The sequence below is a fragment of the Lathamus discolor genome, chromosome 17 (genome assembly GCF_037157495.1).
Source record: "Lathamus discolor isolate bLatDis1 chromosome 17, bLatDis1.hap1, whole genome shotgun sequence".
Lineage (NCBI taxonomy): Eukaryota > Metazoa > Chordata > Aves > Psittaciformes > Psittacidae > Lathamus > Lathamus discolor.
Genome location: NC_088900.1, coordinates 4,741,584 through 4,882,908, shown reverse-complemented (window position 1 = coordinate 4,882,908; position 141,325 = coordinate 4,741,584). Strand labels below are relative to the sequence as shown.

General features: G+C 47.9%; 3 protein-coding genes and 1 long non-coding RNA gene across 12 annotated transcripts in view; 3 read left to right on the top strand and 1 right to left on the bottom strand.

Moving 5' to 3' along the window:
* Positions 1-71, bottom strand: part of KCNJ1 (potassium inwardly rectifying channel subfamily J member 1) — a 16,517-nt gene extending 16,446 nt beyond the window's left edge. For all 4 annotated transcript variants that reach the window (XM_065697333.1, XM_065697337.1, XM_065697334.1 and 1 more), the window contains exon 1: positions 1-71. This exon is cut by the window's left edge and continues 83 nt beyond it. The gene's annotated coding sequence lies outside the window, so the exon portion shown is untranslated.
* KCNJ5 (potassium inwardly rectifying channel subfamily J member 5) overlaps positions 1-32,708 on the top strand; it is a 53,586-nt gene extending 20,878 nt beyond the window's left edge. The window contains exons 4-8 of one of the 3 annotated variants that reach the window (XM_065697338.1): positions 5,719-5,848; positions 14,693-14,826; positions 15,259-15,421; positions 23,180-24,126; positions 31,922-32,708. In XM_065697338.1, the coding sequence (XP_065553410.1) occupies positions 23,187-24,126; positions 31,922-32,259 (1,278 nt within the window). In that variant the 5' untranslated portion in view covers positions 5,719-5,848; positions 14,693-14,826; positions 15,259-15,421; positions 23,180-23,186 and the 3' untranslated portion in view covers positions 32,260-32,708. Of the gene's footprint in view, positions 1-5,718; positions 5,849-14,692; positions 14,827-14,917; positions 15,144-15,258; positions 15,422-23,179; positions 24,127-31,921 lie in introns of those variants that run through there. The other 2 variants (XM_065697339.1, XM_065697340.1) reach the window with 2 other exon arrangements.
* Positions 32,709-49,978: 17,270 nt separating this feature from the next.
* Positions 49,979-60,317, top strand: LOC136023105 (uncharacterized). Its single transcript, XR_010616468.1, has 3 exons — positions 49,979-50,130; positions 52,004-52,122; positions 59,904-60,317. It is a non-coding gene; the product is annotated as an uncharacterized LOC136023105 (long non-coding RNA).
* A 12,410-nt stretch (positions 60,318-72,727) lies between these two features.
* On the top strand, positions 72,728-141,003 carry ETS1 (ETS proto-oncogene 1, transcription factor). 4 transcript variants are annotated; one of them, XM_065696915.1, is made up of 10 exons: positions 72,728-72,818; positions 78,903-78,985; positions 80,498-80,642; positions 121,389-121,508; positions 122,024-122,224; positions 125,630-125,707; positions 126,590-126,838; positions 130,191-130,451; positions 139,850-139,968; positions 140,640-141,003. In XM_065696915.1, exons 2-10 carry the CDS (start codon positions 78,914-78,916, stop codon positions 140,853-140,855), a joined length of 1,461 nt encoding a protein of 486 aa, XP_065552987.1. In that variant the 5' UTR covers positions 72,728-72,818; positions 78,903-78,913; the 3' UTR covers positions 140,856-141,003. The 4 variants fall into 4 exon arrangements, with proteins under 4 accessions (XP_065552987.1, XP_065552988.1, XP_065552986.1 ...); XM_065696916.1 differs by lacking the exon at positions 72,728-72,818 and adding an exon at positions 76,267-76,603; XM_065696914.1 differs by lacking the exon at positions 72,728-72,818 and having other exon boundaries at positions 80,501-80,642.
* Positions 141,004-141,325: the final 322 nt, after the last annotated feature.

Here is a 141,325-nt window from a genome sequence, read left to right as displayed (position 1 = left end):
TTCCACAACTGTGTGGTCCAACAGCTTCTGTATCAATGGAAGAGAGCCCAAGGCCCTCTTTGGCTTTTATGTGTGGCTGTGTCAGCTCGGACTGGTTGCCAGCTCATCTATATGCAATGGCTCATTAACATTGTGGCTCAGTTTATATATTGTATGTGAAAGGCAGAGGAATGGCTGCTGGATGGATAAACGCCACAGTGGAAGTGTTGAGCTGCCAGAATAAGGGGATATAATGCAGTATTACCCAAAGAGGCTGACATTACTCTTGGTGTCATCAACATCAGTCTCTTGCCCCATCCCATTAGTACAAGCACAGCAGAGGTGCCTTGGCTACTTTTGGTTCTTTTCTTTGCATGGGCAGTGTGGTTTTGGAAAGAACCAGATGCCTGTTGATAGCTCCCATATTCTGTGGAGCCCTTCAGTCTTGGATTCATTTGGTATGTGCTGTATAGGTATGTGTGCCCTTGCCCAAATTCCTGCTTTGATTTTCCTTCCCAGTTTTGAGCTGGAACTCAAGGTCCCTCTGAACTATTTGCAGAGGACTGATCGCAGGAGTTAACTCATTACTGTGAAGTTGCTGTTACTCTCCCTGTGTTGCTGTTGTCTTGGAGCTTAGAGAAATGTGCATCTCTTGTACTTCCCAATCCCTTGGCAGGGTGCCTTTGCACGTGGTGATAAGGGATTGACTGATGTAAGCCTGGAATCTTACCTATAGGCACACAAAAATTAGGTGTCCAAGGAAGTTGGGAACAGGATTTGTATGTTAAAGATATAAGGAATTAAGCTCTGTCATGAGCCATCCAATTGTGTTAATAGCTCTGTCATTAATAATAAATTTGATCATATTCAAGCAGCACTTTTTGTCTCTAGAGCATGTTAATCCATCTGTTACACCTCTCGACATTCTTAAGACAGGTACCTTCAATGATACCAGCACAAACAAGCTTTTATAGCACCAGGAATTGATGATGGAATTGCTTGGGATACTTTCACCAGGTGCTATTTGATATGATACACTCTGAAATAACCTGGTTATTTATATCCTGTGCCTCATACCTGCAGGAACTCTGTCCTTTCCACCTCTTGGCACTTTGTAATGGCACCGATTCATTTTTCCTGCATCACACAGTGCACTGCAGATTGTTTAACATGATTTTTTTTCCGAAGAAACATTTCTGCAATGAAACTCAATGGGATTTTTCCCCACTAGCTTCAAAGAGCACAGATGAGCCCTTAAAGGGATTTACTTCTTTTAAATATTACCCTCAAAACTGAGAAATTAAAAGCAAATGAGCTTTCTTCCTTTTTCCTCTAAGACATGTCAGAAGAACATTAGGAAAAAGAATAGCTTTCCACAGCTTTCAGAACCTCCCCGGGTGCATTTCAATTGCAGGTTTTGAGGAAAGAGTGTAATTAACAAATTTATTCAGTCTCAAGCCAGAAAATTCTTTCTATATTTAGCACGAGAAAGCAGAGCAGGAGGAGGGGAGTAAATGACCTAGATTTCCACAAGTGACAAATGACTCCTAGGTGCTCAGAGACCCCTTAAATGCCAGAGATTCCCCCTGCAATGCAACTTCTCTTTGTTGTTTGTCACATGCGATGTTCAAAACCATCCAAGACACGCTAGGAAATGCGGGCTATCGTGTTTGTTAAACTGATTGCCAATGGTACCCTAGGTAAAGAACTAAAACTGCATCCATAACCAAGCAATTAAACCCTATTTTTAGAAGTGACCTTGGTATGCCACCGGCTCTCCTCATTCACAACATCCCCCCTTTGCCTGGAAATGTATGCTTGGAGAGCATCTCCATAAAGAAGCAATGAGGAAGAGGAGATGTGACTGAGGTAGCGTTTTCAGAATGGCTATTGCTAGGTTGCCTATCTTTTCTGGTTTTCAGTGTTCTATTTTCAACAAGACAGTCATTTGTCTATAGAAAGCAAGTCCTCATTGAAAAGCCTGTTTACTTAATAGCAGTTTTCTGTATAAATGTTGATAATCCATTTTGTCAAAGACAAATTTAATGCCTTTATCTTTTGGAATGATTATCTATAGATGGGGGGGTGGCTCCCTAAGATATATATTTTAGGTACAGTAGGGAATTGGGTACTGCAGGCAGTTGTTTATTCATTAACCTCAGCGTAACCAGGCTGGCTGCCTCCCAGTACTTACTTACTTTGTGTTCACCATGGGGAAGGATTTGAAATGCATTGCTGTTCTATGCTGAGTCCTGGGGGAGATGATGCTGTCCTTCCAATTAGGTCTCATTTTGTATGAGTGAAACATGAAGCATATTCCAGGTAGTGTAACAAAACAATGAGTACAGCAGTAATGGGAGGCTGAATATTCAGTCTGGCTGTACAGTTGTAATTCCTTCCTAAAACTTTCTTTGCTGTGAGCAAGCCCCTCTAAGTGGGCAAAACTTAATAGCCATGCATGCCAGCATGCAGATAAGCCTGAAGAAAGTGCAAAGCTCCAAGACAGGAAGTATCTGAAATGGAAGAACAGCATAATGGATGCAGTTGATTATATCCCTCATCTCTCCCAGCACCTTCAAGTATTGCTACTAATGAATGTAAAAGGTTCCTAATCACTTCAAGCCTGCCTTATTCTTAGACAGCAGGTAGTTGAAGTCCTTGGCCTCCTCTTCTAACTGTAATGACAGAATTTAAATGCATAGGCTATTTAAATTCAAGAACAAAGCTGGCTGTAGTGCTGGCTTGGCAATACATGTGGAAATCCAGAAAGGCAGAGACTTGCTATTTAACTCCTTGAAGTCAGAATCAACAGCTGAACAGCAAGAGGCTTCATATTCTCTGCCCACTTCCTTACAGAGCAGTGCAGGTGGGATTGGGAGGGGGGGAATACAGAACTTGTGATTTCATAGCATGAAAGAGAAACCTGTTGCCCACCAATGAGTTGGTTTGTGTCTTTTAGACACTCACACACTTAATTTTCCTGTGGGCCTTCAGAAAGCACACAGAGCTGGTGGCAAGAATTTAGTGCTGTGTTAAAGTTGCTATGATAGAACAGCACAGATGCAATAAGGAGATCCTGAAACTGTGTGGCCTAGAATGCCCCCCAGGCAAGCCTGTGAGGTAGAACACCTCTGCTGATGATGCCACGTGGGGAAAGTGGGTTTTATGCAACTTGGTGCATGGAGGAAATCGTGCCACCTTCTCACTAGAAGGAATAAAGCTCATTACTTGTAATTCAGCAGCTTGGCAGAGAGGGCTAGTGCCAGAGAATCCTTACTTCCCCTGAAAATGTAGGGCACGGGTGGACTGCAACAAAAGCACTTCTTTGCTGCTTAGTGGGAGTAAGCTGGGTGTTGAGCACAAGGGTGCTCAGCTGGATCACTGAGCACCTTGTAGTAGTGCGAGGGTGTGTAATCACCCATGTAGAATACAGTGAGGGATGTAAAGTCATGAGTCACTTCCTTTTTTTCCAGTCACTGAATCCTCCTTTTAAAAAGTCAAGCTAAGCACACAGTGAAGATAAGACTTGTATTGATAGAAAGCACTATATTGTTATATTGCCAGTTGTGTCCTTGTCACCTTGCCCCTTCTCTGCAGCACTCCAAAGCAAAGCGGTCTGTGATGAAAACATGACTGTGCGATGCTACAAACCCAGTGACTGCTCCGAGCAATGACACTGACGTCTGACTTGAGGATGTTTGAATCGGGTTTTTTTCCTACTTGAGGCTAGGTAAAGGGAAGTGTAAAGCACTGTATGTAGGATGCCCCGATGCATGCAGTGTTCAAGGTCAGATTGGACGGGCCCTGGCACAACCTGGTCTAGTGGAAGGATGAGCTTTAAAGTCCCTTCCGCCCCAAGCCAGTCTGTGATTCTATGCAAGTGCTTAAAATTATTGAACAACCAATGTCAGCTGTTAAAGTTTTGTTTCTAGAATTTCATTTAGCTTTACCTAGTAGCATCAGGCTTCTGTATTAGACATTGGCTCATCCCTCTAGTATATATGATGGTACTTAAAGTGGTAACTAGCTGCAAATGAGTGACAATGTTTATTAGTCGGGTAGAGGAATAAGCACACATCTCAAGCACACACTGTGCTCTACCAAGAGTGTTTTGAGATGCAACTGATCAAATGGCATGAAGCCTTATAATGGGATTGCACTTTGTTTCATCCTCTGCTTATTTCCTCTCTCATTTCTTTCCCAATAATCTGTTGGCTCTAAGGAGGTATTTATGGAAGTTTACGTTGTTCTCAAAGGCATGAGATGTTTCTTGAGATTTCCCAAGGTGTTGTCCCTGCATTGACCTTCGAGAGCCCCTGTGGCCATTGGGTCCAGGTTTGCTCTGAGCACAGATGTGTCCAGCCAAGGGCTTTTTCTAGAGCATGTGATACCCTGCTTGCTTGAGCAAAGCAGATAGCTTGATAAGGAGCTGTATGACCAGGCATACCTGCATGGGGACTGTCTCCTGTCTGCTAGAAAGCAGGTAGAGGAACAGGAATAAACAGATTAGTGTATATTGTACTTGCAGTATGCCCTGTTACACACTGCCAGTGAAATTCAGACCTGAAGAATATGAACTTTAGTTCTGGAGAACTGAATATGGCCATCCCCTGTACTGCTGTTCTTTATGGTCCCTTGCTCAAAACCCCCCAAATACTACCATGCTTCCAGTGTCCTCTGAGGCAGGACCTTCTGGATGGTGGTTGTGTCCCCCTTGGGATGTAGCTCTAAGGTTATTTTTGGGTCAACTGACAATTGCCCACTCCAGCCTTCCCTTTCATCCAGCTTCAGAAATTCATTCCATCTGTTGTCTGTTTATCTGACAGCCCTCGGCTGCATTTTATAGACTGTTACTCAGGTTTTGTTTGGTTTATTATCATTACTGTTTTTACGTTGGATAATGTCCCAGTTGCCTAGCAAGGTCAGTAAATAGGTGCTTTGAAAAGAAAGAGTAGAGCATAAGCTTTCTGTGAGGTAGAACACTATATTCTGCTTCACATGGAGTATTTTATCTGCAAGTCTCCACGGACTCTACTGGCATTAATAAATTAAATTCACCTTCCCTTTTGGAATGCTGGGGAGGGAAAGACACAGGAAGCAGTCATCAGCCCATTTTTCACAGACAAGAACCAAGACAGAGAAAGGCAAAGCGAGGTAGAAAGCCTGGTCTGGTATCCTGCCTCACTGAAATCAGGCATTGATCTCTCATGGGAGTCATGAAGAAAGCTGAGAGCCTGTTGCTTGAAAGAATTCAAGCTCTGCTGATTTCCTTTTGCAGCTCATGTGTTGAATGGAGCTCACAGTGTAAGAAGTAAGAGTAAGGAAGTGAGCAAGGTTTGTGGAGTGAGTGGTTGGTTATTTCCCAAGAGTAGGAATATGGTCCCAGAAACAACACAGGCATAGGACAGGGTAGTGAAGAAATCAGCACATCCTCTTCACATGTGTTATGCTCTTTGTTCTGTTCTTTCATTGGGAAAAGGGTTATCCTCGATTGTTGTCCGAGTTCAGTCCACAGCCCTGTGGAGCCTTGTGAAATTTAGGCAATGCCTGTACAGGAAGAGCTGGATCCAGGAATGAAGTTGGTACTTGTGAGCAGCGACAAGTGTGACCAAGGAGTGTGTATGCCACGTAGGCAGTGCTAATGGGAGATAGAGCCATGTGGTTCCTGCCCTCCCTCTGCTTGTCTGATGTTGTTCCCATAAGAGTTGCCATTGATTTTGTGTGTGGTTGCTGTTACAGAAAGAAGAAATGTGAAGAAGCATCCTGGGCTCCCCCCGCCAAGAACCGCAGGTCCTACAGCTACATGCTCTCCTGCTGGAAGCACAGTCTCTAGATGATCATGTGGAACCCCATGGCTTTGCTGTTGAAGGTCAGGACATTAGAAATAGGTGTGCAAAGAATGTTTTACAGATGAGTGAACCCATCCAAGCGAGTCGCTCCGGAGGGCAGTAACAACAGGCTGGATAGCAGAGAGCTCATAGCATGTTTGGGAGTAGAAAGCAGCCTCAAGTGTCTGCTCTTGCCTGCTAGTTTTGCATGAGCAATGAAAACAGTGTTTTCACGTATGTAGGCTGGAAAAAACAAAGTCATTGAGGGCCAGCAATACAGTGGCTGAATCCCTCCTAGTTAGGTGTTGGACAACTTGCTCTGGTGATACAGAGCTTCCTTCAAGAGGCAGCTGGCTTTGAGCCTCTGCCTTAGTGCTGGAATAGGAAGCAGGAATGTAGACAACTCTAAGTTTGGCTGCTTGTCTCTTTGGCCTGACAATTCCATAACGGAGTCAATGACAAGGTTACGTAACTGAAGACAGCCCTCTGTCTCTCCTCTCACAATGTGTCCATGTACTGAAGTCTCTTTGTGCTGGAATTTCCCCTTTACTATAGGGTTTTGTCATGTCTAGTTCCATGGAGCCATGAGGTGCTTCCTGAAGAGGAGCTTAATTTATGCCCAGGAAGGCACCTTCATCTCTTGTAGCAGGACCTTCTGTAGTGCTCCGTCAGCCACACTGAGGTGAGCCTTAGCATCCTGTGGCCTATTCTGTAAATGGCAGATGTTCCAAAACATGCTTGTCCTGCACAGTAACTTGTAAATACTTTATAAATTCATATATAAACTTGTATTTGGGTAAAGTACTTAAAATTGGCACACATTTCCATGGGAAAACTATGGGAAAATACCTGATTTCAGTAAAGCTTCTGCTTTGTGCTTACCCTTTTGTACCTTCTTGCAAACAGGGTGCACAGTTAAATAACGTTTCAGAGAGAAGTGTGGCTTTAGGAATGGTCAGGACAATAAAGAACCAGTGTGGCTGCCCACCACCCTCTACTGGCCTGTTCAGGGACTGCTGGAGGCAATGCTAGCTCTGCATGGGATGGGAAAGCCTCCCAAAGAGGTGAAGCTTTGGGCAGAAAGCACTTCTGCTCGCATTTTCACACCATACCTGCCCAAGTACCACAAAGCTCCATCTTCCTTTTCAACGTAGGGCCAGTGTCATCGATAAACTCAACCCTGGTCAACCTTTTCTTACATGCCAAAATGATTTTGCACAGCAAAAAACAAGAGACTGAGCTTTTAGGTTTGCTTTGCTGATTTTTGAGGGGATGGGGTGGACACAGTGGGAAGTGTAGTTCCGAGTTGAAACAAGGCTGATAGGAGCACTACGTGTCTGTTGGCTTTGGTAGTTTTATCCTTCTGTCTGCTCTCACACCAGAGAGCAGGGTGACTCAGAGTCATTTATTTCTATGGTTGTGTTGCAGGCTGTGAAAGTTTTATAATGGCCTGAGATTACACTGATTTCCATCTTGGGTTGTATCAGCCAGTGGACAAATTTGATGGCTACCAGGAAAGTAATTTCATCCATTAGGGTGAAGCATCTTTTCTGGTACACTTTTAGCCTCCAATTCCAAGTCGGTGCATTGAGTGGCAAAGAAAACCCAGGCAAATCCAGCCAGCAAGGAAAGCTTCACTGAGACACTGCAGGGAAGATCCACCACGTTTGCTGCAACTTCAGTGAGCTGCTGCTGCGCACATCACAGCGTGTGAGGGAGCTCAGCAGGCTCAGTTTGTGCTCCAGGCTTGACTGCCTGTGTAAAGGGACAGGGTCTGGCAGGACTCAATAGCAGGCATCTGCATTGCTCATCTTTCTGGGGAACTGGGCTCCCATAGTCTGTAGCATCATCTGCCTTAGGCATGTCCCATCACACAGCTTGAGGGAGCTGAGTTGTTGCAGCTGCAGGCTGCAAGAGGTGTGTATTTGTAGAGATGGCTGCCAAGCCTTGCTGTCACAGCAGCAGCGTTAGTCCCACAGCAAATGCTTCATCCTCTCTGCTCTGTGTGAATAGAAGGGAACCTAACCCCATTGTTGCAGAGCAGGGAATACAGGGGAGGCAGGAACAGAAAGACCCAACTCAAAGAGTTTTAGCACATTTTGTCCTTAGTGCTTTAGCCAGTTGCTGCCTGCACTATTGGATTTATGCACCTGGATCAGGGATTGCTCGATAGGTCTTTAATTTCCTCTGGTTCTACCCCGAACAGGCCTCTCTAGGGACAGAAAGAGCATTTGCAGTGTTACTGAATGTCACCTCTGTGCAAACGGAACAGAGGAAAAAGGTTCTAGTAATAACTGAACTCTATGGAGGGGTGGTGGGCTTTCTGGCTGCTGATGGGGGGGTTGGTATTATTTTCCTCTTAGTTTCAAGGTCAGCTGGCTCCATAGATACAAATATGCCAAGAACAAAACATACAGCTGTGCCAGGAGTGTGGGACATGCTGGCACTGTAAACAGCCCTGGATCATGGCCAGCAGCGACAGGCAGCGAGCGCACAGGACTGTTCCTACAAAGGCGCTTTATTACACTGATACCAAGATGTATCTTTTCTCTCCATTGCCTCATTAAACATGAGTTATTCATGTTTTTTGTGGAAAAGCCTTGATTCAGCGCAATTTGGAGGATGGGGGAAGGTTTTATTCATGTACTACACAATCCTATAGCAATACCTGAGTGCATAACAGGCAGCTTGGGTCCCTGAATCAGTGCCTACAGTAGAAACCAGAAGCCTATTTTCTCTCCTGATTTATTGTGTACAGAGAAAGCTTTCACTGTAGCTGTTGCAAGTTCCTATAGGCCCTTTCCTTTCCCTCCTCGATACATTTCCTTTTGTCAGTTATGTGCTTGAACTATCAACCAGTCAGGAAAAGCTGGGATTAGCTTCATCTAGAAGTCTTTGGCAGACTTCAAATATTAATGCATTTTATAGTGTCTTTATTTTTCCCAGCTGTCAGTTATTGCTACCAAGGCAGGGAATTCCTTATAAATATTGAATGCTGCTGCAAGGTCTGGGGAGAAAAAATGTGTAGAAATGGTTCTCAAGCTCCCAAACAACTGAAAAACTGCTGACAACCTTCCTAATGTTGGTCAATGCCGTGGAAATCCAAAAGCTGCAAGTTAGCAAGGGCTTTCTAGTGAACAGTCGTAGTTGTTGAGTTTAGCCAGTCTGTGCGGATGCCTCCTTGACATAGACACGTTGGGGAAGAATGGAACAATTGGGTTTTTTCTTAAAGTTGTTGTAGTAAGATGGGGCTCAGAAACTGGCTTTAAAGGTTTGTTGCATGTAAAAGGATACAACTTATTGCAGCGGAGAGGAAATGCTGGAATTGTGACAGAGCAAGTGCTATGGCAGCAGGAATTCATGTTTGGTTCTTTATGGATCGTCCCACTACCCTTCTCACACCAAAAGGATCCTAGTGCAAGGTACAGTTTAGTCTCTTATTAAAAACTCAGAGCTGCACATTTCAAATGGGGTTTGAAGATTTCTCCCCTTTATATCTCTAGTTCAAATCTAGCCTGGGTTAACCACAACTGAAGCCTTAAATCCCTACTGATGTCGGTTAGATCCTAAGGGCTAACTGAAATAGAGGAGCCAGGGGTTAACTGCTGGGGTATTACCAGCTCATCTATCACACACAGCGCTGCTTGGCCTCTAATAGAGCACCTCTGGCTCGAGAGCTGCTCCCTCCAGTGTCCTGAACACACTTGGGGTGTAATGAAAGGGAGGTCTAGAGAAAGGCTGTCCAGACAGTACCCATTTGTGGCTAAATAGAGGCCTTTTGTCCCCAGGGCTGCAAGTCTGCTGCCAGGCACACACAGAGGAGATTAAACAGTAATAAAAAGACTTCATTAGAGACAGTGGGGGTCATTTTTTCTGCAGCCAGGGTAGAGCTGAAAAGAATCCTGAACTGAACTCAGAGCAATGACATGTGAGACCTGCTATAACAAACGCTGGGTTGCTTTGAATTCCTAAGAGTGGGTTGCAAATAGTATTAAAGTCTGCTGGTTAAATAAACTGGGTATGCTGATGTGCATTGCTTAAAATCTATCCTCAGGTTACCATTTTTGCCCTGTAGATTGTGCTTTCTACACAGAACATGCTGGAAGGGGCTGGTTTGTGTTGTGCTGATCTGTGATGTTCAGTGCATCGTGGTTTCAGGTAGTGACAATCTAAGGCTTCAGGTGGTGCACATCAGGTTTTGGTTGAGCTGTGCCCAAAGGCAAAATATAGTCTATTTACACTCTCATGCCAAGACATTTCTCCTAGTGAAATGAAGGAGGTGCTGGCTCTACTCCTTGTCTGTCTCATATTGTTGGGAAAAACACAAGCTGGAGCTGAGATCCTTTTCCACTGAAAGAGCTGTTTTTCGGGTGAGCTTGAGAAACAGCCTGTACCTTTCTGCTTACATCCTGTCTGCACCCATCCCTCTCGGCAAAGGGAAGGCTGTACCTTTTTAGGAGGGAAGTTAATGCAACAAAATTCCCACCTGGAAGAACCAAGGTATTTGCTTTAGCGAGAAGTCTTTTTGCATCCAGGCAGCCTGGCAAGGAAACTGTGTCCATGAATTAGCCATCACTAGCAGTTTACTGTGACTCCTGCATTTCTTCTGTCGTTAGGGAACAGCCAGGCACTCTGGAAGCTGGAGTTGCAGTCTTTCCACAGAAGAGCTGTCACACGTGTGCAAATTCACACACACTTGGTGCCCTTCGCCCACATTTTCTAGCCCTGCAGCTACCCTGGGGCTCAGTGGGAAGTTTGGCCTCTGGGTGCACTTCAGCCTTAGGTTCTGCTGCTGCACCTGCAAAATGGGGCCTTCATTAGTGTTAATTGTAACAGTTAACTAAGAACTGGAGGAACAGGCTTGAGGGCAATCCAGAGGATAGCAATGGCTTGGGATGTGGAGTGGTTGGTGCACATCTGCTGGCAAGAGCCCTGTATCACTGTAAGAAGAGCTGCCTCTTTCCCTGGCTTAGCACTAGCTCCTCATTACCATTTAAAAGGCAACAGACTCCTCCACACCCGCTTCACAGAGGCAGGGGAGTTTATCACAGCAACTTTTCCTTCCCTTTGCCTGCCTCTGTTCCTACTTCCCAAGTTGGATCTTGAGTTTGGGGTTTGAATAAGCCCCAAAACACAACAGGAAGGCAGACAGAGTGGGTGACTGTCATATCCAGCTCCTCAGAGCTTTCAAGTAAAGCTCAGCTTCCCTTCAGCTGAGTGCACTGGGGAAAAGTGGAGGTGGATGTGACAACCTTACAAGCTGTTTCCAGCTGTGTTTTCTTCTAGTGGGATGGTAGGATAATGGGTGACAAACGGGAAGAGACATCGCTCCTTCCAGAGCCCAAATTGCACAACAAATTAAAATGCTCCCTGAGGGCACAGTTGCTCCCTCTCCAATCAATGCATGTAAAACCAAAGACAGCCTCCACGGATCTCAGAGCAAGCTACAGCTTCTGTCACTGGTGCTCAGACTGGAGACTGTAACTTTGGGTAATAATTGTCATGGGCTGGTCTGTGCTCATCAAGGTGGGGAGGCTCATTTATGTGCAGTGAAACCCCGGGGGACTGGAAGCTACTCCTCCCCTTGGTTCATGAAAGCTCAAACCTGCTCCATTCTATAGGAACCAGCAACAATCCTCACTGTTTGCTTTACAAAAGCTTTTTTATATACCTAATGTCCTCAGAGAGCTATTTAGTTCTACCAAAATGAACTTAAAGTTTATCCTTCCACATCTTGTTGTTCTGTTATCATATCTGGGAGCTAAGTGTTCCACAGTTGCCATAATTTCACCCTGTAAATAGCCCTGTACATCCTTTGAACAGTGAAGCACAGCTGGTAGAGCTTGAGAGCACCTGGAGCACACTCCTGGAGTTGGATCATTCATCCCATTCTAACATAAGGGTCTAATTTAGGTGCCTTCTGATGCTACCTCCATCAGTTAGAGGGGAAATAGCATGGCTGTTTGGACTTGGACCAGTGCATCCTAAATCGCAGTGCCTAAGTTGAATCCCATCCCAACCACTGAGAGAGCTTGGAAAAGCAATCTTTCTGTGTTTCCTTGTTCACATCCTAGCTAAGAGTGTACCCAAACTGTGCGTACTGCCATTCTGTTACATCTGCCCTCTAACAGAGGTCATACTTGGAGCCCTCTAACGTACTTCAAACTTGCGCAGCCATTGGCAGCTTTTGAAGCACTGTAGGAGGGGCAGGTTGGTGTCACTGCCTCAATGAAGTATAGATTCCAGCTGGAAAACTTTTTCCAGGTCTGGATTGCCTTTAATCAGTACAAATTGGGAAATGTAATGGCTGCCCCATCCCTGGCAGTGCTCAAGGCCAGGTTGGACACAGGGGCTTGGAGCAAGCTGCTCCAGTGGAAGGTGTCCCTGCCCATGGCAGGGGTTGGAACTGGGTGAGCTTTAAGGTCCCATCCGACCCAAACCATTCCATGATTCCAACGGTAGAACCATTCTATGGCTCTATGAAATACTATATGTAGCAATGCACTAGTTTACAGTGTAAGAATAAGGACACAAAAGTCTACCAAGATGCACTCATATGCACCCATGTAGAAGGTACTAACTCTCTGGTGATTAAATAAGTGGCTCTGCAAAGGCCTTTAAGGTTGATGGAAACAGGTACCTTCAAAAGCGCCCTCTTTTGCGGCCTTTGCTGTGCTCTGTATGCTGTCACAGGTCCTGTGACAGGCAGCAATTACAGCGCCCTAATGCACTTAGGATGTGTGCAGTCCCAATCTCCAAATCAGCATCTGGACAGAGGTGTAATCTGCACAGCACTGTAATTGCATCATGTAGTGGCAGAGCTGTAGCAAAGAGAAGTGTCAAAATTATATGCCTGACAAATACTATTAGGGAAGGAAGAGGGCTTTCTTCCCAGCTGGATAATACGTGTGAGATGTTGGGAATCGGGGATTTCTGCAGCATCACAGAGCGGTGGGAGCTTGGAAAATCCACATTCCGCTTCAAACCCTCCCTGTGCCCCACTTGTGTCAGGGTTGATGGGGAATCAGTGGAAGGACACGGTGCCAGCAGATGGCAGTGCCTGTTAGCAGTCTCAAAACGGGAACGTGGTTTTATTTGCCTTGCATGAGGCTCAGTGCCACCCCTGTCCAGCTGAGGGCTGGCACCTGGGTTCCCAGTTGCAGTGCACTGGATAAGGGCATGTAGGAGCAGGGAAGGAAGGCTTCTCCTAAAGCTGGCCCTGCCATACAAACTTTGCAGGTCCTCTATTCCAGGCTGGACAGCTTTTCCTAGCACAAAAGTTCATTCTAAACCTCATTAAAAGACACAAAATGAACGAAGAAGCAGAGCTGATGCCTTTTGGAAGGACCCAAGCACTCATCTGAGTGCCCATGTTATGGTTCTGGGGTGACTGACTCTCCTGCTGTGTGAATTAATGCTTAGTGCTTCTGAAGTCTGAATGCTTATTAAAACCCCCCCAAACCCCCACATCCAAACTGTGAATGTACTCCCCAAATAACTCTTCTATAAGGGTAATTCATGTATCATTCTCCCGAAAGGTAAAATAAATACCACTGAAAAGAGTGTTTGTAGCAGTTCTGAGCATGCAGAAGATCTGATGTGATTTCATAGGATTTAATGAATAGTTTATTGCTTTACCTTTTACTTCCATTGAGAATAGCTTCACTGCTGATGTCAATTCAGTTCTCTGTGCTGTTCACAACCTAGATGGGGTATCGCTGCCTTGATGCATGTGGAACAGGAGCCAGACTGGCTGGTTGGATCTCACTGCCCATACTGTGGTGAAGTGGGAAATACAAGTTAACAGCAAGCGGGAAAGCCAAATTACAGCTGCAAAACTGATTTTTAATGGCCTAAGTCCTTGGTCTGGTTCCAGATTCCTGTCCCAGATCCAACCTCCAGAGAACAAGAGCCCTGGTGGAAAGCACCGTGTGCATAGAGATGTGTGTAGAGATTGATTCTTAACAAAGAATGGTATGACTATTAATGGTATTTAGAGCTCTGGCTATTTCCCTTTGTTTAGTGTGCCTGTCTTTGCATTGTCCCAGCCTAGCTTCCATAAAATCCAGAGTTTTATTTATCCTAGATTGAGGATGGTTATGAATCAGATGCTCTCATCTTCAGGAAGTTCCACTAGTTCAATTTGTTTCCTGATCCACACCAAGAATGCTAATAATAAGTCGCAAAATGTCCATACAGCCAAATGAAGATGTCATTCCAATGCTGACACGTTCCATTAGCAGTAGGATAATTTTAAAACCCTAAAAGATGAAAGTCTTTCAAAGCAGAACATGGGAAAAGAAAAAGCTTTCAGGTTCCAGCAATGCTGACCCATCCCTGTGCAGTGCTTTAGTTGTGACAAGTTCTCCTTTCCTGATCAGCTTCTCTGTGAAAGCACTTCTGATGGGCTGTAATGTGCGGGGTCCTGGAACAGAGAATTAGGGGGGGGGGGATGACAGGCAAACAGGGCCACCAAGCCTGAAGGGAATCTGCAGTCACCAGGCAGATTTGTCTTATATTTGCAGCTGACCTGACATTTGCTTTTCAGAAGAGGGAATATTTTACCAAGCGAGGGACACAGCAGGGGTATTATCGCTGATTAAAAAAGGGAGAGAAAAGGGAGAAAATGTACAGCAAGAGCTTTGAGAGCATTCCCTGAAGTAGCTGATCCCAGGCAAACAGCACCCTCAGTCAGCAAACACCATTCCAGCAGCTCCGTGGTTTGACAGGCCAGGGAAAGGTGCCAGAGGAATCACGCTTTCCCTCCTTCTCTTCCCAAATTCCTTGCTCCAGCCTGGAGGAGTTCTCACACATATGTGCACATGTCCTCCTTAAACGTGCGGCTTCTGCATTCTCCTTATCCTCCCTCTTTTCTTGTGTTTCAGGACCTGCTTTCTGTTTGTGTGATTTTAAAAGAACCATCCCCCCCTTAAGAAAGCGAAACCCCAATGCTGGGAAGGAGAACCCAGGAACCAGGGAAGGGAGAGCCGAGAAGAGATGCGAAGGCACGGGAGGAGAGGTAAATCACAGCTCTTGGGGAGGGGGCAAGGAGAGCACAGCCCAGGGCAGGAATACGCCGCTCCCCCGCCCCAGCCAGCCCTTCCAGTGCAAAGCAGCGCTTTAAACCCCTCCCCTCTTCGCTTTCACTCCCGGCCCCTTTCCCTCCGCCGCTCATTCAGAAGAGGCGATGCTCCCCATCGCACTCGGTCCTCTGCTCTGCCCCCCCTCTTCCCCAGCCCTTTGAACAGCTTTCCACTCGCAGGAATTCGTATGGGAGAGAGAGGGAGCAGGGAAAGGCAGCGTTTGCTAGGCAAAAGTAGGGCTGCAGCAGTTGAGGTGAGGGTTTGGAGCACCCTTCTGCTCTGACAGAGCAAGGGAAACCAGGAATACCGAGGGACAGGGGCGTGGGCATTGAAGCCTTCAGTGCCACATAAATGCTTCCTAAACACAGGAAGAGGGAAGGAGGAAGGAGGCAACCCCGGGATCAGAAGACGACCGCAGCTCTCTGGTGATGGCATGGATCGGGCGCTGGTGTACCTACCTCTCACTCCTGCCACCTTCCATCATCCCCCAAGTGCCAAGGCACAAGACTGATGCAGAGCTGCTCTTAGCAAGTAAGTTACCTGGTTTCTGATTCTTTTCTCAGTTCACTTCTACCCTGACTTCTTCTCCTGCCCAGAAGGCAGCAGGACAAGCAGCTGAGGTGTTCGTTGAGCTGAACCCCAGGTTTCTGTGCCCAAACCTGCCAGGGTGTGAGCTAGAGGTGTGCTGTAACTCACCGGCTGCTAGGGAACTCTTTGGGAAGCCGGAGATTAGATGTTGATCTTGGAGGGGGGAAAGCACTGTGGGATCTGTAAAGGTGTTGGGCAGGAAAAGACACTGAAAATGATTAACTGTTCAGATACCAAATTAGTGGAGATCGGTGGAATACAAAGGGCAGGGGGAGACGATCAGAAGCAGCCCTGAAATGCGTGGAGTGACTCCATAATCCTCACCTGGAGTAAAAGATTCTATTAATGTATAATTAGGATACTTACTAATCAGCTTAGTGTCTAAAGAGCCCTTTGATTTAATACATTGGGAATCCCTGGGGGTGTTTGTAGCTCTGGGAGGTAGAAATGTGACTTCCTGTTTTACTGCTGTCCTGCTCACTGGTCAAAAAAGGTGTCGAGTCCTTTTTGTATGAGGACATGGTGGCTGGGAGTAACATGCAAACTTTTATACAGCATGTGTCTCATGCGGCTCTGACCTAAGAGTTTCAGGAACCGATTGAGAATTGGCAGAAACTGGCTGTGTTCCACAAAGCTTAGCATCTGACTTTGGGGATTCTGTAATCAAGCAGGTCCTTCCTCCTGCACCCTTTTAAGTAGGCGACTACCTTGGATTGGTAGTAGAATAGCTTGGAGGGCAACGGAACTGGTTTCTCTTGCCAGTTCAGTCCAAGCAACCAGTATCTTCTATAATACATGGGAAGTGTGTCTGGCAGTGTTTGTGTTGGGGGAATTATTTCACCTTTAGGGTTCAGTTCTTTCTCCCATTGTTCCTACTCAGTTGGAGTTAAAGGATTTAGTTTCCCCATCTCTGGAAGGTTCCAGCCCAATTATGAAAAAGGAAACAGAGTTTTGGAGTCTTGTTCCAAGACAAATCTCTGGACTCTTTTTACATGAGAATCACCTACTTTCTGTTCAGTTTGAGGTTGGGAGAGCTGCTTGGACGTTTGGGCTGAGCACCGGCACTTAGCCAGCAGTTTGGTATTAGGCAGGTCAGTTTGTCTCTCTGTGACTCATCTTTTGTCTGCACAATGGGTTCAATAGCACGGCCTTGGGGAAGAAGGAGCCTGTATTTGGTCAGTTCATCTTTGAACTCTTTGGATGCAAGTTAGTGAAGTACGAAGCCGTGTTAACGTCCTTCATTCCCAGTTATTCTAATGGTGAAACATCTAAATGGTGGAGAACAGGAATGTGAGTGCTCTTGGGGCAGGATTTTCTCTTAGAATAGATATTCGCCTTTTCCCAATGCTCAGTATGGGCTGTCGGTAAACAGCCAATAGCTGGAGAACCGGGAGTGTCTTATCAGGCCAGAAGTGTCCCTTTGTCTTTGGTCAGTTGTGTTGGTTGAAAGATAGCGGTCACATTCTCAATGATGCCATAAGGTCCTCCTAAAAATAGTCTGGGGTAAGAGGACAGAGACAGAGAGGCTGCAGAGTGCCTCAGGCAGGCTCTTTCTTGGGGCTGCAAGGATCAAACTGGCATATTTTCAGGCTTTATTTGTTGGGAAAGTTATTATATCAAAATTAGGGAAACCACCAGGAGCATCATATTGTGATTGCATCCTTTGCATAGGGGCTTTTCATGCTCAGCTCCTTTAATCACTCAAGTATAAGGTAGTTGGCTGGAAGTTACATGGATTATATCCTCCTATCCACCCTTTGCATCTAAACTGTGCTATATCAAGTAGTAGATACCTCTTATGGTGTGGAAACTCCATGTTCCCCAGTCCTTGTTCTATGACTGATTGTTATAGCCTATACACGGGAGTCATTATGATGTTTCATAAGGCATTTTCTAGCTTTCACCTTGTTTTCTGGGGAAAACCCCAACAACCCACCCCAGTTTCTATTCTTACTCCAGTTCAGTTTCTCCACTCTTTTCTGCATTGGTCTGAAATAAATCTAAATATTTAATGCAACTGCAAACTTGTGTTGTGTATGGGATTTTTTTTATGCTTTAATCCATAGTAGTGGTGGGGAAAATCAATTTGAAACCTGTAGCTACTTGAGAGAACAGAAACATTATTCTTGGTGTTAGAAATCATCTCGTTATGTTATTCCTGCTGATAGATCAGGCTGTGCAGGCTTCTCGGAGTGATCTTTAGGCACAAATGAAGCAGACGGGGACGGTTCACTGCTGCTGGCTTGGTGGAAGGGGATTTACAGGCACTCATTTGGGGTTTTGGAAACTCTAGGTTTAATTCCCTGCCCCACCACAGACTCCCAGTGTGAGCATGGAGTGTGCAAGTCTATTTGTGACTCACTTCCCCATCTTGGAATATGGGCAATAGAGCACTTCCTTGCTCCACAGCTCTTACTAAATAAAATGTTAAGGCACGTGATACCAGTGAATATTGGGGTACTCTGGGAATGGGACAGCCACATTGCTTCTTCACAACTGCCAATGAAAGGACTCAGGGATCTTAGAGCTGTGATTGTCCAGAAGGGTAGACTGCGAGGGAATTAGCAGATAAAAGTGAAGTGCAAATGTTCATGTTGTCTGTCTTTGTGTTGGAGTCCTTCAAAAGACTAAATAGCTTCTGGTTTGGTATTCCAGAGCCTAATGAATGCTAAGCAGAGAGGCACCATCATCAGCCACACGTGTACTTGGTGGGCATCTCCTCTAGCCCTACAGAAATCCCCTTGTACAGCCATACCTGTCAGTGTGTTAGAAAAGCAGTGCTGTGACTGAACACAAACTCAAAGAGGAAAATAAAGGGAGGAGTCTTCCACCTTCAGTGCTGAGTGAGATTACACTTTGAAAAGCAATTATTTGGATAAGGAAGGTTTTGAGCCACGTGTTCATTAGCCAAGTGCCACAAGTCTTCCTTCTTGTGCAGCTTCCTTGGGTTTGAATAGCGTAACTCTTCTGCATCATTTCTTCCACCAGTGGATCTCCAAGCACTTTACAAAGAGGCAGGCCCCCCATCTCTATTCATAAGTCAGAAAATGGAAAGATTACATGATTTGCACAAAATCTACCTGCTTTTCTTTTTCTCGCATGCCTCAAAGGGTGACCTCGTGTTGCATTGTTGAGGGTTCAGTCTCAGTTGTACACAGGCAGTAAATACAAGGATAGTGGGAAAGATATCTTCCTCAGGGAAATCAGAGCCCCTCTGTCAGTCGCCACCATTTATCTTCAGAGTTTTAAATGCCATCTATTCTTAGTATTCCTTCTTCCTCCATCTTTCTTCTAGCACTCTGTTCAGCGATCAATGCCTTTATTCTCACTGGGTGCTACTGCTTCAATTTGCTCTCTTCCTCTCCCAGCTTTCCCATGTTGCTAGTGTCTGTGATTAAGAGTTTCATTCCCTTGCAGCAGTGTAAAGCAAAGGAGAATATGTGCCCCAGAGGAATCTGGGGACTGTAGCTGAGGCTCTGCTTTTATATGGTGTAGGGCAACAGGCAGCAAAAGAACCAGGTCAGATTTTTCAGTAATGAGCTCTTGAATTTTCCTGCTGTATTGACCGCTTGTTGAGCAGTATAGGGCTCTTTGGCTGGGAAAAGGGATGACGATTAAGCAGAATCCAGATTTGGGAGGTTTACTGAAGAACAGTTGCTCATTTATTCTCGGAATGGAAGAAAACACGAGCATCAGGTTTAAAACAAACAGAAAGAGGTACTTTTTTCACACAAACTTGATGACAAATTCATGCCTTCAAGGTCCTGCCTGCCAGTTCAGACCTCTCGGGAAGCAAATGCTGTCCCCACTGAAATTTGCATTTCCTTAAGCAAGATCAGTGCTTATTTAAATTGAAAAAGTCACTGTGGTCAGCAGGGGGGAAAGTTCCTTTCAGGCTTGTTTTCTTTTCTTGCAAAGTCTTCATCAATTTTCTATTGTGAAGACTTGGAGCTATCAGAGCTCCATCAGCTCTGCAAAACAATGCCTCCTGAAGACACTTAGCTAAGCCCAGCCAGACTCTTCTTCAGCACATCTAAGCACGCTGAATGTCACCACCTGCCTCACTTCTGTTGTCTGGGCAGAAGCTGAGCAACAGCAAGTCTGATAAAAAGCCTCTCTGAGAGGCTGGTTAATACACTGCCTTGCATCTCCTTTTGCAGTAGTCTGTCCAAAGGGAAAGCAGCTTTGTACAAAAGTGACATTTTTATTATCCTGGCCTCTTTTAACCAAAGATGGTAAATGCCAAAGAAACAGGAGGGTGCATGGAACGATTAGAGGCAATTTCACCTCTCATGTCTCTTTGCTGGAGAGAGCAGTGATTTACAAACTGGAGTCTGAATCTGTGCGAGATGCTCACAGAGTAATTGCTGTTATCTGGAAGTGATGTGTGTGCTTGATAGCAGTGGCAGCATATTATCTGAGGGAGGAGTTAACCAAATACTCACACAGGTGCAGCACTCCTTTCATAGTATCTTGCTATTTGGGCGAATGTTTCCCAGAGCAGTTAAAACAATAAGGGAAGGACAGCTAATTTCCTAGAAGATTCTTGTGCCTTGGATCTTACAGACCTCATATCCATACAGGTGGGGAATTAAGGCTCACAATTAGAGAGAAAATACTGGAATCATTTGGAACAGAAAGCTGGTGGTCTGCAGACACTCAAACCTGCTCTTAAACTGCTGACCAGTGTTATTCCCCTTAAAGAATCCAGTGCCAAAGTTCATCTGCTGAATTACTTCCAAAACCCACATGCCGAGGTGATGCTTCTACAATGATGGGAGAGCTGAGGATTAAATATAAGGAGAAATCATAATGCCACCGAGGCCGTCAGTAAAGTTCATCTACAGCAGGAATTGTTCTGCTTTACTGGACCACTTGTTAGGTGTTCCTGGAGCTTTCTGGAAAGATTTCACTTGACCTATTGTTAAAGATCAGCAGCATTAGGAAAGTGATGTTGCTGGTCCCTTGGGTGTTACAGTCTAAGCAGGTTTCCCTGTGCTTTAATTAATGTAGCCTGTTTCACCACAGTGATATTTCTAGGGATTTAGGCTTTTTGATTTTTGTATTATGTTCTGCTCTTTTTAATACCAGTCAAGATCCTTTTGGCCTCTTTGGTATGAATCAAATACAGGAAACCTTCCACTGTAGATTAACCTCTTGAAATTGATGGTGCTCTCTTCCACAGGGTAAGTGAAACTCAGCTGCAGATAAAACTTCTGCAACAAAATTCTCTTTAAAGCAACTATTTTGAAATTAGAAACATGCAACACTTGCCTGGTTTTGCATTTCCGCACATAGATTCATCGAAAGCTTTTTTAGTCCAAATGGAGTAATTTTAGATTAGTCAAACAGTGCTGACAAAGATCAAAAGTAATACTGAGCTTGCACCAGTTACTAAGAAGGAGCAAAACAGCTCCTGGTAAACCCAGGACAAGAAGAAAGCAAAGAGGTTTGTCTCTATACTTAATTCTCTCTAAATCAGTGCATAGAATGTTTCTTTCGCCATTAAAGGGGTGAGGAAAAAAGTGTGTGATTGTTCTGACATGCACTTGGCGTATGCATTTGCATGTTGTGAAGCAAGATCCAGTATGTATCCTTAGAATCCCAAACTGGTTTGTGTTGGAAGGGACCTTAAATCTCATTCAGTTCCAACCCCCTGCCATGGGCAGGGACACCTTCCACTAGAGCAGGTTGCTCCAAGCCCCATCCAACCTGGCCTTGAACACTGCCAGGGATGGGGCAGCCACATTGGCAGCATCGAGCAGATGCTTTGCACAGAGACACACAGTAAGGCAGCAGAGAGCCAGACCAATGGTCCAGGCACGCTGAATTTGCAAGAAGTAGTAGAAAATGGCTGAAGATGTATCTAAACATACCTTGAGCAGCTCTTAAGAGTCCTGCCTTCGGAGTGAAGGAAATAGAGGTATGGATTAATATTCTACCCAAATCCCAGATGTCGCTGAGGAAGGGAACAGCACAGTCCTGGGGTATCTATCCCACATCGAGGATCATGTGTAGGGAGGAAGCAAACCTGATTCCTCCTAATTTACCTTCTCAGCATCATCAATCCTTATTATTTACCCCTTCCTGTGGCTGCACTGGCTCAGCCCTGGCTCAAACTCTTCCAACATGGCACATGTGCCAGACGGAGCAGCTTTGGGACTGTGCTGTGGACAGATGGCTGGGCTCCCTGGTGAACAGAGCCAGCGGGTATGGTTCCAGCAACAGGCTTCATTGCAGTAATGATTGATGGTGACTTATACAAGGGCTAAGAGTAATTCTTTGCTGTTAACCAGACTTGGCTACAGCAGAATGGAAGTGGAAATTTGTTGCTTCATTTATTCATCCTGCCTCTGCTTCCTTCCCACCCACCTTTTGTGCTTTTTAATACCAAAAAGATGAAGCTACTTTGCTCGGTCTTAAAATTGTCTTTCCCAAGATACTCTTAATTGTATCTCTGCACCTTTTCTCATTCACAGGCACATAAGAAGATTAAAGATAGAGGGAGCAGTAATAGATTTAGTTGGGTTTTAATAGGATTTGCAAGGACAATGCAGAGAATGAGCACCATAGAAAATACTGCTACTCTCTCTTTGATACCCCTAAGGCTTCTTAGGTAGGCTTTCACAGAGATCTTTGTCTGTGCCCTGCATTCGGAGTCAGGACTCTCATTTTTCAATAGAGCATATGTGGAGTATCTAATCATCTTGGTAAACAGGATGTCACATTGTAACCTGCAAAAATCATTGCAGCCATCATTTCGTGCTATTTCTTTGTGTCTTGTGGGGCAGTTTTGCATGTCAGCAGTGGGCTTTTGAATAGCTGCTTGTTACATTACTGAAAGTGTTTGTGTCTCGTGTCAGATAAGTAAAGCGGTGGGTTCTGATCTGTCTGATTAACTGGATTCATCACACCCTCAGACATGGAATTCAAGACGCTAAATGAAATGCCTATTTCACTTTTGGAGCCAGAAGAATTTGGAGGAGGGGGTGGGTGCTTCCAGAAGGTGATTCAGCATTCCTGAAATCTGAATTATCCATGGAGGTGTCTTTCTCTGCTGACTGTTGGGGAAGCCTTCGTGCATAATTTAGACTTCAGTGAGATGTAGGTAGACAGTGGTGCTCAGCGTTTTCTGTTCATTTCTAAGGTTTTTGTTGGTATGCACCCAAACCCTGAGGCATCAGAAACCTCCAGAGAAGTTGCTGTATCTTCACTTTGCTCCTAGTTGTGATCTCCAGCAAACCTTGGGTGTAAAATAAATCTGAGGGCAGAAAAAGCCACCCCCAAAATCCCTTTAACAAGATTTCCCCATCTCATGAATCCCTGCCTGTGCCCATCACCATGTGTTCTGAGGTTCCAGTAGTGCATTAAGCAAAGTGGCAGCGGGTTCATGTTTGAAGAGACTGTGTGTTATGAATCAGTATTTAACATCCAGTTCAATGCAGCGCTGCCTTTCACAAGTGGCTACTGGGAGAGAAGTGCTGAAGCCTTTCAAAGCGTTACTAGAGGAAAGACATAGTCCTGGCAAAAAGCTTTCCTGATGTAGAGTCAGCCTTTATCCCAGCATGGGGCAAAGTTTGTCAGTGTAGCATTAAGATTTCCTATATTTGTTGTCATAATGGTTCAGACAGTAAAACAAACTGGGTTTTGTCTCAGCTCTTTTCCTCCTATCTCAACCTTTATTTCTCTGTTCTCCTGCAGCACAGCCATGGCCGGAGATTCTAGGATCTTCATGAACCAGGACATGGACATCGGAGTTACATCCAGAGAGCCTAAGAAGATTCCCAAGCAGGCTCGGGATGATGTCCCCATTGCCACCGACCGAACCCGCCTCATATCAGCAGAGGGTAAGAAGCCACGTCAGCGTTACATGGAGAAAAGTGGCAAGTGCAATGTGCACCATGGCAATGTCCAAGAAACCTACCGGTACCTTAGTGACCTCTTCACTACACTGGTGGACCTCAAGTGGCGTTTTAATCTGCTTGTGTTCACCATGGTCTATACCATCACTTGGTTGTTTTTTGGGTTCATATGGTGGCTCATCGCCTATATCCGGGGAGACCTCGACCATCTTGAAGATGAGAACTGGATCCCCTGTGTTGAAAATCTCAGTGGATTTGTTTCTGCTTTTCTGTTTTCCATTGAGACTGAGACAACAATTGGGTATGGTTATAGGGTCATAACAGAGAAGTGCCCAGAGGGCATCATACTGCTCCTGATCCAGGCTATTCTGGGCTCCATTGTCAATGCATTCATGGTGGGGTGCATGTTTGTCAAGATCAGCCAACCAAAGAAGAGGGCTGAAACCCTCATGTTTTCTAACAATGCCGTGATTTCCATGAGGGATGAGAAACTCTGTCTCATGTTCCGTGTTGGAGACCTCCGCAACTCCCACATTGTCGAGGCTTCCATTAGAGCTAAACTGATAAAATCCAAACAGACCAAAGAAGGAGAGTTTATCCCCTTGAACCAAACGGACATCAACGTGGGATTTGACACTGGAGATGACAGATTGTTCCTGGTGTCACCTCTTATCATCTCGCATGAAATCAATGAGAAAAGCCCCTTCTGGGAGATGTCCCGCACCCAACTGGAGAAGGAGGAGTTTGAAATTGTGGTCATCCTGGAAGGAATGGTGGAAGCAACAGGTAAGAACATGTCTGATCACAGTTTTGAGAGGGGAAGGGGAAAAAATGGAGTGCATTTTGGCCCTAATATTTTAATGTCAGTGTCACCTGCACTGAGAACATGTGGGTATTTGTTCTTCTCTAGTAACCAACTTAGGTGGGATATTGTGGTCTAAGACAGCCAGCAGTTAAAAGATGGGTCCTTTAGCTCATGTTGTAGTGTTTCACTCTTTGTAAATCCAGGATTCAGATGAAGGGATTGGTCCATGATAATTTAGAGATGATCCGCAGGAAAAAAAGGAACGGATGAAAGGAATTAATACTGCCTCCTGTGCTCTTGCTTCCTGTGATCAAAATTCATGGTGCAAACCTTTTTCCATTTCTTCTCTGTATTAAAAATTGGCTGTAACTGTGCTATTTCAGGTATTACTGTAGTGCTGCTTTTTAATGGAGGCAATGAAGGAAGTGGCCAGGTATTACTACATCCCGTAAAGCAGCATGTGCTGAAACCAAATGACTTGCATATGGTGCAGGACATGCATTTTCAGAAGCAGCTCAAAGAATTAAAATAGAAACTACTTTTGTGACCCTTGCAATCTAGCAGCTTAAAACAGCCTAAAACAATGCTGTGTAATGGGTAGATTCGGAGATCTAGTCAGTTGATTCCCAGTTTCCTCCTATTGGGGTAATTGTGGCAGGCAATGAAAGAAGTCTGTGTCTGTATATAATAAATCTGGGAAAGCTGTATGCCTCAGCTTTTCCAGTGTGTAGAAAAGCAAATGTGTACCTTGAGCTGAGAGAGTGGATGGCTACAACAGGCTCCTGGACACAGGTGGGATGCAGTGGATCTCTGAGGGGTCTGCACAGGGGGGAAGATGCTTTTACTCTGGACATGGCCCCATGGGCTCATTTTACCACTTGCAGCTAATTCATTTATTCTGGCCTTTGAGGAAGAGCCAGATTCTGGCCCTTGCTTGCTATTAATGCTCTTCCCTTCTTGAGATTGGTCCTGGTTAGTCTCCTAACAGCCAGATGTAAGCGGAAATAGTCTCTTCAGTTCTTGCATCTCAGCCCTTTGCTCTTAAAGACTTTGCTCTGGAGAGCTAGTTCAGTTTCCCAGTATCTCCTTTCAGTCATTAGGTGAATAGCAGTAGCTGACTTTTCCAAAGGGAGCTAATGGGAGGTTATGTGTGGGTTGCACTGTACCCAGGTTGGAGTACTGTATTGCAGAAGTAGAATTCATTTGGCATTACTATTCAAATACTCTTTTCCAGCAGAGTATTGTAGAGCTGTGGCAAAAGAAGGGGTGGGTGGAAAAGACTATCAAAGGCAAAGATTTGCAATGGAAGCTTATTTTGTAGCCTAAATGTTTACTAGATACTAGAACGTCCTAATCTGAGCATGGCATGCAGTTCCTTGTTTGTGCAAAGCCTCTTTCCTCATCACACAGTGACACTATCGAACGCTGTTTGAACAGCTACTGCATTGCCTTCCTCTTCTGAAAGCTCAGCTTCTGCTCGATCTGTGTGAGAGGAAGTCATTATCAATAACAACCTCAAAATTAAAAGCATGGCATACGAATAATGCTGCTTTACAAATGGGCTCCTCTCCCAGAGGGATTGTACAGGCCAGTGCGTAATGATATTAAGAAGCAGACATCTGTGAAAATGAATTATTCTCATCTCGGAAAACAGGCTGTGAAAGTCCAAAACTGGGGCTAGAAAAGCCAGTTTGCCTTGAACTTAGTGCAGCCTGGACCTCAGATGATGCTGTTGTTAGATTCAGAGTCTGAGATGGGGGTTTTCTGCATGACATACAGTAACTGGGGGGGGGTGTGTGTGTGTGATTCTTTGCAACAGTGTTTGTGCTTCCCTGCTTTGTCCTCACACTTTGTAATATTGATCAAGCAGTTTGGGGGATATTAATCCCTACCTCCGTACCTTCAAATTTGCTCCAATCAAATTCTTCAGGTTCTTTCCTTCCTATTGTATTGTTCAAGTCCCATTTGCTCTCAGGAATGGTATCATTTACTTGCAGCATGACTTGTATGAAATCATGACACCGTTCTACCCTGGTCAGGTTCAGAGCAGTGTAAAAATGCATGAGACCATTTGTTCCCTTAGTAACCCCTACAAAAAAGGAGGACCCAGCATCCCAGTGCTGGGAAAAATATAGTTCTGTTTATTCATGCGGTATTTTGAAAGCACATCAAAAAGGCAATTGGCACCGTTCAAATGACTGAAGAATATAACTTTACCCAATAGCTTTAACCAACCACGCACATACTAAACGTGTGATGTGTTGTCTCCTCTCCAACCACCACCTCTTCTTACTGGCACTGAAGCTTAATTCTGATCCAGTAGAAGGCAACAATGGTAAATAGCTTCAAATGAAGAGCGTGGAATAACTTGACACTTGAAGCCATTGGAGTTCATTTACAAACTGAAACATTGTGGTTTGAAACAACGCTTTTATTTTTAAGTTGAATTTCCAAAACGCTTCCAGTTGTTTGTTTTGTGTCCTAAACCCATGGGTTTGTTTTCAAGTTGACTTGGATTTTAATAGAAACACACAAGAAACACCCTGTTTGCAAAGAAGAGAATACAGACTCTGTTATTGCAGTGAGAGCTCTCCAGGGACCCCCTAACCAACCCACACAGCAGCAGAAAGCCACTGACACAGGGCTTTCCAGTCAGTATCTGAGTATGGCTGAGGCACTGTGACTCCACAAGAGGTTAAAATATGCCAAAGGGAGACTTAAGTTTCTGGGCTGATCTGTTGTGATCATTGCTGACCACTGTAAAGGCAAAATCAATACAGATGACAAGTGCTCTGACTTCCAGGGCTGCTTCATGGGCAATTTGGAAAGCAGCAGCATCACTCAGTGCTGCCTTAATGAATTGGTCACAGAAATTACTTTAGGGAATTAATTCTCTTTTGCCTTATCTGAAAGGGACACTTGTCAAGATCAGCTTGTGATGTGACCTGCAATAAAAGGCAAGAAAGCAAAGGTGGAAAATGTGCTTGCGAAGGGAATGCGGTTTTGCTTTCACTGTCTTTCTGCTTCCCACAGTGACAGAATAGGTCTCTGCTGTTGCTGGCCAGACCTCTTTCCCTTACCCTCCTGGTCATAAACCATGGCTTCTGGATCATAGAAGAGCAGTGGAGATTCGTGATTTATCAGTCGCTCTCCTACAAACCTCACTGCTGCATCTACGGTGTCTGGCATAGCTATTGTCTGGGCACAGAGACACCAGTGCTTGTTACTCTTGGTCCTCATTGGTTTTCATTAACCTCTTTTCCTCAGCACCATTAAATAAGCCACAAGAGACACTTCAGGTGCCCAATTAGTCCAGTCACTAAATGGTATTTTAATAAACTCTTAGGAAAGGAGAGGCGTATGTATTTCTGGCTTAGAATCTGTGTGATTAAAAAGTGGTTTAATGATTAGAAGTCATTTATCTTGTGCTGTCCCTGTGAGAGCGGAGGCAAACAGCGGCTTTTTTGCACCTCAATTTATCCATCTTTACAGAGGACATAGTAAAATTTCCTGGCTATAAATACAGGAGCAAAAGATATCCTGAAATCAATCATCATTTTTGTGAGAGAACAAAGGAGGGGTGAAATGATGAACCAGACTTTTCACGTATTCATCATCTGGTTTGGGTTGTCTGCTTGGTTTGTTTTGCATTTTGCATATAAATAAGTTTTCTTTTCTGCAAGAAGGACCTTACAGAACTGCTACAGAAACTGCTTATGGAATTATAGGGAAGAGAGGGACATCTCGAGTCATTCTTTTCATGAGCTGAATCATCCTCCGGAGGTAGATGTTGGCAGGGTAGTCACAATAAATACCTTTGTGAGGAGCCTAAAGGTGTGAGCTTGGTGCTCTGTCCCTTGGAGAGACATGGCAATATAAATCATAAGGCCCTTTTTTTCCTCTTCTCCATCCCCAGTGCCTGGGAGCTTTCACATGCCTGGAGAGCATTCAGATAAATTAAAATCCTATTACTTTCGTCTTGCATAAAAATCAAAGTGAATCAAGCCCAGACTTGTCCCCCTCGGAAGGAGACAAGCACAAATAATTGGAGGACCATGCTCCTACCTTCTAATATTCCTTTTCAAGTTGGAGGAATATGGACTTTGTGGAGGTTACAGTGTTCTTAGGTCGAATTAACACATTTTAGAACCACCCAAATGCTAATCGAAAGTCATGATATTGCTTAAGTGGAGCGGTAGAACATTACATTTTTATAACTACTCCTTGCCATCCTGACTTAGATCAGCCTGTCACTGACCTCTGAGTCCATCCCTTCTTTCTCTGTACTCTTGTAGTGTAGGTGGAGTATGTATTATGCAGCGTCAGTGCACCCAGTGCAAGGGGAAAAGTCACCCCGTGCGCAGCAGTGGATGAAAACAAGGACAGCGAAGTGAAATTGCTCTCAGCAGTATCTGTGTCTGAACTACACAGAGCCCAGCAAATCTGGCAAGCACACAGTCAGTGTCCACATGACATTTTGCCAGCAGATAATCACTGAGCTCTGTGGCATTTAAATGAGGAGAGTTAATTTTAGGCTGATGAAAAATGTTGTCTTGACAGCCCCAGGGGTTGGGATATCTCTCCCCACTGAGGAAGTTCAGGCCGCGGAGCAGTACTGAAAGATTCAGCTGCGCTGCTGATGTGATCAAACTGGAGCCTGTGGCAATTCTGGATCTGGTTGGTGGATCAGGTTTTGTGGTCTCTTCACCCTCTCCCATTAAAATGCCAGGAAAGGTACTGGCTGTGATGGAATGTTTGATGGAAATGGGCATTCTCCATCTCCTCTCTCTTGGAGAGAGACTGCTGGTTCATGCTGGCTACCCCACCAGCTGCAAAGGCAATTAGATTTGCCCTGTGATAATGAAGTTTGATTTTAACTGGTAACCTAAGGGCATACAAGACCTGGAAATCAGGAGCAATCCCTAGCAGCGAGCCTCTGCTCCACTTGCATAATCAGCGGCACCGCGAGCACTGAGATGTTCTGAAATCAGCAACTCCCAGCGAGTTGCTGCACAAAAACCAGGCTCCTCACTGCAAGAGCCATCAAGTAACTGCTTTTTGTCAGCACGCATTAACATTGCTTTGTCTCTGGTAAAATGCAAACTGCTTCATCTCGACTGATTCTGATGACAGACAAGTGCCTTACTGGTAGCGTTCCCTGACACCTATTTTACACACCGGTCTTGCCTCTGTGACTCTCTGCTCTGGAATGTAATGAAACACCTAGTTTAATACACACAGCAATATATTTGGTATCTTTTCATCTAGTGGAAACCAGAAACAAGCCATTTAGGAGGGCATCTATGGCTGCCTTAAGCAGGCACATGCACAAACTCTGTATTGATGTAGGGACTCCAGACAGCAGACAGAAAAATCCACTTCTTGGGATCCTGCTATAATGAAATTATCATTAAAACTCTATGAAATGTTTATTGAAACCAGGAGACAGTCCTCTGCTCTCCAGCTTTATTGAAATCTTGGTGCATCTGCTTATAACTTTGTATTTCCTGGTTTCAATTCAAATTGAGTTTTGTTTGCAGCTGAAAGCTGAGTAAAAGATAAGAGAGCTCTAACTAAAACTTGAAAGCTGAAGATTTCACATTTTCCACCGTTGTACACATTTATATTATATTAAACATGCTTTATTTTTAAACCAGATTGTCACCAGACACTTCTCTCTAACTGTACCAAATATCTGTACCATTTAAACCCAGAATGTGTAGCTGTATCTGCTTCAAGAGAAGGATCAACAGCCTTTATCAAGTACTTATTATAAGTACAGTGATGAGTCTTGTAAGAGATTTTGAGCGTTTGAATTCCTCCCTCAGTTTCTTGTGCTCTCAAAGGTGTCCAGGTTTCAGGGGTGCTACTGTACCGAAGTACAACAGCAGAGGCAAAGTTGGTATGGTGCTTGGTGGATAGGAGCAGATGGAGTAAGGACGCACTGCATCCAAAGTGTCCCACAGACCTCGATAAGCAAGGCTTAGGAAATGAGACAGCTGATTTTTGCAGGGAGCTCGCAGCCAGATAAGAAAGATCTCAGGCTAGTGAGTTAATCCACCCCGCTGCTGGCTCAACCTCAGCTACTCAGAGCAGAGAGGGCACAGCGCACATTGTCTGCAAGTGGAAAGTGGCTGCATCTGTGTGCCTTTAATAGAAATAATGTTTATTGTTTCCACATCTCTTCTGTCATCTTTTTGCTGTTAGAGAAGCAACAATTAGCTAGGGACATTAGAGATGCGTTGATTAACCAGGGTGGAAAGCACAGGGCAGCCTGCAAAGCAGGCACTTAATGGAATTTGAAGCAGAGACAATGGTGTTGTTTACTGGGTAGTGTAGGAGTTGCCAAGCAGGATGTCCCCACGCAATTAAAACACCACTGCACATGTGCTAAAAAGGAATATTTGAATGGGATTATGGAGCAATTACAAGTTGTCTTATTGTGCTGGCTCTGTGTACCCCTGGGGTTACAGAAAGCAGCTACTGCAGGGAGCTGGCAGTGTGCACTATTTGGTTGCTGAAAGCTTTCTATTGTTCCTTTCTTAATTGAATACTTACAGCAGGAGATAGCTGTGGTTGTGTCTCTGGAGTTCAGGTTAACTGTCAGGTTCTCCCCCAGGCAAGAAGCTATTTCAGGCCCTGATTATAAGGCAGGAGTTCCCTTAGGATGCCTCAGACCCCCCCTTATCTAGCAGTATCCCCCCCATCTTGGCCTTGGGGACTTCTACAGGAGACCTTTCTGCTGCACTTGGAAGGCCATGGTAAAAATCAGCCAGTTCATTCAAGGAACCTAATCCTGAGTGTTCTCCTCTCCTGCTCTTGTTGCTGGGCTTTGAAAGCTTCAGAGCTTGGAGAAGGCACTTGAAGGCCTTGATTTCTGGTGCAAAACCTGTTCCAAAGGCAAAAGAACAAGTTTAACTGTCTCTTTACCGTATATGTTGCTGGTTGTCTGGCATCCTGGCCTCTCGGCATGAGGGGGCAGCAGCAAATGGGATTAACCCTGGAGCCCTGACCCTCAAAACTGCCTGTAATAAAAGCCCGTGCCCAGGGAGTTCAATAGTGTGTCAGCAACACAGCAGGACTCAGATGTTACCAGACTCCATGAGCTGCTCTTTGCTAGCTGATAAAAGGGAGTGAAGACAAACCACTGTTAATTCAGTCCACAGTCCATCAGTACATGGAATTCAATACGCTTATGAGTTTGGCTGTGTGGCAATATGGGTTTTGGTTCTGCCAACCCCATACAGTTGGATTAAACCCTTCAGAGGTATTTATAAGCCAGTTTACCATGTAAATCTATAGGAGCTGTGGTCCTCTCCACTTTCAGGCTATGCATCTCTCTTAACCAAAGTGCAGGAGGGAATTGCTGACACTGCCCTAGATGCAGAGGGATGGGGTTATCTGCTGTGGGGCCATGTGGGTCAGGCTGTGCGGTCCCTTGGCAGGGTTGGATGTCATTGTAGCTGTTGGTATCAACCATGCAAGCAACACCTCAACAGAGCAATGTGAGGACAGAGAAGCTGCTTAGTAATACCAGACTTCAAACTCGTAGGCACAAGGTTCAGGGAGCAGTCTGAAGATGAATCCATCCCTTTCCCTTTGAGTGCTCAGCTTTGTCATGGTAGAGGCTTTTGTGAGGCTTATTAAGCGAAGACCTTTTCTGTGCCCCAGAGCAATCAGGTATGGAGATAACATGAAAGTGCTTTTAAATGAAAGCAGTGGTTGGGTGAGCATGTAAGGAAGCTTTGCATTTAACATCCCTCTGTTTCCACCCAGGGATGACTTGCCAGGCTCGCAGCTCCTACATGGACACCGAGGTGCTGTGGGGACATCGCTTCACTCCCGTCCTCACCCTGGAGAAGGATTTTTATGAAGTCGACTACAACAGCTTCCATAGCACTTACGAGACCAACACTCCTGTGTGCTGTGCCAAAGAGCTGGCTGAGTCTCGCCGGGAAGGGCAGCTCCTCAGCCAGCTCTCCAGTGCCACCCTCCTCAGAGAAGCAGAGACGGCAAGAGGGCAGGAAGAAGAAGAGGAAGGTGTCAGGGAGCCAGCAGGACTGAATGGAGCCAATGGGACAGCAGGAGAGGTGAAAGAAGATCTGCTTGTATAACACCTGAACTGCAGGACAGTAGATACCCAAGTACATGTACTGGCAGACTGGTGAGTCAGGAGTTGACTGGGAGTCAGCTGAGATTTATGGCCAGATCCCTGCTGCCTGCTGCTTGATCCTGGCCAGTCACTGCCCAGCACTGTGCCTCAGTTTCCCTCCCCTTTTAGCTGTACAGTGAGCTTTGCACTCGTTTGCAGAACGTTTTGATCTTAACGAATGGGGCTCACTAAATATCATCACTGCTAAATCGAAATTCCCACCAGTGGTTGTTTCAGAAGATGTGCATTGGACGTTCAGAACTCTTCCCCCTTGAGAGGGTATTTAAAAAGCAAAAGTCCAGAATGTCCCATCTCAGTATGAAGAATGTGGTTTCGTACCTTCACTTAACTTGTGAGTCAATGTATTGTAGACATTGTTACTGCTAAATTAAAGGAAGAGGAAAAAACCCCTCTCTGGTGTGTGTAGTGTTTTGCTTTCCTGAAGTTTGCAAATAGATTTTTAGCATTTTCCTCCAGGATCACAGTCGCTGCGTGACAATGTTCCCACCAACCCTTCAGCATGTTCAGCCCATGCTTCTGCCCGTCTTCTCAAACTGAGGTGCTATCTTTGTGTACTCTTCTCATGGAGTCGCTGACACATTTCATCTGCTCTCTGTGAGCAGAGGAAGTTTAGATCTTGCCCCAGTGTAGGTTTCTTCGTGGATGTCCCAGTTTCAGTTCGGGTTGATCGTTTAAAACAAAGCGAGTAGCCATCTGGGAGTGTGGAAGTAGCAGTCTGCAAAATTCTCTGCTCTTCTGTGAACTGCGTGTTTAAAGTGAAGGTTTGGGTGCTGATGTTCCCATGATGTAACCGAAGCCGTGATGAAAAACTGCTGCAGATTTGAACAAGACATTAAAAACACGGCCGTGATGGGGAAAATCTCCTCCCTTACCTCCCGAAATCTGGTGGGAAATACAAGATACCTGCAGAATTGCTTCTTTATCAAAACGGATTGAGGAATATGTAATGTGCAAGAGTTATTTTCCACATAGGAAGTACTCTATGTTTATCTGTGAAACAAATGCACGTTGTATTACAGCTGTACACTAGAGATCTTAAATATGGGTTTGTCTCTTTATTAATACAAGGACAAGATAAGCTGGAAATAGAAAGCAATAGTCATTTTGACATGTGAACAAAGAGGAGAATACTATCCATAGGGGTCAGAGATACTGTTCAATTAGAGACCTAATGTTATAATGTAGATAGAAGGCAAATCTGTATGGTGGAAAGATGGCCATGACATGACTCTGTTGTACTTGGTAAGAGCCAGCAGTCAGCTTGGCCTCCAGGATGTAGGAATTACCATGATGTTATATGGTAAGTTTGGAAGTGAAGCATCTTCATTTGAATTGCTGGTCAGTTGTAGAAAGCATCTTGCAGACTTGGAAAGGTTTGTGTCTTTCCAAAGGGTCTCATTTTAGGTTTTGTGCTCAGCTTCCTCCTATTTTTTCCACACTAAGTCTCAGAGGAACAGAGGGAAGAAAACAGGGAGAGAAACAGGAGAGGTTTCTTAGAGGGATTTGTTCTTTTTTTGAGACCCTCCCTTCTCACTCTACCTCAGCAAAACAGTAAAGTGTTGAAATTGGGTTTCAGGATGTTTTTATTCTGTAGCTGAAGTGAACTGATAACGTAGGGGATAGTAACAGGAAGTAAAACTGGAATGGATCGTACAAGTCAGAGGCAATTTCAGCCCCTCAGAGATATGTTGCATAAGCTCTACCCTAAGGGCTGACTTGTCCAGCTCAATTCAACATGAGAGAGAGCTTGCTGTGTCCCTTACATGATGCAGGAGAGAGCTTGGAAAATGGCATTAGATTGACTCCGTGGCTTTCTTCTCCTTCATGCTTGTCACCCTCCAGAGAGAAGCTATCCATCTTTAAATACCCTGAAAGTTCTTTCACCTGCTCGTTGCCCTCGAGACTTCAACTAAACTGCTCTTTCCTGATACTGTTGAGTATAAATGGTGTGAATCTATTGTGATGCATGGGAAGGAAGACAAGAAGTGGGTTTCTCCCCTCTTGAGCAAAGCCCTTAAGCAGCTCTGTACTCTGCTGGCTTCACAGACTATTTCTGTGTTTGCAATTTGCAGATATGCCTAAGTACCCTGTTGAATCAATGCTTCAAAGAGTGCCTGTGTGAGCAGTAGCAAAAGAACTTCCCTGACTTCTGTAGAATAGGAGAAACATTCTCCTGTGGTTTTTAATAAGCTGAGCAGCTCTGGAGGAGGAGGATGTCCTCCAGAGCTGAACACATTTGATGAGTACAGGGTGGGGAACCATATATTCAAGTTGTGCAGCATGGCAAACAGGGATGTGGGTTTTGGTAATGCAGTACAGTCTCAGGGGCAGAGCAGCCCCTGGACTATCCTGTGCTCTCCTTGTCCTGAAATGTATCCCAAAGAGAGACTTAATTTACTGAGTGTATTGAGCTGTTCTGAAAGTAACAGAGAGAACCTTTTCCAGAACTGTCATCTCTGAAAATGATCTCAGTTTCCCTGCTGTTCCACAAGCGTATGCAGGACAATGAACTGTGGGAATGGAAGCATAATTGACCCGCTCTTTGCTGTAATGAACATTCAAATACAAGTCTGCCTCTCTGATGTGAGTTGAAATAGCTCACATAGATACGTCCACCCACATGAATATTCAATATATACTCTACACTCTGTACTTTGAAAAATATTAACTAATACTCCACAAGAAGCATTTGCAGTCTGTAAACACACTCTTTGTGCACAAATAACCATTCACATTTATAGAAGGAGCCCAGTAAACAAGCTAAAAATACATATTCAAAATACTGAATGACTGCATCTGCTTTATAACTATCACCGCGGAGCTGGATGATCTTTCAGGTAATTTAAGTCATTTAATTTCAGCTGTGTTTCTCTGTCCTGCAATCATCAGTGAGGGCTTTCCAGTGGAACAAAAGCTACGTTTCTTATTCTCTATTTTTCTCCTTTTAACAGGATCGTTGGGAAACACCTTTCTAATGCAGAAGAGGTAATGAGCTGTGAATGGAGGCAGGGAGAGCTGCTCTGTGATTCTGCCTGGGTTTTTTGAGGGTTTAGGGACAGGAGTGGAGGGAGCTGTGTTTCCTTGGCATCAGTTCCGTACTGGTGTGGTCCTGTGCAATGCCGCTAGTGCTGACCTATGTGCCTTGGATACTTTTTCTCCTCCATGAGTTACCATGCACCTATTAAGACTATTCATTTTGACTAAAATATGTTTCTTAAACCAATCTCAAGACATCAAAAATACAGTGTTTTGCCTTGGTAGTTAGTTCCAGGGGTTAATCAACGTGACTGTTAGAAATGGACCTTTAGTTTTCATTTTAATTTGCTGGCTTTAACTTCCACGCATTGCAAGACCTATCACTCATTGTTTTCTCTTTCTTGTTATTACAAATATATAGGATCTTTAAGGTCCCTTCCAACCCAGTCCATTCTATGATTCTATAATATATCTCTATGAGAAACAGTGCATCATGAAGCTGAGGTAAGAGGGAATGATATTTATACTGAAGTCATTAATACCCCATGACAAGCTCTGTGCAGTGCCAGCCATATCTGCTGCAATATATGAGAGGCATGTGGTCAGGATGTGTTAAGCAGCAGTTTGGCAGATGATGGAGACGACACTTAATTAAGTTCCAGGGAAATTAGGCAAGCTTTCAGTCCATGCATGAAAGTGCAGTTTCCATTCCAAGGCGAGTGAAACAGTCTGAGTCTGATATTTTGACTGCCACTAGCCAGGACTTATTTCCAGGGGTGCCTGGTCATTTAGATGGATGTGGGAAGGAGAAGGACCTAGCTGTTGGCATATAGAAGAGGTCAAGGGCAAATTCCGATTTCATTTGGGGTGGTTGTACTCTCTCTGGGAAATGGGGCAATGTTCCAGTGGGTCCCCCAGACCACAGCTCAGCTCTTCAGTAGCAGTGGTTGTGCTTTCAGGGAAGGGAGGGCTGCATTTCCAGACATTGTTTTAGAGCCACTGCAGCAGCGCCACTGGTTTAGCAAGCACTGAAGGTCACTGGTATAAGTAAACGCAGGCTTTAGCTCAGTGGGATGATCTGAATTGGGGGTGAGGGGGAGAGGGGAGAACCAGCCTGGTTTAATTGCTCAGTGACATCAGAACCAGGACTCGGAGCAGTAAAAACATTGGAAAGCTCTGCTTTTATTCACAAAGGGTTTGAATCATAGGAAAGAGAAGAAAATCAATGCTTTCTCCTTACCTGTGTGTAGAAACGAGGTGATTAGTGTGTGTCATAATCATAGCGTTAGATTTGCTACTCTCTAGGTATCTCTTCACTCCTGAAAGTAGGCTGGCTTTGTGCATGCCTGATGTAGAGCCACCCTTTCTGCTTCTGCTACCCAGAGGGGGCAGGTGCAGCAAAAAGCTGAGCCTTTAAATGGACTCTCAAATAGTGTAAAGAGCAGTGGTCAAGGAGGAGAGGAAACACCATGGCTGAGCCATCTAAAGAGAGTTGTATTTGCCAAAGAGGATGGCAAAGTATCTCCTGAATGAAGCAGCGGTCAGTTTGTTCACAGCTATAACAGGAAGGGATAGTGAGGTGACCCCATTGATACCCAGGGCATGTGGAGTGGCTGTGGCACTTGAATTTAATACCAGATAGCACAAGTTATTTAAGGAAGGGTGATTCAAAATTGAAAGAACTCTATTCTTCAAGCCTCATCTTGTAACTGAAATATTCATACAGCTCCTCGTTCAGCATATAGCCGTTGCAGGAATATCTGAAGTATGTCATGCCTTTTGCAGTTACAGTGTGCAAATTCAGCAAGGCTAGCCTGCATTTTCTGAGTGCAAATACATCCATTTGGACCCATTACTCTTTCAATGTATTTTCCTTTAAGGCACTTTCAATCAGTTTGAATGAAACTGTGTTTTTATTGTATGCACAGACAGCAACTACAGGCTCGGCTGAGAAGCCACTGAAATCGCTGTGATTGATGAAAGGTTTTGGGGTTCATGTCAGAAAATCCCAGTCTTAAAACAGGTTTTAATTTTACCTTGATCCTCCAGTCCTGCATGGATTAGAGCTCCCAAACCTAAATGCAGGTAAAGGCAAAGGTTGATAGAAGATTCTATGAATATGTTTCTGTCCCATAGACAAAGCAAATACTTCCCCCTTCCCACCTTTGTTACCCAGATATCCAGTAGTGCCTACAAATCCTTGTGTACAGTTCAGTGAGTGGTGAGATCGAAATGGCTGTTCCAATTGCCTGAAAGTGGAGAAAAGCACTCTAGGAAGTCATAGAAATAGTCTGTCAGATAAAATACCTGGTGAGAGTCAGGATGACAACTGCAACCCTCCTTGTTTATACAGATTCATCACTGAATGAGAAAAAACCTCAGAGTAACAGGAAAATTAATGATGGTAAAAGCTATTCAGCATTCTGACCCCCACACCCCCCCATGTTTGTTCCGGGTTGTTCCATCATGTGTCCATCATTGCCATGCCAAGCAAATGAGCAGCACAATCACTACTGGATTCGTGCCCCATCTGCTGCCCTCCCATACGGTAGCAGAGCTCAGCTGTTTCTCTCTCTCCCAGAATAGAAAGAGGAGAGGCAGATGCCAGGTGCAGGCAGGGAAAGTCATTGCCTGATGGACCCGAGGAGGAAGGCCAGGAGGGGTTTGTCCTTCCAGAACAAAACTCCTCTCATTCATTGCCAAGCTGAATACAGGGACCTTGGGGCTCCAACATTGGTAGGGAGAGGAGCAGGAACAGGACCCAGATCCCATGGGGCAGTTGGAACAAGTCTTTCAATAGCAAAGACTTTTTTCCCCCCGTATTTAATTTTCATAGCTCCCTCCTGCCCTATGCTTCCCCTGTCTGGTTTTATTTACCCATCTGCTTTCAGCCTTCTTGCAGTGAGGTTGCAAGCTGTTGTGCCTGCAGAGCTGTGAGCGCAGCAGGGCTGAGTCTTGCAACACACGTACTAGAGGAGCATAACAATGAACTGAGTGAATCACTGGTCCTAGCTGGTGTAAATGAGCAGCCAGCCCAGAACAAAGTGCTGGGCTCCATTATATACAATACTGAAGAAGCAGCATAATTGGTGGCTAAGGCAATGGGCTGTGACTCTGAGAACTCACGTTTTATCCCTGACTTCCACTGACCTTTCCCTGTATGCCTCTGTGCTAGTCTGTGCTTACACATGTTGCTTTGTTTGGTGTATCATTAAGATGCTGCGAGGACTGGAGCAGCTCTGCTCTGGAGTCAGGCTGAGAGAGCTGGGCTGGGGCAGCCTGGAGAAGGCTCCTTAAGGGGAGACCTTAGAGCAGCTCCAGTGCCTAAAGGGGCTACAGAAAACCTGCTGTAGTGGAAGGTGTCCCTGCCTGTGGCACGGAGTTGGAGCTGGATGAGCTTTAAGGTCCCTTCCAGCACAAACCAGTCTGAGATTCTGTGATTCAACCCCACGACTGAGCTGTGTCCCTGCATGGAGCAGTCTGTGCAAGGCATGTGATCAGCTTATGCCTTGATTTGATGGTTGACACGGGGTGTTTGTAGTGCTCAGAGTAAGAACAGTTTCTGTACCTGGACTAGTAATTGTTCCATTTACATAAAACACAGTCATTAAACTGCCTGAGTGGTTGTACTCTTCTGATGAGCTTTCTGCCTCCCTCGAGCTTGTCTGTATCAGGCTTTATTTATAGGCTCCCCTGACCTTTTCATTACTCAGAGTCTCTCCTGGATCCTGTTCTCTGTATGTTACCACATCAGTTTTTCTTGTCCTGTTTGACATTTAATTTTTATTAACTGTAGTGTAGGTAAGGCTGTTTGTTTTCCAGTGTTCTTCTCCTGCTTTCCAGCCAATAGAAGCTGTCATTCCTGAAGCACAAGGGAGAATTTTCTCACTTGACATTTTGAGATTTTCCACCAGGACATTGGAAGTTAAAACTGGGTTTAAGGTGGATAATGTCTTCTTGAGCTGGTGGGAATTACATGAAGATCAGTCTCAGTGCTGACCTGCAGGGTCTAAGTGTGTTCCTGGCTATCTTGTAGCACACCAGGAGGCATCCACTTGTCAATGGAAAGCCCTTCTGCACCTCCTACTTCCTGTACTCTTTCCATTTTGTGCAGAAAGTGGGATTAGCCTTTGGGTTTGATGGAGAGACACATGTCGGAGTTTTCCAGCCACACTTAACCTATTTGCCACAACCTTTGGTGAGGACTCTCTTGTTGTTACTCATTTAACTGAAAAATTACATTAACTCCAGCAGCTTAAGCAGAAAAGCAAATAAAGGAACTATTCACAATGACATCCAAAAGGGGAATAGTTGAGAGGCAGATAGAGCAACACTTCCATTAGCTCCTTTTCATCTGGGATGGTCCTACCACTTAACAGAATCTTTCACTCTTAGATCATGTGTTGTCTGCTGGCTTCTCAGCAAATCCTTGCCTCAAAAAGAAAAGATTCTCTCCATCTCTTTGGTGACTCACTGTGCGTATTTCACTGTGAAGTGTCTTACACTGGATTTATACTCTATATTAATCTCTATACAAGCGTGTTTATACAAACATTTATTGGAAATGGATATATAGCTCATTTCTGACACTAATGGATGGTAGGGAAGCTTAAGCTACTGCCAAGTCTCACTAAAATGAAATGTTTTAATTCAGTTCAATAGAGCAACTAAATTTCTGAACGCCAAGAGAAAGCATCTCAGATGCAGTCACTGAGGTCAGAGCCTTGGTGCCAGCACAGGGAGGTTTCTCTGGAAGAGAAAGGAGAGATAAGGCTGTGCCCTGCTTGCCCTATCACCCTCTACAACCACCTGGAAAGAGGATGGAGTGGGGAGAATAATTCCAGATAATGGAATATTTCACATTCCTTTCAGATCTCTGAATTTCTCATGGGACAGTGGTGTTATTTACTGAGTTACAGTACTTTGCTACTGTGGCTAAAGGGAGTATCAGGTGTGAATACTCAAGGAGTAGTGCTTTGCAATGATAGCTGCATTCATGCACATACATTTAAGTAAAGCTTAGATTTGCTCATTTGTCATAAGTCTTCTTTGGAAGGAAGGAGAACAATCAGGCAGTGCTCCTATAGAGGGGATTTGAAATTCAAACTAGATGTTTAGGTGTCATTTCAGTTGTAAAATAGCCGTTAGTTCTGATGGTGGAAGCAGAGATTCCAATTACTTTTAATTTGTATGCATAAGGCTTGGTTAGACAAAGTATTAAGGATTCTTGGTTGCTCATAATATTTCCGTAGTGCACAGGGCTTTTCAGCATGGTCACTAAATTAGCTCTTGGAAGCAGCTGTTCGCTATATTAATGTAATATATCCCCCACATAGTAAAACAAACTGTTTGGCCTTTCAAATGAGAGGACCCCAGTCTTAATAAATATTGAATTAGAAAATCCCTGCATAGGGAATACAAGCTAATTCTTTTCTTTTTTCGCCAGCTGGGAGCTGCTCTGTGTGATGTATGGTACAAACTCGCCAGGAAAGAGGAGCAAATTGAAAACACTACCCCTGTGGGTTCCCTTATTAGACTTGAAGTGACTGTGAAATTCACAGGACACAGCTCATTAAAACAAGGCTGGCAAGCTGTGACCTCTCCAGTAGGAAGATAAGATCCATGCTGAAAAACAGGCTGTTGCTTTGATTGTGGGGTACCTCAGCTCCCGAGGAGAAGAAATTGCATAGCTGTTTCTTAACCCCCTCATTACCAGAGCACATTGGTCCTTATTAAAATGCATCCTCAAGGGAATAGGAAAACAGCAGCCAGGTCTCTCCAGCCCAGTTGTAAACAAAACAGTGGGACCACTGGAGAGCTGCCGTCATTCCCTGACACAGCTCCCACTCTCTCAGGGGTGTTGTGCTTCTTGGCCACCTTGGTGTGCAGTGAAAACGGCACCGGTTGGGTATTTCATCCAGTAAAGTGGAAATCCAGCACACCACAAGTCCACGAGCTAGGTGATGGTTGCTCTTTTCATTAGTGATATGTGTAAACAGTACTTGAGGATACAGCCTAATACTAGCAGTGGACTGAGGAGAGAATCATCACAGGTGATGACTCCCTGGCCCTGCTGAGCGTACGAGGAGGGAAGTTTCATAGAATCATAGAACCACAGACTGGTTTGTGTTGGAAGGGACCCTAAAGCTCATCCAGTCCTTGTTTCTAATATTTCATTGATATTCTGGGCTATTCCATGAAGTAACAATCTCTTTGGAGTATGTGGTGTTGACTTCATCCTTTTGCTCACTAAGCTTTAAGAGCACTGTGCTTTGTATGTGGAAAACTTGAAGTCACAGGAGGGAATGTCCTGGCTATTGTGAACCAGCGTAGCATTATAGAACTGTCTGAAGCCGGCCAAGAGGGTTGTCTCCTGCAGACAATCTTACTTGTCCTTAAAATTTCTCTGCCAGTGTACCCTACCTGGGGTGCTTTCCGTTATGTTAGTACCAAACCTGCTATATAGTACAGTACAGAGTATTCAGTTACAGGCTGTTTGCACTGAAGGAAAGAACAGGGTAATTTTTCCATGAACTTACTCCAGGTTCTCATAAATCCCATTCTCGTGCCACTAGAACCCAGGGAAGAAACGTGGCAAGAATGTTAACATTTTCTGCTTGAAAAAGCAGCTATCATAGTAGTTAGGTTCAATCCCTAAAGTGATCATCTAATTCTAGTCTGTCATCTTCTGTAAGTGAATAAACCTGAATCTTAATTCTATGCCTGTCAAAGATTAAATAATGCAATATCAGCTTTTAACATGATTGATCCAAATAAAGACCATGAAAATGTAGCCTGGTTGGAAACATTCAATGAAATAATACATTTCAGACAGGGTTCCCCCCATCACTGCCAAGGCAAACGACTTCAATTGTGGGAAAAGAAAGAATGAGATGAGAACACTTAAGGTGATGTTGTTCTGTGTGAGGGAGAGTGGAAGCTGAATACAAAATGGGCTCAATAATTATGAGTGAGATTCATGCTCTAGTGAACTGGGAAGGACTGCTCTGATGTCTTGTGGAAACTGGGGTCTCTTGAGGCATGCCAAATTGCATTTCCAAATGACCAGTCAGCCAGTGATGAAAATTTTGGCTCTGCTTTCCATAATAGAGGAAAGAAGCAGCAACCCTTATTTTTGGCATGTGGGGGATTGGGAACTTTCCACTAGGATGAATGGGAAGTGGGAGTTCAAGAAATACCAGTTTTACACATTTCTCATGCCTTGTGTGCCATTCTTACTGTTCTTTCTGGGCAGAGGGAGGGATGTAGAGACATCTGACTTGAAGTGACAGTAAGAAAAATGCTTTATGATGTTGAACTTTATGCTGTTATGGTAGTCGATCATCATCTCATTGTGTGCATCCTGTATCTCTGAGCCATTGGGGTTTTTATTTGTTTTCCAATTGAAAATAGGTTCTAAATGCATCCTGTTGTCATTGTGACATAAAAAAGCAGCCTTTTCCTAATCAATTCAATGATCCACGTCTTACATAGTCTACTGGTTGTTAAAGGATGGGATTATAGTCTTTGTAAAATGATTTTAAAACAGGGGCCTGGTTCAAAAATGTTTTATTCTTGTATCAGTACTTTCAGTAAGCGAATTTAACTTTAGTTCAACCTTATCTTGTGTGCTAGGAGATCCCATGCCTAATAATGCTGAAAAGGGGACAACTTTCTGAATGTCTGATTTGCACAAAGTGCAGAAAAGAAGATAACCTGGTAGGGAGGGAGAAGAAAAGAGAGACAGAAAGCAGAGAAAGAAAACAAAGGAAGGAAGAAAGCCAGGAAAGTCCAGGTTTATTTTTAGGAAGGGTTTATTCTTGGTCATAAATCAAAACCAGGCTGGATTCAGCAAAGCATTTGTACACAATGTTCTGATATGCAGGTGTCCAGATACCCTTCATCAAGAGCCCAGCACATAGGGCACGAGTTGGCCAACCCTCCATTAGCTTGGTTCATCCCAGGGAAAGGGTCTGATTTCTTTTGTACCTGTGCTATTAATAACTGAAGTGGAAGGGGAAAACTGATAAGTTTTAAATACTAGTATCATCCTTTAAAGTCAAATTATATTTGACATATACATTTATTTCTCTCCTCATTAAATCTATGGTCCTCTTTCTTTAAATAGTGCACATTCCAAAGATAAAGTAGGAAGTTACTGGAAAACTCTAAAATGATATCAAGGGGGTTCAGATTTCTTGCCTGATTGTCACAGAGATGGATGCTTTGGGAATATTTCCAAGACTACACTTGGGTTAGTAGACACACTTCAAACCCACCTTACTGAAGCTTTAGCAGCTGGTGAAGGATGGGAGTGATGTTATGTCCTGCATGGCAACGCTGAAGCTTCCAGGATGAGCTGACACAGCCTGGGCCCTGAGCTCATAGGGATTACACAGTGAATCTTTAGCACATCTGGCAACGTAGGAAAACTTGTTCAGTAGTTAAGTTACTAGTTTGGGACTGCAAGCCTTAAACTTCCTCAGATGATGGTTGGTCATGTATGGGTGGACGCATTGGACCCCTTGCTGGAAGGCTGTGCTCTCACTATTGCATATTGCTGAGAGGATGCTCAGTGTTGGTAGGGGGTGTATGGCTTTAACTCCAAATTGTGACAAGGCAGAAACTGGACAGCAAGGTGTGAAGATGTGCTCCCTTGCCCCTTTTTTCTCCTGTACCCCCTCCATAGCCATAAGTGCTGACAGCAAATCTGGTTCCTATTTGTTTTCCCCCCTTCCTATCAAAGCACATGGCTGTCCAAAGGAGGAATCCTTTCACGCCTATCTGCAAGGTCCTTCAGAAGTGTTAAGAGTAAACTAGGTGTGAACAACGCATGAAGTGGGCACACACATGGAAGCTGAGGGGTGAAAGCATTTGCTCAGTAAAAATAGAACCAGGCTGTTGGCAGACTGAGGTGTCTCTAGCAGATAAACCCAGCAGTGATTGACAGGAGTTGGTTTTTGTTTTATTAATTCATCAGTTTCCTGACCTTCTGAGGATGGAGAGAGTTTAGCAGATAGGTGAGTTTGTAATTTGTTCTTTAGCACTGATAGACGGGCACGTCTCCTGACTCTAAGCAGAACAACTAATAACGGTTAAGCCCTGCTCATCACATAATGCACTTAATTGAAATAGAGTATAAATGAGGGATTACCAGCTATTAATGATCCCATAGCAAATTTTGAGCGGGCTGTACTCCTGTTCAGTCTGGGTGACTACTGTGGAGGAGCTGCAGCTTTTGAGTCCCAAGCATCCATCCAGACGGTCCTCTTTGATCATCCTTTGGCACCAGAACACTTGTCTCTGTGTTTGGTTTTAATGTTCTTTCAGGTGAAAGACTTATAAATCAAGTGCTTGCTTTTTTTTTGACTAAACAATAAATTGTACTATGGGCTTGCTCTGAACATCCCTCATGTATAACCATCACACTACCGACTGCAACACTGCCTTCAACCCACAGATCTCATACGTTCACATCCCATAGAGATCAGCATATTACAAGGAGAAAGTGATTTCCCAGGCAAGTCACAGTTCCTGCCTGTATTATTTTATGATATATGGCACATCTGATGTAAATGTAGCTGGAGTGCAATAGAGAAGCTTGTTTTGCAACACAGAAGTATTAGGCTAACAGATCTGATATTGAAAAGATAGATATTGCCTTCAGATTTCAAGTATTTGGCCTGCTGTTCATTGTGCTGTCTCACTCAACCAGCTACCATGCAAGCTTGAGCCTTGCTGCTTTGCAAAAGCAAAGTGTAAAATGGCATTACAATGCAGACTGTCTCCTTTAGGCACACATAACATCTACTGAACGGGCAACCCAAGATGGGGAGGGACAGGAGAAGTAAGCTAAGAGCTGTCTTTGTTGAAATCTATGGGTTTTATTGCCACGGGTTTCCGTGGGTTTCAGATTTGGCCTGATGGGAGCAAACACGCACTGACATTTCCAACACTCCATGGTTCTAGATGCACATGCTTTAAAAGCATTAATGGTGCATCTAAATTTAGAGCCCTGCACGTCTCTTTCATTAAGAATTCTGCTTCAGCTCCAGATAGACTCCACAGAATCTGTCCCCAGAAAAGCCCCCCGCACTATTCTGCCTGATGCACAGCATAGCAGGAGCTTGTAGTTTTAAAATGGCCTCATCTAACCTGCAGCTGCTCAGCACTTGGTGGCTTTTCCACATTCATTCTCATTCTTGGAACTTGAACCTCTGCTACCCTCTATACTTACATGTCGTGGGGCAAATGCGGCTCAGCTGAAACCGCTATAACGAGCTGATCTGAGCCTGAAGGAGAATCTTGAAGCCTTGTTTGGATGTCTACACAGAAAAGAAACACATGCTAGTGTGCAAACATGGCTTACGTTTGAATTTCCCTTCTCTTGTCATCTTTGAGTGAGCTGTCAGATGCCTTCACTTGTTTCTCACAGATGGGGAAGCTGAAACACAAAGACGCTGAAAATCAGCTTTCAGATAGGCAGTACCGCTGAGACGCGGACCCATCCAAACACCTTGGACATTTTTCATCACTTTATTATCTTAAAAGGCCAAGATTTTGTGTCACTTGAGCAGATGGGCTTGAAAGCCCTGGTTTGTACCTTGGTATTTTTCTTTCTGGCTTTGTTTGTTAAGGGTTTTTAGGCTGGAGGCACTTTTGTCATCTCCTGGGAGGCGGTGCATGTGGCTTTCTGTTTTCCATGGAAACCAGAGCGGGAAATAGTTAACAGAAAGCTCCTCAGCTCTGCAATGAGGGAGAGTGGGTTAAGAGGTTTTGGGGTAAAAGAATTAAATCAGAGCGTGGTTCTCGGAAGCAGGCAAGGACAGTGTTCCCTTCCTGGGTCAATCGGTTTCATGGAATCGCCAGAGCCTCACGCTGGTGCTGAGGCCCTCACGGATCTGCCTCACACTCGCACTCAGCCTGGAAATTCTTGCCCGAGGAGCTCTCACCGACTCTGGGCGATGATTTGGTCTAAAGCTTGCAAAAGCACCCCTGTGTCTGGAGATCTCAAGGCAAGAAACCTCTGTGCCTCCCTGTTTTAAAAGGGAGGAATCGCAGGAGTCTTTGGAGCCCAGGCCACCCCCATTTAAGCTGAGATTCCTGCAAAACCAGGGGCTTTCCTTGCTGTCGCTTTCAGCTTGTCACTGATCCGCCCGGCAGTGCTGGATGGGGCTGAAAAGCAGCAGAGAGGCCACCAGCCTGTGCTGCAGCCAGAAAGATGCCACTTGTAAACCAACATAGTACTGCTTCAGAGCAGATAAGTGTCCACTTGTGATGTTTGCTGGGAAACATTTTCATACGTGTGGACCTTCCCCCTCTTGAGCCTCGGTTTCTCCTTTGCTATGAAATGGGATAGCTCTCTCTGGACTATCGTGTGACTTTACTGATGCTGATAAAATGTAAATGCTCGTAATGTGTTAATGGAGCTTTGTTACTGGTTAAGCTTTCTCCTTGTGTATGCAGACTGTGGAGAAAAATCTCTCTGCGGTATTCCCTTGGTGTTTTTTCATAGCTAGTCACATCCCCTCAGCTCGACAGCTTTTCCTTGGGGAATGACCATTGTCTGCTTTTTCCCTGGCAGGAATGAAGGGCTGCAATTTCACAGCAGAGCAAAGCACTCAAATCCACACAAACACCCAGAGATTAGTACCTTCCCCCACCTGGAGTCCCAAACAACTTGCAGAGTCTTTGCACGCTGTTTCCAAAAAACAATTGTGCTTGGCAAGAGCCTGAGCATGAAACAACACAGGGCGTAGTTTTAAGTCTTTTTTTCTCCGTCCTTTTGTCCCCCTATTCAAGGTCTTTCCCTCTGTGATTTATGGATTTGGAGACCATCTTTAATTACCTCCCTCGAACAGCTGCCTGGAGCAATGCTCACCAGGACTTAGACAGATGCAGTGTGCAGCCCTCCTGGGTTTTGCATAGCAACATGCTGTGAGGAATGGCCATTAATACACAGTGCGAAGGGCAGAGTTTCCTGTTGCCATGCTATTCAGGGTATGAATGTGTTGAGACCTGCTTGTGCATGCACACAGGCTCCATCGAGCACACGTGCTTGTGCACGTTTTCGCTCTGCTCTGTAGCCAGTGCACTGGAGTCACCATTACAAGGGGCATGTTAGATGCACAATTTTCTGGCAAGGGAAATAGCTCTGGATGGGATGCCTAAAGGCATTTTCAGTGCTGGGAAATAAAGGCTCACTTATTTCCTTTAAAATTGGTGCTCAAAGATGAATAGCAATGATGAAACCCTGTCACGGTGCAGACAGGTCTGCAGACACAATGCAGTTCACGCCTGGGACTGTTTGGCAATCACCCTCAGTCCAGTTTGGGTCTGGGCACTCAGCTCCCCACCTTAAGCTGCTTTGTAAGCTGCCATCTTGATTATCTTGCAATCAAAGGAGGGATTGCCATGCCTCTGTGTGAAACCAAGGAGGACATATCCAGCTAGCTCAGGCTCCGAGGCAGTGGACCAGCATGTACCAGTTATCTGCTCAGTCCACACCGAAGCATGAGCCTCCATAGCTTCACACTAATAGCAGCACTTGAATCCTTGCAAGGAGGATTAAAGCTCCTGTATGTTTACACACACTTTAACCTCTTGCTGAAGTGTTGGGAGAGCCTATGTCTGCATCACCACACTGATGCTGAAAGTGCTGACTTGTGTGAGCCTTTTCTTCCCCGTTTACTGTCAGGATCCTCTTCTGCTTGTGTGCATGGGGGCATGCAAAACTGGAGCTATTTCCATCAAATCCTATTTCAGCTCCCTTAAATCGCTTCTTACACAAAAAGCTTGCAACAGCTTCCCCTTGGAAGCACTGAGGTTGTTGTCAAAGCCTCAGGAAACCCCTTTGATGTGGGACGGATAACTGGGAAGGATGGTAATGAGGTGCTGGGAGAACTTCAATCAGTAGTGAGGGAGAGACAGCAGCATTTCTGGTGCTGACAGAGCAGCACGATGCAAGGACTGTTGTGCTGTCAGCTCTACAATGACAACCCAGAAGCGTAAGAAATGGCTGATTAAAAGCTTACAGTTGCCCCTGGCTTTAGTGCTTTAGGGACCTGGCTGTGACTGAATTTCTGGACAAGTAAATTTAAGGAAATACTTTTTTGGTCAGCAACTGAGGGAACAAACATGCATTCAGTTTGCAGGCCGTGTTCTTATGTGCACCTTTCCTCCCTTCTCCCTGCCTGCAGCCTGTTGAAACTGGACATTCTTTGGGGCAGGAACTCTCCTCCTCTTCTTGCATGGCTCAGAATAGAATGGGATTTCACTCTTGGGTGGAGTGTATTGATATCAGGGTTATAAATACAATGCTAGTGACAGAACTCTCTGGTAAAATGGCTTTGTGCCTGAGCTCATTAAGGAAGGTCTTTAAGTTAAAGAAGTAATGAACTACATCATGATGCAGATAAAGATGGTTTTCAGGTCCTACTTATTAACACTGAGCTTTACCTCCCTTGTGCTCCCAACCACAGGGCACCTCTGTGGCTGTTACCTCAAGGACTTACATAGCAATGCTGGATTAGGGATGTAGTCTGGTCTATTCTGCAGCTGGAGACAAGCAGGGGCACTGCAGCTCAAGAACCGATCCATTACTTGCTTCCTGATATTTAACCTGACCTTTCCCATCTTTCATCTCTCCCATAAATGCTCCTGCTGCAATTGGTTTCTGGGGCCACTGGGTACAGTAAAGTATCCTGCCATTAGCAGTCTGGAGGCAACATGACCTAGCTGGAATGGCACGAGCTTGTCATAGGAATTCTGTTAGCTATGTGATGGTGGATGGTTTGCTTACTGTCTCCTAGCATCTGTCTAGACAAAAAACTTTGCCTGATAGTGCTACCTTCTGCAGAGCTGCCATAAGGAGAGAAACATGCTAAATACATTCCCCAAGCCAAAGGCTTCTTTGGCATAGCTCTGCTGTAACAGCAGGACCACAGCTCAGCATCCTATGCTGAATAAGGCAGAAAGACAGAGCTGAGTTTTGATCTGGGTTAAGCCTTCAGTGTCTGGCTCCAAATCAGAAATCAGAGTTTATTTGTTTAGTTTTCCTACCCAGAGCACTGCTGGCTCAAAAGGACTGTCAGGAATGGTGCCTGCTGCAAGTGCAGGCACTAGGGAGAGTAACAAAGACAGTGTGTTTGTGTGGCTGGGGCTGCTACTCAATAAATCAAGAAGAGACTCTGGCTTCTCATCAGAAAGTACCATTTTACCCTTTTATGCTTTTTTAATGAAACCATTTCTTCCTGAAAGGGAAGAGAATTGCCTTTCTCCTAAGTGGGCATTTTCATGAAAAAATAATCTCCAAGTTTTCATTACATCCTTGAACAAGAACTCCAAAGTAAAATCTGCTGCTTTCCTCCCTGCAAAAGAGGAAAAAGAGGAAGGAAAAAGAGAGAAAACCTGAATTCTAAACACATGTTTTTGTGAACTAAGAGGCAATCTGTAAAAGCTCCCTCCTCTCTGAGATGCTGGGAATTAAGCTGACATTTCCATAAGTCCTCATAAACCCCAGGGGATTATTTTTGGTGGGTCTCAGCTATAGAAAGCCCAGTGAGATGAGTGGGAGCAGTGTGCTCACAGGTGGGCTTTGTTACCCTTACCAGGCACCCAGAAGGTTCTCTGAAGCTCTTGATTGTTCTGAGTGTTGGGCTTGAAAAGGAAGGTGTGCAGGGAGTTGGATTTGCTCCATTGTGTTTCCCTGAAATGAAAAGTATGAGTTGAATTCGGCTTTGCTTTGGGAAGAAAGTAGTTCTGGTTTTGTTGGAGTGCTGGGGTTGATGTACATGGCCTTCTCCTTGACTTCTCCACTTGCTGTGTGGTTATAAAGGTGAGTTTAGCACTGCCTTCCTCCTTGAGGACTAAGAGCAACAGCATGGCAGAGAAAGGAGATAAGGAAAAGTGGAAGGAATTTGCATGTTGCCCTTATAGTGGTATGCAAAAGGAAAGATGGCTCTTTTCTGAGTGTCTTAAACTTCTGAATGATTCATTTGAGCTGTGATGGTGCCCTTCTTGGAGTGGGATTTGTCTGTGCCCTGTGCTTTGGTGTGGATAGCCAGTACGTTATGCACTTTAGAGAAGTTGCTTGCTGTGTTTTAGAGTCTGGTTGTGCTACCTGTTGTTAGTGTGAATGATGCTTGCATTAGCACCAGGCAATGATCAGGTGCATGTTGTGTCTTTGTTAAAAGATGCTTTTTGCTTTGCTAAGTGATTCTTATTCCTTGCACTGAAACATGTAGGAGTCTAAAACAATTACATTTGGCTCTGTGCCTGTGGTTGCTGCTAACAGCACTGACTTGCTGGTCCCAAGACCCCTTTTGCTCTACCTTTCCTTTAAATAGTCTGTATATTCTCTGGACTATGCCTTGCTTACAGCATGCAGCAATAACATAAGCTGTATCTAATCCTGATTTTGTGTTCCAAAGCATTTCATGTGAGTGGCTGATATCACTGCCACTATATAAATGAGGGAGAAACAAGCACAGAGCAGACAGGTAACATGATGAAAGTTTCAAAACAAGTCTGTAAAGGAACTTAGTCTGAGACCTTTCCATGAGTCTTTTGCCTCCTCTGCTCTTCCTCAGCTGCTGCCCTGAGCTGTGATAGGCCAAAACAAGGAGGAAAGATAATGACTCCTGCTTCACGATGTATAGCAAACAAGTAGGCATGTCTGGATGCAAGCTGGAAGCTGGTGGATGTTGTGGGTTGCCTGAGAGATGCGATTGATTTTTGGCTGAGGCTGTGTTAGGGAATCCTGATGTACTTTCTGGATGGGCTAGGCAATATTTTCTGTGTCTCCACAGTGAGGGTTTTACAGAAGCCTCGTTCTGCTGAATGTAGCTGACTTATAAATGAATAATCCCTGCTGCTGGGACTGCTGTGGAGCAAGATGGCTTTCCTGAATGTATGTGTAAATAATTCATGCTATTCAATTAGTTGTGTTCCCTGTGCACAGCTCGTTTACCTGCTGTGACTACAAATATTCCTCTATATGGTTAGAGTAGGTGTCAGAATACGCCGAGCATGAGAGGTTCATGTCTCTCAGAAAGAGCCTTTACCCCTTGTTAAATGGATCAGAAACCCTTTTGACAGAGACTATGAGGAAAGTCTGGTTTGTTCAACATGACACTCTGCTTCAGCAGGAATATTCCTGCAAAACTTTCAGCTTGGGTCTTTAGATCAGAGGAAGATTCAGGTTGTGGCCTGGTAAATCCCTGCTCCAGGTCTTTTTCAAGTTCCCCATCTTTCCTCTTAGAGCTTTCCTGGAATGATTTCAGTGGTCTGTGCCTCAGTTTCCCTATTTGTAAACCAGGAACAACAGCGATTTTCCCCTACTTCTCCGGGTTTTCCAATTTACTGTTTTTATTTAACCCCCCTATGTGTTTCTTTGGAAAGCAGCTACCACCAGTAAGTACTAAATAGTCCTTTTCAGTCTCAGGTTTGAGTCAGCTACACAGGCATCGGCCATTCTGTGCTGCAGGGAGAAGAGCGTGCTGGCAACACCAGTCCTCCACGGGCAGTAAAAGAAGGATACAAAGGAAAATAGGGGGGAAGAGTCCAAAGCCATTTTTCAGGGTTCCATCATCTTTTCGGCACTGATGTTTTGAAGAGCTTTGCTGATGCTGGATTGTATTAGCAAATAGACCACTCTAGTAATGCTTTTGCTGGGCTAATGTTGTCAATTCTCTTTTGCTTTCCCTCAGCCTTGTTGCTGCTCTTGTCTGCATGTGATCATCCAGAGGAAGACTAAGGGAAATCCAGGGAAGACTGCTGGGATGGCATCCATCTTCTGTCTATGTACCAGCAACTCGATCATCCGGGGGTAAGTAATATTTGTATGCTTTTAGACACCATACATAACCCGTAAAATTGTTTTATTTCCAAGTTACCATTACATAATACCTAAAAGCAACTTAAAAATTGTGGTTCAGCTTTGTATCTAGATACAGATGAGACATCTGAAGCATGTTTTTCTGTAGAAAATACCTGTGTTTATATCAGACGCAGATCTACCTGGAAAAGATGTTGTTCCTTATGCTCCTGCTGAAGTCTGTTTAGAAGAGATCCCAAGCAAGGATGGCGCTTGTCTAACTAACAAGTATTACTAGTTTGGGACCATTTTATTCACTGGGAAGGCTTCTGAAGAAACATACCAGCATATTGGGAATCTGATGGGAGATGCAAAGGGCTTTGCTAATGTGGAATTGAAGCAAGAAAGTGGTCATATAGTTGCATGAGCTGAAGAAAGTGAGATGGATGCTTAGTAAGTTTGGAATAGCTTTGAATCCTTACGAAGGAAGTTTCATTGCTCTCTTTGGTTAAAAGATGTGTTTCTGTTAGCCTGGGAAATGCATTTCTAAATACTAGCCGCTAACATTATGATTTTAAGCATGGCCCCTATCTCTGTTCCCTTCCCTAGCAGTTCATCTGTTTGTTCCGGTCAAGCTTTGTACTCAGATTTACAAGTGGTGTCCAGAAATGCCCGGTCTGTCTTGCAGTGATTTCTCTCTAAACTGGAAATGCAGAGGAGTGGCCACTGCAGGTTGTAAGGGTTGCATTAGTAAGACTGTCCTGGTCAGTTGGAGGCTGAGTTGGGAGGAGGCAAATGGATGGAGTGATTACTCATGAGCTTATATTATCTCCTGTTAAAGATGTTGCAGACAAGCTGAGGAATGGTTTTCTGATGGCAGATTGTTGTGTTGCTTTGGGTTTGATGCTGTACTTTTTTGAGGCTTCCTCTAGCTATAGTTCTAGCAGTTTGTGTCATGCTGTTTCCATGGAACACATGGTATAATGAAACATGAAGGATTATGCTCTTCCTTAACCCATTTAAATGACTTAATTAACATTGGATTTTACTGAGCATGTCGGGATTGGAGACACACCATGAGGGAGAAATATAATCTAATAGGAAGGAATATACCTTTCTGGAGTAGTCAAGCTGTGAGATTAAAAACAAATGTGGTTAGAACAGACAAATGAATGGATGCACTGGGGAAGGAAATTAGCACTTTCTTATTCTTCCCCACCCTCCAAAACAAAAAAAGTACTTAAAAAAACCTTAAAATTCCTCCCACTACTTGAAATTTGATGGCAATATTCGAATGCCATAATCAGTTTTGTGAAGATTTAAAGGAAGAACCAAATGGAAGGTGATGGAAAAGGATGGATGATGCGATGTGGCAGTGTGGAGGGGGGGAGTCAGCTGGGGTTGAGGTGTCTGTAACCCTAAAATACACTGATAGAATGCACGACCGTATCCTGTGGGCTGTGGGAGTTCCCAGAGCGTTTGCCTTGAAATGGAAGCAATTTAATCTTTAGGAGTAATAATGAAAGAGCAAACTGTAAATGAGACTTTCTGGCAGAGCGACGGGGCCGCAGTCCCGGGGGGAGACGCACGTGCTCGCATGACAAATGGGGTCATTAAAGTAAAGAGTGTAAATTGAGTTTTGGCAGTGGGTAGGAGCCCTTATTATGATGGAAGGCATTAATATGGGAAGGAAAAAAGTGGGTGGAAGAATTGACTGGTGAGGAGCTGATCTGGGGCAGAGAAGCAGGGTAATCCTGAAGCTGTTCCAGCTATCTACTTCATTGCAAGGCAATGAGCCCATTTATTTTTGCAGAGACTTAAGCCGGCCACGTTTTAGAAGTGTATTAAAGATGATCAAGTGTCACCTCATTAACTAGCATCCAGGATGCTGCTTAACTTCAATCTGAGCTGTTCTTTACCCATTTCGTTGCTCTGAGGCTTTGCATTTGCAGCACAGTGGTGTTTTGCATACGGATTCTCCTTGTTTTGGTAAGAGTTTCTTATTAGGGGTGTTTAAAATCTCAGCATGTGATGTCCTCTCAATAGTCTTTCAGTGTGGGAAGTGTAAAACAGTATTAAAGGCTAAGGTAGCCAGTTCCCACTGACCATTTAGGGAGCTCTGGACCTCTAAATTTTATCTTCCCTTGTGCTCTGTTGCATGGTGGTGACAGACAACGCCATTATCTTGCTCTGAACAAGAGATTCTAGCAGATAGTTGTCACAGTCCCCCACATCTGTGATGGAACTTAACTTGTGTAAAGGCATCTCGCAAGGTGTTACTAACTGCATGGAAGTTCTTGTGTTAGTGTTAATGCACTGCATCTGTATTTCCAGTTCTCTGACGTTCAGTTTCTGCGCTCATCCTAATATGAAGATTACTTGTGAAATGCAGTTTAGATTTGCCTAGATCACCTTTGTGATCCCAAAGTCTGTGCTAGGGTCAGGTTATTCTGCATGCTCCTCAGACATGTAGGGGAGGTATGAGAGCCGCTTGGGCTGTGTGTGAACGCGCTGCGGATGCTTTCAGTGCAAGCCATGTGTAGGTGAGGACCAGAACCAGCTTTCTGTCCTGGCACCTCGGGTGTGGGAGCAGCGGCTGGATGTCTGCACTGTATGAGCCATGATGGAGGACACGGGACCGCTTCACGGCGCGGCACTAAGCAGATGGAGCTTTAAGAGGCAAAGCGAGGGCAGATTGCCATGTCGGAGGCACCGTTGCGGAGCTCTGTGTGTGCAGGTGATTCCCAGCAGCACCTTTCTGCCCTGGCTGTGAGAGCAGGGGCCGGACGTTGGCGGTCTGTGACCCGTGCTCCAGGATGCCAGAGAGCGGGTACCAGAGGCAGTCCCCGTGGCTTGCAGGCAAAGGAGGACGGGATGGGGAGTCGAGGGGCGCTGCCTGCTCTGTACCGCATAAGTGAGCGTGTGTTTCCATCTGGTGGCCACAAGCGGTACTGCAGAAGCTGGGCATCACTCGCGCATCGTGAGCTCCGGAACGCGTTTTAGGTGGCAAAGCGAGGAGGGATTGCCATGTTAGTGGCAACGTTGCGGAGCTCACCCTGTGTAGGTGATGCCCAGCACTAGATTTCTGTTCTAGATCCTCTGCTGTGGGAGCAGGGCCTGAATGTGCACATTCTGTGAGCCTTGCACCCAGACCCCTGAGAGCAGGAGCTACAGCGGCAGTGCGCGGATGGAGTTTTAGGTAGCAAAGCGAGGGGAGATTGCCATGTTTGTGGCACCTTTGTGGAGCTCCCCATGTGTGCGTGAATCCCAGCAGCAGCTTTCTGTCCTGGCTCCTAGGGATGTGGGAGTAGAGGCTGGACCTTTGCACTCTGGGAGCTGTGCTGCTGAACCACGAGAGTGGGCACCAGGGAGGCAGTAGGCAGATGGAGTTTTTGGTGGCAAAGCAAGGGTGGATTGCCCTGCTGGTGGCACCATTGCTTAGCGCACCCTGTGTAGCTGATGCTCGGTGCCATCTTTCTGTTCTGGCAACTAAAGTGCGGTAGCAGGGGCTGGACATTTGCACTGGTAGAAAGAAAACCAGCTCACGAGTGTGCAGATTTGCTGAGGCAATGTATTACAGCCATGACGGGCTACAGAAGATGATGGTTGTAGAAAAAAGAACAACTCAAGACAGATGAACTGGAACAGGGGGTAAGAATAGACACTTTTGGGGGTAAGATCCTCCTTCACTGACTGCTTAGTGCTTTCATTTTACTGGTGAGCCAGGCTGTGAGTGTTTCTTTACCTTGAGAAGCCGCTGACATGTACGCCCAACTCTAAATAGTTTCCTTCTTTATTAGAAATAACCACTGGCACAAGCTGCCTTGGGAAGTGATGGATTCTCCATCTCTTGAAGTCTTTAAATCAAGACCGGATGCCTTTTTGGAAGAGATGTATAGCCAAACAGGAATTATTGGGCTTACTGTAGGAATAAGGGGATGGACTCATATGGCCTGCGTTAGACAGGAAGTCAGCCTGGATAATCTATGGTCCTTTCTGGCTCTAAGATCTATGGAAGTTCAGATCTGCAGCCAAAGTATGGGACTTTTCATGTGTCTTTAAAACAAAATCACCCTGCAGTATGGGAAAGCCTCTGAACTGCTTGGAAAGCTACCAGTACCCATGGATTTATTTTCACTGATACCTGAAGCAGTGCCATTTCCCAGTGAATTATCTTTTCTCTAGACTTCAGATGGGGTGAAGAGCTCAGAGGGACATATGGGGATCTGGGGGGCAGGCAGAACACTATAGGATTTGGGTTGCACTCCTGTTAGGGGAGGTAACTGTGGGAGGGACTGTGTACCACACAGAGATGCCAGCATGAAGATTCTCTGGCATGGTTGGTCCAGGCTGCTAAGTTTGACTGCCCAGCTCTGCTGCTATGGGATAACCATGTGGAGAGTGAAAGAGAGGCTGGTGAAGAGTTTTGCCATTGCCCCAAGTATCGACTTGGGGTCCTTCTCATTGGCTTGCCATGAAGCAGCCACCCCCCTCGAGGTGCCCAGGAGGAAAATGAGAGACACGGCTGTTGCAGTAAATTCATAAGCAAACCAATGTGTCAGTGATCGGAAAAAGGAGGGTTGACAGCCAGGTCTGGAGTTCAGGGATGAGTCAATGCAAGTTGGGTTTCCCTGTGCATGCTGGCTGGTGTCTGCAGCGTGCACTTGGGCATGTCGCCACATGGGGAGGCTCTGTCTCGCCTGCTGGGACCCCTTCCCTGTGGCTTCTGTTGCCCCACACCTGCCTCTTTAGCCCGAGGGTGGTTGTGGTGGTTTGAGCTGGAAAGAGACTGAGCTTGTTTCATGCTACCTGCCAAAACCTCTCCAAACTGTCGCAGCTCTTGGCTCCATGGAGTGGTTGGGCACTCAAGCCATGATTGCGAATGCATCCTCTCCACCATCCATCCCTTTCCCAGTCCTTCAGCATGTGAGGGTGATTCTCCTTCGCCCTCTCACCCCAATTAAACTCATCTCACGTCAGTCACAGCAGTAGTGCAAACTCCCTGGCCATGCAAGCAGAGCAGCCAAATGGAGTGAAGCTTGGAGAATATAGTTTTGGCTCCATCTCCTCTTTTCGTCGCTCGGGAGATGGAATGTGGAAAGCAAGCCAGAAGAACCAGTAGTGAATGAATCCAGTGGGTGCAAAATGAAGATGAAAAGCACGATCTGGATGTGTTAACAGTGACGTTGTGATCCAGATCTTACAAAGGTGAACCAAAAAGAACAGAGACCAAAGTCAACTTTATGAGGTTATAACCCTCGTGCAGGTTTTCCCACTGATCTAAGAAGAGGAGAGTGTGTTGCCTGCGACTTTTGCCTCCCTAAAAGAGAAAAGGGGACAGGAAGGGAGGTTTCCTGAAGCTATGAGCCTGTCTGCACCTTCCACTTCTTATGACCTCGGGCTGGAGGAAGACGGGTTTGCGCTACGCTTCACTGGGACTCTCATCTCTAACCCTGCTCTGCGTGTTCGCTGGCTCCAGCCCAGGGCTTGCAGTGCCGGCCGGATGGCACCAGGTGGCTCCCAACCATACTTTTCAGGCCACGGGGACCTTGTTTCCACCCTTGTAGCGTGAAACCCATTCCAGAAACGCAAGGAAGCGGAGAGCGGCACTTCAGAGAAAAGCAAGAAGTAAAGCACAAGCATTTAGTCCTGCAGAAAGAAAAACAAACCTTAAAACTGACGAGAGGTGCCGGGAAAAGTGTGCAAATCTTCAGCTGCTGCTCTTGCTGCAGCTCAGATGCTTTTTGCACATAGCATTAACCCTTCTAAGTGAAGTCAACAGCTTAGAAACTGTCTTCAAGAGTCCACATTCACCTTAACCTTAGAAACAAACATACCCAGCAAATGCCTCTACGTTTGCTCCTCTTCTTAATTTAAGTGAAAACATTATGATGTTGCTACCCAAACACTAGTAGATGAGAACCTGCAAGTGGCATTGTCTTGCTGCTGATAGTAAAGGGAAATGAAATGGGTGAAACTGTTTGCTTTCCTTACCCAAGCATAAAGAAAGAAAACTAGTGAGTGTGTTATGATGTGGGCAGGGACCAGCTGCTTGCCCTGCATGTCAGTTAATCCTCATATACCATGGCATATTCCTTGGCACTGCCATTTTTGGAGCCAAGTCACTTGCCCTCTCACTATAGCTCAGCTCCCAACCGTTTTGAAAGCAAAATCACTCCTTTCCTATGGTGGGGGTGACAGCACTTCCCTCCTCTACAGATGTGCAGCACAGATGAGCACCCTGAAGACCGTGAGCTTCTCCAGATGCTGCGATGAGGGCAACCAGAGGCAGAAATAACCCAGGAAAGCAGGATAACGCCCCATCTGCATGCTCCAGATTGATCCCCGTGAGCACAAACAGCACCACAACACAGTGATTTCTGCCAAAGCAAGGGTTTCCTTGTATACAGTAACTCTTCTTGGTTTTATCAGAGGACCGTGAACCCTTTTGTTTGTCCCCCAAAGAGCTCCTGGGGTCTGGGGGAACCCTGGCTTAGGATTGCCTTCAGGAGGCGTGCTTGTGCTTTCTTAGGTGCTCACTGCCCTAGACAGAAGAGGCAAAGCAGAGATGCAATCCCTTCTCTTTATAGCAAACCCTCTCTTCTCTGCAGGAGATGCGGCTTTCTGGGAAGGTGCTGCCCACCACCACCACCAGTTTAAATAGAACAAGTGCTTTTAATGGTGAACTACAAAGGTTTGGGGTTTTGAAGAAGCAAAACCTACTTCTGGGATGCCGGAATTGGAGCAAACTGTGGCCTTCAGGGTTATAAATAATTTGTAGAATCACAGAACGGTTTGGGTTGGAAGGGAGCTTAAAGATCACCCAGTTCCAACCCCCTGCCACAGGGGGGAAAAGATAATGTGGAGAAAGATAAAGTCTCAGCTCCAAATCCCCTTATTTCTTCTCCCGGGACTGCATCCCCTCTTTGCATCCCCTTCTCCAGCTTGGGAACCATCTCCATCAGCACTTGCTCCCTGTTCAAGCCTTTCAAACCTGTGATATTTCTAAGCAGGATCACCTTAAAAGCACCCAGATAAAGCTGGGGAGAGGCAGGGAAGACACACAGCTGCTTGTTGAGACTCTCCTTTTGACGAAAGCCAGCGGGGCTTTCACCAGTAAGGCAGGAGTGAAAGCAGGGCCTCAGCATTCGGCTCCTCGTTATTAAATTGCTTGTAATTCTAGGCAATGTCCCAGGGCCTGCCGAAAGGGCTGTGTTCATCATACAACAAAATAATAGCCATCATCATGAATAAAGTCTAATGGGGAAACACAGAAGCCAGAGCGCAGGTAAATGACAGGGGCAGAGAATCCTTTTAACATCTACAGGATGAACTCTTCATGCTTCCCTCGGAGCTGAATGCACTTCAAGTATTTTCCAATCGTCTACACATTGTTGGCTTACAACTTGCATTGCATCCCTTCACTAACACGGTAGCTGCGATTTCAAGGGCTGTGGTGCTCAGAGCAACCATGGGTTCACTGTCCCCCAATAGCCAGATCCCACTGTGCTCCCTGGTTGCCCTCTCCTTTCCTATCAGCCCCATCCCTGAGCTCATCTGGTCTCTGTGCAAGCGTGGCCAGAGAAGATGGAGAGGATTTGCAGTCACTGGGGCTGGGAGAAAAGGGGGAGCGGGGTGCTTAAAATAAACCCGATCCACACACGAGTGTTATTGCAGCCGTGCTGGGTAAGGCCAGGGCTGTGTCCTCTGGAGAGGAGTGCTGGCCGCCAGCAAAACTCCTCCTAACAACAATTAATGGCATCTAATTACTCTTTCTTTTGTCTTTTATTTAGCAACGGGGCTCAGCCCAGGAAGTCCTGGTTTCCACTGTTGGAGTGTTTTGACTCTGGGACTGCAAACGGCCTCATTTCTTGGACAAACACATCTATGAAAGTCCCCAAGCTCTTGCTGGTCATCTCCTATGTACTCCCAAGGGCTCTGGGTGCCATGAGGAGATACCCTGAACCATCAGCATCCCCTCTGCTGTATTGCGTCTCATCATGGATGGAAACATTTCCCTCCTTCCCTTCCTTTTCCTTAATGTTCCCTCAAGGCCTGTCTGTCCCAGGGAAGAAAGCCACCAGCTCAGAAGTGTGTGATGAAATGGTTGCATTAAGCCAAACCAATGGCCCCACTACTGACTCATACTGGGAGCCAGAAGTAAAGGGCCAAATCCTTCCCCGTATCCTCTCTGAGTGCCAACAGCCACAGCACTGGGATTTCCTGACCCAGAAGTGGTGTCTTTAGTAGTCCTCAATGGATTTTTCTTCCTTCAGTTTCTTGAGCTGGTTCTTGACCCTGTGTCAGCCTTCATCTTTTCTGGAAGCTTCTGATAGCATCTCCTGCAGTGGACAAATGGGCTCAAAGGTGAGATGCAGCAGGACTCGGCTTCTTCCACTAGAGCAGGTTGCTCCAAGCCCCTGTGTCCAACCTGGCCTTGAGCACTGCCAGGGATGGGGCAGCCACAGCTGCTCTGGGCACCCTGTGCCAGCGCCTCAGCGCCCTCACAGGGAAGAGCTTCTGCCTAAGAGCTCAGCTCAGTCTCCCCTCTGGCAGGTTAAAGCCGTTTAAAATGGACTTACTTCATTGCTTGGAAAGCATGAAAATGGGGCAAAACTCTCCCCTTGAGCTGAGGGCAGGGGAGTGATCCCTTTTGTGCCACAAAGGGAGAGCCAGGGCAGGGCAGGAGCCACACGTGCAGGCAGGAAGAGGCAGCTAAAATAAGCAGATGGGTGGAAAAGGGAGGAGAGAGTATTATGGAGATAACAGAAAGGTTAGAGAGGAAAGTCAGAGGAAGTAAGAAGAAAACACCCTGAATGTCATGGAAAGGTGAAGAGGAGCCTCACGACCAGCACAGAGCACTGAGATTAGCAAAGCCGTGTCGTGACGGATAAGGCTGCGTCGAGACACAGCCAGAGCTGCCCTTCATTACCCTCTCCTCCGGCATCAACCCAGGGGGTCACTTGGACATCATCTGTAATGTCATGTGTTGGGTCCCAGAGGCGTTGCCTCCTCCCTTGTGGGATGGCCTCCGATCATTTCTAATGTGGGATGTCTCTTGTTTCAGTGGCCCATCCACGTGTGGGAACAGAGCCGCTGTAACACTTTGCTGCTGCTTCAGCCTTATCGTGAGCCAGATTGAAATGCTCAGGGGTGCGGGATTGTGTTTTCCACATGCAGAGCAAGCTCGCAACCAAGCCCCCAGGTGCCATTACGTCAGGTTCGTTTGAACGGGCTGGGAATAACACCAGCAGCATTTGGTGTCACAGCCCTGCCAGACACCTTTTCGCTTGATGTAATTCCTGCGGCAGCACCCCCCAGCCCCGAGGATGCTCTTTGGCCTTTACGGTTTACTCCCATTTCCTGGCTGCCAATCTTCATTTAACTCATTGAGCTCTGCAGCACGACACGGGCAGGGGGGGATGAGCCTCGTGGCCTCGGTGAAGGAGCTGGGGCTGCAGCAGCTGGAAAGTGAAAAAGGAAGAGGAGAGGGATGGGGAGATAAAGCCCCCTCCCCAGCAAGCTGTGCTGCAGCTGATAAGAGCCCTCATGGGTTGTAATGGGAGCCCTGGCTGCCTGTTTCCTCACAAAGTCATGACTCAGGGATAATGTTCACATCCTCCAAACGGCGAGGGAGCTAAAAATACAGCCAGGAAAATGCGAATGAGCGAGTGAGCATGAATGAGAGCGTGAGTGAGAAATGCACTGGGGAAAAGAGAGAGGAAGCATGAATGAAAGAGCCTGGGAGAGAGGGAGTGAAAATAGCCTGACCCTTCCAAGTTTCCAAGCTGCAAACCTTTGCTTGCAATCAGAGCTCTGGCAAAGGCATGCTTGCAAGGATAGAATCCCATCCCTTGGATTTGTCCTAGCAGGCAGTTCTCCTGGCATCATCTCCTGAGACCTGAAGACAGAACAGCCTGGAGCATCCCCTGGGCATCCCCCCTGGCACAGCATCCTCCACAAAAGAGGGTGTCCTGCCTACTTGGAGGTACTTGAAGACACAAAGACATGCTTATGCCTGGGTTTGCGCAGTCCCTAATGCACAATCAAGATGTCCCATGGATGCACACATCGATGTGCCTCTCCTCCCTCAGCACCAGTCTCCACCAGGATGGAGTGGATGGAGCCCCACTGCTCCCCCAGACCCTATTTCTCCAGCATTTCCTAGTGTTATATTTTAATGAGCCAGTTGCTGTGCGTTACTGCCTTCCCCCTCTTGAGCCCCAGGCACCTGCACGTGCACAAGAGCTCATTCTTCTGAAAAGACAAATGATTTTGCCCCCCACCATAGCCTCTTTTTCTCAGAAATGGCCTCTTGGAGCTAAAATGTGCTTTACACATTTATCAAAGCGCTGAGGTTTCACCCGCAGACCCCTTGGCATCGGCTGTACCAGCACTGAGGAAAGGATGCTCCCTGTCCCCCATCCTGCACAGCTCCCCTCCTCCCCTCCAAAGCCAGGGTGGATAAATGGGCCTTAGAACAGGGCCTTAAGGTTAGGAGACACTCTTTGCTCAGTGTAGAAGGTATATTCCAGAGCAGGACTACACAAAGTGGCTGTGGGTGCGTGGGAAGCGCCTGAGGCATCATTTTCTCCATGACTTTGGCAGGACTGAGGAAAACCTCCTGCAGAAAGCAAATCCCCTTTCGTGCAGATTGCAAGGGTTCAGTTGCAGGAAGGTTTTCCCACCAAAATCCCAGTTTCTGGTGTCTCCTCTCCCTCCGTATCTCATTTGACAATCCCAAACACATGGGCTCGAGTGGGCAAGCAGCTCTCCCTGCCCGCAGCACCCAGCAAGGGCTGGCAGGGAGCAGTAGCCCCGACACATCCCATCTCCTGACACATGCCGGAGCCTTGTTTCAGTTATTTCCTCCTGGGGATCTGGCTGATCTGACAGAGCCCCTCGCCTGCCACTTCCCTGCTCCTGGATTTTGTTCTGAGTTTCTTTTGTCCAAGGTTTCCTCCAAGGGGTTGAGTTGGGAGAGGGATGCTAGGAGGGATGCTGCAGCAGGGAGGAATGAGTCCACACAGCCCAGGGGAAAGCCCATGGGTCTGTAGGAGCCATCAGACACACACTGACCATGTTTAATGCATCCTCGGGAGCAGCTCTGGAGCACACAGTTGTTGCGAGGATGCTGAGATCAGGATGCTAGGGCCAAGTCAGAGGGTAAAAGATAGGGAAAGAGGTTCATGGCTGGATGGGGACATGTTACCCTGGTGCTGATGGTGGGGGCTTTGTGGCAGAAGACCATCATGCCAAGGACCAAAGCTGCTAAGAAACCCCTACAAACAGCAGGGTCTCTGCCACTGCCTAACTGGGATTTACCTAAAAAGAGCAAATCCAGCCCAACATGTGCTAAAGCCATAGAAAGGAGTGATTCTTGCACCCCCACCCTCAGATCTGCACAGGAATTGGGCTATGGAGGGGATGTAGGTTCCTAAGCAACATTATTTAGGAAATAAATAGCGAAGGGATGCTGACACCTGAGTCATCTTGGTGCTATAGGCACTGCAGGATTCCTGCCAGTGGGAAGTCGCTCCCGGCTGCTGTCTGGGTGCCTGGATGCCAGCAGGTCACGGAGGGACGAGAACAGCCGGCAAAGCCAGCCTAAATTCAACCCGTATCACAGATAGGAAGCGAGATTAGGTCCTCCTCCGTCATCGCTGCTGAGCCCAGTGCTCCTGACAAAGGCCCCAGGGGTGAGCCTGGTGCTAATCCAAGGAGCCAATTTTAGAGCCCGTTCTCCGCAGACAATCCCTGATTGTTTGAGCTGTTTTGAAGTTTTTCCCAGCCGCGCCGTCATCGCATCCTGTGACTTGGCAGGAAAGGCTTTTTTGTGCAGGCACCGCTGCCAAGAAGCCCAAAGAGGTGTGACAGCGTGGGCTGCACGTTCCCCCCGTGTCCCTCCCCACAGCATCGGGGCTTGGTGGAGGTGGCCTGGAAAACTGGGTGGCTCTGAGGAGTGTTATTGCCTGTGGCACGATGGCTGTGCTAAGGGGACTCGGCACAGATGGGGCAGCTCAGGGCCACCCCAAGGAGCTCTGATGGGGCCATGAGATGCTGAAAGGAGCTGAGGATTGTCTCCTGGGCTGGGGAAAAGGCATTACAACTGCAGCACAACTCCTCCCCTTCTTTCTCCTCCTAAATCACTGCCTTTTTTTTCCTCCTGGCAAGCTACCAGCCCCATGCACCTTCCCGTGCACCCCCAAGCACTGTTGCACCCCCTCTTTGCCCATCATCACGCTCCAGCTCTGCCTGTGGGTTTTCCCTTTCGGCTGTCAGCAGTTTTGCCAGCTCTCTCTCAAAATAGGAAGCGGCCAAAGCAAGCAGAGATACCTGAACCTGCCATCCACCCTCTTCTTGTCTGGACTCAAGATGTTCCGAAGCTCTCCCCTTTCTATTTCTATCCTTATTGTCATCCTGCTTTGAGAGGAAGGTCTATTATTCCCCCCTCCTTTTCTCTCTGCAAAAATGGGACATTGTTTCTTCTTTCTTTGATTTAAAAGCCAAAAACAGTTATAGGAAACTGTTCAGCAGATGTTTTACAGTTTGAACCTAGAAAAAAAGTTAAAAAGAAAAAAATAAAAGCTCTCCGATTTTGCTTGAGGATCTATATTTAGCCCAATGCTTCCTCCCATTCAGGGTTTGTGTTGGCATAGGCGAGGCGTAGGTTTAAGCACTTTGATTGTAGTATTTATTTTATTTCTCCCATTTGCTGCAGCCATTAAAATCTGGAGCTCGCTGCACGAGCTAATGAAGCTCGTTCAGGGAGGAGGTAAATCCAGCTTGCTCTGTGTTCCGGCGAGGTCCCTTGCAGCCCTCAGATGCTCAGGGTGGGATTGAAAGAAGAAGGATTTCTCATCCTATTTGCATTAGGGTGAGCAAGGTTGTGGCCCTGCTCATGGCAGTGCCCAGTGCTGGTGCCCGGGGTGGCCCAAATACAATGAAACTCTGGGCTGAGATTTATGAAGTCTCAGAGGGAGATTTATAGGCACTGAATGAACCGATGCTGTGAGCCTCCATGTGCTGAAAATGGCATTCGCTGGGTTTTGGAAAGAGCTTCAATCACGACAGCCAAAAACTCATCCTGTAAAAACCTTCCCCAGGCCAGACTCCTGCTGACTTCAAAAACCCAAGGACTCGGTACCAGCTGAGCGAGACCTGGGTAAGGCTGAGGGTTAACATCGGCAGCCGTGTGTGTTCTTCCCTCAACCAGAAACAGGAGAAACCTCATCTTTGCACCATGAGGTTATACTGTGGGTGGGAAATAAAGAACCCAGAAGATTCATGTTAATGAAGATCCAGCAACTAGCCCAGAGACCCTTTGCAAGCCTCCTTATCCTAATGGCGAGCCAAATCTTGGACCAAAAGCAAAGCCTGTACTTGCTTACTATTGGAAGTTTTCAGCCAGAAAAAGCTGTGCTATGGTCTTATTTCCAGGGCTGCAAACCCAGAGCATCTCCACTGAGATGGGAGGTGCATGTGGTCACCCAGATATAAAGGCAGGGGGGAATTAATCACTGCTGGGGCATACGCTGGCCTTAAATGTGACACAGGGCATCATTGGCAGTGATCTTGGCTGTGGTTTCGACGTTGAAATCAAAGCTGTGTTTCCAGACATTAATGGCTTGTTTGTTGTCTAAGATGGTGGAAAACCAGATAAAAGCTGTAGCCCAAATGACCTGTTCGGTTTCCAATAGGGCATTGTTGGTGCAGTTTCTAAATAGCCTGCATTAGAAAGACAGAGCAATTAAAAAGGCAAACTCACCCAAATTCATGGGCTGAGCTCTGGGGTGCTCAGAGGATAAAGGTCTAATTCATTGAAAAATCTTTGGCCCCTTTATTTAGGGTTTCTCTATGTTGCATATGCAGACAACCAGGAATGTCATTTTTTCCAGACTGCTTTTTGCATAAATTAGGATTATTTGCTGTTCATCAGCTCACCCTGCTGTGACCCCCCCCCTCTTCTCCATCCCCCCCTTGCTCTGCTTAAAGCCCACAGGCCCAAGCTGGCTCCTGCAGAAGGCAGGCTGAGGCATCCAGAGCTGCCCAGGGTGGCTTGTTTTGGAGGCCTGCGGAGGGTAGAAAGGTTCATGAAACACTTAGAGCAGGACATAGGACACTGGTGAGGGTTCCCCTCTCCTGGGTAGGTATGTCAGCCTCAGTTCTTCCCAGAGGATGGATGCTGGGGTTGTTCAGCCTGGAGAAGGCTCCAGAAGACCTTAGAGCAGCTTCCAGTGCCTAAAGGGGCTACAGGAAACCTGGAGAGGGGCTTTGGACAAGGGCTTGTAGGGACAGGACAAGGGGAGCAGCTTTAACCTGCTCGAGGGGAGACTGAGATGAGCTCTGAGGCAGAAGAGGCACCTGTGAGGGTGCTGAGGCGCTGGCACAGGGTGCCCAGAGAAGCTGTGGCTGCCCCATCCCTGGCAGTGCTCAAGGCCAGGTTGGACACAGGGGCTTGGAGCAAGCTGCTCCAGTGGAAGGGGTCCCTGCCCATGGCAGGGGGTTGGAGCTGGATGAGCTCTAAGGTCCCTTCCAACTCAAACCATCCTGTCATGCTATGAATCTATGATGCTGAGACCTGGGCACGCCCTTGTCGTGCTGCATGGGAGATGTGAAATGTTCCTTAACGCAGCCTGTGTCCGGGTGGAAACCTGCTCGGCCCCGGGAGCGCTGATAAATGAGATGCTGCTGCTTCCCCTCCCTCCCACACACTTCCACTTTCACTCCACATGTGGAGCCCAGCACTGCGATCCCAGCCTGGCCATAAATCACCCCTCCATCACCAGGCAGCCATGGTGACAGCATGTATAAGCCTGCCGGTACAAGCACTGTTTTCCCTCTTTCTTCCTCCTGGAGCTCTCGGTGTCCTTCACAGAAGGGAGCATCTCTCCTCTTGGGGGATATCACCTGTGTCATGTTATCCCGCCTGAGCTCCCCTGATAACCAACAGAGGATTCAAAAGAGAATGTGTCCAAACGTGCCTCATGGAGCTCAGGAATTACATATGAAAAGGCACAGCTGTTCCAAAAGCCTACGCTTTGTCACAGCCAAACTTTCCTTGACCTGGAACCATGTGGAAAATAAACAGGGAGGTAAAGGACATGTTAATAACTCATTTCCACAAAACCAAGCCTCCCATATCTGCTACTGTATTATTCTGCTCCTTCTGCTTGCTCTGGAAACGACGCATATTTTATCAGATCCACGTATTTTTGCATGGGTTTTGGTGGTCCATTAGAGCACTGTGCTGAAATGCCTCCAGCCTGTGTGCAGCTCATAGTGAAGAACTTCCTCATACCTCATCTAAATGTCCCCTCAGTGCCTAAACCGGTATCTAGAGAGCATGAGGGGACCGAGCTCTCAGACAACAGCAACAGTAGGAATGACAATTCCAGCTTCCCATTCATTCTCCTCCTGGTTTAAGCATAAGAAGCATTTTCAGAATGGGGTTTATAGGACATTTTTGCTGCGGTGCTAATCTTATGTTTTCACAAAGAAGATGCAAAGGGAAGCAGTTAAATGATCCTGATTCGTTTTCCGTATTTTTATACCGGCTTGAGAAGCGGTTGACTCCTTAAAACTGTCAAGATTTTGATCAGCCTTTTGAATGTCACTGCAGCAAGAGGCAGGGAATCTGTGACCAGATAAAAGAAAACCAAAATATCTCTCTTTTTTTTTACCCCCAGTGCTAATAGTAAGTTAAGTAATAAAGAGCAAGTGATTAACTGGCTGCTGAATTCATTTTGAAATCTGGCCAGATGTGCTTGAGCAGGAATTGTCAGCTGATAGCAGTTTTGTGTATCTGATCTTTATTTATACGCTTGCCTGGGAAAAGAGCACTTCTGAAATCTGGCTTTATAGTCTCAGATTCAATGATCGGGATGAGGATTTGAATTCACAGATCTGAAGAGGGGCTATGTGATGAAATCCTATCTGCTTTTTCTTCAGAGTGTATCAGGCAGCCTAATAAAAGATCCTCCTCCCAACCAACAGGCCTAATTTTTCTTGAAATGGAAAACTGGTCATTGATGACTGATTTTACAGCTAATATCTTCATGAATTGTAATTGATTTACCTTTTTCTTACAGTTTTCAGGAGTTCCTGTGCATCCCTCCCCTGAGCTGTTAATGGTGGGAGTGAGGAGGTTACAATGAGAATATTCGCATTGGCTTTTTAGAAAAAGGATGATTTTTTTTTGGTGTGCTTACAAGGCAAAATTCACAAATCTGCATTTTAAGGGCTCAAACTGGCCATGTTACGGCTACAACTTCCCCAGAGATGTTGCTTAACATCAGAGTTGGAGCTAAGTGGAAATCCCTCCCTTCCACAATGAGAGGATGGATGGGACTTGGTGTCATTGTGGGTTATCCTACATATACTCATATATGTATTTAGAGGCATGTGTATGGACTGAAAATGAAAACCCAAAGCTGAAGGAGGGAATTTTTCTGCACATAGTATCACACCCAAGCCAGTCTGTCGTCTTCAGACGTTCGTTATTTAAAGCCTGTTTCTGTACTGCTCTTGTACCCCTTATAGAAGTGAGATAAACCACGTATGAGCAAGTTTATAGCAATTAACTCAATCCATATGAAGGGGATTTAACTGCAGCAGCCTCTAACCTAATATAGCCTCACAAAAGTCATGTGTGGACCAGTTTTTGAGCTGCCATAGGCCCTGAACTGCTTCTCCTTTAGTGTATATCTGAGTTTCACTGACTGTCACTGACTGTGTGCATCCATCATGTCACATCCATGGTGACTGATCTGAGCTCCTGCCTGACCCAAGGATGGAATGAATTTAGGCAGGACAAAGGGGAATGGCTTTAAACAGACGGGGGGGGGGGGGAATTAGTTGAGACACTAGGCAGTTCTTCCCTGTGAGGGTGCTGAGGCGCTGGCACAGGGTGCCCAGAGAAGCTGTGGCTGCCCCATCCCTGGCAGTGCTCAAGGCCAGGTTGGACAGAGGGGCTTGAAGCAACCTGCTCTAGTGGAAGGCATCCCTGCCCGTGGTAAGGGTTCGAGCTGGGTGAACTTTAAAGCCCCTTCCAACCCACAGCAGTCTGGGATTCTGGGATTCTACATAAACCCCTATTCTCTTGTTTTTGAGGACAGAGATTTCCCCTTGACTTCGAGAGGGCAAGCAGCACCTTTGGGCTACATACAAGGAGACAATTAATTGGGTGTCCATCCCTGACCTGCCGGCTGGAGCCCTGGTGGTGCCTATGCTTTGCTTTTGAGACTAGCCAGCAACAGAAAGCCTCAGCACCTGGAGACCAGATGTGCACAGCTCTTGGTGGACCATTGCTGAAGCATCTGGGGCACAGGCTGCGTGTCATTGCCTTGATTTTGAGGAGGGGCAGGAGGCAATGGTGCTGCAGCCTGGACAAACCTGCCATGGTATTTGCACGCCCAGGCAGCTCATTGATCTGGCCGTATCACCCTTTCACAGGGCAAACAGAGGCTGGGAAGGTATCCCTGCAAATCAAGATCCCTTTCTTTTGCTCCCTTCTACAGGGGTCAGCATGCAACACCAACTAAAAGCAGATAGATTCAGGCACTCAGGGTCATTTTATCAGTTCCTGCTCTGTTTTTCCACTGTAATATGGAAATGATGATACAGATCCATAAAGTGATGTGGAAGCTTATTACATGCAGCTTCTCACCTTTAATGCCTTATGATCCTCTAGCAGGACCATAGGTCTGCATGATCTCTCCCTGGGAAGTCATCTCGGGGCTATGAGGTGGTAGGGGACAGTCAGTGAAACTCTGGTTGCGTTGAATTTTGCCCAGGAGATCTGTGCTCAGCGCCAGGATGCAAACCACGACCCTCTGCAGTCATAGCCACTTTCAGCATGATGCTGCTCTCGTTTTCCATCCACTCCTCTAGTCCAAAATGGTGATATGGGTAGGTTACTGGGAAAGGGGCTGTTTCTGCTGACACTTATGTCCAGCACCTCCCAGAAGGAGCCTGGGTGCCCACGTGCCCCTAAATTTAAGCAGCCTCCCAGTGCACAACCTGCGGAACATCCACAGGACACCTCAGATTCAGTAAAAACATTAATAACTGCTTAAGTTCAGCATTAAGGAATCGTTTAATTTTTTTACAAGTACAAAGAAAATCCAAACCATCTGGAATGGAAAGTACTTCTCGAAGCACAATGGCTTTATGATGAATTCCATGAGCTACCCGAAAGTCAACCCAACTTTCTGTTGGGAGCTGAAGCGACCGGTTTAGGTGACTGATGGGACAGCAGTGACCCTGAAAGCAGGCGGCCATGTGTGAGCTGAGGGAGGTGATCTGCACGCAGCAGACATCATGCTGCCTTATAAGAAACAGCCCAAACCAGAAGCCTCTCATTTTGCAAACACACAGTCCATTGGACAGCCATAATAGAGAGGCTATTAATATATAGATTAGCGTATCGGAAGAACCGTCTGCTGCAGACCAAAGCATCCAGCCCAGGGAAAGACATCTTGTTTGCAGCTGCCAGCGGGGTTATCCTGCAGCCTAGGGAAGAGTTGCCCAGATAAAAATGGATTGCTGGATGCATTCCACCCCTTTGGTGCTCAGACGTGACCGAGCCTTTGTACCAAAGCCCAAGGAGGCTGGAAACCTTCCCGAGAAGATGGGAACCCTGTAAATCATTTCTTGTGTTAAAATAGCTACAAGAGCCATCCGTGCCTTACGGCTGCAAGTCAACAGGTAACATCTATTCGGGTCACCCGTAGCTGTGTGCTTCTAAGTTAAGGTAAGGGCTAGAGGAGAGATTCATTCTTCATTTAGGAGAAAATCCTTGAAGGATCTGTTAACAGTTTTATGTGCATAAATATTGGGGGTTCTTATTATTTGTCGCCATGTGCATATGAGCAATGTCTTGGACTGGGGGGTGTGAAGAACAGGAGAGACCTTTATGTCTGTGAGCACTAGTTCTGCACATTCAGTTTCTCTGGGAAGCATTTGAAAGCAGTAGATGCCCGAGAAGCCCTGTGCAGGCAAAAATTATCCACGTGAGAGCAAATACCGCTTTGGTCTGCACTTTGCCAATGTGCATCCAAAATGCCCAGTTTTGGACTGGGGAAGGGTGTCCCCAGGGGTTATTTCTCTCCCCAGTCAGTGCCTCAGTGACAGGGCTTAGATGTATATGCTGCTTTTGTTTAATTGTGAGGATGCTGCAATCTTCCCTGAAAGCCAGGGAAGGGCTGAGTCCCATGGCTGTGTTCTCGTTTTTTGCTGCTACATTACAGCTTGCCATTAGGATTTCAAGGGGGAATCACAGCAGCTGTTCCCAGCCTCCCATTTTGCCCATAAACAAAATGTCCCAGAACAGCACATCTGCAACCCTTGGTGTTTGGGCTTTGCCTCTCTCCTGGGGCTGCTGGCAGGGGTTGCTCACGAAGGCGGCGTGACAGGGATCTGTGCAGCAGCCAGAGAGGATTTTCAGCCTGGAGCCCTCTCCTGGAGGAAAAGGCAGCTTTACTGCCTGGAGAGGCAGAGCAGGAGAGGCAGGATGGGCATGCCCTCCTGCATCCAGGATCGGGGGGGTATTGATGCGGCTTCAGAGGCCCCTGGACATGCTGTGAGAATGTTAGGTGCTGGGAGAGGGTCCTGCTCCCCTGGAGCGGAGTGGGTGATTTACCCTGAGGGGTTTGGAGTGAGCCCACTGCAATCTGTGTTTCTGCCCCCTCCCCTTTTCCAGCCCAGCTGGGAAAGCACTCGCCTGCCCTTCTGGTCCCAGCAGCCTTCTCTTCTCTAGAGAGCCCCTGGCCTCCTTCCTTAGCATCTGTGTTGAAAGCAGCCTTTGGGGTGATGCAGGTTGGGACTATTGTCTCCATCAGAGGAAGGAGCTGAAGCAGTGCCTCCCAGTGCTGTCCGAGCATCCCCCCTCCCTTGTGCCTTATAGAAGGGGAGTTTGCTTCAGCCTTTATGCTTTTAAAAGCACGCAGCAGCTACCAAGGGTGGGTGTTGGGGTGGTATGCCTCGTACCAGAGGATAAGGGGGTTTTGGGTATGCTGCCAGGCTGGATCCATCCCAGGACTGGGGGTAAGGCAGGCAGCAGAAAGCACAGTGCTCTGGAGCCAGCAATGCCCTGGGATATGCAGGAGAGCAGGAAAGGCTGAGGTACCCAGGGACCTTTTAGGAGGAAACAGCGTTTTCTACCATTAGCCTCAGAAGCAGCAGCTGAGCTAAGGGTGGGGAATCATAACACGGGTTAGTAGGGCTAGATAAACCTCATCCTGGTCATGTCCTGTGTGCTTTGGTTTTAGTTGTTGTGCAGGAATAAGCACCACTTCACAGGGACTTTAGGGGCTGGCGCAACACTTGTGAAGTTACTCAGATTGCTTTACGGGACGCAGGAGAGCACAAACCCGAAGGCCACAGCACTGGGGGGCCAACAGGAGGCTCTCCCCATACCCACCTCCATCCAACAGCTTTAATCTTTCCACTGCCATGCCATCTGCCAGAGGTGGATTTTCCTGGCTGGCGATGGCTCCAGTGTGGAGCTTGCCTTTCCCACCGCCCTGGATGCGGAGCTGACCACTCCCCCTCCCTTTGAATAGGCGGCCCTGCTGCAAACACTATGGTATTTCCATCCTCTCCAGCTCCAGCGCAGAGGATAACACCAGGTAGTTGGAAAGAGATCGGAGACAAGTGTGGGAAGCTGTGGAGGACATAAACTTTCCCCCTGATCTTTCAGCTAAGTCGTAAGTGGCGGTGGGAGAGAATCTCTTTAAGCTCTTTTGTGGGTTGTAGGTACCTGGGTTTGTTTTCAGGACAGCTAAGACTTATTTTGCTGGTGATTTACTCTCTCCATTTCCAGTTTCACCCAGCAACTGATTCATGTGTTTGTTAGGAGTACTGCAGGAGCTTCTGAAAATGTCTGAGCTGATGGTTCCCTTTAAAAATCCCTCATCTTTTTATGTATATAGAGTCTATAAATTGTATATGTATGTTTAAGCAAACATTATTATTTTCCTCATCTAGAAGGCTGTGCCTTGGCATTATTACCGTGGATTAGATGTGCAGCTCCTTTCATGTTTCCAGTTGCACTTTGATTTGAATGGGGGTTGGTTTGTTTTCCTTGCTAGGCAGGGGGAGAAGCGAAGTCGGGTGCTCACTCGACTCCCTCCAGCCCTATGCACAGATAGATAGGGAAGGTGTAGCCCCTCAAACTGGGACTGATTCCTACCTTTGCGGGGGGGATGCTTGTAAGGGGTTTGCTGCCGCATCTCAGCATGTTTTCCATAGCAATGCCAGCCCCCAAAGGGCAGAAAGTGCCACAGGTGCCAGCATTTGCTTTTGGGAGGAACTGGAGCCCTAAGTGTGACAGCCACAGGGATGTGCTGCTGTGCTGCTGCCATTCCTTGGGAAGGGCACGATCCTGCCCCGCTCATCCAGCCAAAAAGAGCCGGTGGGAACTGTGAGTCCCTGAGGAGCACAGCCAAGGCCTTCACCCTTCTCATTAGCCTCTAAATCATTGCTTTGCATGTGGCCACTCATTTGGTAGCACAATTACCCTGAACTTCCCATCCTGTGCTGTCAACTGACACCTTTGGGGCTGTGGGCTGGGTCCAGAGTGGTTTCCTGCTTACAGGCTATTCCTGATGCCTCTAATTTGGGTGGGTTTTAAGCTTTCCCCTGCCTGCCATGTAAACTATTTTCTGCTGGGCCATAATCCCTGACCCTTTGCCATGGGGCAGTTTGGGCTCTCCTTGCTGGGTCATATCCTTCCCTGATGCAAGGGATCCATTGCTAAGCAGCAGGAAACTTATCCTGCTCTTCCCCCCCTTTGCTTTGCCCCAGCTGAGGAGCTGGCTCATGATGTTGTGCTGCAAGACTGTTATTTCACAGAGGGACATTCACGAGTGAAATAACAGATGACCTAATTAACCCCCCCCACACACACCCATTCACATCTTCCTGCAATTGCAAGTAGGTGTTATGATCCAAGAGAGAGCAGCAGGATTTAATGGCAACAGCTTCTCTGGTGGAGTCTCCCACCTAAACCCCCCTCCTTGCCATAGTCCGCACTATCAGCTCACTATGGATGTGGTGGTGCTGTTGATGGTGGTGTTATTTGAGCTTAGTTATAAAATAGCAGCCAAGTAATAGATTAATGAGCAGGGTAAAGGAAAATAGAGAGCAAAAAGATTTTTACTACCAAGCACAGAGAACAAGGGCTTGTGGGCACATGTGTATGTGGGACTGGTCCAAAGTTTAACTGTCATGGCACCATCTCATGACCACTGTCGTCCATCCTGGCTAGATTTTGTGCACCCAAATGGGAAGGCACCTAAAGTACCATCATACCTCCTTCAGATCTGACAGCTACTGAGGAAAGGAAGAGCCCAGCATTAAAGCAGTGAGTGGGGTGCTGACAGGTAGCCCGCTCTATCCCTGCTACCTGCACCATCCCCAGAAACAGTGTGGACAACCTCCTTATGGCAATGCTAATCTGAATGCAATCAGTGCTGTGTAGTTAAGAGAGTGGCTGAGGAGCTCTGATACTCACCTTTCACCCTCACTTTCTCCCTATGACCTTAGCCAAGTCGTTTCTTCTCATGGCGTATTTACGGAGGGTGCAGAAGAGTAATCACTATATTGCTGTCTTTACCATAGCGTCACTATTTACTGCCCTGCCTGGTTTGCTTTCAGTAAATCAGGTGTTACCTTTGAGAACACTTCAAAGTTTTAAAATCATAAGTGTGGGACCCCCTGGTATGAAACAGAGGTGGGGGACTGCAAATCTGTTAAAAAGCATGGGTTGTAAAGAGGCCGCAAGAGAAGAATGCTCATTTCTATTCCTCGTATCCCCAATTTAGGGATGCTTCTTTTATTTTAAGCTGGTTTGATGTTTTGATGAATTTGATGAGTTTGATGAATTGAATGAGGTTTTTAACATGCCAACAGATCAACAAACACTCTTTCCCCTGAGGATTGAATTGGCAGGCGGCCTGGAAAGTGCCAGGATTTCAAGGGTTAAAGCCTTGCGGAAGGATGTCATTTCCAACCCCCCTAAAGATGATAAATTATTACTTGATGTAAAAATAAAGTGGCTATCACTAAGCAGCTTTGGGTCAGGGAGCTGCCAGCGCAGCCGCCCAGGGAGGATGTTCATGTTGAAAGTGCTGCTTCTCATTCTTAAAGTCTTGATTCACCTTCTTGAAGTCAGAAATATATTTGATGGGGTTGCTAATGCTTCCCATCTAATCCTATGGAAAGGGAATCTTGTTGGTTTATTGGGAGGGAGAAGGGCGCCCAAAAGCTGTTTTGCTGCTGCCCCAGTTGTACCACCCTGCAGTGATACCCTTATTTTCTGGTTGGCTTTGAGATGTGGGATGGGCAGAAGCTGAGTGTTGAAACTGGGGAGCAATCTGAGCCACAGGATTTTACAACATAGAGGAGACCCGTTACAGAACACTAAACTGGGCAAGAGAGATGGAGCTTCTAGCCTTGAGTCTGCAACAGCGAAGTTATTGTGGTCTCACTCCCCTTTCCTCATCCTTAAAACAACATAAGGCACTATATGAGAATACTGTTAAGGGTCTTTATATATCCAGTAGACAAAGTTTGCTTTGCTTTAATACATGTTTTTAATTTCTTCCTAACTTCTGCATGGGGGTGTGTGTCAGTCAGCAGGATAAACGCTTCTCCCTTTTCAAGCTAAGCTTGGTAATTTGTTTAAAAAATAGATATATCTCTTGTAAAAGAGAAGGGAAGGATGTCGAAATGAAATTAAAAATTTAATTTGGTTTAGAAATGGCCCAAGAGTCTAATAGCTTTGGCTGGTACTTGATCAGGTCCCAAAATAAATGCTGCTTCTCCCACACATGTTTTCACAATAAGGCAGGAATAATAAGAGCAAACAATAAGTCTGAAGTCAAGCTGTTAAGTCATTAAGGATTTTACCAAATGGCTCTGATTCCCCTCTATTTATTAGCAGCTCTCAGCAAGCTGTGGATCTTGATTATCTTGGTGTCAATCTGCAGTGATTTCCTTAATATCAGCCAAGTTACCTGCCATGAAGAGAGCTATCATTGAATTTAGTTCAGCTGCAAGCTCCTGAGTGGTCATTAGAGCTATCTAATGGTGGCCAAGGGGAGGAGAGCAACTATTTAGGCTCTTATTAGAGGAAGCTAAAGAGAAGAAAAATATCACTCAAACATCAGGGAAACTTGCTGACAGTGAGAGATGTATTGGGCTGTGAAGTAGTTTCCTATGGGAAGTGGTGGAAGTTCTGTTAAAATTAGCCTGGACAAAGCACAGCGGAGCTCCCTTTCTGCTGTCATCTTGCCTCCTGGTGCTGGCCTTGCATACCTGCTTTTTCCAGAGCACAATTATTTTGTGCCTAGAATCTGCTCGCCTGCCTTTTTCTAGCAGGGCTTGTCTTCCAGGCCCTTTTCACAGCCTAAAGCCTGTGTCTCTCTGCTGTTTAACTGTCATCACCCACAAAACCTGAAGCAGGCTGGAGGACTGATTCATCTTGTGTGTAAGTTGGGCTTGTCTCAGACAGTGCTGCAAATGGTTGCAGAGGCTTGCATTGTATTTCTGATCCCTACTTGTGCTTTTTAACAGTACAGCTTGCAGGGGAAGAGAAACCCAAAAGCAAGCTGTCCTTGCTATGAAACTATTGGAGCTGCTGCCTAGAGATGGTAATTCCCCCTGTTCAGGGCTCGGGAGGAGGTTGTGGGTGCTGCTTTACAACTCTTACAATCTTAATGGAATTACAGAATGGAATCGCAGGATGTCAGTTTAAAGCCATTCCCCCTTCCCCTGTTCCTACGTGACCTTTGCCAGGAGCCCCTCTCCAGGTTTCTTGTAGCCCCCTTTAGACAGTGTGAGACCATTTTAGTGGTGCTCTTTATTGCAGGAAGCCTTTCCCAGGTGTCAGGGTGGGTTTAGTGCTTCTCCTGTCACATGTTGCTTCGTGCACCAACGTGTGGCTTTTTGCTGGAAGGTTCAGCTGCACCCTGAGAAAGATGCAAACACCACTCAGCAAGGCATGAAAGTGCTTCTCAAGAACTGGTGTGACTTTGGTGTCTTGATCAAAGGGAAAAAAACAGCCAACAAACCCCAACTGCCTATTGCACAAGCTGCAAAGCAGGAAAAAGCTGCTGGTGGGGGCTGCTGGTTTAACTGCTGTTTTAATGCTGCAACTCCTTACTCTCAGATACGTGTGTGGCATTGAAATAGGTGAATGAGCCTGGAGATTTCTCTGTTTCTCTTCTGCAGTGTCTGCCTTGTTTTGGTGCAGTTTGGCAGCGTTAGTCTCTAGAGCAAGAGGGAAATCGTTTCATGTTTGTATGAGGTGATTTACACTGGTTAAGCTTAGGATCAGGGGACAGGTGTGTGATGGACTGGGACTGAGTCTTGGTCTTAGTTGAGTTGCAAAAGTGGGCTCCAAGCACCTTCTTTACTCTACCAAGCTGCTGGATGCTGCAGATGCAACTAGATTTAGAGCAAATGTGTTTTAACACCTCCTTAGAGCAGGCTGGTAGGGTGTGCACAGATGCTGAGATTAGTTAAGGCTTTTCAGCCACAGTAACTTGTGATATGGTTGGTTTTTGCTCTAAGTGCAAAGAGAACCAGACTGGGTGATAGGGCAGGAGTTAGCAGTAACAAGCAGGAAATGATGATAATAATTTCATACACATACACATGCAGGTGTTTCACATTTGGCCATTAGTCACGGAGCACGGTGGGAGCTGCTCTCTGGAGTCCCAGTTTGCTGAAGCAGTGAGTGTGGCACAGCTGAGGCAGGCTCTGCCATTTGCAGGGCGTTTGCTAACCCCAGAGGCTCTGCAGGAATCAAAAGGGACCTGTTTTGGGGCTGTTGTGTTCTCAGAGATGTTAAAGCAGTGGCAGCTCTTCCATATCGCAGGTTATGCCATGTATCAGCATGATTAAAATAGCTGTTCCCTTTGGCTCCAGGTCATATCCTTCTGAGCCCAGGCTACTCCCTCTTGACTCTTTCCTCCCAGCCATATTCACCAAAACGCAAAAAGTGCATTGGCCCTGCATTTTACACTGCATTTAAAGGAGAAGGGGGATAAACATCTGCGTACTTGAAAAGAGAGCCAGTGGGCACCTCCTTCATCTCAGCTACAGAAACAAGCTGGTGGGTGATTGAAAATCACATCTAATGAAGAGCATCGGTAGAAGGACTCACTCAGAGGAGCACATCCCATCCTAGGAATGACATGTGAAGCTGTGACATGCTCCCGTGAGCTGAGATGGCTGCTTAGTGCACTCAGGAATACACCTCAGCAATGCAAGGGCGAGCTTTAGATATCGCAATGTAAGCTAACGTAGGAAAACAGGAGAAGTCTCTTTTAGACAGTGAAGTCCTTTGTGAAACAGACTGGTTTTGAGTAAACTTTTACAGGAAAGGTGTTGATCTCAACAAACTGGTTTGCCTTTTTTTATATATTATCTCAAAAGAAAAAAATGGCAACAATTCCCCACTGATTCCACAGCAAAGGAAATATGATCTCATCTTCCTTCAGAGCAGCACCATCAGCTTCCAGGTGATAATTCATTCACCATTGTCAGGCTCTCATCAGTTTACACTAATGGATCTGTGTGTTTGCACTGTTGATACAACACATCTAATCACAATATCTGCTATTAATACAGCTATTTTTCCTCTTAACTTTTCCAGCTTAAACTCATTAAGATGACAGCCTGGTCCTAGCTTTATATGTGTGAGAAAGCACAGATTTAGCTGATGCTATCAATCTGTATGCCTTCTGCAGCAGGGCATCTAATGTCTATCTCCATTTCTGCAGGCACCTCCAAGATGATGAGTTACTATATGGACACAACCATCGGCAACCCAGCCCCTTATCCTTTACCTCGCCCTGGAGTGATGGTAAGAAAGGAATTGGGGTTATTTTTCTACCCCTAGCAGTGGGTTTTCTCTCTGGTTGCTGTGACTTTGCTGGCCCATTCGCTGACACAGCTTGGTGTCGACCGCTAAATACTCCAAGGTTTTATGTTGCTCAGAGCAGCGCCCAAACACTGACTGTTTACTCAGAGCTTATCTGAACCTCTCGAGCTTGCAAACCTCCACTGGAAACAGGATCGCCGCATCGGATTTCCTGCGCTTGTGTTTAGAGCAGGACTGTTAGGGGTAACCATTGTCCCAGTGCCTCCGCTCCCCGTGCTGACCTTCACCTGCTGTGGATGAATGGAGTGGGATCAGCACAAAGCAAGTCAGGCTTTGGAAAGGTTTCAGCTGGTTTTCTGGAGCTCTCCTGAACTCCTTTCTGTCTGTGGAGCAGTGGTTATGTATAATATATGTTACATCCAGGGCATGCCTGTGCTGACTGCCTGTGCTGACTGCCAGCAGCTATGGGACAGGTCTGACAGTGCTTCAACCTGTATTTAGAGAAATTAGGCCCTTGTTTAGAGAAATCATATTAATAGACATTTGTCCAAAGAAACGCTGACCAGTGCTAAAGGTACTAGACAAAGTCGGATGAAAGCTGTGACTCTGAGCTGAGACACCAGGCTGCACAAGGGCTTGCTAGAAAGCAAGATTTCCTTCCAAATGAGGAAGAAAAGAGCATGCTGACACGTGGAATATTTCTAACACAGCTCAGAATCTTCCCTTTAAATGGTTCCAAGCATGCATTTGGATTTCAAGTATTGATTGGAGATGAAGGAAATCTGTTTCCCTGCAGGGAAATAATACTAATAATAAATGAAAACAGCCTGAGTTTTATAGTATATGTTATAGTAAAGTATATGTATATATTGTTATCCTCTTATACAAAGACATACTCTTATATGTACCATATATAGTATACATATATACATTTATGTACACATGGTAAATACATATATCAGGTATATACAAACATATACTGTATATATACACACACATATTTCATATGTATAAAATATACATGTATAAAATAAGATTATATCCTGGGATTGTTTTCATATACCCATATATGATAGTGCATATAATACATCTGTTTTGTTCATAAGGTATATATATAACTCTATGCAATAAAAAGAAACGTGTGATGTATAATGACAGTTATAACCTAGCGTTACATGTGTGGGTATATACATGCCTATATCACACATGTAATCAATACATTATAGATACATGATGGATTATGAGTAAGCATATAATAATACAATATAAGATGTAATAATACATAGGTTTATATAAATATGCTGCCGTCCCCTTTATCTTTGTTTCCTCACATTTGTTCATAAAAGGGGCTTTGTAGCCCTGTCAAGACACCGCTCAGCCAAGCGTGTTTGGATGATGCTATTCCTTCTGAGCAAACACTGCTGGCTGAGGGCTTTGTACCTGATTTGTGAGGGGGATGAGGTGCACTGATGCCTTTCTCTCTCCTGCTCCCAGAAGCAAGGTGCTGCCGGACCCTGTGATGATCCCTGGGTGACCTGTGGCTTTCAGTCCACCTGCTGCCAGCCCAGGATATGCTGCCCGCTCTGGGATGAACCTGCCACACAAGAGGTGCCCACCGGCCTGGAGCACTACAGCACAGGTAGGACACCACACCGGGATGGATGTGTGGCACCTTTCCACCCTGTGGGGCTCTGCAGCATGTTTAGGTGAAAACACAAGCCCTAAAGGCCCACCACGCTCTTGTTTGTTGTCCAGCCTGTTCCCCTTGTCTCCTTTATTCTGCCCCAGTCCTGACTTCATTTATTGCCATAGGGCATCTACCACAGCATCACCAGATCGGCATATGTGTTGCTGGCTGCCAAGGGTCTCCCTCAGTAGACATGGGGCCAGAAAGCAGATATAAACTTTAAAGTTGGTTTAGCTATTGTCCTCCTGTCTGAGAAATGCTGAAGGATCCCTAGTTCCTGCCATAGTGTGGGTGTCCAGCTGGTAAAACCCCCTCCTCTTTTGGGTGGTGATTTTGATGTCCTGTGTGCACCAAATTTGCTTTTATTGACTGCAGCCCTGGTTGCTGCTCCCTCCGGTCTTTACAGACATGGGAAGATACCATGGGAGGCAAGGTGGACATGCTAACATGCTGGTTGCATCTTCAGCGTTTCTCATGGCATTAGTAGGACTGATGTGGCTTTGGAAAGTGGCTTTCATGGAGTGTTGCAAGAAGCTGAGGACTCCCAGGTTTTGTTTCTGCTGTGGCAGTGATTTGGGGTGCCTTGCTCTTAATAGCTCATTGCCTTCCTCCACGGGAGGGTGGTGGCATGATCTTCAGGTAACCACAGCTGGAGATGTGTGGTCATGCTGTGCGGTATGGTTGCAATGTGCAGTTCCCTGACTCGGACTAGAAGCTCGTCTTCTCTAATGTATTCATAGTTTGAAAGTCGTTACAAAATCACTGGTGACTAATTCTTGCCCAGTGCGTTGTTCAACCGGTGAATCTTCAAGCTGAGTTTGCAGTTTGGGCTGCTTCTTGTACAACCAACTTGCAGAGCAGATGTTGGGCAGGCAGCTGGTCCTTCTACCCGTGGGATGGGTGATGAGGCATCAGCAAAGAGCCCTGCTGTATTGCAGCGAGGAGAGGGCTCAGGTATGCCATGGCAGAGAACTGAGTGAAAGAGCTCAAGTTGCACGACTGTGACCTCTGCAAAGCGCCAATATGAAGTTTATGTTTCACTTAAGTCCCACATAAGCCTATCATGAAGCACTTAAATCCCATGTAAGCTTTTGCATGGCATGTGCTGGTCTTCTGTGACTTGTTCCTGGCTTGTTAGTTATGCACATTGGGCCCTTGGGAGGGGAGAAGCCCTGATGTTTCAAGACCTTTTGCAGCTAAAGAGTTCAGCAGAACCAGTGACTGTTGCGGTCAAACGTACGGTTTGAAATCTCTTCTTGGCAAATATTCAGGCATTTGGGGTTTTTTTTCCTCCTTTGGTGAACACTTGTGTGTGAGCAGGAGATGGACGCAGAGCGCTGCGCTTGCGGCTGGAGCAGAACTCTGCTGCCTATTCTCAGCTGTTCTCATTTCAGCTATTTGCTCAACTCCTGTGGGTGACCTCTCTCAGCGTGATGTCAGTTCTGCTCTGATGAAATCTGCCCTTGCAGCATTTGGATTTACTCAAACGTTTTGCAAATCTGTGCCTGGAAAGTTTTTTCCTTGTGTTTTTTCTCCCGCTGCCCTCTCCCCTTTTCTGTGAAAGTGCTCTCTCCAGGGACCGGCATATCTGCAACCCAGATCTTCATTACCCCATGCTGGCTCTGTGAAATTTCTTGTTGCAGGGGCTGGAGCCTGGCTCAAAACACAGTGAAGCCAGCAAAAAAAAAAAGCTGACATTGTCTTTAACAGGTTTCAACCAAACCTTTGGTCCATTGGGGCAGGTAGGACAGGCCTCTGATTCTCTTGCCTAAGAATTACTTTTCAGTTCTTGCTGTTGCAACGCAAGGTTCTCTTTCTCTGATCTCTTTTTTTATACTGTTGTTTCTTCAGTTTCTAATTTTAAATGAGAGGAAACCCTCATTTGTATATACCGCTAGGAACAGTCTTTCATTTCTCCTTTGCGTTTCGGGTGCACATTAAAACCATTTGTCCTCAGTTCTGGTCTACTAGAGGCTATTTTGGTTTTCATGGTCTTGATGTTGGTGAAAGAACCAAGTCAACAAGGAAAATGCAAGTGTGAATATATCCTCTTGTAATAGAAACCCGCAGCATTTCTAAAGGTTTTAGAGCTGCTTGCGTTTAGAGGAGATATTTTGCCTTTGAAGTTCGGGTGAGTTTATTTGCACTGTGCTTGAAGTCCGATAAGATTATTCAGTGATATGGTTAAAGGAAAGCCTGATGTGGCTTTAGCTCGTTGATGAAGATGAGAAGGGGTGGTCAGTTTTGGAGGGTTATTGTTTAATTTGGAAAAGGTATAAAATCAGTTTTATTTGTCAGCTTGCTTCCATGATCTGTGCTGTATATGTTGGGACTATTAATGCCCTGAGAATCAGCCTAAACTGGGTCCACAGCAAGCAAAGGCCACATCCCAGAGGTGATAGAAATAGAACTGGCAAGAAGGGAGCTGCTGCCTATCTATGAAAAGTACCTCTGCTCTTCCACTCCAGTGGGAACAGGAGTATTAAGGACATAGCACCTCACCTGAACCATCTAGTAGACCAAAATTAAGGGTGCCATGTGTCTACCCAAAGCAAAAGGATGCTGAAAGCCACACTTGGCACCATATGTTTAATTCATAAGGTAATAGTATCCTAATGTTACCCTCTGGTACGGTTTTTTTGGCTGATACAAGGTTAGGCATAAACTGGAGTGGAGAAAGAGATTTGATTGTGATATTGTAAGCTCAGCATGGACATAGTCCTGGCTGCGCTGCTTTTTTGAGCCAAGGCCACTTTGACAACCCCTTTCCCTCTGGGCAGGTCTGTTTTCTTTAGTGATAGGAGAGATAAAACTGTTGTTAATGGCAAGCAAGGAATGAAGTGACTCTGGCTGAAGAATTTTTCCTGTTGTATTGAATTAGCAGGCTTGGACTGAAGGTGCTCCCAGGCTTTTGGACACTACAGGGAGTTATCCTGCTTTCACTGAGGCAAATGGGATCAGCTTTGGGATTTGCAAGGCAAGAAATTAAAATGAAATTAAAGCCTTTTCTAGAGGAGAAATCAGAGATGCAGGTCTGATGCCTCTGTGAAAGCAGTCCAGCTGATTTAGGTTAGGCTGCCTGCACCAAGACACTGTTAGAAATAAAAGGGGTCGCCTTAGGCTCATCCGCAACACCCAGCGACACTCAGGCCAGTGCTATGGGAGACCAGCCTCACCCAATCCATTGCTGATTCTGTCTGAACATATTAGCTTAATGCCACCTCTAAACCCACAATATCTGGGGTTTGTTAGCTTTGAGGGTGGTATGTCCCTGCATCTGACCCACTGGTGCTTCATGGACATCAGGTCCCTGCAGCCATAGTGGTGTTGTGATGGGTTTGGCAGGAAGGCAAAGCCTTTGTAGCTGGAGCAGTGCTGCCCTGCTCTGTGCCCATGCAGACAAGATAGGGATGGTCTCACCCTGCTGACTCTGGCTGTGATTTTCCTTCAGTCCCAGCACTTAGCTCTGCCTGGACTGCAAGCAGGAGTCCCACGGGGACCACATGCATCCATGGTGAACTCTCCCTGCTTTTCCCCCTCCTTTGCAGGCACGAGACCTGGTGGAGATCCCCGGAGGAAAGCTCTTTCTGTGAGCACTTTCTGGGCCATCTTCCAGGCCCACGCTCAGAGGAAGGGGGTTTGGGGAGGAGAAGAGAGGAGGGGGAAGGTGAAAGCTGACCAGGCTCGGCCCGATGGCTTCTCCAGCTGCAGCACATTTTCCAAGAGGAGCTTTTTTTCTTTTTTTTTTTCCTTAAAAAAAGAGAAAAAAAAAGAAAAAAAAAATCTGCATTTTTTCATGTCCTTTTATCCTATTTTTAACTGCGGCCTCCTTCCTTTTCTCAGCCTCCTCCAACACTTCCCCCCTCCCCTGTGCTGCTGCTGCTGCCTCCTCCGCAGGCTCTCCGCTGAGATGAATGGTCTTTCCACAGGGCACGCACATCTGCTTGTGGATCCAGAGCTAGCAGGACTTCTCCTGGACTGGCCAGCCTGTCCTCTCCCTCCTCAATAAACGAGGAGTGGGAAAGGGAGGACGTGGAGGAAGATGAAGGGAAACAGAACAGGGGGAGCATGAAAGGGGTGAGGCACCGTGGGGAGGGATGAGCGAGGTGATGGATGCGAATTCATTTCAGTGCTGCTGCCCAACCTGCTGATGGTCATCCCCACATCTGCAGTTCTCCCTGCCTGTTTGCTGTAGCCCAGGGGGTGAAGGAGCCCTTTCTACCGGGCTCTGTTGTCATCTTCTGGCTGCTGAGATGAGGTCCGCCAGTTTGTAGCCTGGTTGGAATGGATATTCTTTAGCCTTTATTCTTTGTGGCAGCCTTTGTTTCATTGACTCCAGTTAAACACATGTCACACCTAGTGTGCTTGCTGAAGGACACATAACTTTCTCCATTAAGAGCATTTAATTCATTCTGTTGGTGGAGAGAAAAGGCATCTTGTGAATGAGTTGCAAAGCCATGGTGTCTTTTGCAAGAGCCCTGTGAAAGGATGCTGGTTTGCTCTTCAGGTCAGTGGGACTCAGTATGGTTTTTGTGGATCCCAGTTGTTTCACAAGTGAGGAAAACACATGCAGGCCACCCTGTGATACCTCATGATGCTCCCTCTGCACCCGCTGCTGTAACCTGCTGCAAGTCATCCCTTGAAGAGGTTGATTTGCCCCGAAACAATAGAATGACAAAAATCCAGGCTTTCTCTTTTCCATTTGTTTCCTGCCTCACTCTGGAAAAATCCCTGTCTCGCCTCTCAAGGGCAAACCCCATGGGAGCTCCCTGCATGCTGGGTCATCACCAGAGAATGAGCATGGAGCCCTTTTCCCACTTGAGCTGCAGACTGCTGTCAGCAGGGGCTCAGCTGCCACGCAGGGAGGAACGATTGTGTTGGTCCCCTGGATGAGCCTGGGTGAAAGCAGGAAGGTTGCTGCTTGTTTTCTGGGCGATGCCTCCTGATTTGCTGAGGTCCTCTAGTATAACAGCAAGGTGGGAGCTCAGCAAGAGGTGCGGCACCAGGATCACAGCAACACCGGCAGCTTCCATGTGCCATAGGGAAGGAATAACTTGATATAGAGTCAAGGAAGAAAAGGGACTAAGCAACAGGCTATCCAGGGCTTCTGTGATGCCTTGAGGATCACTGCAGAAGACGATGTGTTTTGGGATGGTCTTGGGGTAGGGTTGCTCCCTCTGTAGGGATGGTGTGATGTGGATGTCCCTGTTTCTTTTTCCATTGGAGGAGGCTATCCTGCACCACCAAATGCTTGCTTCAGACAGGACACACAAAGCACAGCTGCCTTTTCTTTTTGAGCTTTCCCAAACTCATTTGCCTACAGACCCACAAGCACTGAGCACTTGCCTCTGGGGATACCAAGCAGCAGAAAACCCTTTCTAGGAGGTTTGGGTTGCATGTGGCAACCTTGCAGCAGCACATAGCTGGGCTTGGCTACGCAGGCATGGAGCAGAGAGGGCAGCATAACTGAGGCCAGGACAGGGCCCAATGAGTGATGCCAAGAGAGCCATGTCAAGGAGATTTAGACCAGATATGAGGAAGAAGTTCTTCCCTATGCTGAGGTGCTGGCACAGGGTGCCCAGAGAAGCTGTGGCTGCCCCATCCCTGGCAGTGCTCAAGGCCAGGTTGGACACAGGGGCTTGGAGCAAGCTGCTCTAGTGGAAGGTGTCCCTGCCTGTGGCAAGGGGTTGGAGCTGGATGAGCTTTAAGGTCCCTTCCAACCCAAACCTTTCCATGATTCTATATGCAGGGAGGCAGAGGGGAACTCAGGGGGCTGGGACCCTGAAAACAGCCTGTTCCTTTCAGCTCCTGGCAGCCTGAAGCACCTCTCTCTCCCTCCAGATGTTCGCTGTGTTTATAGCTGCTGAAGCAAGAGACTGAACTCTCTCATTAATACATTTCTCTCTCCCTTTCCCTCTCTCTCTCTCTCTCACATTGAAGCCAGAAGTCTCAGCTCAGAGGTTGCAGCTGGAAAGGAGCTGGGGGTGAGGGGTGGGAGAGAGAAGGGAGGTGTATGCAAGCCTCCCATCCCATTCAACTCCCCCTCGCCGCTTTCCTCCCCCCGAATCCTCCCAAAATACACATGCCCCGAAAAAAGAAAAACACTAGCAGATTTTTTATTTCAGAAAGTAAACACTTAGGCCACGGGGGTCTGGAGGTTATGGGAAAAGAGGAAACCATTGGGCTAATCAGGCCGGGACACACTTCCCCTGCTGAAATAAACCAGAAATCATTGCATTACAGGGCGCCGCCGCGGTTAACCCTGGTGCTGCCAACACAGCTGAGCCCGTGGCCTGCCCACGCGTTCCCCCCCATCCCTGGGATTTAGCCAGGGAGAAGCGCTGCTGTGGAAGGGGAGCCAGCGCTCCGCAGTGGCCCTCGGGCATGTCGGTCCTTTGGGAATGAGGCGTTGGGAATATTTTAGTAGGAAATGAAATCTTCTTTTTTTTCCCCCCTATGGTTTATGAGCAATCCTATAGAATTTCATTGTTATTCTTGCCTGAGAACTCTGATGGTTGCAAAGCTCTACAGGGAGGAAATCTTTCTCAGCTTGTATCAGGAGGTAGTTTCTGCAGAGCTTGGGCTGGTTTTAGAGGGCTCTTTTTGTTCTCCTTGCTCCATTTCCATTAGGTGTACAAATGACAAGATCACTCCTTATTTGGCAACAAATCTTCCGGGAAGGAATTTTTCCTGCTCTCTTTTCCTCCTGTGTTTATAGAGCACCCAGCACGTGGGATCTGGCTGTGTGATGGGAGACCCCTGATACTCCTGCAGGACAAAGAATAACCATAGTCCAGGTGTAAGTGAGATAATGGGCCCTTTGTGACAGCTTTACAAAGAGATCTCCATTTACCTTCCCTAAGCCTGGCCTTGGACTTCCCCTGGTCCCTTTCACAGACGGAGTTGTGTACTATAAACAGATGCTCACTACCAGGTCTCACACGTTTTGGGACCGCCACAGCTCTCTGTTTCAGAAAGGCTGGATCACGAAGCACAGATGTTTATTGCTGTAAATGAATACTAGAGGTTGCCCACGGCTGCAAGCCTGGGTCCGTTTGATCAGAGCTCCTCGCTGCGATTGCTGACTCCCTTTACAACCTGCCAGGCTGAGATTTTCGGAGAAGCCCGGATGGGTTTTGCACCCGGCATCTTGTTGCTTTGGAAACCCCAAATCTCAGCGCGATGTCCATGCTGACACGTCTGTGCCGCAGCTCACGGTGGGGCACCAGAGTCCAGTGCTGTCCCACAAGCCTTCCTTCTGCTAGCAGCTTCTGAGAGGGGACATAGCTGAAAGCAAAAGCCAGAAGGGAATGCTTTGTAGCCAAGAGAAAGTGAAGGCTTTACCTCATCTGTTACAGTGCAAGCGCTGGCGGTGAAAGGTGCCGTCACCGGTTCCTTGAGCCATCAGCCCAGCTCTTGCAACATTCCCACCAGGAGGCAAATCCCCAGATAGCCCCCGATAGGGGAGCTGCAGACCTGCTGTGTCCCACCCTGCTATCTCAAGAATGCATTTGAACAGTAGCTGTTTCTGCAGCCTCTGGAGGTTGAGGCTTCAGATGGAAATCAGGCTCGATGGAGACAGTCCCACAGGGCAAATTTCGGAATTTCTGGAGTTGGTGTTCAGCTCAGATAAGCCCTTGAGAGCTCAGATACTTTATCTGAGCCTTATCTGAGCTATTTGCATCACTTCAGTCTGAGAAACAGCGCTGTCAGACATTTGGAGAGGGGGCAAGTCCTATTAGGTTGGTCTGTCTTGTGTTTTCAGTTGTTGTTTCTAATACACAGACACCTCCAAGAGGATTGGAGCATCCTGTGCCCCATGCAGCCTATATGCAGGCTGGATAAATGGAGAGCAGGAAGGAGAAATGACACACTTAGAGCCATACAAGAGTAAGGACAGGATTAGGATGAATATTCCTTGAAAGCCCTGTAAGGGACTGCATCTCTCTGCTCTCTTTCTACAATTGAATAGAAATAAGATGGAGCTGCCCTTGCTATTAACTGTGGATGGAAATGATTCCTTCTTTTCAAAGCAGACCCAGGTCTGAGCTTTCCCAAATGCTTTCTACACCTTCTTTACTACACCCTGTTCTGTGCATGTGGAGTTTCTCACCTTGTCTGGAGCTCCTGGGAGGAAACATGTGGTCCATGTCCTCTTGCTGCTCTCTTAGCATCTCTCAGTTTCGTTCCTGCCTTGCAGCCATCAACTGTTTGAAAGGACTCTGCAGTGCCTGGTCTGTACAACCCAACACCCTCTTCGTATACAGTGGGGTGCTTCATTCACCTGAGCTGTCAGTCCTGGTGGCTCTTCCCCATCATCCATAGTCTTTTCTTATGGAGGAAGGATTCTCAGGGAGAAGAACAGCAGATTTAGGAGATCTTATAGCTGGAATTTGGAAGACCTTGGCTGCATCTCTTAAGAGCAAGTCCACTGGAGTGGGATGCTTAAATCATTCAGAAGGCTGCCTGTGAGCCACCGCATAGCAGTTTCTCACATTGGAGATGCAGATGATTAATTCATTGCACATTTTACTGCGATGCTTAATTCATTGAGGTCAGGCGAGTGGCTGGGAATCCCTGGAGAATGGCGCTGTACGAGGGCTTGATGTTGCACAACAAATGGAATAGAGGCCTTAAGCGAATCCGCACCACAAGCGTGGCCATCCCCTTGAAGCTGCCTCCAGGCTGCTCAACACGTGCTGAAGTTTACACAGCCCACCGGATGGACCTTCCCCTCTGGGACTGTGTATCAATAGGCTCCGGAATAGTTGCAGCGGGTCAATTGTTGGCTCTTTCACAATGGATGGATCACAGTTTCTCTCTCTGCAGCTGGTTCCCGGGAAGGGAGGCTGCCTCTCTGGCAGCAAGCTGAGCTAATGAGGTTGTGTGTGTACATCAGGAACATGGTTTCTCTGCAGAAGAGCCATGGGAGACTTGCAGAGAATGGCTTGCTGGCCTCCAAGTGACTTGAGTGAGGTTGGGATGCATGGGGGAAATTTGCATGTGGGCTTATTTTCAGCATTAAGCTTATGAAGGGAGATTCTCAGCCAGCGTGAGCAGTGTAGGTCCATCCTTTGGAACCTGCCTTCATAAACCTCTGAGCCTGTGCTAGAGGCAGGGCTCCTCTTTTATAGTGCTTTCTTCCCTGTGATGTGAGGGGCGGTTAGGATTCAAGACCAGGATCTAGCCTTTAAACCTGTGGTGAGCCTGCAGGAAAGCATAGCTTCAGCCCGTCCAGTGGGAACACTGCCATCGATTGTGGCAAGGAGAAGCGCGTGGGTGCACACACCGAAAAGCAATATAATAAAGTTCATGAGAGGACTTCCCTTCCTGGAAAGGGAAACGAGGTTGCTGACATGGCATGAGCTGCATGAGCAGGGTGACAAAAACACTTGCAGATACCTGTGCTCCCCATAGCGTAGATGGGATGAAGCAAAAGAAACTGCTGCACCAAAGCAGACGTTTAGTTTCTAAGAAGAGCTGGCCCAAACTGCTTCTCCCTAACTCATCAGCAGCTGTCTTCCAGGAGTCAGAAATGCCTTTCTCCCCTGGTTTGCGTGGTTCACTCTCCACATCCTAAGTTCGAGGGAGGGCAGAGGGCACTTGTTTTGTCCAGACTGATGTCAGCACTGAGGTGCAATAGGAAAAAAGGAGGAGATGCCCCATGGGAGCCTGTTCATGGAAAAATTCTGATTTGGTCAGTTCCAGGCATCTCACAGATGATTTCAACCCAGTTCTGCAGGCTCAGGAGGCACAGCTAATTATGGAAGGTAGTGATGGAAATAAAACTGGCATCTCAGTCCTGCCCTGGACCAGCTCATGGCCACCTTGGGGTATCTGTACCTCCTGTGAAACATCTTCAGAGATGATCAGACCTTCTCTTCCCCTGCTTTGCATCTTGCTTAACCCCAGGAGACCAGATGCTTCCTTTGTCTGGCAGCTTTGGTTGTGTTTCTATCCAGGCAAACAGCTACTACATGGAAGCAGTAGCACGTTTCCTTTGCTTTGCAGTAATCAGACTGACAGGATAACGAGGCAACCCAGTAGCCTGCTTTGCCTTCCACTTGTGCCGAGTTCCAGGCTTGGTGTCAGCTCAGTCCCCTATCTAGATGAAATACGTCTTTTTTTACTTTTTTTCTCGTTGCTGCCAAAAGTGACAGATTGCTCTGCGGAAATCATCAATATTTTGTCAAAATGAAATCCAAACATTTCCAGCCAAAACTCAGCATTTTCTGGTGCTGGCTGTGTTGATGCAAAAACAGATCTCCGTGGGAAATGGCAACAAGGAAAGGAAACAGAGAAATAGGTTATTCTACTCAGCAGAATCCTTCTTTTGACTCTGATTCAGATGAACGTCTTGAGAAGCTGCAAGGCAGAAAGTGGGTGAACCCAAGAGCTTAATCTGGACCACTCATATGTTTATTTAGACCATACTGGTGTAAACAGCCGTGCTCTGTTGACACGTAGAAGGAGCCTGGTCTGTGTAGTTTATGCCACAAAGCATGAGTAAGTACCAATACTCACTCCCTGCTTTCCAATATCATGATGTGATGCTTCACTCGAGCTATAGCTTCAAGCTAAAGGAACTGGTTAAAGTTTTCATCCATCTGCTCTTGCCTCATTGTATGTTGCTCTGTCTTTCTCCCCCGTTACATATGCACCTAGTAAGGCTGTCATTTTGCCTCTGTGCTTAGTGTAGCAGATACTTCCATAATCATCCATCTTCCCCAGTCCCTCCCTGGGGCCTTGCAGCGCTGTATTCAGCAGCTACAGTGGCACCGGACCGCGGTGGCAGGGCTTTCCACTCCACACCCACCTGAAACGAGATGGTTTTATCTGGGCTCTCCCACGCCTGCCAAGCGCATCCCGGCGTTCCCCTCCCGCTCCTCACTTCATTAGCGCCGGAGATGTTTATAAATGGAAGAGATAATATTTTTCGTTTCCAGTTTGGGTTTCCAGGGCAGCCACTTTCTAAAGCACTTAGGAAGTTTAGAGAAGACAAGGTTATATAAACGATTTTTCCCCCCTGGGCTCTTATTAATCAAGTGGCTTGCGGAGCCATTCCCATAGCTTTGGGATCAAGGGCACTAGCTGGGTGAGGGGAGGAGGGAGGTGGTTAACACAAGACATCTTTTTCTTGGCTCCTACCCCTTTTCTTGGTAGGCTTGCGATGAATGAAGTACTCAGACCTGGGGTTTGAAAGCAGATGGAGAGCTGAGCAGCATGCTCCCAGGTGACATTCAAACTGTGTTTTGGGCTGAACTCTTGTATTAGCCCCTTCTAGCCCTTCATGTGAGTCATGTAGCATCTTTAAATGATGATTTACCTAGCCCTGTTGATATGTCCCTGTTGAATTTGATTACTTGATGTAACACGTTTGCATTTCCATTGTTTCAACAGTGATGGGCAATGAGTTGATCCTTGAGCTTCTACAATGAAACCCTATGGATGTGCACACACAAACACACACACACGCTACATGTTATATTTCCTGGCAAGCACTGATGCATTTCTAAAGCTTCCCAGCATTTTCCCACCCAGGCTCCAGCAGCAGCTGCTACCCAGGGTAGCTGTGGGCTTGGAAAACAGGGAAATTTGGAAAACTGCTCCCATTAGAATGAAACCAAGCTCTGCCTCCTCCTCTGTGACCTTCCTCCTACTGTCTTCCCAGTGGGAAATGCTGAGGAATGGGGTCTTTCTCTTTTCCTTGGGTGGATGGAGCTCTGTCTGTAGTGGCAGGTCCAGCTTTCCAAGCGTGGAGCCAAAGATCCACAGGAAATCAGCCCATTAGTCTGTTGACCCACCTTCCCACTATTCCAGTCATGCTCTTTCAGTGTGAAAATAACGATTTAAATAGCCAGAGGTGGAAAATAATGATTTAAAAGGGGGTAAAGGGGATTTTTGCAACTCCTGCTACGAGTAGACTTGGCAGAAGGAAACTGTATTTCTTCCGGGTCTTGGGAGCTTGTGAGTAAAGGTGTTGAACATCTGGAGTGATTTAGCAGTTGCGCGAGGCTGTGCACTGGTGGCGTTGCAAACAGAGCTCACCCTGAAGATCCAGGGTGGGCTGATAGAGGGAAAAGCTGCTCTCCTAGTGTCTGGCTTGAGGTTGCAGGTTGGGCATTGCAGGAGAGCCACATCCTCCTCCTCCAGGGACAGATGATGGTTGTGGTGGCCTCTGAAGCATCGCTCAGGACATTGCAGGAGGCCCCTGTGACGTTTAGTGTGCATGTTGACTTCCTAGAATGAATTTTCACATTGGAAGGACACTCCAGGCATCAGAGGTAGGTTTGGCTCCATCTCACTCATGATGCTAAAACACAAATCAGGCTTCCCAGCAAAAAAGGCAGGTTCATGTCAGCTCATCCACATCTGAGAGCCACAGAAACCTCCTCAAGAAGGTGAACTAACTGGATGGAAAGAGGGTTTGTTAATGGATTACTTTTAATTGCCTTTTTATTTGCCCCATTTTGCAATTCCTTCCCACTTTAAAAGCGCAAAACTAGTTCTAGCTCAGGTGGAATGACGCACCGTTTTCCTTGCTTATTTTCTTTTGCCTCTTTTAACTCAATGAGAAGTTGCGGGGGGAACCCCAAACTGGTTTGCATCAACCCGAAACGTGTTTAGACAAAATCTTTACATCTGCTTTTTTCTTCCAACTCCCAGCAAAGCACAGGCAAAAATAATAACTAAATCAGCTGGGTTTGCAGCTTTTGCTGCAGGCAGTGGGGAAGCTGACAGAGGAGCAAACAGGTTTGTGTGCTGAACCCCTTTGTACCTCAGGATCTCCCTTCCACAGCTTTCTGAACATAATCAAAACCCCTGCACTAAGGGGTGATGATGATGATGGCTGTAGATGGGTGACCAGTGGAGTCGCAGGCCCCTGCTGACCAGCTGTCTCTTCCCCTTCTACACCAGCAAGGCCTTAGGACCTCATCAGGAGCCCCTCATGGGGAGAGAGGCGTGTTATTTAATTAGCTTTACAATGGACTGACTGGGAGGCACGTGGTGGCTCTAATGGAAGGAGATAGATGTCCTTTTAGCTGGGCTAATTGTAAGGAAATAGCAGAGCCTTTGTTCAGCCCCAGCATGTGGCCTGTGATCTCTCAGAGCCCAGGGGCTGCCCGCTTATAATTTTAGACAGATCTATTCAAGCCTGCTCTGTAGCATGGGGCTGAACAAGACGGGTATTGTTGCAGAGCCAGGATCGCCGTCCAAGAAAACCACCCCAAGAAACCCAAACACGTGTAGAGAGGAATATTTCTCTGTCGTTTATTCACTATCGGGCTGCGTTGCCAAGCGCAGACAATTGCAAGTGAGGAGGTTTCCAGTGCCGGGCTCTTTGAACTGCGTATGCAGGCAAATCCTTCATCCCGGGAGGGATATGGTGGGCTCAAGAGGTGCCTCCACCAGCAGAACATATATGGGGAGGGCAGCTTTAGGGCTTTAATTGTTAGTGTGGGTCTCATCCTGTGCTGTGGGCAGTGGGGTGTGTGGGGTAATCATGTCCATCACTGAATTACCTCCATAGACTGGCTGTGCACACCTGAGGTCTCATGGTCATGTTGGGACAGTGGTTGGGCTGGAAGGATCTGGGCTGGTGGATCACTCTCTGTGCTTCCCAGTGTCCTGCATGACAAGAAATGAGAATCCCAGCTCTCTTCCCCGAACTTTCCTTTTAAATCTCTCTCTGTGAGACCCCAGTACAGTCCCCAGCTCCTGAACTTTTCCTTTGGGACTGCTGAACTGATACCCCAGCCCTTTGTGAAGTGAGAAAGTGTTGTTTCATTAAACAGACAGGGTGCAGGCACAAAGGTCTGTGGAAATACTGACCAGGAGTCACACTTCCATCACTTGAACCCCCCTGTCCTGGCCACAGCATTAAACTGAGGGTCACTCACTGCTGTCAAGTGTTTTATTTCCCTATGCTGATCACTTCCACTGGCTGCTGTGTGCAAGTGTGTTTAATGGTGGCTGCTGTTTCTCAGGTTGTGAATTTGTGTTCTAGAGGTTGATGCTGGACAAACCTTCCTTGGGAAGTGCTTGTGTGGCTCTTGGCACCTTCATGAAAAGGAAATGTGGCTGTGACTTGGTATTGAAGCAGTGAGTCTTTTTATTGATGGTGGTGGGTTTTCTGAAGGATTGAAAGAGCATATAAGAGTTATAAGAGAATACTAACACTTGTATGGAGAGAGCTGCTTGATTATCAATGGTCCCACCGCCTTTGCTTCGTAATCCCTCACCTGTGTCCCAGGGAAAGGGATCTCAAAGACCAGCAGAAACCATCAGTAACCTGTCACTAGAGACTGGTGAATGCCAAAGGTGAAGTTGCAAGTACAGAGGTACTGTTTAAGTCTGAGCTGGCTGTTTCTGCTATGAAGGAGGCTGGCCAAGAGACCTGACCAAAGATGAGAGGTCTTCCAGTAAGGTTTGACGTGTATAATCTGCCCGTGCTTAGGAGTAACTGAGAACATCAGGAGTTAAACAGCAAAAATCCTCAGGTTACATTTACCAAGAACTCAGTGCTGTTACTTGAGGAGGAGAGGGAAAACGTACCGAGAGCAAACAGCGCTGCAGAACAGCTTACCAGGATTTTCCAGCCAGCAAGTTATTCCAGCAGGGTAACAAGTGAGTGACAGCACCCCCCGCCACAGAAACTCAAGGCAGAATTACATTGCTGGAGCCCAGCTTAGCTAATCAGGTTATGAATCAGCATGGGACCTCTGGGAAACCAATCGCAGGAGCCACTTGAAGATGCTCAAGCAGCTCTGTGAGGCTGTTGATTGAGGTACCTACAGTGTGTGGACCGGAGCTGTTGTGGGGATGTGTGTGAGCTGGAGTTCTCCCTCCTTGCTGGCCACAAAGATGCTTTTGTGAGCCATCTCTGCTGGGAAGTTAATGAGAGCAGGAGTCGGGGAGGCTCGGAGGCGGCTTCCTCTGCTCGCGCCTGGAGGGCAATCAGAGGATGGTATTGTGACAGAAATGATGTCTCAGGGCTGAGCAGGGCCCTGAAGTCTGGATCTCCACAGGGTGAACAGAAACTTGCTTTTAATGAAGGCAGCAGAGGATGACTCCAGCCCCACAGCAGCAAGGGGACCCCAGAGGCCACAGGCATGCGGGTCATGGAGGAGCCGACGCTTCCGTGATGGTCACAAAGGCTAGATGTGAGAGCAGCCTGCCTTCCCTATGGACAGCACACAGTACGTGCTGACTAACCAGCTCTGCTTCCATGCCCTGTGCTTAGCCAAAAAAGGGAGGCTGTGGTCACCAGGACTACTAATCCAGCCTCCTTTCACCAGCGTAAAACAACTCACCCAAACACTTCCCAGCTATTACAGCGCTTGAAAGAATTTCTCGTATCATTTTAAATTCCAGGAAAGGTATCTCCCTTGGGGAATGGTCATGGCAGCTGCTTGCTCTTTCCTCTCATTGCAGAGGGCCACCTCCACACCCAGAGCCACCTCCCTGCTCTTTCCTTTCTTAGAGTGGTGGCTGCTGCTTTTGCCAACAATGTCCCCGTTACGATAAATGCTTTCATGTCTCCGTTTCTCCCTGGAATTACACGACACTTTCCCCCCCGCCTCCCTTTTGCTCCTGATTTCAGCCTCATGCCCTCTGGATATTGTTTACTTGACAAAACATCAAACTGCAGCCCTGGCCGCTTGCAGTCATTAAAAATCCCATGGCAGTTTTGGGGCAGGCTCCAATTTGGCTAATTGCGTTCTGCCATAAATATCCCCCTGCAGGTTTAATTGGATATGGTGTTCTTCATTTCCTGTCCACAACAGCTGGGCGGTGTTGCTCCGTGTTCTTACGGAGCCCTTGTATTTCACCCCAGAGGTAGCCACGTTTTGGGAGCAGCCGTGCTCGGAAAAGCTCCGTCTCCACACTGCCGATAACACCTAACCCTGAGCCTGGACAATGGGAAAATCCGAGGGAAAGGATAAGCTGTCCCAGCTCTAACATCTGGAGGAGAGCCAACAGCTGTCTGCTGGTAAAAGGGCCATGACAGGAGTGGATTCGGCTATTCCAAAGGGAAAGAGCTGGCCCCGGCTTGGAGAGAGGTCATGGAAGAGCATTCCTGCCCACTGCATGTTCGGAAATCACGGCAAAGGCTGCGGTCTCGTCATACCTTTCCTCGACGTTAAATGAGTGATTATTATTATTCTTTGAAACCAAGGTTAGTCAGCGTCCCTGGAACAATGTGGCATTACTGCCCGTCCTTTCTTTGTTCCAAAGGTTTAAAAACAGCCAGGCTGCATTGTGGAGGGAGGGTAGATGGTTATCTGCCATCAACGGCAAAATCTTTTGGCTGTATTAATGGCTGCAGGGCTGTTCTCCGCAACCCAGCATCCTCCCTCGACAGGAGAGAGCCTGAGTAGATACTAACGTTGAATAACGACGGAATGGAAAAGGAGGGTGAGACTTGGATGTGGAAGAGGAAAGATATTTCAAAAGCCTGTAAGCAGCAAATAAGAACCAGTTGCTGAGGCGAAGTCATGTTTGGCAGGTCTTGGACTCCAAATGGTCACATCCCAGCTGAAGAAACTAATCAATGGATTCCTTCCATGCCTTCTGTGAACACTGAGCCATTGAGCGGCTCAGCTGGAGTTCAGAGCCAGGGCTTTCATGTTGCAGGCTCTGAAGTGAACACAAATTAAGGACGGAGTCGAGTTCGAAGGAGAGATTCAGCTGCCCTGGGAGGAAATCTCTGTCCGCAGCCTCTCTGTTCTTTTCCTCCACTTTGGGGTTTTTACCCTGGTGCTACTCTTGGCAGCAGTTCCAGTTTCCCCACATGTAGGGGCTGCCGTACATCGCACAAGCAAACTGCAACAGGAGTCTGGGGGAGTGTGGAAGGGGGGTGAGGCTGGGGAGTGGAGAAGCTCAAAGCCTTGCCGCAGCCATGCTGCACCAAGCTGTGGCTTAGTGTCATCGGCTTTGCAAGATCAGGGCTGAGACGGGATGCCAAGAACGTGTGCATCTTCCCTAATAAAAAACACACAAGATGGGAGAAAGATCTTTATTAGAGCCTTTGTTCTGGTCCAGAAGAGAAGGAACGCCTTCACAGGTGCACTGGAGTTCACCCAGCCCTTAAGACCATAAAGCGCTCAGGCAAATGTGTCAGCCCACAGGAGCAAGGCTAAAAGCACAGATGCAGAGGAGCCGCTGCCTCCTCTGGTGCCCATCACCAGCTCCATCCCTGCTTACAGGAGCCTTGAATGGGGGATGGACAGCACATCCCCATCAGCACCCACTCAGACAAGCCACAGTGACCTCGCTGTGTGCCTCCTGTTTCAGTCTGGGGCTTGTGGTTTGCTGCAGGAGGCTGCTCGCTCTGAGCGGGTGGATTATTGAGAGGGGGGAGCGCTGGGGTCACTTCAATACGGTTGGGACCGCAGGTGCTTGCTGATGGCAGCTGTGTAAACCGGCCCTGCACGCACGCTCCCATACTCGCCCGGGATGTTTGCAGCGCGCAGAGAGAAGTGTAGGAAGGGGAAGATTGTCAGGCTGTGATAACTGCATCAGGTTTCCCTTCCCAAGCCTGCTCTGGAAGGGATCATACAGAAAGGCAGCTGTTTCTCCTGAATCCCCTTTTGCTTTTCGACTGGAAGCGTTCTGCATAATCTCCTCTCAATAGCTGCTTCCTTCAATCATTGCTGTCCATCCCCTGTGGGAAAAGAAACCCAAAATGAAGGTCAGGTGCACACACATGATCCTGTTTGGGGAGAGGCAATAGGGACCAAATTTTATCCTTTACATCCATCCCCTTTTCACTTCCAGATTTCCAGGTTCATTCCTGTGGTAGGTTTCAAACCAAGGACCCACCACCCAAGGTTTCACACCTCGTCCTCTGCCTGAGTACAGCTCAGGTTCTCCAATGCACATGGGAATCACTGGAGAGAGGGCTTATATTGGTCACAGAGCGAACTGCTGCTCCTATTGCCCTTCTGCAGGAATAGGTTGCCCATAATTGAGCTGCCAAGCCAAAATTGCCTGTGCAGTTGGAAATGCAAGTGCTTGGCAATGGGCGAGGTACCTGATGGGCTGGAGCTAAGTGCCTGCCCTGCTTAGTTAGCTCTGAGTAAAATCTGCCTTGGTAAAACTGGCTGCTTGTGCGAGCCAGAATCAGGCTCTTGATTCCTGGCCCTGGCACCTCGCAGCTTCTTTTAGTTACACAAGTTTTCCTTCTATAAACATGCCTCAGGCAACTGTGAAAGCTAGAAATAATCCTGAGCTCCAACGTTTGCATCTGCAGCTCATCTCTCGGTGCGTTTTAAGGTTTCACTGCAGGCAGGACCCTGGTTCATCCCATGGCTTAGCAGGCAGCCTTGAGCCCCAGCGCTGGCTGGTATGGCTGCCCCATCGCAGCCGGGATGCTCATCTAAGGCCATCTCTGCCAGTGTGTTGGAGGCTGTTGAGACTTTCGGAGTGAGAGAACCACAAAAGCTGGTTGCTAATCACTTTTTTTTTAACACTCGTACCGGTAAATTGAAGTCTGTGAGTCATAATCTCCCTCCTGCTCTGCCGTTTGTGGTCTGAAGTTTGTGCTCCCTAAATACAATAAAACATATTTCATGTGAAAAACGATATTCTTCTGCTAACTTCATGCCATGCTGGCGTGACACCCATCTTGCATCTTCAAGATGCTTTTTATCCAGACCGTTCCCAAGCCATTTCGGCCTCCAATCTGTACAGAGCACACCCGTGAACAGCCACCATCGGTGCAAGCACAGTTTGCCCTAATGCTCACACATTCAGATTCAGATGTGCTAGCGGGTGGCAGAGCATCCGAGTGGGCAGCTGCAATGGTGGTACAAGAGGGAGGGGTGATGTGAGAATGGAAGGGGCCATATAAGTGTGGAAGGTTCATGTCCAGACAAGCAGGGTGAAAGCAACTGGTTTCAAGCGCCTTGGCTCAGGGCTGCCTGCCGCGTTCTCCCGTGCTAAAACTCCAACACTACGTTCCCTTCGTGTTTCGGGGTATGGGTGCAAGCGCAGCAGCAGCAGCGCCCAAATTCACGCTGCCTGCGCTGACCTCCATCACCCCGTGCCCCCACCACTTCTTTTCCCCCCGGGGCAGCTCCAGCTCCGCTCCCCGCGGCGCCGGGTACGGGAGCCGCCCCCGGGGCGGGCACAAGCGGGTCCCACCCGCCGCTGTCACCGCTCGGGGCCGGCCCAACGTCCTCCCCTCGGCGGCTCGGGCCGGGCCGGGGCGGTGGCGCCGGGGCGAGGCGGAGCGGAGCAGCAACGAGGGAGCGCGGAAGGGGCGGCGGGGGAGCGGAGCGGGAGAGAGGAGCGAGGAAGCGAGGAAGGAAAGAGGAGGAGGAGGAAGAAGAGGAAGAAGAAGAGGAGGAAGGAGGAAGAAGAGGAGGAGGAAGAAGAGGAGGAGGAGGAAGGCAGGCAGGCGCCCGGGCGCCCCGCTCCGCGCTCGGCGGGGCTCAGTAGCCGCCGCCGCAGCCATGAAGGCGGCGGTGGACCTGACCATCATCAAGACAGAGAAGGTGGACAGCGAGCTCTTCCCGTCCCCCGGTGAGCGCCCTCCCGTCTCTGTGTCCCCCTCGTCGGGGAACCCTTTGCACCCTTTCTCCCCCTTGTTTCGTAGCCAGGGCGGCTGGGCGGGGGGGGGGGGATATGTCTGACCGGGGACGGTTGGGGTTTGGGTTTATGGGGGGTGTTTTGGGGAAGGGGAAATGAAACCCACCCCTTAAGGCACGGCGGAGTGGAGCGGCGCCCGCCGGGCTCTGTTCCGCAGCACCGCTGGGGGAAAGGAGAAGGCGAACTTAATTTCCGAACAGTTTGAAGACTTTCCACCCCCCTCAAGCCGCCGCTTTGCTTAAACACCAACCCACCGCCCCTCCAGCCGCCTTTCCTCATGCTTCTGGCATCCTTGCGGGGATGTAGGCGAGCACCTCGGGCTGGGAGCGGCGGAGATGCTCTCCCATGGGTTGTTTTTTAACCCCGGGACACCCCGTCTTTTCCCGAGTGGAAAGCTGGCAGCCCAGCACAAGCTGCTTATCTGGGGTGGACAGCCCCCCCCATCCCTCGCTGGAAATACCTTGCGTGGTATTTAGGAAACAAAACTCCAGCGGTACCTCGTCTAGATTTAAACCAGGAAAACCCGCTGCTTTGATTTGCTTTTTCCTCTCTGGATCTGGAGGAGTGGGTGGAGGAAGGGTGCAGGAGCTATCAGGGACGATAGCACCATGTTGCTCAAAGTGTGTGGGTTCCTTTTCTGTTGTAGCGATAAGTTCAGCAGGCTGCGGTTAATGCTCGTAGTTGAGTCTTTACCATAATAAGGGCTGTTATTCACATACTGATGTTGTCTGATTGCTGACCCCGGGCGCTCGACTGATGTCTGCCTTGCTCAGTCGAGGTAGAGGATGGAGCTTGGAGGGTCTGCAGGGCAAACCCCTCCTTTTTCAAGGGTGCAAGGGAGGGGGAAGTGAGCCCTGTTGTAATTCCCGCTGCGGTGGAGGTTTGCTGGGTTTGTGCAGCGCCGGCGCGGCGAAGAAAATCGAATTAGAGCTGCGCCTTCCTTTGCCAGTTAGCAAGTTTCGAGGAAACCCGGGAAGGGGCTCAGCTCAGCTCCTGCCAGGCAATGGGATTTCAGGCTGCATGTGCGAACTGAAATGACAGCTCCAGCCGAGTGCTGGAGCGCACAGGGGTTGCGGCTCCGGCTTGGAGTAGGTGCTTGTGTAGCATCAGCTCGCCTGCAGAGCTCCGGTAATGAAGCAGACGTCTGGAGGATCTGCTACGTAGTCTCCAGTGTAGGGACATGGCTTTGCATGATCCATCTTCCCCCTCTCCCTGCTGTAGAGAGGACTTGGTTGCTTGTTGTAGCTCTTTTGGGGCTGTGTGCCCCCAAAAGCAAAGCTGACCCTGCCTTTAAGGTGTGGGCTTGGAAGGAGACCCGGCTTCAAAGTGCAACAGGGACAGCGAGGACGATTTTCCAGAGCAGGTTGAAGGTGGAATTGAGCTGTTTGTGCCTATTTCCTGCAGCTTTGGTGAAAAGAACATGCACTGGAGACTTACTCAGGTGGTGACAGCAGCCTGCTTGCTGCAAGGGGAAGAAAACGGGATAGGGAGAAACACCTGGGGGTTGTTTTTCAGTTCAAACCAACGTATCTGTTTGAATTTAGGCACTCCTGGCATGGGTGAGAGGTGAGAGCACGTCAGGGGCACGTTTAGGTGTTTGAGCATTGGGTCAATGTAACTGCCTTGTGCCTGAAGTGAGGACCCTGTCTTAAGTTCGTTTTGTTCTCTCTGCAAGAGCTCTTTTGCAGCTTGTGACAGCATTTTAGAGGTGACCCAAAGTTTAAACTTCAGCAGGAAGAGAGCTGAAAAATAAAACCCCAAAAGGTAAAAAAGAGCTGACTCCCTGTCGGCTTCAGCTGCAGTGGCTTCTGTTTTGGTGGCTACACTAACGCTGTGAGCCAAAAAGGTCAGTGCTGTCAATTAGCTGGCTTAACCTCATTTCCCCTCTCAACTTTTTAGAGGATGCTGTAGCTTTCTTGCTTGGTTGGATTGATGTTGAGAGGAGTGTGGATGCTGCTACATGTTACTGGCACCCAGCGATGTGGGGGAGACATAGTTTTTCTCTGCTCCTGTGTGGTTTGGGCTTCATAGAATCAGCCAGGTTGGAAAAGGCGTTTTAAGATCAAGTCCAACTGTTAACCCAGCACTGCCAAGGCTGCCACTAACCCATGGCATGGAGGGCCTCATCTGTATGGTTTGTGGCCACATCCAGGAATGGTGACTCCAGCACTGCCCTTGGCAGCCTGTTCCAATGCCTGAGCACCTTTTTGGTGAAGGAATTTTACCTGATCCAGTCTAAACCTCCCCTGGTGCAGCTTGAGGCCGTTTCCTTTTGTCCCATCCCTTGTTCCTTGGGAGCAGAGCCCAGTCCCCTCCTGGCTCCATCCTCCTGTCAGGCAGTTGTAGGGAGTGATGAGGTCCTCTGTGAGCCTTCTCTTCTGCAGACTAAATCCCCAGGTCCCTCAGCCTTAAGTCCTCATAAGACCGAGGACTTAACTGCTTTCTGATGGCTTGTTCAGCCTTTGGTCTTGGTTTCTGTGCCATCAAATGTGCCCACTGCCGTCTTCAAAATGGGCATTGGCCTCCCTGAGACAGAGTCTGGCCCCTGTTCCTTTCCACACCAGCAAACAACAAAGCAGATTTGCTTCACGGGATCCATAGGGTTAACCTCACACAGGGAGAGTCCTTACAGTCATAGGTTTTCAATTGTGCAAGTTGTTTAATGTGCCAGGTGCTTGATGCTGTGTAAAACTGCAGAGGTGCATTGGTACTGTGCCCCCCTCACACCCCTGAAATGAAACCCAGCTCCAGCCCACTCCTGCGTGTATGAGTTCGATGGGATTTGTAGTGTGTCCAAAGGATTTAAAAATAACCCAAAAGGGATGTGAAGTTGTACAAAGCTTCCAACGCCAAATTCCTCCCTGCTGTTGCCAGCAAGAATGTGTGAGTGAGATGAGTAGGTCAGGAGCCAAAAAGCCACAGTGGTGGGCTGCTCCTTTAACATGAAAGTTGTGTGTGCATGCGTTTTCATTATAGGATATGATAGAGGAGATGGTAACATCACATTTGATTGCAGATACAGGACTGGTCTATTGGAAGGTGTCCCCAGCTCATGGGGAGGGGGGGGAACTGCATGAGCTTTAATGTCCCTTCCAGCTCAAACCAGTCTGGGATTCTATGACTGATCTCCCAGTGGGATGGTGTGATTTAGTTTACTGGCTCTTTTTCAGACAGCAAAGCTCCAAACTATGTGAAAATCAGCCCTAGTGGGAACTTCACCTTGCAACTAGTAAACGCTGCCCTCTGCAAATTAGTGTGTTTCCTCCAGTTCTGCAAAGCTCCCTTTGCTTTCTGTGGCCAGTTAAGAGTAGTTCCACACCCCTTGCTGGGAGCTGGCAGCCCATAAGTGGGACTCCCAAGTACTCTGAGATAACTAATGAAGCTGCTGACTTGCTGCCCTCGGGGGATGCCACAGGGTACACAGGCTGTAATGCAGGTGGGTGATGCTGGGGGTCCCTGGTGAGGCAGAGTTGCTCCTGCATCCACTTCCCTTCTTACTTCCTTCTCTGGAGGTGTGTTACATGCATGGTGGTGGGTTTGTTTTGGCCTGGCATGAAAAGAGGAATCTGGGCAGAAGGCAGTGTGGAATCCTGACTGTGGGGAGATGGGACCACCCCATGGGCTTAAGGGCAGCTGGGAGCTGGAGGCGTTGTTCCCATTGGCCTGCGTGGGGGTGGCATCCCAGGGGTGTATTTTCATCTGGCAAGAGCTTTTCCCTCTGTTCGGGGTCTGGGACAGCATCAGGTCAGGGCTGAAGGAGCTGAAGCAGTGGTTGCCGCAGGAAGCAGACAGCCTGCACGCAGTGTGGATGTGGATGTAGGACCTGCTTTTCCAAAAGGGAAGGTTTGATCCTGTATTATCCTTGTAGAGCACTCCAGGCTGGTCCCTATGGCTGTATCAGCCGCTGTGTGACTCAGTTTCCCTGCTGCTGTTATGAGAGCTGTCTTGGTGGTGGCTTGCAGTGGCTATGCCAGAGGGTTTGCGTGGAAGCCCAGCAAAAGAGGAAGGGGAACAAGCTCTAAAGGTGAAGTGACCTCAGGGATGCAGAGAATTGCATTTGGCATCTTCCTGAAAGCTTTTGCATTAACAGCAAAGGTGAGAGCTCGGCTTTAGCTGTGGATTGCTCTGTGTGGGCATGAATCATCAGCCAACAAGGGCAAAACTCTAATAAATTGAGGGCTTTGGGCTCCTCTGGCATTTTCAGCGCTGATTGCTTGTGGAGGAGGTGAGAATTTGAGCTGAAAAAGAGCTATTATCTGTCTATGTGCTTACAAAATGCCCATTACGGTGGTATCCAGCTAGGGTGGGGGAATGAGAGTTTCCCTGGAGGGAGGGGACCGTCTGCCACCAGCTCCAGCCTTTTTAGTGTCACCTTCTGCCTACTTAAGGGACAAAAGGTGGGAAGAGTCGAAAAGAGGGCAACTCCGTGGACTTTTCTGTCAGGGATACAGGTCTAAAGCATATCCTTGACTAAACCATTTTTAACATGGGTACAGGGAGTGAGGTTTCCAGGAAAGAGGAGCAGAACCCCATTCCTTCCAGGTTTCCATCATAAACTCACCAAAGCATGTAACAAGTGTGTAATTACAGTGTTGTTACACGAAGTGGCTGCTAATTTGCCATGTAATTACAGTGTGCCATGCTTTGATAGGCTTTATAAAATGAAGGGATAACACAGCCTCATGCTGGAATGCCGCACTGGAGCTCTCCAAAGCGAGCTGACAAGCACGTCCTGTGCCATCCCTGCTCTCCCAAATCCATAGCAGATTGCTGGCAGGCAGCAGGGAGCCAGGAACATGTGTGCTCTTTCCAATGGGACTGTGGCATGCTGAGTTCGACCTGTGGAGCCAGCTTTTGAATATGGCTGCATCATCCTGAATGGATCCATCCTGAATGGATCCCTCTTGTGTGGGTTTAGGGTGCCAGGGTTGGCCTGTGGTTAGACACTGGATTACAGTTTGACGCTGTGTGGATGGTGGGTTCTTCACTAGTTGCTGTTTTGGTGATAGCAGATACATCTCAGGCACTCGAGGAAGAGGGAGGTGTGAGTAAAACCATGTCTGAACACAATTTAGGGATGTAAACTTGCAGATCTGTCATCCCAAATGGTTGTTTTCAGACGTGGTAGTGGTATCAGATGGGATTTTGAAGAAGAAAGGAGTAAATCCAAGTGGATTTCTCCCAGACAAGGAAAGGGGGTCTTTTCCTTTTTGCTCTCAAGGTGAGCAGATTACATGATTTAGGAGAGCAAGTGTCATTGCTGTTCCTGGGATGGTGGATCCAAAGGCTGGAGCTGGTGGCATCTTCCAGGCTTTCAGATTTTCATCCGTGCTTGATGGGATGGTGCCAGAGGACTAACTCAAGTGAAGGAGGAGGGGATTATCTGCCTTACTGGATCATTAAAATGCCCCCGGAGCCAGCCACTGACTCTTCATTGCACTGTGAGCTTGGGGGCTCCCCATGGGATCTGTGGTCTTTGATGGGTACAAGATTTTGCCTCCATAGGTCAAGACCTGACTCCCCATGTTTGCTTTTTGGTTATGGGCCACTCTGCAGCTCATCCACATCAGTGTTGCTCCACTGAAGGCCGCAATACATGCTCTGATCCAGCACAAATCCTCATCACTGCAGAAGCCAGTGGGACAAATGTATACCTGATACAAACGGTACAGCTGCCTCAGCCAGAAATCTGGCCTGCATCCCTCTTATGTTTTATAAACCCACGACATAGTTTTACATCTCAGCAGTTTTGTTCCTCTTCCGTGACTAAGCTGCTCGCTGCCTGTGTTTCTTTTTCCTTCTCTTTTTTCCTCATTGTGTAGTTTATAATCTTCCAGCTAGATACAGAAAAAGATTTGTTTGCAGTGCTGGCCAAGAAGGCTCTGGTTTCACTGGCACGGGGCCATGCTTACATCTCCAGTCAAAATACTGCTGGTTAAACAATAAATATTTATTGATTCTCCTACAAGCTCCTACATTTTTCCCAGGTGCAGTGGAATTCGAGGGGAGGGAGGCACTTGAGTCCTGCTGATAGCAAAACTCGATGAGATGGCTCCAGAGATAACGGCTGAGATGCTCTTGCACAACTGGGTTCAGCCCTGCTGCATGCACATGCAGCCTATGGATCTGCGCTGTCCTGGTCTATCCAGGTTTGGGGTTCTGAGTGCAGCAGCCTTTGGTGGCAGTTACCTGAAAACATGCAAATCTGCAGGTGGCTTTACCTGAATATCAACTTGAATGCACACCGGAGGGTCTCGCATCCGGCTGGGATGTATAATTTGATGTCAGCTCCTGAGATGAGGCCAAGAAAAGGCATAAAATCAGGGTGGTTTCAGGTTGTAATTGGGTTAAAAGCCCCAGCCTCATAGGTTGTAGACAATAGACCTGAAAGTGAGGAGCATTAACAGCCTGCTAATGTTTGCATGCAAAGCCTGAGCTCCTCCTTGGCAGCCTGTGTTCAGCTGAAGGCTCTTGGCGCTTGCATCCACCAGTGCTCCGAGTTGTCCTGCTCCCTGCTCCAATGTGCTGGGTGGCTCCCAGTAATTTCCGGCTTGTTTTTATGCTGTCGTGCCTCAAATTGCTGTCAGTGCTCTGCGCCATGCAGGTGGACCTCTTGTTTGTAATGCAAGAAGCCAGGATGCCGTGCTGGTGTAGCACAGCAGCTGGTTCCTCTAGCTGTAAATATAACCTATTACAAATGCGAGGAAGAACTAGCAGCTTTCCTTTCCAGAGAGGAAAATTCCCTCCTTTCTGTGGTTTGGGAATGAGAGTTGGAGATCAGAGGTCACCATGAGCATCCTATCTACCGTGAGCATCCTATTTGCCGTGTGCTGGCGGCAGCCCTTGGTGTGGATTGGGATAACAGGGCTCTGTCTGGCTCTAAACTGTAATTCCTGTTCCCATCATCTCGTGGTGGGTGTTGGACACCACAGCAATCCCCTCCTCCAGCAATTCCTACTTTCCAGCTTTTTTGCCTCCTGTTAAACCTTTCCTATGAAGATAGAAGAGGCAGAGACCCATCTGGGGTGGCCAGTACAGTGTTATTCCAAGACGGCATTCACAGGGTGGGTTTGCGGGGATGTTGCTCTGCTTCAGGACATGGCTGTATATAGGAAAGCTTCCCTGCTGAGGACCACGTTGCTGGGGTGGTTGTGGAGCTGCAGGCTGGCTCCTCACCCCGGCTGAAGCATTCAGGGCTCGTTAATGAACAAAACGCGTTTTCTTACGCGGAGGGGATGTTAAATTGGCTCCACATGGATTATGTACGTTGTCGCACTTTCCCGGAGGGTGATGGCATGAGTAGGAATGTGGATTTGATGAAAGAAGCCAGACACTGAGTCAAAAGTGGAGTGGCTCCCCCCGCGCTCCCCTCCCTGTGCCCCTTCTCCCCCCCCCAATCCCATTGCAAATAGTTGACATGATTCCAAGGCATTCTTCAGATGGCTGGTGGGGAGCGCAGGAGAAGGAGCCAGTGGGACTTTGCTTCTTGTTCTTTAATGCAGCATGCATGCTTTTGGGGCCTCTGACCCCAACAGATGTTGAAGAAAGGCCTCATGAGACATGGTTTGAGGGGAAACTGAGGCACGGTGCCCCCATTCTGCTGCAGCAGGGACGTGGGAGCATCCCCAGTGTGTGCTCCAGGTCTCCCTCTCCTTGCTCTATCTATAGAATCATAGAATCCCAGGCTGGTTTGTGTTGGAAGGGACCTTAAAGCTCATCCAGTTCCAACCCCCTGCCATGGGCAGGGACACCTTCCACTAGAGCAGACTGGTCCAGGCATCGTCCAACCTGGCCTTCAACCAGAGATGGGGCAGCCGCAGCGTCTCTGGGCAACATGTGCCAATGTCTTATACAGGTTTTCTTATGGTGTGTGTTAAGCTTTACTGCACCTCTCTGCCTCCTTCACAGCACCAGGCAGGCCAGGACCCATCTGACCTTTGGGATTTCCAGTTTGAGTATACTGGTTGACTGTGATTTGGCCTGGGAGCTAGACTGGGGGGAGGCAAATAGCTCAGCTCTGCATCCCTTCAGATTGTGGGTTGCATGTCCTTGTGGAGGCTGGGATTCCCACTGGGATGCTGCCTCTCCTGCAATGTCCTTAGAGGTCTCTGGATAAAACTGCTGACTCAGGGAAAGCTGCCACTGATGTCTGCAGCTCGTAGACCCCAGAAAGTGGAGCTGGACACTACGAAGCGCTTTGGGGTTTGTTTTCTGTTGCTTTCTTCATCACTGTGTCAGCAGCATCTATCGCAATAATCAAAATGCGGCTTTTTGACCCACATGAAAGCTTTTTTTTCATAGGTGTCTGCACGTGTTTGTGCAAAACCACTTCATTTCGGTCAGTGTTCGAGAAGCAGCAAAGTGGTGGGGTTTTTTTCCTTACCTTTTAAGTTATGAGAAATTGTTTACCGAAACGTGAACTGTCAGAAGAAAGAAACAACTTCTGTTGTTTCTTGCAAAAGCTGAGTACTCCTGGCTTTTTTTGCACTGGAAAATTCAAAGAAGATGTAGTGGAACATGTGAAATTTGGGTCTTTTTTTCTCTTCTTCTTTTACACATTATTGTTAGAGGCGGTTTTAAAGCTCAGTGCCAAGTGCTTTCTCTTTTCAAACGCTCAAGGCGTGTTACCCAACCACTCCGTCTCTCCAGACTGTTTTGTGAGGTCAGTAAACGCAATTCCTCCTCATTTGCAGCCAGAAGTGAGGAAAAACTCATTTCCTCAATCCCCAGCATCAGCCATGGGACGGGTCCAGCAAGTTGGTAGCAGCATCGTGGCGCATCCTGACCCCTTGGCATTTGCTGGCCCCATCCTTTTGAAGGGATGTAAAAGAATTGGATGTCAGAGGGTTTTCTCTGGTTCTGGGAAGCCCGGTGCCACCATGGTGCTGGGAAAGTTCCACTTTTCCAGCGTCAGCAGTGGGGTTTCGGAGCTGTCCCGGTAGCTGTGGCCCGGCGGGGTGGTTAGTCACTGGGGCTGGTTTCCATCCCTTTAAGCGGCTCCAGATTTGAAGCTGGCTTTAAAGCTTGCGACTTGAAAGGCCCCAGCCATGCGCCTGCTCTGCCTTCGAGCTGGATGACTCTCTTGTGTTCCTGCTTTCAAACAGCCCAGCCCCGAGTGACTGGGGCCATATGGATCCTATGGAGTGACCTGCCTGGACCAGCATCACATCAGTGGGGTGGGGAGGGAGCGGGGGCTGCCTCCAGGGCTGGACCACCAGCCCAAGCCGTTTGGTGTCTTTTTCCTTAGCTTCCCGGTGAGCTTGCTGGTCCCAGGCATGCATTGAGAGCCTAAAAAGAAGGAAAAAGGGAGGGGGGGAAGGCCAGAGAAAAAGAAAGCAAGCAAAGGGAAGGGGTAGTGTGCCTTTAAGCAGCCGTGTGCCAGCATGTGTAACTGTGCTCTAATCTGGTGACTAATTTGGTTGCAAAGCAGCTGCCAAACCGGGGCCTGAAGGCTCTCCAGGAGTCATCGGGTCCCTCCCTCCTTTCATCCCGCACCCCCCCCAGCCGCCCCAGCGCTCCCTATGGCAGTTAATTCACTCATCTGGAGGGCACAGCCCCGGCGGTCTCTTGACTCAGCAATCCGGGGCCGATGGGAGCCGCGGGAGCGAATTCCAGGCAAGAAATAATCTCATGACTTGTCTTGGAAAAGATTGCTCCGAAAAGATCCCCTTACGGTCATGGAGCTGCTCCGTGCCCGCCCCTCCAGCACAGCCCTGATGAGGCTCCCGATTTCCCAACCTCAGGAGCCGCAGCAGTCAGCCAAGGCAGCCCAGGGGAACTCATTGGGTATATCCCTCCCTTGGAAAAAGAGGGATGGATTCGGAGGCAAGGGTGCCCTGCGGCTGGTGCCTGTCCCCTGCAGGGCGCAGTGGTGTGTGGAATTGGTTTACCCGGGCAGGGAGCCCAGGGCTTGGGGTTGTGTTGATTTTGGGGTCACTCCTTTTTCTTCCCCCATTTCCCAAGGAGGGTGTAAACCCTTCCTGCATCCCCAGGCAATTTGGGTTCTTCCATCACTGTTTTTGCTCAGACACTTGGCATTACCTTCTGCAGGGCTAGCACTGTGGATGACTTTAGAATCACATTTATACTGCCTTTTCCTATTGGCTTTTTTATTTTCTGTCCTACATGGCTCTTGCTGTGACCTTTTTTCCTCTCATCTCCTCTCCATCCAGAGTCACTTGAGTCCCATCCCCTTTTGAAGGCAGTTTGGGAGGGTTGGTCCCATGCCCAGTGCCTTCCCATGGGATGGGATTAGACCAGGTTGGAAATCAAGTATCTTTGCATTTGCTTGGGAAGAAGGCTGGCTCCAGGGGCAGGCAGGGCTGCTGAGCTGATAGCCCTTATGTCTCCTCCTCAACTGGGATCAAGGCTCGGGAGCACATAGCTCCTGGGGCTGTGACCGCAGGGATATAGGTCTCTGAGGGTATCCTGCCTCCCTTAAAGGATGCCTGTCCACTGCAGTGGCTGTGCTGCCTTTGGAGACGAAGATGCCTGGGGAGAGGAACCAGCCTTTGGCTCCTGCTACCCATACAGTTATGGCCCCTTAAGCATCAGGAGCTGGCAGCCCCCAAGCCACCCATCCAGGGCCCTGCTGTAGCTCCTCCAAGCTTCTTACGGTTGGTGGAGGATTCCCAGAGTTCCTGGCAAGGGCTCCCAGCTCCTGAGTTGCCAAATGACGCCCCCTCCTCCATTTGTGTCTCCTCCTAATAGCCTGTTGGCCTGAGCAGCCGAGCTCAATCAGCCCTTTCACCATCTGCTCCCAGGCACTTCTGCCGGGGAAGGCTCGGGGCCAGGGAGGCTGTAATTCCTTAATAGCTTCCGGATGCTGCTCGCGGGGTGGATGCGAGTGTCTCAGCCTCGTTCAACCCCCAGCCTTCACTGAGGTTTCCAAGCTCAGGCTTCCTCTGGGCAGATCCAAGCACCTCCAGAGCACTGCTCTGATTTATCCCTTCATTCTCCTGTCTCTCCAGGCTGAGGCCAAAAGGTGACATAATCCTGGACAACCCTTGGCGCTGGGATAGGGATGACTGAAGCTGATGGGGAGCCCAGTTCATCTTTGGCCACCTTCCCCGGCTCACTACCACCTTCTTCATCTTCCCAGGACCAGTCTCTGCACTGGTCCCTTCCTGGTGGGAAGTTTCCTAGAAGCAGGAGCTGGAGAAGAAGGCATTGGTGGGGTTGATGGGGAAAACCCGTTATTCTCATGTATTGGGATGGTTGATAACCAAGAGGATCCATGGTGCAATGCAGCTCTGTGCTCAGCCTGGGATGGAGAAGGCTTAATCTCAGAGCTCTTCAACTGCCTGGTGTGCTTGGGAAAACCCCCTTGGTCTTTGCCTTAGTTTCCTTCTCTGATTAAAAAGAAATAATACTAGGCTTTTTCTCCCCTCACATTAAATGAAGCTGCGGTGAGAGATACGGCAGGCATAGAGAAGATGCTCAGAGTGTGCAGTGAATATTACGAGCTAGTTTGGCTTTGATTTCAGCTGCAGGGACTGTTGTGTGCATTTGTGAGCCACAGAGAGGGAGGAGGGATGCCTTCAGAGAGGAGGGGTCAGAGTACTTGCAAGCGCAAGTCTTCAGTGGCAGTGAATCCAGTGATGCAGAGAAATAAATCCATATCTAGCGCAGGGGAATTAGAGGTATGTGGATCGTTATGCTACCTGCCATCTCTTGGCAGCTGCTGGCAGAGCTGACTATTTGCTCTGAAGGCTTATAAATATTTTTGTTGATTAAAGTGATTGATTATCCTTGCTCTAATATTATTTAGTTTGAGCAAACAGTGCTGAGATTTACCAGCCCCGCTCTGACCTGATCTGTTTGCAAAAGCCTGTGCAATTATTTGTTTGGTTTCAAAGATAAACACCCTCATCTCTCCTCTGTTGGTAACTGCAAAGACAACTGGGCAGCTCGGCTTGATACGGGAGGACAGACCTGGAGTCCTCATGTGTGGTGATAGAAGGGTGGTGAGATGGGGATGTGATGGTCACCAGGTGAGGATGGGGTGAAGCTCTTGGGCTGGTTCTCCTCCTCTGCACATACTCACTTTGCTCATTGGGTGCAGAGCCAGAACACTCCCTGCTGTATGGAGATGCTATCAAAAGCCCAAGAAGGGCTTTCTCTGGTAAGGCCTTTGCAATCCATGGGGGACGTGATACGCTTCAACTTGCCCCCTCCGTTGAGCAATCGTCCGCGGGGTTTTTGCCAGCTTGGCTGTATGGCTGGCTGGCCTTGCCCTGAAGGGAAGGGTTGGCCAGGAAGGCTGCGGAGGTGGGGTTGGATGGGATGGGCGGCAGGAATCTGCAGCTGCAGAGGGATGTGGCAAGCTTCGCCCCCGTCCCTTGCTGCCCCAGGGCAGCGTATGTGCTCCGGAGGTGACCCGGAGCTGCCTTTGGTGCTTCTTCGTCATCAGCTTCACCCCTTCTGCATCAGCAACTTCCTGCTCTCTGCATCACGTGGAGGTGTTCTGGGCTTGAGGAATGCTGTAGGACTATCCATAGGCACCTTCCAATAGGCACTTGCATTGCATGGACACCACCAGCGTGTTTCCAGCCCTTCCAGCTTTAACAAACATTCTTGGTTTACGAATGAGAGCGCTGGCTAGTGGAGGACAGAGACTTTGATGTGGATGGAGATATTTTAGGGGTGGAACATCATCCTTGCTTGAGGGCACTTCAGACTGTGTCCTGCCATGTGGTACCCTCGTGTCTGGTGTGACGTGGCGTTGACTCAGCCTGGGGGGAAAGGCTAAGGCCAGGGTACAGAGAGATCAGTTTATGCACATCTTGGACTGAAAATCAAGCAAAGGTTGGGGAATTCCTTGTAATGGACAGATTGGAGGTGTTTGGCTGAGTGTCTGCATGTCTAATCCTTTCCTGAGGCAAGCATAATAGAGGCTTCTTTTTAGGACCAGTGTGTTCCCAGCAGCAGGGCCATCAGTGGAGTTCGTCTACATCAGAAGTGTATTGGATCATGGTCAGGGCAGCACAAGTAATTGTGGTCTTGATTCTGGGCATAGAGTCATTTCACACGGCTGCAGATACGCAATGAAACCATCCCAAGCTGTGAGGTCATGTGTAGCTGCTTACAAAATGTGTTGGCACAGCATGTTCTTCAGGTGTGTTTGAGCCAGCTTAGAGGGGCTGAGATCTCTCTGTGGGGTGATGAAAGAGATTAACATGAGTGAAGGTTTTTCCCTATTGCGAGGGGACAGCCCTGCCAAGAGATCTCAGCCATCCCTTTCCTGACAGCATCTTCCTCACACAATGTACTGCCAATTAACCTCAAGCCTTGCAGTATCTCTGCTTTCCCATTCTGGGAGACTCTCACGTGTGGTTTGGCAGCCCCATCCATCCCCAGAGCAAGCAGCTGGAGGTGTTGGAGCTGAATCCCCATTGCGTGTCTGTCCGTATCCCTGGGTGATGACGGAAAGGGAGATTAATGTCTGAGGAGAGAGAAGGGGCTTGTTTGGATAGAGAAATGCTCAGTCTGAACTGCTCTGCTGTGATTACAGTAGTACCTTGGTAGCATCCTGTATGTAAATCCATGTCAGGGTACTGGGATGCCTACAAGAAAGGTGGGGAGGGACTTACAAATGTAGTGACAGGACAAGGGGGAATGGCTTTCAACTGGCAGAGGGGAGACTGAGATGAGCTCTTAGGCAGAAGCTCTTTGCTGTGAGGGTGCTGAGGCGCTGGCACAGGGTGCCCAGAGAAGCTGTGGCTGCCCCATCCCTGGCAGTGCTCAAGGCCAGATGGGATGGGGTTGGAGCAAGCTGCTCTAGTGGAAGTTGTCCCTGCCTGTGGTAGGGGTTGGAACTGGATGAGCTTCAAGGTCCCTTCTGACCCAAACCAGTCTGTGATGCTGTCATTCTGTGATGTGTCACTTCACTGAAGGAGCTGCAAATGGCGTCATCAGGTGAGAACAGCCAAAGTCCTGGTTTTAACCTGGCTGGAAAGAAATGTATGCTCACAGATGGTGAGAAGCACTGGGTGGGGATGTCCTGGACCACTGCCTCTTCCGTAGAGTGCCAGAGCGCAGCTGTGAGTTTGCTTTGGTAGGGCTCAGGCCATGCTCCTGTGGTTGTGGAAGCCTCTGTGGTGGTGAAGCCAGCACCAGGCTTTGCAGGGCTCCTAGCCCAGCCTGTGGGGAGCGAGGAATTTCAAGAGGCTTCTGGTCCCAGGCATGAGCCATTTGAATCTCTTGAGCACGCTTCCAAGAGGCAAATGAGTAGTTGTTTGATGGGGATCGCTGGATTTGGGGGGGCTTTCCCCTTTGTTTTTATATTGCTGTTAAGCAGTTTGTGTTTTGCTGCTGGTACTGGGCTGAGAGGAGCTGGGGTTTAGCCGCTTGTCTGCAAAGGAGCATCTCCTGGAGCTGGAGCACTGATACACGGGCATGACCTGGACTTGCTATTTACACTTGACCTCCTTTCAGTCAGGGCTGGGTGTCCATTACAGGCTTTGCTGAGCCCACCCCGCGCTCCCATTAGTGCCTGTGTGCCTGTGCCTGGGGATTAGAGCTCTTTAGCAGCGCGGTTAGCAGGGATTAGAGCGAATTATCACAGGAGAAGCATGTCTCATAGCATTGCACGAGGCAGGGAGCATTCCTCCCAGCCCTGCTAAGGGAAGATCGGAGGCAAACAAGCCTGGGAGCGAGATGCTAATCCTGTTTTCCAAGGGGACGCCTGGCTCACGTGGTGTTTGATTGGGAAAGGCAATAAGGGCCTGACCGCTGCAAGAAGAGGCTTTTTGGCTCCCGAGCAGGAGTGCTTTGGGCACGTGGAGGCTTTTCCTTGCTGCCTTTGCGTTGGCTGCGCCTCCTGGTCCTGGATGTCTCTGGAGTGCTGACCTGGAGCATGCATTGCCTTAAGCCTGGGCTCTGCCATCAGGTTGCACAAGGTTTTAGTTGTGATGCTGCTTAAATCTAAAGCTGCAGAAGGTGTTTTGAAGCTGATTTGAGAGCGTTTTGCCCTTGCATGGGGGGTTTTGAGTGGAGCTAAACCACACCAGCCTCAGAGCACAACTTCACCTCTGCTGCTGCTTTGTCTTGATGGAAAATCTTTCTGCTGACTGCTTTGCATAGTTCTGAGGAGCGTTGTTGAGCTGTGGCCAAAGTCCCCAGCCTCAGAAGTGGCTGCATCTCCACTGTGCTTTTCTCCATCGGTGCAGCTGAAATGGGGAGGATGGAGCAAAGCCCTCAACCAAGGGAAGCCCTGCTTCCCATTGCTGCAGGAAGATGATCCATAGGTCCTGTCCCTGCCTGCTGAGGCTGGGGAAACTTTCTGTAACTTCAGCGAGCGTTGACTCAAGCCCTGTGGTTTTGCTTAGCTTTGGTCCAGGGGTTTCTCTCGTGCTTCTTTCCCCCTCTCCCCCACAAAAGTGGGAGGATGGAGCGAGCTGACCACCCTGTGAGCTCCTGGGACTGCAGGGAATGCTGCTTTCCCAGGATCGCCATCCAACACCCACAGTATAAATCTGGGAAGGAGAGAGGGAGTGGAAAGAACCTGAAGGAGGGCAGCACGGTTGGAATCCGGATAGGGTGGTGAGGTTCTGGCACAGGTTGCCCGGAGAAGCTGTGGCTGCCCCATCCCTGGCAGTGCTCAAGGCCAGGTTGGACACAGGGGCTTGGAGCATCCTGCTCTAGCGGAAGGTGTCCCTGCCCGTGGCAGGAGGTGGAGCTGGATGAGCTTTAAGGTCCCTTCCAACCCAAACCAGTCTGGGATTCACTTGCTGGTGATGCTGCCTGGTTCCTCCCCAGCTGCAGGATACCCAGAGCGAAACCAAACCCTCCCTCACCTGCCCTATGCCCAGTTCTGCGGGCATCTCCCTGTCTCTTCTAGCAAGCATGCACCCAGGTGAGGGTTTCTCCCTTCTATAGAGGGGTGAAACCATTTACCCCAAAGCATGAGGCCCAGTGGAGCATCCTGCCATCTCATCCTCACCTTTCCCTTTCCTCTCTGTCTGATGCTGTGACTGCTGAGGGCCCAGACTTGGAAGAAGTGCTTTTAGGGAAGGCAGTTTTCAGGCCCTTTATTTAGGGGAAGAGCTCACCCCTATGACACACCACATCTCCATAAGAAAGCTGCTGAATGCCCGAAGAAAGCCGGCTTTGTTGTGCTTTCTGCAGGCTAAGCAGTGTGGGCTTTCGGTTTCCTCTCTTGTTTTTCTCTTGAAGCCCAGCTTTCATCTCACAGTATTTATTTTTCACTGCTTGAAGGAGAAAAAAAGAATTGTTTTTCTTTTTCTTTCAAAAAGAAATATATTTATTTTAAATTAAAGCAGCAAATGCCTGTCCCTTTTGTGCTATTCCTTGCAGAGGGAAGCAGATCTGGTCTCCGGTGAGTTGCTGCAGGAAGGGGAACCAAATCTCGCCTTCGTGCTGCCTGGTCCCATCTCATCCCCACATCCCCAGCAAGCACCTCTCCCTGTGCTCACTGCTTCTCCCCACCCGTCCTTGCTTCTCAGATGTGCCTCTGGTCCCTTTTACTCAGGCTTTCTCTCCTGTTTTCCCTTTTCCCCCCCTTGATTTTGCTGCCCTTCAGTCTGAGGAGCCCTAATTGGAACAGGCCGGCTCCTCTCCCGCTTCCTGCGTGGGAGTGAGAGGCAGCGCTTGTGAAAACAGTTCAAAAGTGCATTGAAAGTTTTAGCCTAATCCTGCCTAAATAACAGGGGGCTCAGCCCGGGGTTCTTTGCCCGGGTGTCCCTGCTCCGGAGCGGGGGGCACCTGGGAAAAGCGGTGGTGGAAACCTGAGATGGGGAGATGATGCTTCCATGGTGCCCGCGCTGCTGCTCGGGGAGCGTGGGAAGGGTCTCGGCTCCCGGCCCCCCTCTCCACAGCCTCCTCTTACCCTGAGAAAGGTTTCTCGGCTGCTGAACCCTGCTGTTGGGAATGCTTGTGTGCGTTTCGGCTTCCCCCATCGCTAGCTCTGACATGGGTTTGCGCCTCGGGAAGGCTGGGATGGAGGGGAACTGGAGCAGCAGGGGGATGAACTCGGGCACCTTTGAGCTTGTCATAAACTGGGGATGGAGAGGCTTGAGGGTCTTGGTGGTCATGGGCTTGCAGTGGGCACATGTGAAGAGGGTTGCAAAGCCTCTTAGAAGCTCCTCTGTTCCATCTCGGACATCCAGCAACAGGAGGAGGTCCTGGATAGTGGGCACCTCAATGTGGAGCAGCACTGGGGCTTAAGAAGGATCTTGGGTAGCTCAGAGCATAGGGATTGAGGTCTTTTGAGGGAGAAAGGCCCAAATTCCTGCCACCCTTGCATGCATAGTCTCATAGAGAAGACTTTTGTTGACTCTCTGCAAATGATCTGGTTTGAAACCAATGGACATCTTCTCCCAAACGTGTCCTCATGCCTCTTCCAAGCCACCAAAAGACCAGGAATCCTCGTAATACCAGCGTACTGCAGGGTTAGTCTGAGGCCTGGGAGGGGCAGAATAAGGATGCTGTGCAGGGAGCAGGGTTTTACCTGGGACATCAGCGCGGTGGGCTCCTGGCCTTACTGTCCATCCATCAGAACAAGGGCAGGAGGAGGTCACCGGGTCAGGTACATCCATTTACATGCAGGCCCCTGAGTAAAAGAGCAGGGATGAGACAAGGGCATACTGACTGGGAAAGAAAGTGAGTGGCCGAGGGGAGCTTTAAAGAGGCATTGACCTCGGGTGGAAACTCGGGTGAAAAATGACTTTGCTCCCATCCTCCTGCTCGGAGCATCTTGGGTTTTTTGTTCCCTTTGCTGCCGTTTGTTTTGCTTATGCAATCAGATGCTAATGCTTTGGCGTGCAGCGGGGCTGCTTGCGTTTTAAGGTCAAAATCCCTGAAGTTTGTAAATCATGCTCCTTTAAAAAGATCAGATGCATGGAAAAAGTTTATACATGTGGAGCCTGGCGAGAGCAGAGCGGGAATGTGGCTGGGAGATGAACTCAGTGATCTTGACCTCCTTGTCCATTTGCTGGCTGGTTTTCTCTCAGGCTCCACATCTCTTGGTGCAACACACCTAATAGGAGTCCGGTGCTGGGATTTGGGCATGAAACTCACATAGGGATGCAGTGCTGGCTCTTGGCAGGGTCAGGGTTGTTGTTATCCTCTTGTCTTTCTGAAGTCTTGTCCCCAGGGATATTGGGGAGCTGGTGGAAGAAGAGGGTCTGGTTTTGAGAAGCCGCTGGGATTTTAGTTGCAGCTGAGTAGATGTCTCTGCCTTCCCCCCATGCAAGGCAAATCATAGAATGGTTTGGGTTGAAAGGGACCTTAAAGCTCATCCAATTCCAGTCCCCTGCCACAGGCAGGGACAGCCCCACTGCTGTGCTTGCTTTGTGGGTTAAACGTGGGCTGACATTTCTAAACTGAGCTTGGGTGTAACACATGGGTTGATGCTGGCTCCTGCTTCTCCAGGTGTATTTCTCCTGTGCCCACATGCGTGCACGCCTGTGAGCCTGTGTGTGGTTATGGACAGCAGGAGGGACACAAAGGGAGACTTTTTATTTGCGCAAGATTAGATTAAACTCTCGGAAACAGGTTTCAGATGGTGGCGAAAGCTGAAACCGGGGACCTGAGCCCGGTGGCTTTTGTTACAGAAAGGCTGCTTCACTCTGACCTTTAGGCATCCCAAACTGAAGGCTGAAGGGCTTCTCTGGTGGTGCTGGAAGACATCACCAGGGCTTAATTCTCCTCCCCAGGCAGTAACTCCCCTGTACCCAGCAAAGCTGCATCAGGCAGAGCCAGGTAAAGCCCATTGTGCTCCCTGGCCCCACAGGGATTCACAAAGAAGATGACACTGAAGTAAATCCAGTAAATACGTAAGTAAATTATGTAAAGTCTCAAAACCAGCAGAGGCAAAATTCAGGTTAAAAACTCCATCCCTGCCATCTCTTCCAGGTCCACAGACACTTACAGAGGGCTTTACAAACACATTTCGTTTGACACATAGGAGCTTTTCTATCTACATGGGACACTGCTGACTCAAATAAGGCTTCTGCAAGCATTTACAGGCTTGGGGCTTTGGGGCTGTTTTGTCTTCTGAAGAAATGGTAACTGGTAGCTGTGATCTAACAGGAAAAAGAGGAGATGATGTTTCAAAAGCCGAGTACAACGTTATTTGGAGAAGAAGCCTTGCAATGGACATTCTGGTTTATTTTGGTGTCTAAATAGAAACCCTCTTGTGGCGCTTTGCATTTTCAACTTGAAAACAAGACTGTTTGCTTCTCTGGTGACCTCTCTCTGGGAATCACTTTTAAGTCTTCCCTGTTTTGACACGGTGTTTGTGCAGAGCTCAGCGTTCACCTTACCAAACCGAAACCTTGTCCCCCGCTACTGAAAAACTGATTCACTGGGTATGTACAAACCCAACCTGAATCCTGATGGAGAGGATGGGGGGGGGGGGCCATGAGAGGTATTTACTTGTGTCATAAGTAAACCTCACCTTGCCCTGCTGCTTGTATAAGGAGACCACCTCCATATAGGTTTTTGCGATTCAGTGTTCAAACTGGGGTTAGAAATGTTCTTTAAACCCAACTTTGACTCATCTTCCCATAGCACCCGGGAGCAGGGAACTGCTGTTTAGCCAGCCAATGGAGGGGAGCAGATTCCTGGGTGGTCTCTGTAACCACAGAGCAGGGAAAAGCAAAGCATTAAAATGTAACATGAGGATGAAGGGAAAGGGGCACTGAACCACTTTCTCCCAGTGTTATCTCAGCGCGGCAGATGGAGAACAGAGATAGCGAGGGTGGCTGCTCGTTTTTCCATGCCCTCTACAGCCAAATCCAGTAAATAATGAAGTGTAATTTGCCAAATAGCCTTTCAGTGCATTATTTGCTTTCGGAGGTCCTGATACTTCCACTGTGGCAGGCAATCCTTGATTTATGTGATGAGGTTAGGGGGAGGAATCGGGTCCCGAGAGGCTTGGTGTTGGGAATTCTGATACTAGTGCAGTTCCTTCTGTGCCTTGGTAACTAACTTTAGGGGGAGCTGTATATAAAGGGGGGGAATTTGGCTTAGCAGTGGAATCGCATTTGGTGCATCCATCTGATGATACTATTTGGACTTTAAATGATGCCTCTGAGTTTGGCTAAGGAGGACCTGAGTGAAGCAAGAAGCCCAGACTGGGAATCCCAGAATCCCAGACTGGTTTGTGTTGGAAGGGACCTTAAAGCTCATCCAGTTCCAACCCCCTGCCATGGGGAGGGACACCTTCCACTAGAGCAGGTTGCTCCAAGCCCCATCCAACCTGGTGACTCAGATGGAGGAGGGTTTTCCTTCAGATGGTTGCTTGTATGAAACTCTTTGGCTGCAAACACCCCCCTCCTTCCACATGAATTGGAAAAAGGGAAAAAAAAAAAAGGAAGAGCTTTGCTTCTCATCAGGACGTACTCCAAGGCCCGGCTCTTGGCTCCATGCTCTCCCATGGGGGTGGCTCAGCGTTGTTCAGTGACTCACCCCGAAACGCATTGCTCTGTACCATGGGCTGTGCATGATGTAACTCTGTGCTAATGTGGGATTTTCCAGCTCTTTGTTTTCCCTCCCTTCTCGAATGGGTTTTCTGCCGGTTCTTCATCCTGCCCCGGCCTGCTGTCAGCTTACTTTTTCCAAGGCTGCTTTAAAATGAGTGTTTTCCTTTTGCTTTCCTTTGGAGTGGGGTGCCCAGATGTGCAGCAGTAGTTCAAAGATGCTTTTCTTCCTGCTTTCTCCTTCACACTGGTCTAGGACTCTACCTTCCCTGGTGTCTGGAGCTGCTCAGCTATCTTCCAGGCTCTAGATGCTACCTTAGATGATGAAGCCCAGTAGGATGATGTCTGGAAAGGTCTTTATCACTGTGTCAAATTTCCAGTAGCCCATTCATGGTTAGATTACAGGGAGACCATGCACACCATGTCACCCAGCTTCAGTGCGGGCTTACTATAAGCTCAGGATTCTCCTTCTTGTGTTTCAGAAGCCTGCTCATGGACTTGCAGAGTTTATGTGTTGGATTAGAGTGATTTAGGTGTGAAAATTCCAGAAGAAAACAGGATTTCCTTGTTATTCTGACAGTTCAGTGGTCAGCACAACTGCTGTCATCTTTCCCAGCCCTGTGTCCTTATGGCTGATTTTCTCTCCTGCCTCTTTCAGATATGGAATGTGCGGATGTGCCTTTATTAACTCCCAGCAGCAAAGAAATGATGTCTCAGGCCTTGAAAGCCACCTTCAGTGGCTTCGCCAAAGAGCAGCAGCGGCTGGGAATCCCCAAAGGTAAGACATAGTTTCCCACTGAGCAGCCACAGAGACTGTGTCCTCCTACCACTTGCACACTACACCTATGTGACCAATTGTGCCTGCCTGTCCCGTTAACTTCTGCTCCTGCACCTTTGCTGCTTTGGAGGCAGCTCCAAAGACTTCCATTTGCAAGGGATCTCTATGGAGAAGCAGCAGGAAGCCTTTTAATAGAGCCTGATGACAGGCAGAAATGGAGCCTGTCCATTTCTCCCAAATGGTGTGGGAGAAGGGGTCAGAGAACTGGTGGGATTTTTGAAAGTCCCAAACAAATCCAAACTCCTTCCTTGTATGAAATATATCTGTGATAGGGCTGATCCAAACTGTGGGAATGATGTTCCCCCACCACATTTTACCCTTATGCCAATGCACTGCCAATCTCTGTAGGACGAGGCCATGCAATGCAGCAGTAGCACCATCTGTATCCTGTTCTCCTGTGGAAATGGCTTGTGGTTGCTCACTAATGCATCTCTTCTACCCGCTCCTTGTTGCAGATCCCCAGCAGTGGACGGAGACGCACGTGCGGGACTGGGTGATGTGGGCAGTGAATGAGTTCAGCCTAAAGGGAGTGGATTTCCAGAAGTTCTGCATGAACGGAGCTGCCCTCTGTGCCCTGGGCAAGGAATGCTTCCTGGAGCTAGCACCTGACTTTGTGGGAGACATCCTTTGGGAACATCTGGAGATCCTGCAGAAAGGTGAGTCCTGGAGTCCCCAGGGTAAATGACTGCACCATCCTGGCTAGCTGATTTTGGGCCTTTCCAAAGACCTTGGCTCGCAGTGTGACTCTGCGGTGAGGTCTTCACCTTGGGCTTTGATCCCAGTCAATGCAGCTTTCAAAGGCCAGCTTCCCAGTAGGATTTCAGATGGGCATCCCAACCGGTAGCAGGCAATGCAAGTCCTGGCACTGCTTGAAAGAGGAAGAGTGTTAGTGCCGGGTGCTTGGCAGGAATCCGCAGCGGGCAGGGGCACTCTGCCTGCCTGGAAACAACAGTGGGATTTTCCAAAGCATTCTTCCTTGGCTCATGCAGCTCCTGTTGTGAGTTTTACTACTTCCTCCAGTAGAGCTGGGTACAACAATGCCACCGAAATCCCACCCTCATTTCCCAGCTGTGATTGGAAGCTGCTTTGCTTTGTTTCATGTCCCAGATGGTGTTTTCCCCACAGGAAAAGCCACCTCTGCCAGTCCCTGCGTGACAGCATCAAGGGCATTAATTTTCAGTGATTTGGGGGGGACACGCACCACACATGGATTTTGAGTGTCGATTTTCACGCTGAGCAGCACTCAGCCTGGGACGGCTTCTAAAGAGCAGGAGAAGAGCTTAACACCTTTAGCCGTGAGCCATGAGCAGGGGCAGCAGCAAATCAGGGCTCCTTTCTATGCAGAGCTATTTGCTTTCCTGGAACATCCCTTGCACTGTCAGACCAACCTTGTGTGCTTGTCAGGAAGGGGAGGGGGAACAAAGTTATGCCTTCCAGGAAACCATTGACAAATGGATGTTAATTGCTGAGTACTAATTTTACTGCTACCTGTGGTTTGCAGAAAGTAAACACGGTTCTTCCCAGGCCCTGCGTATGACAGGCTGTTATTCTGCTCTTTGACTCTGTATCTGTTCTCTTCTTCTCATTTTGCCTATTTTTTATTAAGTGCTTGTATCAACAGCAAGCAGCTTAACTAAACAAAGCAAAATGTTGTGGTCAATCCAATTTCTCCTTGTTATGAGCCATTGCTTGGAGTGCACCTCTGCCTTCGCACAACCCTTAGAATCATAGAATCATAGAAGAGTTTGGGTTGGAAAGGACCTCAAGATCATCCAGTTCCAACCCCCCTGCCATGGGCAGGGACACCTCACACTAAACCATCCCACCCAAGGCTCTGTCCAGCCTGGCCTTGAACACTGCCAGGGATGGAGCACTCACAGCCTCCCTGGACAACCCGTTCCAGTGCCTCACCACCCTAACAGGAAAGAATTTCCTCCTTATATCCAATCTAAACTTCCCCTGTTTCAGTTTTAACCCGTTACCCCTTGTCCTGTCACTACAGTCCCTGACAAAGAGTCCCTCCCCAGCATCCCTATAGGCCCCCTTCAGATACTGGAAGGCTGCTATGAGGTCTCCACGCAGCCTTCTCTTCTCCAGGCTGAGCAGCCCCAACTTCCTCAGCCTGTCTTCATACGGGAGGTGCTCCAGTCCCTGATCATCCTCGTGGCCTCCTCTGGACTTGTTCCAACAGTTCCATGTCCTTTTTATGTTAAGGACACCAGAACTGCACACAATGCTCCAGGTGAGGTCTCACAAGAGCGGAGTAGAGGGGCAGGATCACCTCCTTCGACCTGCTGGTCGTACTTCTTCATTTGTTTGTACCACTGTACAAACACTTCACTGTTTGTACCACTCCTACCACTGGAGGTATCAGAGCTGGGTTTGCAGCTGCTTCCTGCAGATTCCCGGGGCATGGAGATGAGCTTGGAGCTGTAGTTTCATATTAAAGTAGGCATCTTGTTTCCTATCTCCATAGCAGAGGTGCTCCAGCCCCCAAAGCATCTTTGTGGCCTCCTCTGGACTCACTCAAGCAGGTCCAGAAAGCATGAAGAGATTAAGGTTTCCCCAGGCTTAACCATGGAGTCAGGGTCCAACTTGATAACCCCAACTATTCCGTCTTCCCCAGCTACCCACCATCATCACTTGGGGGTGCTGATGTTGGGACTGGTGGTTAACCCCACAATGCTTGTCTTTACCTGTAGCATCAGGTTGCGCAGGGACAGGCTGTGACCTTGCTAACATGCCTCCCTTGTGAGCGCTTTCTGAGAGTGACTCATGTACCACAGGGTTTAAAAAAGGCAGCAGATGGGTGACTTTTCCCTGCATGGATTTGGGTATTTTCAGGCTTATTTTTCCCAAATTTCTTCCTAAAATAACCTGTTCAGTTACCAGCAGTCAGCAGTGCCCTCCACTTGACTGTAAGCATAGCCGAAGGTCGCTCTCTTTTCTCTGTGGTCACCCACCCTGCCCCTTGGCAGACACTGTGGGGAGTGGAGAAGAGCGTTTCTCATTAGGTCTCTGTTTGCACAAACCCTCCTTTTGTTAGGGAATATTTTCCACCCTGCAATCCCCAGGAGAGAGGGACAAAATTAGGCTCCTTGCAAGTGAACGTGCGTTATCTTCGGTTCGCTTCTCTTCAGCCTCAGCGGAAATAAACATAACCCGGAGTGGTCTCTGTGTGTGTGTGTTTTATTTTGGTTACCCTCTGCAAAGAGAAGAAAGTCTCCCATGCTGGTATCTCAGCCCACATACCGTGCTGGAATGAGTAAGGTGCTAATGGAAAAACTGGTCAGGGGAGCAGCAATGTGGCTTTTACATGGGCTTGGCACTGAATTTGCTTTCCCAGGACAACCAGAGTGCTCGGAAAAAGGCATGGAAAGTGGGGAATCTATGCTTGATGTGCTACCTGCTCTTTCTCAGTGATTTATGCCTGTAGAAAGGTAACATTCTGTGTGCTGCCCATATATACACAGCGAGGTCTGTATCAGGAGTTGGGTGATGGACGGTGTGGCAGAGCTTTTTCTGGCATGGCATCTTCTGCCTGCTTCAGGTGCAAGGTAAAAGGTGCTGAGTAGGCTGGGAATTAGTATTGTTTTGGGTCATAGGAGCTGATTTTGCATTACCCACTCGCATGCTGTTGTTCTAGAAACAGGGGTTTCTTCAACAACTGTCCTTGTATGGTGGAGTTATTGCTTGTGCTCCTACATGTGTGATAAGCAATCCTCAAGAGAATGAAAGACAACAGAAATTAAGGCAAGCAAGGAAATGATGCAACTTGTATTTCAGAACTACCTGGAGCCTCTGGTTGAGAAAGTTGTTGCTGTTTGGTTTGGTTTAAATCCAGGCCTTCCTGCAGCAAGAATTCTCAGAGGACCCCAAGTACATCACACACTTGTTTGGGCAGCATTTCAGCTCCTAGCTCATTTCTGTTCCTTTGGACATTCCAGCATAACCCAGAAAGAAGCATTTTAGGAAGTTCAGAGCTCTGTCTGTTACAGCAAGCCTTGCGCAGCATGATGTGCCTACGGACATGTGACATTTCCTTCCTTTCCTCTTTGCAGAAGAGGTAAAACCGTACCCAGCAAACGGAGTGAACACAACATACCCAGAGTCCCGCTATACTTCAGACTACTTAATTAGTAAGTCACAATTATCAGTATCATTCTGGTGTTTTTCTAGCCATGAAAGTGTCACCTGTTAGAGATCCGACTGCATCACATGAGGACTGCACCATGTTGCTCTGTCATGGCAGAGCATGTGAAGTGCGTGACTTTGTCTTTCCTGATGGTGTTCTTGGTTTATTTACAAGCCATCTGTGTTACTTTGGTGCCTACATTGAGATGACACAGTCTGACTTTGGAAGCGCTGAAAAGTGACCTCAACATTCCAGAAAAACAGGGATTTTTAAAAAACTTACTAAAAAAGGGCAGGAACGGGGGAGAACAAGGCTTCATTCTGGATTGCGAGGTGGGAGCCTAGCAAGGAAAGGGCTGAACCATCAATTTGGACTCCTGCACTTCCCATTGCCATTGTTTTGGAGGTGTTCCTTAAGGGCATTTGAAATCTGTATTTCATGAACCAGCCAGAAAACCCAAAGTCCCTTAAATAGGGATTCCAGGCTTTGGCCTGAGAGAAGAGGTGACTCTGGAAGTGACTCATGTATTGCGATCATCAGTGAGACTTCTTTGCATTTTGTCTCCTTTGCTGAGGCTACACTCTTTGATTTTTCCAGCTTTTCCCCACTAGCAGCTTGCCCAAGAGGAGTTTGTTGTAATGCACATTGATGCTGGTTAAGGATGCCTTATTCTTTAACTTGCTGCATTGATAAGACACTATCTATCTGTAGCTTTTAGAAACCTTCCTCAGTATTAGTGCCCAGTTGTGCCAGGTATTTTATACCCAAGGGTAGTTTCCTTTTGCACTCGAGACGTCAAATCTCACTGTGCTGAGGGGGAGCAAGCAGCGTTCTGGTTTCCCTGAGCTGTTTGGGTTGCTTTCTAACACTCCTATTCTGCCAACAGGCTATGGCATTGAGCATGCACAGTGTGTGCCTCCCTCTGAGTTCTCTGAGCCCAGCTTCATCACAGAGTCCTACCAGACCCTCCATCCCATCAGCTCGGAAGAGCTCCTGTCCCTCAAGTACGAGAACGACTATCCCTCGGTCATCCTGCGTGACCCAGTGCAGACGGATTCCCTGCAGACAGACTACTTCACGATCAAGCAAGAAGTGGTAACGCCAGATAACATGTGCATGGGACGTGCCAGTCGAGGTAAAGTTGGGTATCTTCCAGGGTTTTCTTGGGTTCTTGCTACTCTACCTATATCAACCTAAGTGCTGCTTTCCCTTCTGTGGGAAATGGTGCTTTGGGGCATCAAGGGAGCCATGCAGTGGCAGTAACAAAGCCATTTCCCATATATGTCTTACAAGTGAACTCCCAGATGGCTTAAAGCCCTCCCTGCCTTTCTCTCCAGGGAAAACATGAAGGAGTTCTTTCTTTTCTCTACCCTGCTGCCTGTTTTTACAACATCTGCAGAAATGTGGCATTTCTGGCTCTGTACTTTGATGTCAAACTCAAGTGAAGCTGAAATAGGCTCTAAGGTTATTAGGGAGGACAGGCTGCTGTGTGCTGGTATAAATCACATTTCCTAGGAGACCAGGCAAAGCCCCACAAATTCTTCCATAAGTTCTTATCAGGCCTTGAAGGGTTTTACATTTGATGATCCAAAGTCTTTATCCATGATCTCCATTGATTTTGATGGCTGCTTGCTTGAACTAATAATCTGTTCTGATGAACCCAAGCCCTGTGCTTTGTTAGGAGATGCAGATGTCATGGGTTGAGTCTGCAACAGAGCTGAAGGGACCCCCTGAATCCTTGTGCTACAACCCTACATCTCCAAAGAGTTATAGGTACATGATTCCTGTTTGAGATGATGGGGTTTAAACACCTAAACACTTCTGAGGGTCTGAGCCCAAATACCTTTTCAATTAATGTTATTAAATTCTGTACACATGGGGCCCAGATGCCCGACTACTTTGTCATTAACACAAGGCTGAGGATCTGGCTTCTGGTTTATATTCAAAGGCAAAGTTTAATCCATAGAGCTCAAAGTCGCTTACAAAGGGATATCATTATCTCCCGATTCCAGGTAGGGAACCTGAGGCACAGGGAAGAGATGTGACCTGCTTGCCATCATGGCCTGAATAGAATCCAGGTGTCCCCATGCCTCACATTCATTATAGTAACGTGTTGCTGTGAGCCAGATTTGATGTTGAACATATAAACCCATTCATTCAGCTCTGAGAGCTGAGGATGTTTTGGCTCCCTGTGCAAGCCAGAGCCCCTGTGCAGGTCTGCACTGCATATGTGTGCTTAGTGGAGCTTGTTTTAAGTTCCTCATTCTTCTCCCAAGCTGGGAGAGCTAATGACAGGAAAGTTATTTGTATTATTACCTCTGCTTCTGCTGCTGGCTCAGTGTTAATGTATGAGAGATGACTTGGACAATACAAGGGCAGTAGTGTTATAATTTTAGGTAAGCTTCTCTTTCTGGGCTTGTTTTTCTGGCTCTTTCATCAGTTTCTTTCCCTTTTCTTGACCTTTTCTTTAACATAGGTGATTTCATAATGATTCTCATCAAAATGCAATTGTTCAGGCATGCTTTTGCAATTGCACCTTCAGGCTGGTCTCACTGGCAAGCCTAAAAAGGCTCCAGAGGAGGAGAGAAAGAGCCCTAAACTCAGCACTGGGGACCAAGGGCCCCTGGCGTTAACAAACACTTTAACACATACCGATAGTGACTGAAGAAATGCAACAGGCTGTGGCCATGCTTACACTAACCTGCCCCTCAGCCATGTGAAAGGGCCTTTGGGTGGCATAAATCCTTAATATAAAGCAGAGTCCAGTTAATTAATTTTTACCTGCATCTTTACCTTCAACTGTATTAAAAGGTTAAGGTTAGTCTGCCAGCAAGTCAAGCTCTTCATCAGTTTGATGTTCAAGATGAAGGTTTTCCAGATGGTCACCTTTTGCCTTCCTTTGTGTGGGCTTCAGGAGTTAATTCTGGGGTCCCAAGGGAGCTGTTTCCCTCTGCCTTATCAGTGAGGGCGTCTGGTTGGAAGGTGTAGCTGCCAAACCTGTGAGTTCCTCCTCATTTTTCCAGCTAAGTCAAATTAGGTGTATTTTCAAAGACTTACCAGCAGAATTAAGCCAATGAATCCCAACTTCACATGGTCCTGAGCCAGCAATCAGTGCAGAGCCTGCTATAGTTGAGCCTTCCCAGAGCAAGTGCTCTTCAAACTACAGCACAAGTATTTGGGGGAGCATGCCAGCATCCTTCCACGTTCCCATTCCTCTGGGATTTACTCTGTGGGCCCAGGCTGCGGGTGGCTTTGCCAATGGAAATTTCTCCAGGAGTTCTTGCACAATCCCAGCAGCTGTTTTTAGCCCGGTTTGGGAAATTACTGAACTTGAATGATCCTGTTACGCTCTGAGTTTGTCAGTAAAGATGTTGAGCAATCAGCAGCATACGGGAGATCAGAGAGAACAATTTCAGTTTGTTCTTTGGAGCCTATTTTAGCTCTCTGTTTTAAGTACAGAGGGTATACTTACGCTGTCTCTAGTGGGTGTAAAGCAGCATAGCACTACTGAGGATCTGGCCTCTTGTGTTCTGCTCTGTACTAAAAATATCCCAGAGAGTAGCCTTGATACAACCCAGCTGTGCTCACCTTACCAGAACTGGAGAAAGAACTGTTTGAGCTCTCAGCCTTTTGCTCTCCTCCTCCATCAAATCTGCTGCTGTTTGTTGATTTGTTGGGGTGGAAGCTGGTCGTAACATATGGCAATAAAAGGCTGCTGTAGGGCTTTGTAGGAAGCATCAAAAGTGAAGAAGCTGGGTGTCCAGTGCTGGCGGATGGGACTCATTGGAGACCCAGAGCTTTCAGCAGCAAGAGCAAGAGGTCCTGGAGTGCCCATATTCAGGCACTTGAACTGAGCCTTGTATATCTGTCTGAAGTGGGTTATTTCTCTGCCATTGCCTTTTTGAAATAGAGGGTGATTTCCACTTATCCCTAGGCATTGGTCTTGGGTTGAGAAGTCAGGACTTTGGGTTTTTTCACAGTCTCTCCGCCTTGCTCTGCTGCCTGGGGCTCAGATAGGCCAGCTCTGAATTACAAGATAATACAGGTATCCCGGTTTCAGGCTGTACTTTGAGTTTCTTTGGAGATGAAGCGTAGCTGGGGCTGTTCCCCACAGAGCATTCAGAACAATAGCTTTAAGCTGAAAAATGGTAGATTTAGATTAGATATTAGGCAGAAGTTCTTCCCTGTGAGGTGCTGGTACAGGGTGCCCAGAGAAGCTGTGGCTGCCCCATCCCTGGCAGTGTTCAAGGCCAGGTTGGACACAGGGGCTTGGAGCAACCTATTCTAGTGGAAGGTGTCCTTGCCTGTGGCAGGGGGTTGGGACTGGATAAACTTCAAGGTCCCTTGCAACCCAAACCATTCCAGTATCATTGCCTGGTTGCTGTTTTGCTTGTGCAGCAAGCAGGTGAAGCATCCTTCTGGCCATAGCAAGCCAGAGCATCCCTGCGCTGGCTAGGCACATCTCACACTCTCTTCCTTCTCGCCAGGTAAACTGGGTGGCCAGGACTCCTTCGAGAGCATAGAGAGCTACGACAGCTGCGACCGCCTGACGCAGTCCTGGAGCAGCCAGTCCTCCTTCCAGAGCCTGCAGCGTGTCCCTTCCTACGACAGCTTTGACTCAGAGGACTACCCTGCCACCCTGTCCAACCACAAGCCCAAGGGCACCTTCAAGGACTATGTTCGAGATCGGGCCGATATGAACAAGGACAAGCCTGTCATTCCTGCTGCTGCCCTTGCTGGCTACACAGGTAGGGTCACGCTCCTTGTGAAACAGCCTGTCTGGTGAGCATCTTGGGTAGGACCTCTCCATCGGTGGAGGGCAGAGCCTCCAGGGTCTCTGGGTTGTCCGTAAGTGAGTTTTGGGATGTCTCTGAGGTCAGCTACATGTATGTTGGCACACATGAGAGCTCACAGCCCCCCAAGGCTGCATGTCCTTCAAGTGTGGGCATTCCAGGCTTCATAGAGGATGTAGGACCTGGCTGTGAGTGCAGGGCATATGATGCTTTGTGTTTTCATTAACACCTGGATGCTTCCTGGTTGGGTTTGCTTGGAACTGGTGTCTGGTTTGTATTGCTGAGAACACAAGGTAGTAGAGAGCACAAGGTAGTAAGAGAGCCCTCATTTCCCCATCTGACACTTCTGTGCAACATGCTGGCTACTTGCTTGTGATTTCCAATCTTGGGCAGGAGCGGCTGCATTCCAGCATTGCTGTGTGCGATGTGAAATGGTCTTCTCCCTTTTTGCACGGAGGAAGCACTTGGGTTTGCTCTTTATGTTAGTGTGAGGCAGGGATGTGATGGTGCCAAAGCAGACCCAAAGATTTTTCCATTCCCTGCCCTGAGAGAGATGAGGTGATAGGCCATGGAAACTCTGCCTTTTTATATGACAGCCTTCCAGCAATCTGGCATCTCCATGAAGAAAAACCTGTTGGGATGGGGCTTCCAGCTCCAACTGAGATAATCCTTTCCAGTCCTTCTGTGCCTTTTCTTTTCCCTGTACTATATAAGTAAGATCCGCAGGACGGCCTCCTGCCAGTTCCCCTTTTCCCTCCTACATACTGATCTCTCCTGCCCCAGCTGGTAGCAGCTGGTGGAAATAGTTTGTGCAGATAAAGATCATCAGCAGGTTCAGAGCAGATCCTGAGGTGCGACTGTCCCTGAGATCTCCTCCTACACACAGGCTCATCATGGGGCTGATACGTAGTTTTCTGTAAGGTGGGCAGAGATACGGAGGGGAGGAGAGGTGGAGAGATAATTTTAGGAGCTATGTGTAAAAAAGGAAGTGGTTTGTTGCTATAGCTTTAGTTAGAAAGCAAGCTCTGAGCTCTGCCTGCTCAATGAGCCTGTTTCGACCAAGTCAATGTAAAATACAAATGTGCTCTGCTATTCCTGAATGGTTTTGGGCTGGGCCATGCCCTGGGACACCATCTGCTGCCATGCCATGGCAGCTGATATTCCTAAGAAATGAGACCAGCAAGAAAGTTTTATTCCTATTTTCTCCTAATAACACCCATCACTGCACCCCATAGAAGAGTTCTGGGGAGCCAGTGCCTGTTCAGGAGCGTTGTTGCACTTCAACAGCTGGGGAAACTGAGGCACGGAAGCACTTGGCAAAACTAAGAGCTTTTTTTTCCAAGCTGGATGTTTCCTTCCACGTTTGTAGCTCATGGAAAAGAGCCACCTCCATAGAGAGGAGCTGAAGGCGGTGGCTGGATCCTGTGTTTTGCCAGGGAGTCTTAGCACCCCAAAGAGTGTCCTTGGAATGGTGCCGCCAGGAAGGGGAGACTTGGGTTAATGCAGTGCCAGAGCACACTTCCAAATGCTTTGCACTGCGTAACTTTTTCCCTTGCCTCATTTCAAACCCCGTTTTGAGCCGGGAAGATAATCCCTGGACACAGGCATTTTGGTGTGATCTATAATGGAGAGTGCCTGATTTTTACTTCTGTGTTGCTTCACTTGAGAAACTTTAAATGGAGAGAGGAAAACCTGAGGTTTCCAGAAGCAGCGCTTACTTGGAAATCCTTGGGGCTGGAGTGCTGCTAAGCAGTAATTCAGTCCTCAAATCTCCTCAGCCTGTGTTTGCCATTGGGAACAAGCTTTGGAGAAATGGTCTTTGCAGGCAGTGTTCTCTGTCCCTTCTTAAAGCCTACTGAGCTGTCAGCACCTTGTGTTTTCTGAGCGATGGGAGCCCAGTGTGGGTGCAAAGCGAAGCCAGGTTTATATGAAAGCAGGTCCCAGCAAGAACAAGTGAGAACACATTGCATTACAAACTGTAGGAGAACTGGGCACTCTCAGAACTCAAAACTAGTGTGTGTCTGCAAAAACTGGTGTAAAGAATCTATCCTGGCCGCTGAGAAGTGCTGGACATCTGTCTTGGGCCAGCTGAGCAAGGGACTCTCAAGCAGAACTCCTAGGTCCTTCCTTATTTGCTTTGCTTTACATTACTTCTAATTTACGCAGAGGGGGAAGTGCTGTCTAGCAGCTAGAGCAGAGGAACTTCAGCCTGGGCTCTGCAGCTCTGGTGAAGAGGTGGAGCCTCCAAATGAGCAGAGTAGGGGATTACCAGCCCGGGGTCCCAAAGCGACCAGGACCTTGATTTCTTTCTCAAGATGATGCCACCATGCCCAGCACATCACCAGCCAGTGGAGCGCCCAGCATGCATGTCATGATGTGCACCTTTTAGGGTTGGAAGAACGAAGCCTGGGAGATCACATCCTTCATCTCCAGGTTGACTTTAAGAATGTGATGATATTGTTCAGGCTTTGTTACCAAGGGGCTGTTTTGCTGGTGGCCCAGGGAGGTGGCACAGTGCTTTATCACAGATATCTGATGGTATCTGCCCCAGGAGGCACATGCTTTGGTGAGAAGGTGCATTTTGGCGGAAGCTCCATTTGCGTTTGATGTGTTCTTCACCCAGCTTGCGAGCAGCTTTTCAAAGCTGCCTTATCTGCCCCCACATCTTGACCTAATTTAACAAGTTGCCATGGTTGCTCAGAGAGAGGTTGATGCAATTTTCTTATCTTTTGGTGTTTTTTTCTGAAGGAGAAATGTAATTGCTCAGGAGTTGGTGAACTTTAGTTTCCATAGCTGCAGGGAGGGCCAGCACTGGGCACCTCTGGTTTTAGAGCTAACTCTTCCAAAGCTTGGCCAGCTTGAGCCTTACATTACGCCTGATCTTATTTCTCTTGACATGACCTAGGAAATGCAGATAGAATACATCATTATATTTTGGCAAGCATTGTGTCAGGATGCATCTTCCATGCAGGCAGATGTGCTAAACCTCACGTTGGCTTAGCTAAGCTCAGTTTAAGCTTCCTTATTCATGCAGCAGTGCAGTGTTTGGTGTTGGTGAGTGGCCAGGTAGGATCTGGTCTAGTGGAAGGTGTCCCTGCCCATGGCAGGGGCTTGGAACTGCATGAGCCTTAAGGTCCTTTCCAACCCAAAGCATTCTATGGTTCTATGATTCTATTTCTTGAGTGCCCCAAAGCACCTGCATGGGTTTATAGCCATAGTGTATATTTGCTTTGTGGTATGTAGGACCTCAGCATCATCTCTGCAGGCCAGGGCTTTCCATCCCACAGTGCTGTCTGCATTGCCACAATACCAGAGCTGTGATGTGCCGAGGTACTGCTCCATTTAGCTGAACAGGCAGAGCAGAGTGATTTCACTCATGTTTGAGAGGCAGATGGAGGAAAGAGGGATGAGAAAGGTGAAGTGAGTGCTCACCAAACCTTGATCTCTCATCTGCAAGGCTGGTTTTGCATTTGTGATGCTACCCTTTCTTACAGACCTGGTTAGGAAGCTGCTGATGTCCTTACAGCACCTAAAGAGTTAACGCCCTCTGCCCAGCTAATATCACACATGACCTGAGTGTCTCTCTTGGGGACAGATTGATGCTATCTTCATTATCATGCTGCCCTTGAAGAAGACAGACAGTAGTGCAGGGAATAGCCACCTCTCACAGATGCTATCTTGCCTGAGTGCCTGTCTGCCAAACGGTTTTGCCCAGGCCAGATCTCACCCTAATCCTTGCTATCAGCATTCACAGTGCCATGTCGATAGGGCCCAAATTTGCCTGCTAAACCCATCTGCCCTGCTTGAATTGTCTGTGGTGCAGAGGCTGAAGCCTCTGACAAGCCTCCGTTTCTGAGCGATGCTTATCTGTGACACAGAAGTGAAAGCACGCAGCTGCTGTTTTGCAAGAAAGTCAGGTCTGTGCCAAAGAAAGTGGGTCTCTTTCAAGAGAGCTTGTGTGTTGCTTCCCCTCTTCTTATTGCCTGTGCTGCTGGCCTGAAGCTTCCACCAGTGAGCTCCCTGGATGTGCTGTGGTCACTGGCATCCAGAAACCCACCAGCAGCTGCCTTCCCAGCTCCTCTCTGTTCCTTGACATCCAGAGTGAGGGCAGTAGCTTTCCTAGAAACATCAGCATCCTTCCCGCCTGCTTCTGGAGACTGTGCCTTTATGGGCATCCACATAGCCACTGGTAACTTGGGTTGAGGGAATTTGGAGATGCGGTCAGCTGCCCCAGCCATCAGAATCACAGAATCATGGAGTAATTAGGCTTGGAAAGGACCTAGGGTCATCTAGTTCCAACAAGCAGCACAGCAGCAGCTTTGTCCCCTGTGTGATGCAGGGGATGTTGTTGGCTCGCTCCTTCGGAGTTATACCCTGTACCTGCCCTTGCAGGGTGACTTCAAGTGTGACCAGCTATACTAACTCCTGCCTGTTTTCTGCTTCTGGTGTAGAGCCTGCATGGCTCAGCAGCGAGGTGGGGAGCTCAAGGGCAGTGCTTAGGGCTGGGGCTGGTTCAGTGGCTCCTGCTCCACCTGCCAGACATGTGCAAATGACAGTGAAATGAGCCCCACACTACACTGCCCAAGCGTGACAGCAGCTCAGCTCTCACCAGAGCGGTTTGGTTTGTGTTGAAGAGACCTTAAAGCTCATCCAGTTCCAACCCACTGCCACAGGCAGGGACACCTTCCACTAAAGCAGGTTGCTGCAAGCCCCGTCCAGCCTGGCATCCCAGCATGTTCTTCCTTGAAACAGAGGAGATGCATCAGGAAAGCAGAGCTCGCTCATTGTGGCTGCTCTCCTGTTTGTAAACATGGCCAGAAGTACATGTCTCCACATATAGGAGCTGTCTGGGTCCTTCTCTGCTTTCTTCATGCCAGCTCTTTGTAGACGGTTCTGTCTGAGCTCCACCTTTGTCCTCCCACCCATGTAAAGCTGGCACTTTGCAGTGGTGTGACTGTGTGCGCCAGCTTGGGCAAGAGCTGGTGAGGAGGTGGTTGGACTTGGTCTAACAAGGGATCGATGGGGACGAGATTTGCTGTTCCCCAGCACATTGGGAGAAATGAGGGACCTTTGGTGCTATCAGAGGGGGCTCAGGCAGGGCGGGCACGTGTATGAGGTGAAGGCTGTTTTGGAGACGTTGCTATGCCCAGTTGTTTTGTTGGGTTGGAACCACAAACCACAGAGCGCACAGGATAGGTGCGCCGCTTTTTTTTTGTCACTGGGGTGGTTTTTTCACTTCTTTTCTTGTTTGAAACAAGGGAAACAAAACGGAGGCCGTTGAGAGGGGTGGGTGTGTGAAACTTGTCTCAGGAGAGAGTGGGGATGACGTGGCTTGGGCCGTGCCCTCACCGATAAGGCGCAGATACCAGTCTGACCCAACCCCACTGGTACCACCATCACTGCACAAGTAACAGTGGCTGTTCCAAACCCCTCCAGAGCCACTGAGTAAGAAGGTGATGGAGTCCAAGGGAGGATGTCACAGGGATGGCATGGCACCAGACCCTTTGCTCTGGGGACACCAAGGGGTGCTATTGGAAGACTAATGCTGAAGGGGCAGCGCTCAGCAAGCAGTTCCCACTGCAGCAGCTGGCTGTCATCCGGCTGCAAGGCATATTTTCCCCCTGACGTGGGGAGAATTCCTGTGGTGTGACACTCCCCACTGAAGGACCCCGTTCAATGCCACCGAGGCCAGACAGGGCCCCCATTGTGGCCTTGGCGCGCACTATTCTTAGCATCCTTTATGGGTGCCTGAGGTCTCAGTGGGGAGGGAGGATGTCCCACCACTGTCTGAACCCTTGCCTTGTCTTTTGTGGAGCAGAGCTGCCCCCATTCCCTAGCCAGGTCTGGGTTTCCTCTGCGAGGACCAGCACCGTAACAGGTGGTGTGTGTCCCTCCGCTTCGTCCTTAGGGCTGCATCCAAAGTAAAGGCGGCAGGAACGCTCAGTAGTGGCTGTATTTGGAGATAACCAAGGCAACCCATTGCGTGGTGGGATACACCCGCTGGCCCTGGGGCAGTCGGCGCGGCTGTGCGTTCCTGCACCATGAAGTGATCTGGTCCCGGTGTCGCAGTGGGGATTTCCAGCCCCAGGCAGGGATGAGTGGAAGAGTTGAAGCAGAAGGGATGGAAAATGGGCAAAGCTCCCGGCTCCGCAGGGGCGGAGGTTTGAGGCGTGGAGACAAGCCCAGCAGCTTCATGCTTGCCCTGATAGCTTTGGGGATGCAAGATAGCGGGGGTGGCATCACTGCATGAGCCAAAGGTCACCTTGAAATCCTGTTAGGCATTGGGAAGAATAACTCCCTGCTCCTTGCTGCAGAAGCAGCTCATAGAATGGTTTGGGTTGGAAGGGACCTTAAAGATTATCTAGTTCAAATCGTGCTTCAAGCCCCATCCAAACTGGCCTTGAACACTGGCAGGGATGAGGCAGCCACAGCTTCTCTGGGCAACTTATGCAGCAGCCTCATAATTCTTCCTAATATTTAATTTAAATCTACCATTTTCTAGTTTAAAGCCATTCCTACTTGTCCTACCAATACCCGGTGAGCTTCTCATCTCTGAAGGTAGCCCTCCAGGCACTAATAACAGCAGTACAGGTCCACCAGATCATGCACAGACCTCCAGCACCCCTTCCCTGACCATTTTGCCTTCCTACCCTCTGGTCTCCCTCCTCAGAGCAGTTTGTGGCCATGCAGGCTGGGGCATGTGCCAGGGCTTGGTTCCTGCACCTCAGCGTTGCTTGCCTCGCTGATGTCTCAAAGTCAGCAGCAGTGGCGCATCTGCAGGGCTTCTGCTGCTTTCCCCTCCGGCGGGGCGTGTGTTTATAGGAGCTCAGACATGCCTGCGAGCCCTGCAGTAAACACATTCTTGACATAATTGCTTGTCCAACACAGAGGAATTTGGGGTTTTACGGTGTCCCGCAGGCAGCTCGGAATAGAGCTTGGGAATCCCTGTTGCAGGGATGACACCGCTTCCTTCAGAATCCCAAAATACCCAGCCAAGCAGGGGCAGGAGCCCTGTATTGCTTGCTGGAGAGAGGGCAAGAAATTCCCAGGTTTCCCAACACCTCTCCATGCCAGATGTGGGCTGGGTTAATGACACTTGAACCTTGAAAGGATCCCACAGAGACAAAGTGGGCCAGACAGAGCCCGGTGCCAGGGTGGTGGGTTTTCATCCAACTTATTCTGGGGATTAGCAGCCCAGGGAAGCTGTGGCTGCTCCATCCCTGGCAGTGCTCAAGGCCAGGCTGGATGAGGCTTGGAGCAACCTGCTCTAGTGGAAGGTGTCCTTGCCCATGGCAGAGGTTTGGAACTGAATGACATTTAAGGTTGCTTCGAGCTCTAGCCATTTTATGAGTCAATGAATAATCCTTATTTGGTTGAGCAGGAGAGAAATCAGTGCAAGGTGATGAATCTGGTCCTGCTTAAATCTTGTCTCCTTGGACTGTTTCTCTGTTAACCTGCTTCGGGTGTTGGATACTCTCTGCTTAGGGAATTGCTATAAAGTCAGATTGGCTGGGAGAAACAGGCTCCATGGCAATTCACCTGTGATTCCCCATGGAGGACGTCAGGCTGCTGAAATAGCCTTTTTCCCCAGTGTTTTCTCTGTATTTGAAGCTTGCTGCTATAAATAGGTCTGAGTTTTGAGATGCGGTGGCATTTCAGGCCAGGGTTTTGGCCCTTCCCTTTCGGGTGGGAGGCGAAGGCGTCATCTGACTTTCCTCCCCTGTTTTGGCATGGATAACCCTACCAGAGAGCGTGGTCAGGGAGTCAATGTCTTGGCAAAGCTGTTGCCCAGAACAACGCCGGGCTGGAGCCTTTCCCCGCTGAGTGTCATCTTCCCATTCACAAGCAGAGAAATGGTGTGAGCTCCCTGCTTGTCCAGCCCATGGCTGTGTGATAACCCCCAGGCTTGGCAAGAACACCCTGGAGCAGCTCCTTAGGAATAACAGGAGGGAAACAGTTTGGGGAGGGCTGGATGGGGCACAGTGATTCCCTGTCCCAGAGCCAGCTCTCTCATTTTCTCCTCCCTAGCAGCTCCTCTTCTTCTGACTCATTTTAAACCTCATGGAAAAGGGGAAACAGCCCTCTCTTCCCTCTGTGGGTTATCCCGCAGCCACAGCTCGGCGGCATTCATTGTCATTCCTGGAAATAAGCTGTTCTCCATCCCTTTGTCTGAGTACATAATTCTTCCTCCTCCCTGCTTGAAGCCTGTACTCATTGCTGTCAGCAGGCGGGTTTACCCCAGCCTGCTGTCTTAATGCAGCCCGTGCCATTCTTCTTGTGATAAATCATTTCCTCTAACCCCTGGTTCTGTTTATTATTATTATTGTCATTCTTGTTATTAGCGATGTATTTTAAGCTGCGTTTAGAACATGGCAACGTCTCTCCTGAAACTTGTTGCCCAGAGCTAAAGCACAATATTTAGGGTGCGGCTGCATTTGGAAGTTGCTCATCAAAGAGATTTGGCTTGAGGGCTTCTCCTCTACCTTTGACTGGGACATAAAAAGGGATAAGGGTTTCGAAATCACTCCATGTACACCATTCACCCAGCCCAGACCAGGCTGCGAAGCCGCAGGCACCAGGTACTGCAGATTAGATGTGTCAGAGTACTGTTGGCCAAAATTAGCACCCCGGGGACTGTGGGAGAGGTTGAACCTACGTGGTATAGGATGCTGTGGACCACTTCAAGTGGATTAGGGGGACCAGCAGCCACAGGGAGGTTTATTATGAATTTGCTAAGACCGCGATAGGGAGATGCAACAGTCCTGAGCTGGTGAGACCCATGCACAGAGCCAGCCAGCCCCTGCCTTCCGTGCATTGAGCTTTGTGCACCAGCGCAGCCGATTCCTGCAGCAACGTGCCCTGGAAAGAGGCCAGATGATTTTCATACCTGGGTGTCCTCCCCCTTATCTCGATGAACAGCAACCGAGCAAAGAGTCAAGGTCGGGAAGCAGGAGTCTGCCGGAGTTCGTGTGATGGCCAGCAGCTTTTTGGCACGGAGAAAGCAGGGGTGCTCTTACGCCAAGACAATGACTGCTCGCTGTTTGGATGCCAGAAAAGTAATCCTATTTATGTAACTTGAAGTGAAGCGTTCCAGTGCATGAATATTCAGCTCTTACTGCAAATAGGAAGCTCTTTTACCTGCAGGATTTAACTCTCAAGCTGTCATCTCAGACCACATCTTGCCGTGTGGTCACTGATTATTTTCTTCATGACAGTAGAAGGTTTTATTCTTTTCAGTGTGCACTGTTTGGATGTGATATTCCACCCCACCTCCACCCCCCCCTGCCCCTCTGGGATAGAAGAAGCTGTGCTTTTCCTGGCATTAATTTCTCATATTTCTCTTGTCTTTCTAGGCAGTGGACCCATCCAACTGTGGCAATTCCTGCTGGAACTGCTCACTGACAAGTCCTGTCAGTCCTTCATCAGCTGGACGGGTGATGGCTGGGAATTCAAACTTTCCGACCCAGATGAGGTAGGGTGCCCTGGAATAGAGTGCATGGCCGAGATTCCTTTGAAATATTGGTGTGGATAACCCTGCCCTACTCCCTTCAGGGCTGAGATTTGGGCAGTCACATTGTTTTGGTCTTGGGTATGTGTAGGGGAAACCAATGAATTAGATCCCAGCTGAAAACTGGGCTGCACTAATACCTGGGAAGCCATAATTTGTGCCCAAACTCAGTGGGAAGTAGCTGAAACATGGCAGAGAAGAGGTATAATGTCAAAAAGGATGTGTACAGGTGAGAAGGGAGACTTCTCACAGATTTTGGGGAGTGAATACTGTTCCAGCTTGCCCAGAGAGGTGGTAGATGTACCATCCCTGGAGCCATTCAAGGCTGGATGTGGTTCTGGGCAATCTGATCTAGTTGAAGATGCCCCTGCTCATTGCAGGAGCATTGGACTAGATGATCTTTGAAGGTCCCTTCCAACCCAAACCATTCTATGGTTCTGTGATCCAGGATGGCTTACACATCCTCACAGAGTCCTCTGCAGTGTTCTGCCATTGCATGGAGGCTGGTTTCCCCAGACCTTAATGTTTGTGACACATCCGTGTCCATCTTAAAGATGAGGAAACTCCTCTCCCTTCCCTCATGTCCAGTCCCTGTGATGAGCATCCCTCCTTGACTCTCCTCTCCCCTCTCCCAGGTGGCCAGGCGATGGGGCAAGAGGAAAAACAAGCCCAAGATGAACTACGAGAAGCTGAGCCGTGGCTTGCGCTACTACTACGACAAGAACATCATCCACAAGACAGCTGGGAAACGCTACGTCTACCGCTTCGTCTGCGACCTGCAGAGCCTGCTGGGCTACACACCCGAGGAGCTACACGCCATGCTGGATGTCAAGCCAGATGCCGATGAGTGAAGGTGGCCGGCCGGGGTGGAGGGTCACCCCGTGTCATTTTGAAGAGTCGATGGGACTTTTTCTGTTGGTTCTTTTTCTTATTTTTGCTGTTTTTTTGGTCATTTGTTAATTTGTTTTTGTTGTTTTTAAAGGAGCGACTTGGATTTGATGCTTAGAGGATGTTGGGAGAGAGGGAGGCGGAAGAGGCAAACTGTGTTTAGTTCGGAGAAGGATGAGCTTTTTCCTCCCCCTGAAAGCTCCAAGAAAGGCTTTTTTTTGGAGGGGGGGAAATTCTGAGTTTTAAGAAAGCCAGAAAAATGTAGCTCACTTAAAAACCCCAACAAACCCCTCCTCATCCCTTGCTGTTTAGAAAAAACATTATCAAATGTGGATCCCTTTGGATTTTGTGTTATGCGCATGCAGGCAGTTCAGGAAATGATAGTATTCCCAAGGATTTGGATCTCTCTTTGAGGGTGGGGAGGGAAAACCAA

What these genes read in the sequence shown, in the direction of transcription:
- ETS1 (XM_065696915.1), top strand. Translation starts at nt 78,914, where the DNA reads ATGATGAGTTACTATATGGACACAACCATCGGCAACCCAGCCCCTTAT. An exon ending in TACCTCGCCCTGGAGTGATG is followed by an intron (nt 78,986 to 80,497) that starts GTAAGAAAGGAA and finishes TCCTGCTCCCAG; the next exon opens with AAGCAAGGTGCTGCCGGACC. An exon ending in TACTTCAGACTACTTAATTA is followed by an intron (nt 125,708 to 126,589) that starts GTAAGTCACAAT and finishes TTCTGCCAACAG; the next exon opens with GCTATGGCATTGAGCATGCA.